Source organism: Ciconia boyciana, chromosome 1 (genome assembly GCF_034638445.1).
Source record: "Ciconia boyciana chromosome 1, ASM3463844v1, whole genome shotgun sequence".
Lineage (NCBI taxonomy): Eukaryota > Metazoa > Chordata > Aves > Ciconiiformes > Ciconiidae > Ciconia > Ciconia boyciana.
Genome location: NC_132934.1, coordinates 124,870,534 through 125,001,000, shown reverse-complemented (window position 1 = coordinate 125,001,000; position 130,467 = coordinate 124,870,534). Strand labels below are relative to the sequence as shown.

Below are 130,467 nucleotides of genomic sequence, written 5' to 3'. Positions count from 1 at the left end.
GCTCAGAGCCACAAGGAACATCACACACTGGACCTGCCACAAAGAACTGAGTCTCTCAGGGAAGACGTACACAAAATTGATGATGCTTTTCCAGGCTTGCATCGCCAAGAGCAACCATGATTCTGACATTTCCAAACCCTTGAACATCTGAATTTGCAACCTGAAGGATCCTTTAGCTCAGCTTGCAGCGTAGGCATTACCCAGTGTATTTGCATGCGTGCCCATGCTGTTTGCCATCCATACCTAAAGCTTTCCTATGGCATCTTGGAGAAAGGCTGCTCAGGAGGGACTGGCAGGGCAGATTCTTGAGGGGCTGGCAATAAGGGATCTAGAAAGCCTAATGACCAACCTCTCTCCTTTCCCAGCTTCCTCCGGATGTGCACAGCTGCATCGTCCCACAGGAGCGGGAGGAGGGGTGAGACAGAGATGGGTGAGACAGTTGACCCCAGCTATCAAAAAAAGCTGCTGCCCTCCTTTGTTTGGAGATGAGCGCAGGCTGAACTTGCAAGCCTCACTTTAATGATATCCACTGTAACCTGCCTTCCCACTATTATATACCACTATATAACACTACCTTCCCACATTATATATTGTGAAAGTAGCACATCCCAAGTTGGAAGACTCAAATACAGCCGAACTTTCTTTGGGACACCTCTCTGTGTCCCCTGGACACTTCTCCTTAGCCTCTACTTCTTGGGAGCTGGGATACTTTATTTTACCATATGTGCTCTTTAACCCCCGTAGCTGTTTTCCACATCTCACCTGTGCTCTGTCAAGCTAAGGAAGTCCCCTGACATGCAGGCAGCCCATCAGAAGACCATGCAGAGATTCTCAAGAGTGCGTAGAAGAAAGACTCCAGGAACCTCATTTTTTGCCACACCACCACAGTTGTTCACCGTTATCGTGCCATTTCTGGCACCCCTGGCTATTGATAGGACTAACAGTCAGCACTGGGAGCAGATTAAACATGTTGAGCAGCAACACTGCAAGGTGGAAGCCATAAGCTGGGCTGCTTTCCTTCTCTAACACCAAAGCATCACAGACAGCCCAGAAAAGATAGAATGAGGACAAAACCAAGAACATAGAGACTTGATCAATGAGGATTCAGCAAAGTCTATGTTGAAGGATTGTAAAAGGTAATGTGAGCCTTTATAGACAAGCAATGTCTCACTCACACTATTTTTTTTATGGAGCCTGCATCCCTTGTCTTGGCTGTCCTGCCTCCTCTCAGCGCGCCTGACATGTTTCCCTCTTAGTGTAATATCTTTGGCTCCCTCACCACCGCTTCCCTTATGGATATCTATCAGTAGCCCAGATCCTTCCATAAAGGAGAGGTTTATTCCCTAAACGCATCCATCATACTCTCAGCTTCATCTCATTTCTCCAACATTCTTGTTGTTTCTCCTCCCAGCTTGGGAAGATGATGCCCACACATTTGTCATGCAGCAGGAATGTAAGCCAGTCCATGAAGGTAGCCGGGAGGGCAAACTTTGTGGTTTTTCCCCTGCAACGAAGTGGCCCTTCCCCCCACCGATTTGTCATGCTTTCATCTGGCTCTGAAAAATCCTGGTTAAATATTACAGTGGGACTGCACACCAGTCTGAGATGTCTCTTCTTTTCCTTTCAGATTCTTCATGGGTATTTGTCTTTAATGTCTCACCTGGAAAAGGTTGTAGGAGCCTAACCTTAAAAATTAAAGCCTTGCTAGGTACCGCCCAAAACCTGTGATATGGTCATGCAACTTTACATTTTAAAAAAATCATGGTGCCAAGTGCAGTAATGTTTACAGATGTCTTTTTACTAAATTTATACCTACAGGTTTTGCGCAGCCAATCTCACAAACAACAAATACAGGCCCACTGAAAATAAGCTGAAAACTGCACAGAGGAACAAGGCTGGGACAGAAAGGATTTTGTTGTTGTTGTTGTTGTTGTTAAGGGTGGCGTGAACGAGGGGAATCAATGAATGCACCGTCTTTCATTGCCTCGGCAGGACAAGAGCTGTGAAGGGGCCTAGGCATGCTCAGTGCAACAGAAGAGAAAACGAGAGGGCTGCCGACAACATGCTCTCCAGCATGCAAAAGAGGAACAGAGACTATAAGAAGATGCCACAGGGAAGGAAGAAGTAAACACAGAGGTGGTTGGAGAGTCCCTGGAATGGGAGGAGTGGGAAGGCGTGAGGCTGGGAATTCACTGAATCCTCTGTGCAGGCACTCTGGTCACGGCTTCGCCTCTCTTCTCCCTGGGGTGGACAGCAGGAAACTGGGTTATGCTCCCACAACTTCTAGCTGCATATGCACATGCCCAGGGAGAGACTGCAGCTAGACCAGGCAGAGAACATATGGGATGATGCAATGTGAATAAATGGAAATTTCGCCCAGTTCAAACTGTCAGGACAGAAGACAAGGTATGAGCATGTAATGGGGTTAGACGTACTCCTGACTATATGCATTACGTATGTTTTAAATGCCACAGTCCTAAGAATATAGCATTCTTAAAGCACGCTATAAGGCAGGAATCAGAACAGCTGTTATCCCTTGTCCTTTCAAACGGGCAGACCTTTTCAGCAAAGTCCCTCCTCCCTTGGCAAGAGGGGCCAGAAGGACATGAGAAACTAAAGGTCCAGGGCAGCTGGAGTGAAGAGAGGGAAGCCAAAGAGAGAAAAGGCATCCCCGCAGTGAACCACACGTAGTGGAGGCAGAAGGGCGCAAGGGATGGGGCAGGGGGGAGAAAGGGAGATAGTTATCATGAGCGGCATGGGAGATGTAATTGTGTCATTGAAGGGCAGAGAAGAAAAGGGCAAGTGCAAAAAGAGGCCAACAGGACCGGAGGAGGGGGAGACCGTGCAGGAAGAATTGGGTGATGAGGTCTCCTTGGAAAGATGAGTGGTGTTGGGGTACTGGCTTTCACAGCACTCTGGGTAGGAAAGTTTGATTTACAGCTCTATGACTTGCACTTCCATCCAGCGGCTGAAACTGTCTTAGAAGTACAAACCTCCGTCTCCGAAGTAGCGATTATTTCTTCTGGACAATAAAGAAGCTCAGAAGTTGTTACTGTTCACGCTGAGGAATTTGGCACTGGCAGTAGTTGTTATCATGTGCATTTATAAAGGTCGCCACCACCAACGGTACCTGAGCACACAAGGAAGTTGACAGAGTCGAGGCAGCCAGATGCAAACCTGCCTACAGCATGTAATGTTGATTGCTAACAATTTTGTAGCTCATTTGACACAGCCTCTGCCCATACTGCTGTACACTATGTACTGAAAAGAAAGCTTCCAGCACACACATTTAATTCACATTCGTAACGGGAGATTATAATTTTAAAATATTTGTCAAGAATTATCAAGAGCTAAGCTAGAAATTATTTGTACATCAAAAGCATTTATAAAGTGCAGGAGGCTGCTGGAAAAGGCGATTTTTAGATTGCAAATACTGTGGTATCATGACAGCTTTTCACTAGGAGTTGTAGCACGTGTTTTCGCACTTTTATTATAAATCCTTGTTCAGCTGCTGAAGGAGCTAAAGCCATTCTTAGGTTCTCTAAAAGATCTTTTTAATTCTCAGCTCTCCCTGTGGGAGACTGGAGGCCAGCTATTCTTTCCACTTGAAGAGCAGGTACCTAGAATTCCTGACAAGTAAAGTTCTTTGTAAGCAGACAAAAGTAGGCTAAAAGCAAAGACACTTGTTAGGAGTTATTTCACTACATACAGAAATTAAGAATTGTTGGTTCTTATCCTAACTTGTCACCCCATTTCTAACGTATGCTAAGGACTGTTCTTGAAAAAAGGACCTTTTTCATAAGCAAAAAAAAAAATCATATTGCTCGCAAAAGAGAATATAAAACATCACTAATAAAATTATTCAACAAAGCCAATAAAGCATTCACCTATGAAAATTTAAAATTTTTACTCATTTTATGTGTCAGTGGATGAAAAGTAACCCCTCTAGAACTAAGTTTATAACAATCGTTTCCCGTTTTTGTGTAGAGGGTGTTCTCAGGTGTGTTCTGGATGTGGCTGGTAAATGTGATGGACACTGTGATCCTAATGCAGAACCCAAACGTTCATCCTCAAGATTGTACCCAAGAAGTCTGCAGGCCATGACAGATCAGGGGAGTTGAAAAGAACTCCTGCAGAGCCAGTAACTTACCTCAGTCATCATTGCAGTGCTAAGCTTCCTACAAAGACTTCCAAAACATTGAGCCTCCCCTCAGAATAAAAAAAAATAGTAAAGCAGCAGAAAACAACCATTCTAAATCCTTAATACAAGCACTATTAAGCTTTTAAATGTGTCTGATTTTGTTTTTGTAGCCTGAGTGTGTTTCTCGGTGCCTAATTTTATCTCCGGAGACTTAGTCGCCTAAATCAGTATTTACTGCAATGATTCAGTAGAACCACTAAATAAGACATGTCTATAGAATCTCAGCATCTTAATATTTTATTTTAAAGACATCAATTCTAAGAATTGGGTTGTAAGAAATATAAGCCTGAAATTGTCCACCCTAATTTATGTGCACTGAACAAAGTTTACTACCATAAATGAGCGCCTGTAAAGCACCACCACCACACTATTTTTATCATTCCTTTAAATCACATTAGATTAACAACAGTTTAGGAATCATTCACCACTTGTCATCTAACAATATGGTTTTTAGGTTATATGAAAAAGAGGAAAAATATCACCAACATTATCCACATGATACATTCCTTATGCCATCAGCTCTCCGTTATCTAGGACAACCTGAGCCTGAGAGACACCATGGACAGGAAAATCCAGTGGCAGTACTGCTGGAGACCCAAGAGTCACTCTGGCATCTCCGTACCACATTCCAGTTTCTGCAAATGCTCGTTAGTCGAGCCGGCTCCTCACAGATAAGATATGGAAATATGACTGTACCAGTTGACACAGTCTACTCATGGCTGAACAATCTTCCCACAGGCTTTGGGGAGTGAATGATCTTAGCAGTTAGACTCTCAGAAACTTAATTTTTTAAGTCTTAGTCAATGCTCTTGATATGGTATCCTCCTTGTCAACACAGAAGAAAGAACCCTTTATTTTCTAATATTTTTTCTTTATTTTGCTGATTTTCCCAATGTTACATTTTAGACTGGCCTTTAAGTTAAGGATGAGAAACAGCTGCATGTATGCAACAGCCATCCTAGAGGCAATTAATGAAGCCAGCGCGTGATTTTTTTAATTTTAATTATTGTTTGATTTTTATTTTCACAATCTGTTTGTTGTACATTTGTTGAGGACCATTTAAATTATTGTTTAAGCTGGAAGGCACTCCTAACATGTTAGGAGTAATATTAAACATGTTTATATTTTATATTATGTTTATATTATAAACATAAAATATTAAATGTTTATATTTTCATAATGTAATACAATTCCCCTTTTCAAGCCAGATCCCATCTGTTAAGACAACTTCTTAGATCTTTCTAATGTACATCTACTTTCAAATCAGGATAATCAGAGATTGCTAGCCCTACCCCAGCATGTAGAGGCAATGAGCAGTGGTCTTAATGTTTTAGTGTGCAATTCGTACAATAACCAGGGGAATTAATGTGTGTCCTGGTTTTGGCTGGGATAGAGTTAATTTTCTTCCTGGTAGCTGATATAGTACCCTGTTTCGGATTTAGGATGAGAATAATGTTGACAACACATTGATGTTTTAGTTGTTGCTGAGCAGTGCTTACACTAAGTCAAGGACTTTTCAGCTTCCCGTGCCCTGCCAGCAAGGAGGCTGGAGGTGCACAAGAAGCTGGGAAGGGACACAGCCAGGACAGCTGACCCAAACTGGCCAAAGGGATATTCCAGACCATATGACGTCACGCTGAACAAAAACTGGGGCGTGGCTGCTGCTCGGGAACTGGCTGGGCATTGGTCAGTGGGTGGTAAGCAATTGCATTGTGCATCACTTGTTTTGTATATTCTTTTATCATTATTATATATATCAGATAATAAGAGGGTTGCCATGAACACCCGGAGCAATGCTTTTGTAAAGTTACACCAAAAGTACATGCTGTGCACCCTGGGTAAGGCCTGCTTGGATACAGTCGGAGGGTTACGTGGGACTGCAGGGGCTCAGCCCTGGTAGGGTCTCGCTCCTGCTGCCAGAGTGAGCAGCTCCTGAAACAAGCTACCCCTGAGCCCTACGGAGGTTTTGTCTTGGAGGAAGCTAGTTGTTCACCCCAGAAAGAGAGCTCCAGAATGGACCAAGATACGTGCCACACGGGGCAGCCAGGGTAGCAGAGCCCAGGAGCATCTGTAGAGCTGAGTGACTGGATAATACAAATGTAGCCCATGGTCCTCACCATCACACGCTCAGCTCTCCCCACCACCGACATCCCATTGCTTCACCCTAAAAAAACTGCCACCCTCCCTGGCTGCTGGCTGAGCAAGAGGAAGTCTGCAGTGGGTCTGGGTGCAAGCCATCACCAGCCATCATCGGGGCCAGGCGTGACAACCCACTCCTCTCTCCCAGCAGGATGCTGAGCTGGTCACTCCCTTCTACCCCATCATTCATGGTATCTGCAGGAACAAGGTATCTTCCTGACCTCTTTGGGCTGTGGGTTTCAAACACATCTGAGGGAGCCGAGGACTAACAGAGCAATTGCACATATCTGAGTTCCTTAGAAAAGTCAAATAAAATTAAGCCAAAAAAGGTGAAAATTAACCTTGTCACCCTGATGTTCTAAACAAGAAAAATACAAGACCCCCCCAGCTGTCTTGAAGTGCCCCTTCTCACAAAATAAAATAACACCTTAATGAAAATCTTAATAACTTATGCTTTTCTTTCTTTTAGCTTTTCCTGTGTTAGTGAGAGTCAAGGATGTTGTAGAACAGATTACTTCTTTTTTGTTTGCTTGTTTGCTATTCAGTTCCTTCCTACTACCCTACACTTTGAGCTTTTATATTTTAAGTGAGGTAATTTTGTCATCTTCAAGTTCATCACATTAATGCTTTCATTAATAAAAAGGCAAAAGCTGACGCATTTCCTTTTATGTTTTTGGGAGTGAATTCTCCAGGATAAAAAACCCCCCTTCTTGCTGGTTGCATTAGCAATATTTACCCTTTGCATTTGTCATTTATTACAACCTTTTCTCCTGCATTATCTCATTTCTTATTAGAAATGTGCACTTTTTTCATGTTAGATACTGTTTCTCATCACTGTGTTTTATCACTGCCAAAAATACAGCAGGAGTGCAGCTGGTGGAATTTAGGGTTTTTTAAGCAAACCCTTTGTTTTTCTTTCATCCTTATGCAGAAATAACTCTTTAAAGTAATAAGCATTATTTTGAAGAGACACTCAAGCACTACGTGGGGGGGTTCCCTTCGGTGATACACTTCTGACTGTCATGTACCATTCTGCCTTGTAATCTACGCAGAAAATCATTAAGTCCTTACATTCCATACAGGAGAAGATTTTACTTGGAAAGATGGACAGAACTGTCCCTCCTAGCCTTCAAACCATTCTCCAGTCCCACCAAGCATGTGATCAGAAGCAAACTCCTTGCAGTCTAAAGTATACCAATCACGTCTAGACTGCATCTAATCAAACAATGTAAAACCCAGCAAGCCTTGTCCATCACAACAGCAGAGGAAATACCACCTACAGCAGAATAATCCTGGATCCTATCCGTGAGTGTCCACGAATGTCATATACTTCATCCAGTGCGTGATAGCAAGCAAAGGAAAGTAAATAACCACTGTGCCCCAGGAAGAATTCACACAAAATACCTATAGAGGAAGAAACACCTACTTGCCAGTGGGTGAATGTTTCTCGCAAAAGGGTCATTTCATCCTAATCCTTCAGTCCTGACCCTCAGGAGAAACCTCCTGAAGATGAGCGTGGGAACTATGGGCTCATTTATAACTCGGCACAATCCCAGAAGCCAGAGACTTAAGAGAGATATATTTTCGATGTTTATAAACTCTCTCCTCCACCATTAACCTCTCCGTGCTCTACAGGTTATAAAGTACGAGTCTCTCTTTTTTTCCCCCAGGAGGTAGCAAGCCTGAAATTTCTCCATCTTTTATGTATCTTCCCCCCTCCTGCAGTATGCCCCATAGTTCACAGGTACCAATCACCTTTATTTTTAAGCAATGATCTAATGGGTACATAACCAGCTAAACTCTGAGCAATCATTCTCAATTCATATTTATCTCATAGACCCATAGAATCATGGAATGGTTTGGGTTGGAAGGGACCTTTAAAGATCATCCAGTCTAACCCCCAGATCTTTGAAATCTGTTGCTTTTATTTCAGTCCTGAAGAATGGCTTTGTATGCCTGAAAGCTTGTCTGAATTCTTCAACTGTAACAGCTGGCATGTTAAAAAAATATTTCCTCTTCCTACAAGCCTCATAGCTGCAGGAAAATACTCTATGATCTTTATCTGATATTCCATAATCAATATATCTGTGCATTGTTAAGGTGCTAGAAAAGCCACACTATAGAATTATTTCTCAGTTTATAATTAAGCATGCACAGAATGCAATCACTTAACAATACACTACATACACATGTATGACAGGGAAGGACTTAAGGCTGTGTATTTTCTTTTCACATGTACTCCTGCGTGAACAGCTGTGTAGTTGTACCATTGCATTATACATTTTTATATATTTATTTAATACTTCCAGTATATTTATTTAATACTTCCAATAAAATTGACACTGATAAGTCATATTTTGATTACCACGGGATAGATCTTTTAACTGTAATTTGCCTATGTTAAATACATCACCCATTTGTACTGTACAAAATAACAGAATTTATAGATCATTTCATTGTGCAGTGCTAGGGATATCTATGAAGTCAAAGAAAGTTCTCTGTATACACAGAAGGAATAGCAAGTCAAAGCTAATTAGTGGAGTGAGAAGCCAGGAGGAGAATTTGCTTACTGTCTTTGAAATTTTCCACATCTTGGTGAGCTGATCAAGTAATAAGTGCTTTGTGACAAGCTGCAAGGCTGATTATACACTTTTGTTTTGTATTTGTTTTAAATAATAGTTCCCTGTTAATATGCAGTAGTTTCCTAAGTGAATGTGTAGTGCTTACTTAGGCAGAAATAATACTTTTTTCCCCCTAGTTTATGAGACAGTTGGTTTTAAAATTTCACATTCATAGAAGCTGAGTAATGCATTCAACGGTAAGTAAATTTTCGCCCCTTTACTCTACAGTAGGCTTTACTGGGAGAAAATTCCTTAAGAGATATGTGCCAGAACAGAGGAAAATGTGCTGGTGTACTACAGCTGTGTGGAAAGCAGATAGGTAATTGTAATATTTATTAAGCTTAAGCTTTTATAAAAGGTAAAACTTTTAGCTTGTATTTTTCTTTGATCAGATAAAAGAAAAGGGATTTAGCAAGAATAACAGAGCATTCTAGCATGTTCAAAATTCAGCATGTTGTGTTCTGGTGTACCAAACTGGAACGTGGGATGAGAGAATCCAAGCAATATTTATTGAAAATAGGCAACTTATTCTTCCTTTATATTTTTTGTATCCAGCCAATACGAGAATGAATATTATCAGTAAGAAATTTAGGTGGTCTTTCATGAACACATGAAAGAAAGATGAGAAAGGCAACAACACATTTCCTGTTGTTTCTCTGCTTCTGTTGCTGTTCCTCTGTATAATATGAAGACAATCCGAAGTCTGTAAATGTGCTCCAAGTTAAATTCAATAGTGTTACAATAGTAATCCTCAATTTCTGAGCTTTTTGGTCTTTAACTAGGAGATTATTGAGTTAGAAAACAATATTCCTTCCAGAAAATTAAGAAACAGAGTTTCAGATAACTCTTTTCCAGATGGTTTTGAATTAATCAGGTACTTATCCCAGATAGTAAGAAGTACTGATACGACTTAAAATACTTGACACTAAATTTTGCCATTGAGGGCATTTATATGGCTTTCAAGGATGACTGCTGCTCACCATTAAAAGTAAGTGAACAAAAAAGTATCAGTCACATGTAGAAATTGAAAAAAACCCAAGTATAATCTTGATGAATTCTTCACAGGTATGAGACTGAGCTAGTCTATCGTGTATTGGTTCTTGCAAGCACCATCAGCATCTAAATTCAGCACCCTTAAGACAACTTCAAGATGCTACACCTGAAAAATGTGGGCAGCGTGCTGAGCCCCACATTCCCTCAGTCCAATTTACAACTTTAAAACTATTCTTTGACGAATAAATTTATGTGTGGCTCCCAAGAACAAATTGGACCCAAAATTTTCAATCTACACATGAAACAATGGTCATCTTGTAATTTCTACTCCCTGATACAATGAATTAAGCCTTTGAAGGAGGGAAACGAGGAATAATGCTTGACTGAAATAAAACAGGGAGTATCTTCATGTGCAGGACAGATACTCACTGAGAAGATCAGCCGTTTCCTGAACAGCTGACCAAAACTCGAATCACACAAATGTCCACGAACACTAACCAACGGGCATAAACGCGGTTGAATCAAGCAGCTGTTCGCTATTAGAATGAGTGTTCTCAAGTACTACGTAGGTAATATTTGGACAGTGTATCCCATTGTTTAGGATAAGTTAAAGAAACCGTTCTCTGGAAATAATTGTTTCTGCTCAAGCTCCCATTATCGTATCTCTTTTCTCACCCTATCTTTCTCTCCCATTAGCTGCCATGGCACCTCATCTATGTCTGGTAAAACAGATAAGTGGTTGTCATCAAGCCCAATACATGAATTACTCATTATATCTGCTCTCTGAATACTTCAGATGCTCTGAGCAGCACATTTCTCTTCCTCTGGCCCAGGCAGTTTGTAATCCACTTGCAGTCTGTGTGCTGACTAAGGGAAACGTGAGTTGCAGGGTTCCTCCTGGCTCTGACCACAGGCACTCGCTTGTCAGTGGGCTCCTTGCTCAGCTTGCTTACAGCTGCAAAACTCGCTTCTGGGCAGACACCCCCCTTGTTGAGAACCCAAACTTCGTATCGCCTAACGCTGCCAGGCTGGCGGTTACGTAGCCATTCACGCTTTCTCTGCAGCTATGGGAGAAAGGAAAGCAGCTCTGGAGAGTAATGGTGGAGCAGGGCGAGCCGTGCTCGGGGAGCGCCTGCCTTTCTCCATGGACTGCCCAGGGACGCCAGGCAGCCACAGCCGAGAAGGTGCCCCATTTGTAGGTGGTTGCAACCCGGTGAGATGTATCCAGCTGAAACGACTATTGTTTCACATGTTAGGAGCCTCATTCTCCTTTGAAATAGAGTTAGACTTATGATGGATTTAGCCCGCTAAGTAGGGGCTAGATCTGTGCTAAACTGCAATCGGCCACAGTCTTTCAGCCATATGTTTTTGATACTTGTAACATTCCTTGAATTAAGGTTCAAGGAAAACTTCAAAGTCTACTATTGCTCAGTGAAATGAATACTACTAATGACATTAATCCATGGACCTCAGTTGGACTCTCCACCTGAGAAGAGTATGGAATTAGTCTTTTGTAATGATGTATAGTCACAAATTAAAATCCTTAAGAACTGCTGGCATTTTGGTTCATCTACTAAAAATCCCACTCAAAGAAAAGAAAAAAAAAAACCAAACAGCACAAAACATGGATGATTTAAGATTTTTTCTGTCATTTCAGAAAGTAAAGGAGTAACTACTTTGTCTCTGGGAAGTTAATACATTATTTTGTTAATTTTTGTTTTGTTTTGTATTTTCTGTTAAAGATTTTAAGATTTTCTGTTGAAGATTTAAAAATATAGAAGTACCTCTAAACATGTATTACTACATGTGCATGTAAAAGTACAAACGCAAGGAAAGGCAAACAATTAAAGGGACATTATGATCTGAAATTTGACTCTCATTTTAACTTAGGAAATTACTGGTAATAAGTTTAAAAGCAGAAGAAATACAGAATTCTAGTAGTTAAGATTTCAAAAAGCAAAGTAACTTGTTAGTATCAGATTTGTCCATTTGGTCTCAATTTGTAACTGAGAGCAGTGCAAAAGGTAGAAGTAGTGACAAGTCAATTGGACTTTTAAAGTGTGTTTTGCTTCATATTCAAAAAGATAAAACACAGAAATAAACTTTTGTTTACAGCATAAACTTTAGCTTTTGTCCCTTGATGTTATTTCCATATATTTAGATCCTGAATTATATTTACCTTCCCAAAACAATAGGATAAAAAATAAATGGAAAATAATTAGTGTGCTGAGAAAAAGCATATTGCCTCTGGATGATAAAGGATCTACTTATATATTGTTTCAATAGACCAACTGATATGTCTAGTAAAAACAGGCAAGCTTTGATGCATACAAGCCTGTTTTCAGATCTAATAAAAGATACTACCTCTCCTTACAAGTTCTGGCTTGCTTATTGCCTTATACCATTCTGGCTACAAAGACAGTGCTATTGCTCAAACATTTTTACTACTACTAACCTCCCAGCTAAAATAACACTGCTACTACGAAAGTCCTAGTATGAGTTACTTCATATTTATCAAATATAATTTAAATGTATGTAATCTCTCAGAAAGGCTACAGGACTATGTAAAATACAATATGGCATAAAGTTTATCTGCATTATGTTCTGAAATGACCTGTCGCAGTGAGATAATGGAATAGCAATAGAATTGCAGTTACCAAAATTCAGTTTTTACAAATCAGCAATGCAAACTGACATTTGCTTGCTATACTGTTTCATGAAAAGCCAAATAATTATTTTTTGAGAGAAGCTTTTGACAACGGGAATTGTTTTTGCAGGTAACTGGCAATAAAATATAGATAGCTGAGAAAAACTTCTGGCAAAAGAGAAGAGTGGAGTGACAAACATGTAACTAAAGGTTCCAAAATCCTACTACTTTGCATGCTGCACTGTTAAATTCCTCTTTAGACTGAAAAAAGAATCTTCAATCCCAAGAAAGAAAAAGAAAACTGGTTGTACAAAATTACAAACTTCCTTCCTGTACATGTTTTTAGATTAAGCCTTTCTGACAAGCTATTTTATAAAACTTGGATAAAATTCTTGATACAAGTTCTGAAATGGATCTGTGCTTTGGTTCAAATCACGTTAGCGTGTTTGTTTCAAATTTTGTGGTTTACTCTTAAATAATCTTTTTCTATTGTTTCTTTCTCTCTGATCACACCTCTGTCTTTTTTTTTCCATTCCAAAACTGCAGTAGTAGCCTTTCTCCTATCAGACTATCTTGTTTTGAAACTTTTCATGGTTTCTTAATGACACTGGTTTCACATAATCCTGTTGTCTAGCTGTCCCTCTGCCTATCAGTTCCGCTTGAGCCTTTCAGCCAATTTCAATAAACTTTGAACGAGGGATAAGGGCTTCCAAAGAGACGTTAATTCCTACAAATTTTAGGAAGACTGTTAGCAAGAGGAGGAAGAAACGCAAAAGAAGTGCCCACTGTTGTAAAGGCAAGTACAATTTAGTTATTGTACCTCCTGCTTGCTATTAGCTAATCAAGTCCCTGACTAGTCCAGCATATTTAACATAAAACAGGCACTTTAGCATGTGAGGGATGTAATTCAAGGTTGGAGGGAGATCAGGGTTGGAAGGGTGTGAGATGCTCAGCCTTAGGAAAACAAGCTGCTTCAGTTTTACTGTGCACATAGCAACTCTTGTGTTTAGAAACCCTATGTAAGTGAAAATGACCATCACGTAATATGTAACAGATATAATTTTGTGAACAACAGTCTCCTTCAAGTTTATACTGGTGCAATGACAAACACTCTGTGTGCAGAGATGCATTCCGAAAAACTGAGAAAATGGCAGTAGTTCGTGAATCTACAAAATTTCTTGCAGTCTTTTGACAATGTTCTCATCTAGCACACTTAGGAATGACATTGACAAGTTTTAAGAACAGTTCCCTTCTTCCCTTGCTCTACTCCTAAGGCTGGAAGGAAGTCAGACTTCTTCAAGGTTCATGTGGATGAAGAGGACCATATGGTTGTCAAATCAATTTGTTGAACTCTGTCCAAATCCTATGAGACGGATGCTTTTCACATGGACACCACATGGTTTATCCGAGGACAGTTCGGCTAGGAACCAACTAGACAGTAAAAAAAGTGTTCTGAATTGCTCCCTCTCCGAAAAATGGATGAGATACACTTTTGGGCCTGTAAATAAAAGTTTTCACAACCAGTCTCTGTGATATTTGGTAGACACACACAGAATTTCTGTTTATGCTATTCATTTAACCCTTATTTGAACAACTAAATGAATGACAGGAAAATGTCACAGCATATTTTTCTTATCATAAGAATTGTTCCTAATCAGACACTATTCTTTCTTCAACATAAGAGACCACAGGTCCCTACAAAATCTTTTTCTTATCAAATTTCTATGATTTCTATCTAAGCATGCATTCTTTTGTACCTGTAAGTATGGAGCATAAATTGGGTTTAACTGCTTCTATGCGTCTTTCAAGAGTGACATTACGCTCACTCCAACACCACTGTTAACATCTCATACAACCAGAAATCACAAGTGGAAAGATGGAAAGTTACGACTATGAAGAGAAGTCTTATACTGATGTGACGAATGGTAATTAAAGCAGCCATCTCAGGAGAAACTAAAATGAAATGTCCATACTCGACCTTTATTTGTAACAGAAAAGAGGTATAGCATCACTCCAGAACAGTTTTTGCAACTTCTTGATATGTTACTTCTATGGGATTTTTTTTTCCTAATTTTGAATGTTAATTGATATGTATAGTAAGTACTGCCCGATACCTCAGGGTGATGCCCCACCCCACCCCTCCCAAGTTTATTAAACTCAGGATAGTATGGAAGGTAGAGATTACATCTGAGTTTTGGAAAACATACACAATAGCTAAATTTTTAAATTTACTGCATTTGGATTCTGGCTTTGCTCCATACAGAAAAGCCTAAATATATGGTGTCTAGATATAGTCATTACATGCTAAACACTTTAAACCCATCTTAATTATTTGTTATTGGAATAACTTTATTGGGTTTTGCTTATCAATTTGAGGGATACAGGGGGCAAAGTTCTCACTGAGCTGCTTGGCACTTTCCCATCAGATACACTAATCACCTGCCATGTCGGCTAGAAAATATAGATGTATCAGGGCCCTGAGGGCACTAACAGGGCCCCTTGGCAGCCTCCCCTGGAGCCTCCCCATCCCCCTCCCCAGGACCCCATTTCAGCCCAGCCGAGCATGGAGGTGCTTCATGCCTGGGGCTGGGGTGCCCTGGCAGCCCTGGCTGCTCCTGGCTGGGGCGGTGGGATGGACCTGGGCTGCCAGGGCCTGCTCGGACACCCTGGGGAGCCCCCGATGCTCCTGGCCTGCAGGGAAAAGCTGGTCCCTGGGGTGCCCTGGTGAAACCCATTTGCCATGCGGAACATCTCTGCATGTCTCTAGAATTGTCTTTCATTTTCATCATGCCTTACCCAACCAATGGTACACAACAACACGCTGAGCGCGAGTGTGAGAACATCAGGCACTGACCACCACTCGTGTTTGGGGCTCGTTATTATTGCCAGTATGAACGTATCATTTAATCATCTATGTAATGTTATGTTACCACTACAATATAATTACACTTTACATTAGAAATTACAATTGTGAAAAATAGGAGTCCTTTTCTGAAAGGGATGACATCCTACAATCTGATGTTGCACAAAATGACATATACCCAGACATCATTATAGCCAAAATACTATCCAAAATATATGCTGCATAAACCAAAGACTCAGGCAAGTGCAAACTACTCTTTTCCTTACTGGCACTCCCACGCAGGCTTAAATAAGTCAATGAAAAATTATGTAAACCAAGAGCACTACTCATGTGCTTAAGTGATTTACTGGATTGGGCCCAAAACTATTGAAAATGTTGCAAGATTGATCCCTGACGTGATCCCTTACAACAAATCTTAATGTCCAGGCAGTAACTTGTTTGATTTTCAAGCAGTATTTTATTTTCCTTTTAAAAGAAACTTATCTGCGATGCTGCCTATGTTGTTTTCTGAGAGTTGGTAGATAACACGTAATGCAGCGTCTGAGGGGCTGAACCAGAAGGAAGAAAAACGATCTTTCATTGGTCTGTGGTAAGATTCTGCTTTCTCTCTCCTGCTATCGCTCTTTTATGCTACCCAGTTGCAAAGCTCCATAGCATTACTCTGCATCAGCAACGTTATAAGTTTCATTTTTGTCTACGGAGCAGCATGGCGTCAATCAAAGTTTAAGAACTGGGGATAAATGCACCTATTAACATAGAGATTTTCTAAATTCTGAATCATTCCCTCACCAAAATGTTTTGTTTTTCATTTCTTTTGGGTTAGTCAATGAACAACATAATCAGCTAATTTGTAACTGGTTTCACTTTTCGTTTGATAGCCTGACTGCAGTGTGGGAGCTGGGAAGCCTGCAGGGAAATGCTTCCATTCCCCACATTTTTGCACTGAATTAAAAATGTTGCAAAAGCATTTCTAATCATACCAACAGTTGTGTACAGAGGGGAATCAACCAGAAGGACTACTGAGGAGTAAATTAGTCTGTCATAGTTCTCTGCATGGACATTTACTTTAGAATAGTTAGTGAGTTTTGTCAGTGCCTACTGACTTCCGTCTTCATCCCATGGATAATCTTCAATCAGCAATTTATCTCACTCATATCCTTTTGTTTCCATAGTTGATGCACAAAGAGAATCCAGTAACATTTATTTGCAGTATCGGGGGGGTGAGGGAAAGCGTCCATCTTTTCCAAAGGCAAAGCAGTGTCGTAGATGAGCCACGGCCATGCCCCCCGAGAACTCTGGAAGCCCGAGCGAAGAGGGACAGGCATAATTTTTGTTTGGGAGAACAGGAAGAATTCCCCAGTCAGAAGTCTGGTGTGCAATTTCCTTGTTCAGCAGCCACAAAGTGCCATTCCTGTCCCAATATTGTCTTTTATTTGGTGCCATAAATAGCTGTCTACTTCAGCCTATCGTGACCTTTGATTAGCACGGCTACAAGCAACTGCTGGTATGTCAAAGCACTTCAGAATATACTTTTAAAACAGAAAGGAGGTCAATATAAAAGTAAGACAATAAACATGAAGTCATGTATTTTTTTGTCCCATACAAGTGCAAAATTCCTCTTATATCTCATGACACTTCTGCAAACTGTACATAAAGTAGAATCTAAAATCAGAAAAATACCACCAAAGGTCTCGGAAAGCTGAAGAGGAATCAGTTCTTACTTTGTTCCAAACCTAAGGTTTCAATTAAATTAATCAAATAAATAACTCTTTCTCTTGGCTGAAGGAACCCTTCTTCACAAGAGGGAATACTTGCTACAAGTTGTACCAGTATTGTTTCCACAAGTATTGTTTGTATCTTTTTTTTTGTTGACTTTTATGTGAACTGACAGTCAATTTCTTGGTGGACAATTGCCCACATTATAAAAATCCACTGATGTGTCACTGTTTGGCTCTGCCAAAAAAGCCATAGTAGTTAGAAGGAACACAATATTTGGCCTGTCACTGAAACAAGGGTCTACTTAACAATAAAAAGAAATGAACATCAATAAACACAGCAGTTTATTTTTAAGGATAAGAAGTGTCAAAAACCATACAATTGTTTGAAGGTGCCGTTGTGCCTCTGTAAGTCATCGTAAACAGTGAAGAGCTCGAGGAGAATACGGCAGCAGACAGGGAAAGTTAAATGCATTATAGGTGCAGTAATTGTAAACGCTTTCCCAGGAAAACAAGCTGGATAAATTGTAAATAGGAGGGAAAGCCCAAAGTAAGTGATAAGGGACAAAAAAGGAGACAGGAGGCCACAATAACATGCTCAGAGGCATGAAAATCACTGAGATAACAGGGTTGTTCTTCTACGATTACACATATTTCTAACCCAAACATGAATAGGCTTACACTTACGCAGATTTTCACCATGGTTATGGCTTGTTTTTATTGTTGGTGAAGAAAATGCATGTAAAACTATTCTTTCGGTTGCATTTGTACCATGATGAAGCAGCTGCATCCTTTGTTTTGTTTACTGAGTGGTTAATGCAGGGACGTACATCACATTTCCTTCCCAAATAATACAACCTGGTGATTAGCAAAAAAAAGGACTAACTCTAACTTTGTTAAAATAGGAAAGAAAAGTAGATATCGCCACTTGGTTTTGAGCTCTAGCTTTTTACAGAAAAACACCCACCCACAGCTCCTGCAATGAGCAACCGGTATTTTAGTCTGTGTCACTGCGTGGTCCAAAAGATAAACATTTTGCACAAGAGTTAAGGCTGTTAGCCCTAGCCTCTTGAGCAAATTCCAACCCATGCGACCTAAATTCCTCCTGTGTTTTCAGCTGGATACTGTATTTTTCACTTCCTGCTCTGAAATTCTTGAATGATGTCGTTAAAACGAGACTTTGACCTTGGAATACAGACAAACAACACAGAAAATTAAGCACCATTTCGGATACTCTCCGAGACCAAGTTCCCCACATCTGCCAAATTTCTGTCCTTCCACAAGGCACGCTTCCCCATTTTCTCCATGTTTTAAATCCAGGTTTAAAGTCTCCCCAGTTGCTATATAAAGCACCCATATAGACTGGGCTTCTGCTGACTTCACACTCTATACGGTAGGCACGCACATAAACGTAGACGTATCAGAAGAAACAAGAGCAACAAAAGATCCATTTGGCTGTTTAAAGTGCTGGTGTCCCCTAACCAGGTATCTGTTCTGAGGGAGGCAGCGTTTCAGTGAAGAATTAAGTCACCCCTGCGTGCATCTATGCCAGCTCCGAGGCCCTGCGCAAAGCCCGTTGTCAGACGGCGGGCCCGAGGCCTAGAGGGGGCCGAGGCCCGAGGGAAGGCCCACCCGGAGCTGAGCTGACCGGTGCAAAACCCGCAGCCGCCGCACACGCACCGGACAACCCCGCCTCTCCCCCTGCTTGCCCAGGCTGTTCCCGGCCCCGGGCGGTGAGCGCGCACGCCGCACCGGCTCGCGCCGCCACGGCACACCGTAACCGCCAGCGCCCCCCTCCCCCCGGCTTTGTCGGCCCGTCCTCCCGCACGGCGACCCGAGGGCGGAGCAGCACCGCCCGCCGCCGCTCAAAGGCCACCCCCGGCACCGCCGGGCCCAAGGGGACGCGCCGGCGGAGCGGCCCCAGGTGCCGCCCCCGCCCCGACGGGCCCCAGCGCAGCGGCAGCGGAGGGGAGGGCCGGGCCCAGACGGCAGCGGCCGCGCTGACGTCATTATCCGGGCCCTCCGCGCGGTTCGCCCGGCGGGTCACAATGGAACCCGCTCGAGCCCAACCGACGTGAAACGGCCGCGCGCGCGCACACGCGCCGCCTCGCACACGCGCCACCGCCCCCCGCCTTCCTCGCGCGCGCTCCCTCGCCGCACACATAGGGGTGGGGGCAGGGGGGCCGCGGCCTGGGCCTCGCCGCTGCGGCGTGAGTGACAGCCCACGGCGACGGGGGCGGGGAGCGCGTCACGCCGTTCGGGTGGCGGAGCCGCTGCCGCTGCCGCCGCCGCTGCGCTAGGTCGGGGCCTGCGGCGCGGGCCGGGCGCGGAAGGCTCTGCCGGCGCCGCCATCTTGCCCAGGGCCCCGCCAGACGGAGGTGCGCCGCCGCCGCCGGGAGCGCGAGGAGCCGCCGCCGCGTCTCGCCTCGCTCCCTCCCCCCTCCCCCGCCCTCCCCTCCCCCCGCACGCACGGAGCCGTCAGCGCAGAGCGCTCCAGCCGCCCGGGCCGGCCCCTCCGCTGCCACCTTCCTTCCTGCCTGCCGCCTGCCCCCGCGCGCAGCGGCCGCTGCCGCCCAGCCGAGCCCCGGGCCCCGGCGAGAGGCGCGGGGTGCGTGTGCGCCCCCTCCCCCGCGTGCGCCCGGTCCCCGGACGGGGCGGAGCGGAGCGCGCAGGCCCCGGCCAAGCCCCAGCCGGAGCCGAAGCCCAGGGCCGCCGGGCAGGAGCTGGTGACGCAGGAAAAACGCCCCGGCGGTGCCGCCGGCGCCGGAGAGTGCGGAGCGGCCAGGGCCAGGATCTGAAGCGCGGGCAGCGGCGGCAGCTTCGCCCTCCCTTCTCCCGTCGCAGTACACGGCGCCCGCCCGGGGGGGCACCGGGAAAGCGGAGCCGCCCCCTCAGTCAGCCGGCTGCACGCCCGGGATCGCGGGGCCTGGCATGAGACTCTGCCCTGCTGGCTGCCTGGGATGAGGCAGTCCCCGGCCGCGCTCCTTCGGCAGCACCCAGGAGGGCACCGGGCCGTCGCAGCAGCAGCCGCGGGACAAGGGGAAGCCGTGCGGGGGTGAGTGGCGGAGCGCTGTGCCCGGGCGGGGCCGGAGCCGAGGCCGGGGCCGGGGCCGGGACGCGGCGAGGCGAGGCGGCGCGGCTGCGCGGGGGCAGCTGTTTGTGCTGCAGCCGGCCGCCGCCGTGCGGAGCGGAGCGGAGCGGAGCGGAGGGAGGCGCTCCCCGGGGATGGGGCTCCCCGGGTCGGGGTGCGGGACGGCGGGGTGCGGCGGGGAGGAGGGGGCGAGCCGGGCCCCGCGGGGCGGGGAGCGGGGGTGGGGGGTGGGGATAACGGGCGGCGGGTGGCGGTAGCGCCTCCCTCGCAGCCCCCGGCGTGTGGCCCTGCATCGCTGGTGTTTTGGAGGGCAAGGGAAAATGGCTGACGGCTCCTCATCCTCTCCCCGGCTGCCGGGGGGTGGAAGTGCTCCCCGCCCCGCGCCCCTCGGGGGGCTCTGCCGGCCGGCCCCTCCCGCCGTCCCCCCCCCGGTGCCTCCGGGCGAGGAGGGCCCGCTGGCTCCCCGCAGCGCTGCACCCAGCTTTGCCTCCCCTGGTTCTCTCTTCGCACCGAACGCCATTACTGAGGTGGAGTGATTGGAGCCGTGTAGGCCCGGGCGACGCCTGGAAATAAGGCCCTGCCGAGGCGCTTTTCCTACAGTCTCAATGAAAACCACCAGCACCAGCTCGTTCACGCCCGCTGTAAACATTATTAACACGTAGGCCACTCCTCTAGTCTCGGCTTCCAGCAACCCTATTTCGATACACAAAAAACGTCTGTGGCTTTTCCCATCGTCTTCCTCTAGTTCACCCTGCCGCTTCTCCTCGAAGTTATGTCTTAGGGCTTGTCTCTTGCCATTTGTTTTAGGCAGTATAACCCTCTCCCCTTGTCCAAGGTGTACGGCGGAGATAGTTGCATACAGTTTGGCCACGGTTATTCTCTGTTATTGTTCTCAAGAAAACGGAGGACTTCACCAGTTGGATGGGTTGTTGGTTTTTTTTAATGTGTTGGTAATCACTGTATTAACGTGTGCTGTCCCACTTTGTGCGGTGTTGTTCGTCTACACAGAGAATAGCCTTTGAAAATTATTTATTTTGTTCTTAAGTGATTTTGTTCTCATACAAGCATTTGAAAATGTTGAGATGTTTTTTAAGATGCCATATATTATTTTCAGGTTGCTCCCTCAGAAGTCCAGTTAAGTATTTTGAAGATGTACAATAACACACAACTGTACAGGAAAAAAAATGTTTCAGGAAAGAATTGTTCTAATTAAATGTTCAAAGGACTCCCAGGCTCACTGTAGACATATTGCGTCTGTCTCAGCTGTCTTCATGTTGTCTGTACAACTTGATTTATATTCACAGTTCTGCAGTTGTATTCATATCACTGGATGTTCGTATCAGCCCAAAGACCCTCTGAAGTCACAGGCTCAAAGCTAGCACAAGGCCCACTTTTGCTGACCTAGTTGCAGAACTGGGGCCTATATTTTTAAAAAGTTGTTGAATTTAGATATTAATATGCAGTGTTAAGTAAACTAGTGGCAACACTTGTTACAACAGACGGACTAGGTAACCTGTGTTTTTCAGCAGGCTTCTCAAATGCCTGACAAATGGATATTAAAACTGTTATGTTTAGGAAGGGACTATTGATGGGTGTTTGGAGGATTGACCTTTATTGATTATGGAATTGAAATGATGTCTCTAGTAAGAAAGATTAAGGGGTGACTGAAATCTGTAGGCAGCTAACTTTGTTCTTGATATTTTAAGGTTTTACTTTGAGAAATTGAGAGAACTCCTCACCATAAATGTTCCTGATCAAGTAACATGTTTATTTCAGCAAAACCTAAGTCAGAAATGAGGGTGCTGGGGGTTTTTTTATTTGTTTGCTTGGGGTTTTTTGTTTGGTTTTTTTTTTTTTAAATATTTTGATTCTTTGAGTTGAGGTAATGTTTATTCTTTGAACCAACAAAGTACAGTAGCTAATACCAAGAATTTTGGGGACGCATATAAAATACATGTATTGATTATTCTGTTGCAATACCCTGGACAATGGTGGTGCTTAATGATTGCTTTGAATGAAAAACTTAAACATAATAATAAGGCTGCAGTGGAAGAAACTCAAGTTTCAGCATGCTTTTTTTTGGGGGGGGGGGGGTGGCGGGGGGGAATCTAGCTAAAAATAAGTGTAAGATTGTATCATAGTAACTTTTTCCTCTCTCTCCAATATCTTTTGTACTTTTATTTCGTGTAGGTTTTCTTAATGGTATTTCTTCTGGGTAGCCTATGTCTTAATCTTTCTAGGCTACTGCTTCATGTCTTGCAGAATTTGCCCTTGTGGTGATACTTTTGCCCATTGAGTTGGCAGGAAGACTACATCTGGAGGTGGTAATCAATAAGGATAGTGGTAGCAAAACTGTTTACTCTTTCTGTATCTGTGGAACATTGTCACCCTTACATAAACATTTTATTTCCCACATTGTGGTGCATTTGTACTCAGAAATAGACCAGTGCAACTACCGTCTGTTCTAAAGGCACATTTTTAGGTTTATGCATTTTATTAATATTCTGGAATTCTTACAAGTGAAACTCAGGATAAACAAAAATACTGGATTACTGTCTATCCAACAAAATTAAATAGACTTTTAAGAAAGTAAAGGTACCTGTAATACCTTTGTTTCAAGACACCTTACATTTAAAATTGAAATTAGTTTAGGACTTTCCAGTATGAATACAACTTTGGGTAAAAATGGATAGGAATTCACTTATTTATTAGTTTGAACAAATTACTTTTAAAAGGCTTTAAAGTTACGTTTCTGTCAGGTGTGTATTGAAAATATATTAAGTCCCATGGGAAGTATTTCTGGCCTTCCTGCTCTGGTTTAGAAATAAGTTCAGAACTTATTTCAGGTATTTGAATGGCAAGGACTTTTGTGTTAGGCAGTACTCTGAGTGTGTGTGTATATATATATATATTTTATTATTATTATTTTTCCCCCAAAATGTTGTTTTCTATATCCTAAGAGATCTAAAAACTGTAGGTATATTTTGAAGACTTCCTGAGTAGAATAGCCTCATTTGTGAAGAAGATGAATCAAAGATGTCCCTTACTGTTTTTCACTTAAAACATGATTTATTTTTTTAAAAACAAGCCAAACCCTGCAAAACCCCCAAAACTATTACACTTACCTTAATTCTTTTTCTTGTAATCATCACAAACATTGTTTGATCAAACCAGTAGTCTTGCTTATCCAGCACTTGCAGAAGTGAAGTGGTTGTCTGAAGATACAAGAAACTTTGCTGGGTCTTCTGTTCACTTGAAAAGCTGTACATGTGAAAGCTTTTGTGTCCTTTAGAAAATTGCTTCCTAGATGTTAGCATTAGTATTAATCTGAACGTATGGACATGGTTTCTCTTGTTCAGGTATCTTAAGTTTTTCTTATAATCTGGATATGTCTCCTCTTGAAACTCTGTGTAGCTGCATCCAGTTTTATTATCCATATCACCCTTGCTTAAAATCAGAGTTCAAAATTTAAAGCTGCACTTGAGGGGATGTGTTGGGAACACAGCTTGATAATGTCTGTCTTTTGTTGTAGTACCTTGCCTTTTGCAAAGCTAGCAATGCTGCGTGCTGTTGCTGTAGATTTGTCTTACATCATACACGATGTTTGTGGTATATAAATACACTCTTTTTTTTTTACATAACTGAGCTTTGTTATGCATACTGTGTCCCTGACACAAACCTAATGAAAAAATAATTAAAAAGCTATACTGCTATACCTGCCCTTTACTATCAGTGTAGAACATTCACCACAGTCTTTATTTTGTTCAGTTTTCCTTAAGAGGTTTTTATTCTGCAATATCCAGTAGTGATGAATGTCAGTTGCTTAGCTGCCTTGCCAAGCAGTTGGTTATGTTTAGGAAGAGCAGTTTGGTAAACCTTCGTATTGCAGAATGGTAGTTAAAAGAAACAGTCTTTCCATAGCAGAGGCAAGGGATGGAAAGAAAGTCTTTCATAAGCATTTGCTTGCATGCAGTGAGACTTGAATTTTTCTACCTGGGAAGTTTGAGCTACTTCAGATTCATGTGTTAGAAAAATGCAGTGACATTTTTCATATATTAAATCTAGTTTTTGTTCTCTTATTAATGTAGGAACATCTTAAAGTTCTCACACTGTTATAATGAATTACAGTTTCATAATGAGTTATCTTTTTAAAACAGGTTGTATTGTCTGTCTCTGTTATGCTTAAGGCTGTAGCACAACTTGAGAATATGGTTAACAGAGGTTCCCTCTGTGCTTCATGACAGAACCATGTTTTGACTTAGATCTTCTTGTTTAGAATCTTGAATAGATAGACAGTGGCAGAAAGCCTTTCTGTCATGACTTTGCACCCTCAAAATGTCAACTACTGCGTTTGTGAGACAGTACAGTGTCCACTTGAGCCCATTGGTGCTTTGGACACTTTCTGTAGATCTGGTTGGGTAAAATCATTTAAAATATTGAGTGTTGCTAAGGTTACAGGAGAGCTGTTAATAACTGTCCCCACAATAGAGGAGGAAAGTAAATAAGGTCCTAAAGTAGCCAGTTGTGAGTTAGTGTAAAATCTTTTTGCTTCTTTTTTTTTTTCTTAAGGGAGCTTAACAGCACAGCCAGTTCCTTTTGCATTTTCTGTTGTGAATTTTCTGATACTTGTTTCATTTTATAAGAAGCCATTAGTTACTTATTTTATTTGAGAGTTGAATTCAATCTGCTTGATATCAAAGCTTTTTGTTTGCCAGCTGTTGACGTGTTTTCAAATAAAAATTAAAATGCTGGGAATAAAAACTGTTTGGATACATGTATGTTCACAGGCTTGCTTTCTAAAGGAAACATTATTGATGTATGGTTTTCTTAAAGGATTAGTTAGTATTACCGGTACAAATGATTACTTGCTTTTGGTTAACTTCTTTCTTTTAGTACACCTCCAAAAGAGATCCATGGGATGTAGATTTAAAATCTAGTCATGTTTTGAATGCTAGTATTTTCAACTTTTTTCATGAAGTTAAAATGAAGACTGCTTTAGAAGTAATGGATAGCTATCAGGAATGTTATTGTGGGAAACTTGTATTTGTAGCATCCTTGATCTGCTTACAAAAACAGTATGTAACCTTGTTTTGTGATTTAGTTTTCCTTACACATGTACCTGCCAATAGAAAAATGTGATTTTCTTGCATATAGATCTTTGCATGGACATCTTGGCAAATAATACTCTTTTGTAGTTAGCGTTTAGCCATTAATTCACTCATAAGAGGGGAATTCCACATTGCTTCGTTCCTTAAAGATGTACATCTGTGAATGGAGAACTCTCATAGAAGAAACTTTTTTTCCAAATTTTTCTTTGAAGCTGAGATTCGAGAATACGTTGAAGGCAATACACAAACATGTGACTCCTTAATGTTTGCTCATGTCCTCTTCTCTCTGCTATAAGCTGTAAAAGACTTCCCTAGTTTTTTTTTTTTTTTTTAACAGAAGTGTTGTTCAAATGAGTGCTTCAAAATAATGAAAAGTACGTGGAGGTAATTTCAGGGCTAACTTTTCATTAAGCTTGCATGTAAAATAACCAAAACTCAAGTAATAGAAAATTGTCTTTACAAGAGCCTTTGTTTAAGACAAGTAAACACTTCTTTGTAACATCTGAATGGTAACATGGAATAACACAAAAATGTACATTATAAATCCCACAGGCTTCAATCTTTAAGTCACTTAATTGCTGCTTAACTTTTCCTCTAGCTTCAGCAGGACTAGGTGTGGGAAGAGGAAAAGGTGCTGTTTTGTGTTAGGGTGGTCTTAGCTATAATACTCTGAAATGGTGAAAGAAGAAAAAGGAGGTTGTTTAGAAATGTGTTCGGTAAAGAAGAAACAGTAGTGAGGTGTGCCAGGTAGGATCGCTGTGTTACCAGACAGGCTTTTTTGGTTGGAGGGGAGTGTTCTTGCTAGCACTGTGGTGTGGGACAGTGGTGACAGTCCTGTCTTGGCTGTGGGTGGAACTTCCGTTTTCTTGTCCAGAAATGAAAACTGACAGTGAGGGGAAGAAAAGTCTCTTACTTTTTTAATATAGGATGGGAATGAACATTGTTGTCAAAATATACTGGCATCTCAGTAAACAAGCCTTGCATCTTTTGGTATTTAATTTTTCTGCTGTCTTAGCAATGAAGTACTTCACTGTGTTTTTGAATAAGTTTCAACAGAACAAGTCCATGAATTTGAAAGTTAAATAAGAAAGGTGGATCTGCTTAGCTTAATTTTTAGGGGAATAGGTTGGTGAAAGACTAAAGTTTTTATAAACTAAAAGCTTAAACTGTATTTTATATTAGACTTTGTATATTTCTAATTTAGAAATGAAATGTTAATTGTTCGGTGGTCTCTGACGTTTCCTTTTAATGCATTTTCCTAAATACTTTAGCTGTGACGATTTCCTTTTTTTTTTTTGAATTGTAACATAAATTCTCTGGGGCTTGAAGGTGAAAACTCCAGTGACTTGTTCTACAGTTTCAGGCTCTAGTTTTGCACAGCCCTCCATATGCCTTGGCCTGTCTTTCAGACGGTGCTTTATTAATCACAGTGGGACTTTAAAATCCCAGGTCTCTTCCTGACTGCTTATAATTGTGTGTAACACACGTGCAGTGGGACTTTTTTTTTAAGATGATGTACTGGCTTTTTTCCCTAGGTGAGATAGTAATGTCAGATTTCTTAAGTGCTTTATAGCTCTCTTGCTGTGTCGGAGTTTCGTGATGATAGTTCTTGTAATTAGACAGGAAGGTAACCTCCAGATTGCCTGAAAATTCTTACTGTTCGTATTCTTGTAGCAGTTTAGCCAGATTGCTGTGGTTGACAGTTTGTAACGTGTCTATGAAGATGTAACTTGAAACATGAATTCCCCTTATGGTATTTGAGAAGCCATTAATTCCTTTCCCTTTTCCTTCCATATTTTAGGATTGGGAAAACAGAATTTTTTTCATAAAATGAAAAGCTTTGACATGAAATGAAAAGCTTTGTTTTCATTACTGGCAATGGATGCAGCAAGGTTACCATAGTGGTAGTGAAACCTTGCTGTAAGCTGATGTGTCTTCAGCCATGGGAAAAAAAAAAACCCATGTGATCAGTATCAGCCTCTGGTTAGCAGGTGTATGACTGAAGTTTTTCACTTTTCTGAACCATCTGAAGATTTTTGACCAGATGAAGGAGGGTTTGGTAATGCATTCTGTCATGAATTTTCCTTTTCTTCGTATTACTTTCCTGGTAATGGAATGAATATTTAGAACGAGTAGCCAGTCTGGATATGGTGCCTGGAGGCAGCTGGATGAGGATAATGAATGACTAACATGTTGTTAGTTTAGTTTTGTTGTTGGCAAGTAATAGCCAGAACAAGAGTTTGATTTGGAGAGTCAAATGCACTGTGTTGATTGATCCTGAATTGATACTTCAGAAGATCATATTTTTCTAAAATTGAAATTGTACTTGATACTTGATATGCTGTTTGTTTATATGCTTCATATTTACTTAGGTGTGAGTATCACATGGGAAGATTGAGATGTTGTAGAAGTTGTATACATTATGTAGACTAGCAGCAGGTAGCTAACAGTTGAGAGCAGAGAATCAAAATCTTTCCTGTGAGAGCTGCTTCATGCTTTTAAGTATATGCTTACACTGTACTACACCTAAAATACAGGTTGAGGGGTTTTCAGTGTCGATGAGCCACTGTGGTTCTTCATGGGTCTGAAAATACAGTAAATAGTAGTGGTTCACACTTACAATTAAGACTAACCCTTTAGTTCTACTTTCGGTTATTCTAAGAGCAAAATTTTGCTTTAAATGTAAGTTTATTGTTGTATGTCGTTTAACTTCTACATGACAGTTGTCCACTAGAATTCTTTATTCCATATCTCTCTAACATAATCAGCTTCTCTAGTGTATTTGATTAATTTAAGTTCTTTTCTCAGAACTTCTGTGCCAGAAGTGGTGGGGGAAGGGGAGAAGCCTTAACCATGTTGACGTTTAAACAGTTAAGCTGCAATTTTTCCATCTATAGGAATTATGAAGACATTATTTTTGGGGTACATTTCTGTAGACTGGTACAGTAGGTATAAAAAACTTCTTTTGCTTCTTTCACAAGCCATGGAAGTGTGTGTTTTCTCATGATTTTTAAGATATTTTCTTGTCAAAAGAAATGAGGATTTTTTTGTTTAAATTTTTGTAGTTTGCTCCTACTTGCTTGCTTGCTCTGGTGTTATTAGTCTGCTTTAAAGAAACGCTGTGGTGAGATTTTATTGATCTGATAAAACTAGTGTCTATACATTTACCTTTTTTCTTTTCATTCCTGAATATCTTCTGTTTAATTCATTCTGTGTTTTCTCATGCCATTTTTCCTTGAAAATGTTACTTAGGAATTCAGAGTGCCCAATTGTTTTAGTAGATACCTTCTTTTGGACTTTTTTCTTTTTTTTTTCTCTCATACTTCTGGGTAGCTAATGCTTCTGGTGACTAATGTTTTGTTTTGCCAAAATTGGTAAGGTTAGGTGTATACTTTAGAGTTGCTTTCTTGCTGGGAAGAAAGTGTCTTTACAGACACAACTTGCCACAGGGTGTGTATAATCAGTTGGGTTTTTTCTTTGCTTTGCTGAATTTGTAAATATGAGGTTCATATTTGAGGTACCTTATTTTTGGTCAGATGCTTGATAAATGCAAGTGAAAAGTTTGATTTCTAGCCCACCCCCCATTAAAACATAAATTGAATTTGGATAAGACTATTACTTTTTTCCCAGCTATAGTACGTATTATTTCATCAGGACTTGGGGTTTGTAGTATTTCAGAGTAGGTTCCTCAGCAGAACTAAAAGCTTGATTTTTAAAATGCTTCCATTATTCATTTTTTAGTTGAATTATCAGATGGCTCAGTGAAGTTACTTAAAAATTGTGTGCGGTGAAAAACGAATGATTCAGAGAGCCTTGGAAAAAATGCACAAGTCATGATCTATTTAAGTGTTTTACTGTTTAAGGGGGATATTTTCACTTGAGCCACGGGTAGTCTAAGAAGATTCCTCAAAGTTTACATAAAAGTGGAAAATGGGGAAATATGAGCATAAAACTTGTCATTAAACCAGTGGGTGTTTTTCCCCCACTTAATTATGAACTCTTCCTCCCATTGGATCCTTGACTCATTCAGTCTGGAAGATGGATTGAATTGGATTGTCATTCAGTATTTTATCTTTGGAATTCATTCTGTAAATGCATGTGTTACATTAGTCTAAATCCCATACTGAGTAGAATTATTACTCTGTTAATAAACTTGATAGGTGCTTTTCACTCTCAGACTGTACATTTCCCAAACATTAACGTATTATTTCTCAAATCACTCTGTAAATTAAAAGGCTTGTGTTGTCTCTTGTTTTATTGATGAAGAATTGAGGCACAGAGGCTGCAAACTTCAAAAGTACCTCCTGTCATAACTTTTCAATGGATTTTTGTTAGATGTTCAGGTGTTACAGACACAGTTTATGTTGGCTTAAATTGCTGCTGTGCTCCCTTGCTCTTCCCCAGTTTTGCCTTTATCTCAGTACCCAGAAAAATTAGAGGAAGATGAAGAGGTTAATCTGAAAAATCTGTGATTTCTCCAGCAATGTATATGAACAAGACACAGACAGAATTAACTTCTCGGGGTTCTATATAGCTGCCTTGTAACCCAGAGATTTCCCTTTGACTTCTGCAGTTCTGTTTCTTTTCTTGTAAAACATTGTTTAACTTCTTCAACAATAAGGTACGGACAATTTTTCTTCCTCGTGCCTCAGTTGATTACCGTTTACCCAGGGGACTTAGTTTGATGGAAATGAACTGTAGTTTGATGGAAATGAAATTACAGTGGAAACCCGATTACTCTGAAAATCCCAAATTGTGTAGGAGAAAGACAAAAAATTGAGCCTTTGACAAGTTTAGAGAGCATGTTCTGTCTGCGTGTGTCACAAAGACACAAAATTTTGTTATATGAAAATTTCTTTTGCTAAAAAGTACTAAGACTGACTCTCACAGTGGATACAGCTGTTGTACTCAGTTACTCATACTCTGTCATCTCTAATTCCAGGTTTTTTGACCTGAATTTCCATATAATATTTGAATCGTGCAGTCTTGTTTATGGTGTCATCACTCTGGCCTTTTTTTTTTTTGTCGGCAGAAGTAATTTTTTTGCCAGCTTCTGTGTTTTACATCATATGCATTACCTGCTGTAGCTTTGTCACTGATTTATGTACTTGTGGTCAAATTATTCAAAGTGTTACTGCTAAATTAATTTTTCTGACTCGCTGTGATCTGTTAAGTATTCCATTGGCTTTATCATAGTTCCCAGGGCAAAGACAGTTTTTTGCCTTCACCTTCTTAGACTTTTTGTACTTAGCCTTATTTGCTCTGGCTACTTAATATTTCTTTCATGACTGAACTTGTGCTGTTCATGAACTGACATTCCTGGCATTTATCATATACTAAACAGCTTTCTCTGTGTGCATTTCCCTGTAATATCCATTATGCTTGAAAAAAATTTTGGTCTTTATGACACTTCTGTGTTGTCAAGACTCATCTCTGCTCTAATGTATGTGAACCTTGGTTTCTATCATAGCTAAATATGTGCTAACTGTAACTATCCATATTCTGTTTCCTTCCTTTTTCCTCCTCTTTAGGGTGTATTTCATGGTATTTATTTGCACTGATGCTGAAAGAGTTAGTTCTATCCATGGTTATGTATTCTTCTCGGTTTTTGTGCCATTGTTAGTGCTCATATGGCATGTGATGCAGCTGAAAAATAAAATAATTTTCATTCCTTTCCCCCAGTTACCTTTCAGCCAGATTGGCTTCTTGGTCTGGCTGACTATGTGGTGACGTAAGGGCTAATACTAGTGGTGAGAAGGTGGTTAGGATGAAAGCGAGCAAGATCGCCCTCCTTCTCTTCTTGTGACAGTGGAGACTTGGCTGGTTTCAAACAGGCTGTGAAGCTGTGCCTTCAGCTGAGGCTTGTCCACATGCAGAAAGACAATGAAACTGCTGTTCTAAAATTTATCAGGATATAATACTCTTACTGGGGAGTAAGATGCTGTTTCTCACTGAGTTTCCAATGATAGAAGCAGAAAAGATAGACGTACACAGTGTGGTGGCAAAACTACCTTAAGAGAGTTCTGTCGCTGTCACTTTGTGTTAGTTTAAGCACTGTCCCTAAAAAGAAGTTACGACATTCCCTCTTGTCTCTTTTGGCCTGTTGGTGGATTCAGCTGAAAACCGGTATCTTTATGGTCTATTTTGTGTATCGAAGGGAGGTGCTCTTTAGCAAGGGGGTTTATGGGATTTAGCAGTTAACCATTTTCAGTGCAGGGAGATTAGTAGTAATATGTGGGTTTTGGATTGGTTTTTTTTGTGTGGTGGGTTGTTTTTTTTTGAATGACTTTTGGTTTTCAGACAGAGCTGCAACAGAGTTTTTAAACCCATCCTCACTCCTTAGGATGTGGTAGTAGTTGATCATTATCTCCTGCATTTTTCTGTAAAGAAGGTTATGACATGCTTTTTGATAGGTTTTATAGATACAGGAATATTAAGTTTCTGGGACAGTGGAGTAACTTTTTGGTTCTGTGGGGGAGTGGGTATAGTGGAAATCTGTTCCCAACCCTGCTTCATTCTTAATACACTTTCTAGGGTCTTCCTTACTTGTTCCTATCCAACTTCCTCTGCTATTAACCTTTTTGCATTTATGTCAAACTACAGCCTTTGTTGTGTTGGCAGAAGGAGCATTAAGACAGAAGACAAAACTGCCGTTCCTGTTGCCACTTCTTAGCTCCCTGCAGAGAGGACAGGATTTTTAAGGGGAGTTGTTATACAAGTTCTCTGGAGCAGATAGATCGTTTTCAGTGATTTATTGAGCATTCAGTATGCTTAGGCAGATGGCTTGTATGAGTTTAGTTGGAATGGAGCACATTTAAGGCAGACAGTCTTAACAAAAATTAGCTGTCAGCTTATAACACCTCTACTGAGCTTGTGCAAGCTTGATTTTTCAGAGCAAGTATCTTCTTCTGACTGAAATGGTTGTAAGGCAACAAGAAATGTTTAGTTGCAGGTAGCTAGCATGGAACTGTACAAAAATCTCCAGGCTGAGTTAGGCAGTTGGTACATTGAAAACTAGTTGGAAGTTTGGCTAAACTTCCAGTTACGAAGTTATGAAGAAGCTTATTGAACCATGAATTTTAATGCTGATACCACTTTCTTCTGTATTTGAGACATTTTAAATTATGCTTGATGATGATGTGGTAGCGTTTGAGTTCCTGTGCTTAGTTTGTACTTTCTGATTGAACATTACATGAAAAACAGAGTTTAAAAAAAAAAAAGGGAAACTAAAGCTACTACAGTAATGGGAATACTTAGATTATTTGAATTTAAAGCATTTCAAAATATCTGGGTGTTTCAGAAAGTTAATTTTGTCAAGATTCAAGAATGTAAAATGCTTCCATATTAAGATCTGGTTTAGATGCTGTACCATGCTTTAATTATTTGCAATTTACCAAGCAGTAAGTTGTGTTAATTTTATAGTTTGAGGGAAAATTTCTATAATGTGTTGATAATGTCACAGGATATTAGCAGTATAGACTAATAATAATAATTATTAGTGAAACAATAATTTTCTTTAGTGTAATGTTTAACATAGTTTAGAGAAGCACTTAAATTCTCCATAGAAAACATGAAGGGAGTCAGAAGGGGCCGGCCTGATTTTGCAGGCTAACTTTAAACTTCGCTTTTCTAACAGAAGCTTTATAGTATAAATGTGGTAGTGGCATTGGATACTGCATGCTATGGTGATACATCAGGTGCTGTGTATAAGCATGATTTAACAAAAAATAGCACACAAGTAAAATGTAGAAATAACATTGTAGTAATATCCATAATTCAGTGGCTGAATGGCTTTAGACGACATTTCAAATATTTATAGTGCTGAGTTTCACAAAGCCTTAAGTGCAGTATACTATAAATAATTTCATGTTTTAAAGCCACAAGTGGAATGAACCTGGAAGATGCCATTATACTTCCCTTCAAGTACTTGAGAAAGAATGAAGGTAGCAAAAGGCATTCAGCAGTAGCCTGGTAGAATGTATGAACCTCATCAGAAATAACAGAACCCACGATGTATTTATGTATCTCAGGGGAAACCAAGGCTAGGGATGCCACTGAACATGAGAAATGATGATTTGGACATTTGTACAGTTTGGCGGGATCTTCTAAGGGTGGAACGTTGAAGTGTTCTTTCCTTTTGTGCTCTGTTCCCTAGGAAGAATTTAAGTTGTGAATAGTATTAAATTGCTCTAGTATGGCAGATCAAAGGGAGCATTTTGATTTAAACTTTTTTCATTAAGTTTTTATATTTTTATCTGCAGTTAATGTTATCTGTAATTCTTAGGCAGGTGGTCTAGATTATCATTGTAGGTCCCTTCCAGCTGAAAAATAATTCTATTCTTAAATATTCTAGTCTATTAATTGGAGGAGGAGGCACATACTTCATAGTTTTAGCTTCATCAATCCTATCTACAAAACTGTGCTAAAAAAATCTGAGGTTTCTTCATGAGCCATGCAGCAAAAAAAAGAAGACAACTTCCAAAGAAGTTTCAAAGGTCAGCAGAGCTAGAGGATAAAGGTTCTTAACAATCATTAAGGTTTTGAGCCAACTCCCAAAAAGAAGTGAGATATTTTGTGGACGCTTTTTGGAATTTACAAAACTCATATTCTTCTCCAGTTAACCTTAGGACCTGATTTAGAGAGAAATTATAGAATCTAATGCAACCTAAAATAACCATTAAAAACTTCCTGCATAAGTTCCAGAACTAAAGTTCTGGATAAGTATCAGTGGTTTCACTGCTACTCTCACAATATCAGATACAAAACCCAAAGCTTCTATGAAGTTAAAAGTCCAAGGATTTGATCATGAAAGAAGAAAGGAATATCCATTCCTAAAGATGGAATTGAAGGAGCTTCTGAAGTGGTTAAGAAACTGGAGTTTGCAGTTTGGAGGAAAAAATCTGTGTAGGCATCAGCATTTGTTTATTTTTGTCAACCAGAATGTGAATATTGAATAGTTCTTATGGCAAATCTGAACAAAATGGAAAAAAAAACCCCAAACAATTCTTTGCTGTGAAATGATATAATGTCCAAACACAAAGTCAAGTAGGCTTAAGCTAGTGCAAAGTGTAGTATTGATGACATTCGTCTTTCAAAGATGAAACAAAAGTGAGACTGTCAGCTTTTTACAAACAAAATTTTTGGCCTTGTTTTAATTTGCTTTAGTACTTAAAAAATGGGTACTGTTCAACACAAAAACATAAATTCAATAGACCATTTTCTTATGTTAGCGGAGTTGCGTAAAAGGTTACATGTTAACAAAATCAGATTTGATTTGTTTGTTTTAACATTACCTTGTAGAAGCTAGTATACTTCTTGGGTTGTATGAATTGACTTTCTTGCTGAGTTCTTGCTTTCAAGAAAACTAGACTTTGGTAAAAATGGTCTTTACTGTTCTTTCTCTGGCATGACTGAACTCCTTTTAAGAGCCTTTTGCTGAGTGCTTTTTTGGTTTTGTTTTTTAATGCTGAAGAATTACTGGTGTTCTTTCCTGTGCATAACTGGTAGTAATTTTTTTACACCCTACTATTACTAATTTTGTCTCAAACCTAGACCTTCCTCCCCATTTAGTTCTGTATTTGTCTGTATCTTATATCTGCTGTCTGCTTTAATTTCCAACGCAAAACCATAACAACATCACGGTACTTAGTTCCTCATATGTTGGAAGATACAGTTCCTAACCTCTTTCAGTGGGAGAATTGCAATGGATGGAAATACTGCTTTGTTACCTGGTGTTCTGGGAATGCATTCAACATCCTCCCTTCTCAGTTGCTATGAAGAATAGTGTTACTGAATATATTATTCTTTATCATTTACGCTTTAAAAGTTATGCTTAAAGATGGTTTCTGTGTATGGACATTATTTTTAATGGAAAGTGTAGCTATATATAGTTGGTAGTGGTATCAGCTGGTCTTCTTAGCTCTGTGTGCTATTTCAAACAGCCAAGAAATGTTTTCTTGCATGACTAGCCAAAGATTTGCAAAACATACATTTTAGATGTATTGGTTCTGTTCTTGAAGTCTACAGCTTAAAAGCTCTTAGCATGAAATAATATCTTACTATATTTATAACTTCGGGGTTCAGAACAGAAAAGGAAATATTATGTCATGTGTAGAAAATTGTGTACCTCTTCTCAAAAGTTGTAGGGAAAAGGCAGATCCTCACTGCTTTTTCTGGTTTTGTTTATGTACTTGATTTGCAATTACTGCTTTTTTGAAAAGAAAATGTCAGTTACAAATACAGTTTGTATAGTAGTTGCCTGCTGGCTTTTCAGTTCATTTTCTCCTTTCATAGGCCCAAAAGTTGAAGAGAGTAGAAATAGCAGTCTTAAAAGGACAACTTTATTCCCCTACTGCAGGGAAATAAGATAAATAGCAGTTGGAAACCCCAGAACAACTAGGCTGCTTTGGAAGTGGATGGTCTCTGGTGTTCTGTCCTGTGGCCAGTCTTATAATGGGTTCAGATATTTGATTCAGCATGTGGCACTCTCATCTCGCTGGGGCAGCTGATTGGTGTGGAGGGTATCTTTGTTGCTACTTTTTTTTTTTTTTAGGTGTAAAAGGCTGTAATTCACAAGTTTCTTATCAGTTCTGCGACCAAAATTATATGCTTCTGTTAAAAGGACAGTAGTCCTGAGATTTATTCTTGCTACAAACATGCAATTGTGGTGTTCACATGCAGTTGCTTTTCTAGAATAACCGTGCTTCTAGTAATGTAACCGTGCTTCTAGTTATGTTTCCCAGTATATACCAAGCTTTCTGTATATCCTTTTTTTCTAGGCGAATGACCCGACACTTGGCTATGTTAGTGCATGTTTTATTGTGCCAAGCTTATCAGATGATCCTGATTACTCTGTGACATGTTCTCATTGTTTATCACCCTATTAGTTTGTGTGCCATGTGCAAAATTTATTAGTAATTTTATAGTTTTGTCTGTGTTATTGGTAATATTGAATAGTATGGAATTGAGAATTGGTATGTGAAGGGTTTGGCTAGGAGTGTTGTCCCTGTTTGTTAAAATTGTGTTAATGATTCTGGTTTCAATCACTGGAGATTTTTTCTTTAACCTGTTTTGTTTACAGTAAATTTAATCAGACAGGCATATAAAAATGCAGTACAGAAATTCAGGTAGTCTCTAACATCTTTCACATCTATCATAAAGAAAAGTATTACATTGATCTTATTTATTAGACTGTATGAAGTTGCATTAGTGGCTATGAGTTTCACTAAATGGGTTTATGTCCAGAGATGGTAGTTTGATTTCTTCTTGCCATTCCCCCTACTCCTCCTCCCCTTCCTTTCTGTGCTATTTTGGACTATATCCTGTTTTTCCTGATCTAGTAGAAGTTGTGTCTGTAGATTTCTCTGGATTCTTGATCACATTGTAAAACTCTTGAGTGTAGCTTATCTTTTGATTTTAAAGTATTTAGTATAAGTTGTTTTAATATATTACATTATAAGTATTGGAAACTGAGTTGTTTGTTATGACATTGATGCATCTTTTGTGTTTAGATTCAGAGCAGAAATATTACTTAATACCATGGCAGAAGAGGCTGAGATGTTTAACATTTATTTAATGATTTGTATGGTGGTTGCTAGGATGTTTTAAATGTATTAATTATGAACAATAATCATATGTGTGTACTAGGAAATACATATTAGCTAAAAAATAAGGATAATCAATTAGAATAAATGTGGAGACCATGTATTAAATTAATTGCATGAAGAAAAAAATTATTTTGGGATACATCATTCTGTTTTGTTAGTATATTGCAATATGTTTATCCAAAACTAAATTTAGTTTTATGTACAAGAAAAATGAGGTGTTGTTTTCTACCTGCATTAGTATACAAACCTGTATGTTCTCCTGAAACAGCTTTAAAGACTCATTCCACTAGGAAACTGAACCTGTTGCTATCACTGTCCAGTTGTTTCCTGAACCACTGCTAAATATTGTTATAACTAATAAAAAATAAAACTTTCAATGCCAGTACAGAAATATAGTTTATATCTGTCTGCTCTTATGAAGAATATTGATTGACAGGAATTGTAGGCTGTATTGTGCACATCCTCATGCAGAGAAAACATGGAGATGAGTACTACTGCGTAAACTGAGGTGTCTGGTCTGTTTGTCTCTTTCAGACTTTGTAATACATCCCATTCTATACGTTCCCAAAGCTTTTCATTTCTCTTTTGTAGTGCGCTTCAGCAACTAGTAGGAAGCTCAGAAATTTTAAAATTTCCTCTATTCCCTAATGCTTAGCTGTAAAAATTCATGTCTTGCTGAGAAAAGCCTTCATTACTTAAGTGAAATTAAGCCTATATTTTTTGCTACCCGTAATACTGAGAATGTGTTTTGATTTTTCCCATTGACTTTTGAGCATCCAATAATAACGGTCCTTGTAGCAAAAAGGCAGAGCAGTCAAGTTGAATATGAAGTAACATTAAAAGTTAATTATCCCATTTTAAAATGAAGTAAGATTAAATCTTTTTTTAAAAAGTCTAATAGCGTAACATCTTGGCAGTTATTAGCACTTGGGTTAATGCTTTAAGGAACAAACAGGATTCTTAAAAGTGTTCTGGGCAGTGAACACTTGAACTGTATAGCTTGGAGAGGTGTAACCATTACATCCATTTTAGAATTGGATAAACAGCTTGACGTATTTGATATGGCCATGACCAAACTACAGATTTAATAATCAGAGATAAGGAACCAAGAGCCTTTAATCAGTCTTTGGTGCAAGCTTTAGACATACTATTTTCTTGAAGTAGTGATAAGTACACATGCTATAATAATGATTACTCCATAGATGATAGAGTATCAGCTGCAAATGTGTGTATTCCTTTTAATTTAGAACATTACTTAATGTAAACATTAAACCATGATTTGTCCTTGCTTATAGTGTTCTACTGCTGCCTGTAAAGGGCTAAGGTTGCAGTTGGACCCACAATATCAACTCAATCCTAATTGGCTATATTGCCAAGAACACATTTTTTGGATTGCAGAAGGGCAGCCTCCTGCATAAATAAACTGTAGCGTAATTGGAAAAAAGTATAGCATTGTGTTGCTTAGCAGCATGAGATTGAATCTGACTCTGTCTGAAACAAACATACATGCTAAAGTTCTTAGGTCTGATTTTTTTATTATTTTTATTTTAGTTTTGAGGTTGTTTCCTGTTGTAGCTCGTTCTTTTAGGGTGAAAGGAAGTCTTGCCCGCTTCTTTGCATGTTCATTGTGAATTCAAGAAAAAGCCTGCATAGTAAGCGAAAGTCAGAGTTCAAAACATTTAAGCAACGTTTAAAATAGATGTTAGCATTTTCCAGGTTGAAGTGACTTACTAAGTTTGCTTTTCTCAAGTTATAGTGCATGCATTTACTGGTGCTTTTTTTATTTGCTTGACTTCATTCTGTTCTTGGAAAGTCTGGTTTGTTTTACTGTCGTGACCAAAATTCTCATCTCCCAGCACAGAAACCCACGTTATCTAGCTACTTATCAGTGTCTTGAATGTAGTTTCTTAATCACTTGGAAATGTTTAAAACAAGAATTTAAATAATAGAATTGCAGGGGCTGTAAATTTTATGTCCCTCCTCCTTCTGTCATTGAGATATATTGAATATCATTGAGGATACAGTTTCATACCAGTTGAACCAGTGTTACTCCCACTGAAAGCTCCTGAAAGTGAAGGAATGGTTGTACTGGGTGGGAGGCCCAGTCTTGCTCAGTGCTCTGTCCATGACAGCAGCCTGAAACGTATGCCTACAGAAAAGCACGGCAGCAAGGCCACAGCTTACTGAAGGGAACACGATTACTTGTCTTAACATTTGCTGGTTTTGTATGTAAGGCATTGACTGCTTGCTTGCTTGCTTGGTGCTGTGTTTTTGGCATTCTTCTCTATTTACTGTCACATGAGTAAAACTTTCCTCCTTCAGAACAGGAACTGAAATTGACTTTTCTGTTTGGTAGCCAGAACTAAGTGTATGATCTGAAGACCTGACCTCTTATGTTATCTGGGAAGAAGCATCATGTACCTTAAGTAGCCAGTGGTAAACTATCTAACCATTAAATGCCCCAAGAATTATTGGCAAGTGAATGTCTTGTTGCTGCTGTCCAATTCCCTTTCAGGGCCTGACCTTCATCAATTATTGCCTTGAAGTAAGACAGTCCTTTGAGTGGTGTAAAGGATTTCCTTGGGTTTTTTTTAAGTCTTTTGGGAAGTTATTCCATGTGGAAACAAGAAGTTAATATGTTTTGAGTACATCAGTTTTGTTGCCTTAACATGGAGGGCTAAATACTGAGTTCTCAGCCTTAGCTTGAATACAGTTTGCTTTGGTTAGAATTTCTTGGTCTCCAAGCTTGGCAGTTCAATGAGAATTTCATATGGAGACTGGAAAAACTTTTTAGGGAAGGGGGTCAGCTTTAGTCAGAGAAGCCCGAGGAGAGACTTTACTTCTAATCACCTGAAAAGGGAATCTGAGAACCATAAGATTAGGCTACCTGTTACACCAGAAACAGTTAAATGTAGTCAAATTCTGCTTTTCATCAGTATGTCTCAAGTCCAGTTACGTGAGAAACCAGTACCATTGTCCAGTTTTCTGTTTGGAATTTTTTTTTTCCCCAAATATTAAATAATCCATGTGGTTTTGCTGTAACAGAGCTATATTAAAAAAAAATTGCTCTTTTTAAGCCTTCTATGTCTAGCTGTTTGGTTTTGGGTTTGGGTTGTTTTTTTGTTTCATTTTGGTTTTTTTAATAGTGATAGGAGAAATACTGAATTCTCTATCCCTGTTCTTGAATTATGCCACATATATGAGTATTTTAGTTCTCTTAACACAGTGTGTAAATATGGCATTTTCATTTCTTTGAGGTTGTTGAACTTTGTTTTCCCCAAACCTCATTCACATTAAGGCTTTGATCTTTGAATATCTTCAGAACTGTAAGTTTTTCAACCAGACCTCTGCATAAGTTCCCCAGTGCTTTAAAATATGGGCAGAAGACAATAGGATCAGACTGTCATACCTGTAAGTCTGTAATACAGATAATATTAAAATCTGTTGCTGAAGGAGGAGGAAACATCATTGCTTAAAACTAGTGTTTTCTGCAGCATTCCTCTGCAGTCTCTTCAGCATAGAATGCTGTGTAGCTGGTACTTGAAGATCTGAATGTGTTTAGATGACTCCTTTGAGACCATATTTATGGGGTTGAGAGTTGTGGTCCCTCTGCTTTGCCCTTGACCTGACAATAAGTGGTGATGCTTTCTTTTGGAAGTTCACTTTCTGTGCTTTTACTGCTTGCTTAAATTAATGTAAATGGTAGGTGTAGGAGCATTTTGTATGAAGTGAAGTTGCATACCATTAAATAAGTGTAGCTTAGCTACACTTAGTCTCAACGCTAAGCTTTGAAGTTTAAAAAAAAAAAAATCCTGAAGGAACTGAAATACGTTTCAGGACATCCCTCTTTATTTCATCATATGATATTGAGGGCAAATAGAATTGTACATTTGCATGGATGTTCCCGATGTTCCAGAAACTTATGCTGCCAAATGTCTTAATTTCAGATGTATGATGTGGAAAGATCAATGAAAGAGGTTACTTCAAGTAACCTATTTTTCAGTGAGAATAGTTTTAGTTCATAACAATTACAGTTACTCAAAATCTGTCTTTTACTGTATCACTTAAAAATTTATTGCTTTGAAATAATGTGCTGGAGCCTGATGCAGTTGACTAAGTCCCATGTGCACTCCTTTACTAGGAGAAGGAATCTAAAGTAATTGTAATATAAACTATTTGAAATAACTTTTTCTCTGATTGCTGCTTATCAGGTAATTTTTAAAGATTGAAAATTAGACACTTCTTGCTCTACTGAATAGGAGCTTAATTACAAGTTTTTCATTAATTATTGCATACATTTCAATTTTAGTGCATGTCAGTGTTAGTGAGCAAATTGCTGGGACCACCAGTTTTCTATTCTGATTATATAAGTAATTTCCTCCTTCCTGAAAGAAACAAGGCACAGAGAAGAAAGGAAATGATAAATGTGTGGGGGTGTGTATAAATTGTAACTACTGAATTAGGTCAGTGTTACAGTTTTGGGGGAGGTGTTTCTAGATGAGAAGGCGTTTTGATTGAAATGAAAGAATAGGGTAGAAGGTTAGATTCTTAAATCTAGAATTTTTAGACTAGAATCACATCATAACCATTGTGATGAGTCAGTATTTATTAGGATTTTGAGAAGGCTCTTCCCAGAATTCTATATGAAACAAATCTGTGATACCTTTCAACCTAAAATTTGTATTGCTGCAGTTAAGCTTTTTTTTCCCATACAGCACTTAGATGAAAAAGCACATCTACTCTGAAATCCTGTTAAGATAGGAATGTAATTCTATAAATAATGCTGGAGAAGAAATAATTTTATTTTTTTATTAGCATAGTTGTATGATTTTTAGAAAGCTCTGTTTTTACATGTTGAGTAGGCTAGTATCCTGGCGTACATTGTTACCACACTGCAAAGGAGACTTTGTGGCATATATCCTCACTTGTATATAACCAGGAAACTTTAAATAAAGGAAAAATGGGTCTGTGTCCCTAGATAGGGCTTAGGTAGTGAACATGAATAATAGATTGTATTTTGAGGTCTGCTGCTGTCATCTGTCACCTTGCATTTGCTTTTTTCTGAGACTCTATATTATAAGTAGCTAATTTAGGAGAAAGGCTGTATGTATTGGGGTATTTCAGTTGCTTTTGAGGAGATGACTGAGAAACTCAGATGAAAGCTGTTCTAGAAGTCAACTGTATTAGAAAATGATGTATGTTCCTTGATCATTATATGCTAAAATGCCATCCTTCCTATTTGCTGTTACATGTTATCCTGTAACAGAGTAATATGTACATATTTGCTTCTTATCTAGCACTTACCCAGGAACCTGCATCTGACGTTTTTTCCTGGCTTTTGAAAAGGTGCTTGATTTCTTTTCTTCCCCAAACAAAATTAACCTATTCTGCCACACAGGTGTGAGGTTGCTGGCTGTGGAAGCTGAGGTGAAGCTCAAATGTGCAGCTGTACTGAACGCTTGAGCCTGGAAGCAGAGGCCCCTCCTGGAGGGCAGTGCCATGTCCGGCGTCCTCTGCGCAGTCTGCTGGTGCTCTGTTGGAATGCTGCTTGCAGCGGGTGGCGTCTTCTAAATGGGGAGCATGCGAAGTCAAAAAAATGATACTTGTCTTTTCCTGGTGTTACTAAAATTACAAGGAGTCAGGTGAAGCAAAAGCTGACTTCCACTTACAATTTAGTGGTGAATCAAGGTGACATAAGGAGATGGCAAAAGCATGGCAAATTGGAATTTGCTCAGTTGGCAATCAAAAGCAAATGTCAGTGGGATTCATTTGACTCAGTCTTCGTAGCCTCATACATCGCTTGATTAACAATGGAGTAGTTAGTTTGTTGTTTAATAGGCGTCTGTCTCCATCTTGACAGTGTATCAAAACATTAATTCAAAACTTTGGGTAAAGGTGATGATTTTTTTTTTTTTAACATGGCTTAGTGTGCTGAATCCAAAATCAAATATAGTAGAAATCAGATGTATATAAAAATAAACATAGAGTCTCCATTAGAATTCAGCTGGATACAGGCAGTTTGAATTGTTTCTGTTGGGCTGTCTGCATACTCAAAACCAAGTTGTCGCTGCATCAGTTTACATTTGTTTATAAATAATCAAATTAATTACAAATAAATGTAAAGGCTATTCTTGAGCTGAGCCAAACTGTGCCCTGGTGAGTTTTAACTCTAAAAAATTGAAGTTGAATAGTCTGAATTAAAGAAGTGATGGAAATTCAGAATTTCATGGTTAACCAGTTCTAGAGAGATTAAAGCAGTAGCGCGTTCTCTGTGGGCATGCAGTTTGATGTTTTCTCTAAAACATCAATCGTTAAATCAGTGGCTGAAAACAGGACGGTAAATTACTGCCTTCTAATATTGTTTAAAATGCATAAATTGGATGATGATTTGTGCTTACAAAAATATGTTTGTATACTCTGTAATTAGAGCGAAAATACCTGAACAAGGATATCCTTGCAATTTAGAATATGCAGATACTACAAGAACTAATCAGACCATTTACTGGAGATGGGGTGTTTTTAGTTAGCTGCAGCATAACTTGAAGTTACTTTTGTATCTCTGAGAACATCACACAAATGGGCAGGGAGAAGTAATGAACTCACTTAAGAAGTTGTCCTTGTCTTATGCACATGGCCAAGCCAAGTGAACTTCTCTGGAGGCCCTGAAATGCACTTTTCTGGGAATGTAATTTAAGTAATATACATAGAGTATCGTGATAAGCAAATTTAGTGACTGTCTTAAGCAAACAGTCACTAAATAAGAGGAAGAAAAAGATACATTAGTCCTTTATGTAAATGTTCTGTATTTACTAGTGTCTACAAAATTCTGTATATTTTTATTGCACAGATTGTTTTACTCTGAATTTACAAGATTTTGAAAAAGTTGGTTATTTCAGTAGTAAATTTTCTTGTGTATCCTAGTTAAATTATGTCACTTGCCTTGAGCAGAAAGGAATTTACAAGAATGCTTTGCTCAGACCCTTCATCTAAGCACAGAGGCAAAATCTGAGAGTAAATCCACACTAGTGTAAGTCAGTCTAACAGGAGAGCTGCAGTTCTGTCCTGGCTCCCTGTCTGGCATTAGGATGGGTACTCTCTAGCCTTGCTGTACACTAGTTCTGGTAATTAAAGAAACTGAAAAATAATCACAGTCTTTGTAAGTTGGGGGTGGTGGTGGTGTTTGTTGTTGTATCCTTTAGTACTCTGAACTGGCTCACTTCATGATAGTTCAGCCAAAAGCATTAGAATACAAAAGAGATGAGATTGAAGCAGCTTGCACTTGATGTGAGTTATTGTGGAACCACAGCTGTCAGTGGTCACTTCTTTCTGCAATTTAAGCCAACCTAGACCAGGATTGCTGCTGAAAGGAGCTGTTTCACCCTTTTCCTGCTTCTTTGCTACCTCACTCCTTGTGCCAGCACAGTTTTTGTGTGGCTGTATTGTGAACGAGACCTGTTAAGGAAGAATGGTGGTGATTAAGGAAGGTTTATTGTGGTGGTAGTTGGCTTAGGGCTGTTGAAAAGTACAATGTAAGTTGGCAGAAGTTTGATTTCATTGGTTTATGTAAGTACCTAGAAGCCTCAATCGGGTAGTACAGGGGAACTGACTGCGTGAACTGCAGTAGACTGCAGAGTGTGTGTGTGTATATGCATATATATATATATGTGTGTATGTGTGTATATATAGATATATATGGCAGGAAACTTAGTCTTGCTAATACTTTCTACCTAGTGATCTTTCTAAAGGTCAATAGAAAACAATTAAATACTCAGGATGGCATTTAAAAAAGAGCACCAGTTAAGTTCATTTTTAAAATTGCATTTAAAAAAACAGTTTCTTCCTAAAGAAAATTTGAGTTGGTAATGCCTTTGTTCTGGACTTAGCGGGCTTACTAAGCCCTATGAATATGAATTCTGAAGGGTGGGAATGGATTACAATTGACTGTATTCAAATAATACAGTTTTGTTCAAAAGTGAACGTTATTTTAGTGACAATATTAGAGATCTCTAAATTTGTTGGTGCTGTTAATATTGGAGACTGGGCTGTTGGTGCTGTTAATATTGGAGACTGAGTGTATTCAGTCAAAATTTTTATTGTATATGTAACGGCTTGCAACTTTGCACAATTTAGGAAAGGATTTTAAAGTGTCTTGGAGAAAGATAGCATTGAAAATTAATTTGAGATGAGACGTCATAATAAAACGCAAATATGCATAGTGTTAGAGCAGAAATTTCATTCTAACTCATTAACTTGAAGCTTTTGCTGATTGAATCAGGAACTCAGCACTGCCGGATGAATCTTGCTGAAAGCTCATACAATTCTTTCTACCACCCTACTTGGCTTTTGAACTTTGAGTACTGTTGTTGGTTTATGTGGTGCTTGGAAGTCTGAGTTGCTCTGGAAAATTATGCTGTGCCTTCTGTGGTTATACAGTGCCCTGTGATATAGAGTGGAATTGCTGTTACAACTTAATGTATTTTTTTATTTCTGTATTTAACACAATGAAGTTGAAATACATAGTGATTATTGAACTGTTAGTATATCATGATTACAGGATCGACAAATAAATCTGATGTCAGAATTTTCTTCATACAATCCACTGAAACAGTTGGTGGGGGTGTGATGGGCTTTGTAGTGGGCCTGAAAGGCCAGTGGACTCAGGCTTTCATAGGCACATGCTGGAAGAAGGGAATACAGGTCAAATGCCCTGGGTAAATACTGATGTGCTAATGAGAAGAAGTTTGGCTGCAGGGTCTCTATTAGTCTTAGCTGGGGTAGAATCAGTCTCTAGCTCCCTCTCAGACATCTGCAGTTAGTGTCAGGAGAAGAGTATCGGAAAAGATGACAAATTTGGCTGTTTATGCTCTTAACCAGGCCATTTATACATAGACCTTGATCAGCGCCTTGAATTCAAATTGAAAATCTACTGTAGCAATTCAAGCACCACAGAGTCAGAGTAAAGAGCTGCTGCATTTTGGATGTGTGTCAGTTTCTCAGTGGTATAGAGGTAATTAACAATGTAAATTTTACTTAGAACATTAAAATCATGTTAAATATTTCAAATGTTACCTTCTTCTGATGTCAGTTGTACTCAATAAAAATAAATACTAAGTATAAAACGAAAGGTTCTCTATAGCAGCGTATTTGTTTTTGTAGTGTTCTTTTCCAGGTACAGATTACTTCTACATGCATGTGTCAATATAGGATATTGTCTTTTTTTTTTTTTTCAGGTTATGCAATGGTCTCTGCAAGATGGCATGTTCTTGAGTTGGAGCTTTTTAAGGCAAGCATATGCTGGTACTTCAACTTTACTAAGTGGACTATAATTTCTTCTCTCACAACAACTACATAAGCAGACAAAATTGCAAAGATCTGCCCTGTGTCGAGTATGACAGCCACGACTCGTGGCTCTCCGGTAGGAGGGAATGATAGCCAGGGCCAGGCTCCTGATGGACAGTCCCAGCCTCCCCTCCAGCAGAATCAGGTATGATATTAACAATCAAGTTGTCTAAAAATAAAAGGGTTAGTTGTTTAGAAATAGTGTTTCTGAATTATTTGAGCTTGTATATTCCTAGAGATGTCTGGTTAAGTTAGGTATTTTTTTGCGTGTGTCTGGAAGTACAAAAAGATTTTGAGAGATGAAGGCGGTGCTATTGGCAAAATAGATACAGTTAGGGAGCACTGCATTGCAAAAGATGCTCCCTTTTCAAGCAGTGGCATAGTTCTTTCAAGCATATGTATTTTGGATAAGAAGCCTTCTTGGAATAATATCGGAAGCTTCATCAGAACTGCATTGTAGACTTACATACCACAGATTGGTAAAACTATTCTCTGTGAGTTCAGTTTATGCGCAGTTCTGCAAAAGCACTTTTTGGATAAAACAGCTTACAAGTGTGTATTAGCTCTTTAAGACCAGCTTCATCTACATCTCCGTTCATTGTACTAGACTTCCTGAACAACTTAGCATGTTTCTGTTGAACAGGTTATCCTGCTATCAAAGGACAAGCAAAAACTTTCAAATACTGTATCATAATGGGGTGATTCTATTTTGTTGGGGGAAAAAATACTAGAAAAGATGCTTTTAAAGAATGCAGCCAAACCATTTAAAAGAAAAGCCACACTTAGTCATTTAATTCAGTATGAAGATAATATTTGTTTAATACCATAAGGTTTAATGGTTGTTACTTCCTGAGAATGAATTGTTCTTTGGAACACATGTGGTGGGCTGACCTTGGCTGCCAGGTAAGCCCCCAGCCCATCGCTCACTCCCTCCGTCTCAGTGGGATGGAGGAGAGAATCAGAAGGGAAAGGTGAGTAATCGTATGGGTTGAGATAAAGGCAATTTAATGAGTGAAGGGGTAGGGGGGGAAACAAGTGATGCAAACAGTCACTCACCACCAGCTGATGGATGCCCAGCTAGTCCCCACACAACAGCTACCTTGGAAAAAAACCTCCCGCCCTGTTTTATTGCCAAGTGTGACACTATATGGTATGGAGTATCTCTTTGGTCATTTCAGGTCAGCTGTCTTGGCTGTGTCCCCTCCCAGCCTCTTGTCCACCCCCAGCCTACTTACTGCTGGGGGGCAAAGTGAGAAACACAAGGCCTTGAATTCTGTGCAAGCACTATTCAGCAACAGCCAAAACGCTGGTGTGTTATCAGTACTGTTTTGGTCACAAATCCAAAACCCGGCACTATACAGGGTGCTGTGAAGAAAATTAACTCCATGCCAACCAGATGCAGTACAACATGTGAAAAATGTTCTTGGGGTTTTGGTCCTCCCTTGTCCTCCTAAATATTGCTGTTCTAATTTGAATCGTTATTATTGTCAATTCATACTACTTCTATATACGAACAATCATGCATCTACAAAATGCATTGTATTTTGCATGGCCCATCAAAATGGGCTTAACTAATCATGTTCTTGGAGGTTGGTTAGTAGCCAGCTGTAGTAGTGTGTTACTCATTTTTAGCAAACTCTTTTAGAAAATGTTTTTCTTGATCGTTTTCTTCTGTGCTGGTCCTGAAGTTTGTCTTTCTACCTAAAATAGTTATCTTTTCTGCAGAAGATTTGTAAAAACTGGAGCATCCCTATAGTCATTATTTTCACCTTCTAGATAGGTGGTCTGCTGAAAGTAGTGGTCTGTTACAAAAAAATCCCCCACTTTCCTCACTGGGAGAGTAGCTTAAGTTTTAAACTGTTGAGATAGAAAGTATGTATCGCATTCTATGCTCTAGTTTTTGTTAATAAATCTGAAACCAAATGATTTTATTATATTTTATGATGATGGGTACTTACTTCAAGTGATTGTTTGAAACACAATGTGAAGGAAAAATGCCAAAATAAGTGGCATGTAACTGCAGGCAGTATTTGAAGTATTTTCCATACCAATTTTAGACTTCTTCACCTGATTCTTCCAATGAGAACTCCCCAGCTACCCCGCCTGATGAGCAGGGCCAAGGAGATGCTCCACCACAGCTTGAAGATGAGGAGCCTGCATTTCCACACACAGACCTGGCAAAATTGGATGACATGATCAACAGGTATTTTCACACTTTTTTTCAGAGGGTGTAGATTATTTGTGCAAATATCTTGATAGTGGAATCAGGATTCTTGCATCTTTGTTTCACTGGATTTCTTGAAATACTTTTTTTTTATTGGGTTAGAGTTATAAATAGAAAGAGGCTCAAATCAGAGTTTGTTTTTTGGGTTTGTTTTTTTTTAATGGAGTGCTCATCAGGGCCTTTGAAAATGTATATTCTTACCCTATATTAAAAGCATTACAAAGGGGCAAGGATTCTTGATTTTTAAGAAGCACAACTGAAATACAGGGGGGGGGGGGTTGTTGTTTTGTTTTTGAATATAGGCCTCGATGGGTTGTTCCTGTATTGCCGAAAGGGGAATTAGAAGTTCTTCTAGAAGCTGCTATCGACCTAAGTAAAAAAGGTAAGCTGAAAAGACAATTAATGATTATTGAGCCAGTGTGTAAAGTCTTTTCTTGTTCTTTTGAATCCCTGGTGGAGGCTTAAAAATTCTTAATTATTTCTATTACAATCTTGGTCCTGAAGGTTGTGTCAGAGTGGTATGCAGAACCTTCGTAAATCAGAAATTTTAGAAAGCCATCAATGTAGTTAGAAATTAGGTGCCTTAGCATGAGTAGGGAAGTTGAATAAGCTCACAGCAATAAATACCTTGTCATTCCTGTCCTACCTGTTTTCTGTATTCACTTTGATATCGGACCTAGTGGGTTTGGTCTTTATAACAGATACTGAAACTCAAAGAATTCTAGTTTTTAAAAATAAGTTACTAATCTGGCTTTCCAAATGTCTTGCCGTAAATTTTTGTTCAAATCTGGCACATGCATACTTTTGAGAATATTAGAGAAAAGTTAGACTTTTCAACAGCATGACTTAGACTAATAATTCTATCATATTGCTTGCTGTGTCTGACTTGCTTGGAAGTAGGAGAGTTCCGTATCAGGACCGTGTATGTGTTTGCTAAATTGTACTAGTCAGATTGACAAGTTCGTCATGTGTTCTGGAAAGTTCTGTTCTCCTGGAAAGTTGCTTTGGTCTTCTGTTTCGGTCAGTATTTGTTGTCCCAGTACTTGAGTAATACCAGAAATCAGATCAAAATATTTTTCTAGGAGATCTACACTTATCAGCTAGTTGTATTTTAAATATAGTGACAAACAAAGTGCCCGTTCCTTACTTTTGCATAGCTGGACCAGGACAACTTCATTTCCATGTTAATAAAGGTTATTCTTAGGCAGTTTTAAGAACAAAAAGCTGATTGTGCTCATGATATTCTGGGTTATCCTGATTGTTTTCTCTAAGTCTTTTTTGCTTTGGAGCACTCTCCGGAGAAACAAAAGTTAGGGTGCACCCTTGTGATCCAAAATAGGATAATGACATGTTGCCAACACTGATTTATCAGCCGTAGTTGTGCTTGGAATTGGCTTCTTTGCATGTAGCTAGGTCTGGCAGGAGTCCTGAGGTGAGTGTAGAATTTTCAAATGATTGCATCTGTTTGGGAGCAAAAGAAATGCCAACTTATGGAAAGAAAATGCAGCCATCTATGTGTCTGGGCTGTTGGAAAAGTGCAGTAAAAAGAAATTCTCTGCTTGTGATTTGTGAGAGAGGAGATGTATGCACTGCCAGCTGTTAAGTCATCTTTAAAAAACAAAACAAAACCAAAAAACTGTCAGTGCAATGAAGTAATAAGAGCAGAATGAGATTTTTGGCTACTCCTAACTTCAACGTACTTCTCCAAAGCATCAGACTTAGTTGAAAGTTCCCAAACAAAAAGTCTTCTCTTTTTCTTCTTGAAGTTGTGAAAAACTGGAAATCTATTCATATGCTTTATGCACTTTGATTTTTATGAAGTTGTTGATGTCCAATTCTGAAAAGGGCTTCTGCATTGCTGTTTAATTATTCTTCCTCTTGCCCTCTACATGAATTCCTATGTGTGTACATACACAAGGATTATTGGCTAAGAAAACAAGGAAAGCTGTTAAAAGTAGTTGTTCAACTGTGTTATCTTTACAGTTACTAGATTTTTTTTTTTTCCTTGCTACTTGAAGTTACGTGATGGCTAAGATGGTCTTTTTTAAATAACTTTCAGTGCTCAAGGAATATGATAGGGTGCTCACTTGGTGTAACTGGTAGGGTAGCTCAAAACTTGGCAGACACTGTTTCAGTGCTGTGTATATAGAGAGAAGTAATATAAATGATTCGGTTGTGTAAGTTTTTTAATAGATCGAAAATGTGTTCCATTATCTTGGTAAGAGCTAAAATTGGACACCTTGCTACCTATCCATGGGCATTTTTCTTAATCTGAGTTCTGTTTCAAAAGAGAAGAACTGAAAGGAGAAATTGAAAAATAACCAGCTGTTGAATTACATAAATTTTATATTGCAGTCTGTAACTCATTTAGACTCAACAAAACCTAAAAAGAGCCCACTAAATTTTTTTTTATCAAGCACCATTTTCTAGTGGTTAGGTTCTTAAGTAGCTTTTATACCTAACATTGCCAGTGGCCATTGGCATTGGCATTCTGGAGTGACTCAGGGGTAACTGCTGTCTTTGTGACCCTGTCTATAAAATAAGAGTGATATTTGCATCCTCTTTAAATCTTTTCAGGACCTGAAATTGAAAGGGACATAACTGAACTGAAAGTACTCACAAGAATTAAATGTCATCATTACTACCTTCAAGTGCAAGGAGCAAATTTGACAGAGTAGTATGAATCCTGTCGAGACTGTGACTTGCATTATTCCTGGCAGATGCATTTATTTGTGGAAGATTATCTTTTTATGTGTAGGCATCAATGTATTATTCTTCATCAAGCAAGCCATGAGACTATCAAATGATAGGCTGGAGTTACTTGCTAATAGAATAAAACCTATTTGAAAAATAGTGTTTAATAGCAAGACTGATGTTTATCTTCACAATAATTCTGGAATACTTACGAAGTGTTTCAAGTAATGAGATTGGCTCCAGAAATAAATGTCATAGTGAGTTGTATGCTATAAATTTAAAAGAAAAAAGACCCCTTTTTTTTTAACGTTTTTGTTTTTTTATAGGCTAGAATGTGCTCCACTTTTTCTTTCAAAATCCCCTCAACAACTGTGCACTGCTCTGCCTTTGTTGTGGATTTTCTTGCTTCTAATGTTTACATTCAATTTTTAACATGCTGCCAAAACTTTCCGATGTGACACACACAAGCAAGATGCAAGGCAACTTTTAGAGTTTGTAGCTTACTTAAACTGAAATGAGATTTCACTGCACAACTTAAACCTTCAACCTTGATCCCAAATCTTTGTTTTTGATGAATTACAAAGGCTTACAGAGTGGGAAAGAGTAGAGAGGCAGGCCCTAGAGCCTCAAAACAAAAACCAAACAAATGAAAAAAAGTGTGTGTGCATGAGCACATGTGCATCTGAAATCTAGGCAGCCCAATAATGGGAGCTGTTCCCAGCATCCTCTCTAAAGACCATCTCTCTGCATGATCCATCTGCATTTCTGTGGGACCACTCTTGATTTCCTTACTGAAGCTGTATCTTCTGCATTTTCTTTAAATGGTTCTTTTTAGCCTTCTATCTAAAGCAAGGACATCATATTTGTGTTGTCATGTTCCAACGTTTCTTAGCCGTGTATTTGGGCTAGAACCAATTCAGTGAAATGAACTACAGCAGGGCCAGTGCAGTGTCTTGGTGTAGAGGGACTCTCATGTTCCTGATGATTAAGAGTTATTGAAAGTCTGCCAGAATCTGTAAGTGCCATGTGTAGCCATTGTGCCCGTGGGCAAGTGTGTGTTTCCCTAGAGCTTATTAGCTCCAGATCACTGTCAGTTCTACAGGGTCTGAGCCAGCCCTTACCAAGCTGCTGACAGGTTTCTGTGCTGCACTTCCTGAGGCTCCAGGTCTGGGGAGGCTTCACTTGCACAGCGCCACACCAGTGTATGGAGCCACCTCTGCTCTGGGCTTGCAGCTACAAAGTTGTGTAATCCAAAGTCCTGGAGAAGAAGAGCTGGGTGATTTTGCTTGGGGCCTTGGTGCTCCAACCCTGTACTGTTGAATACCCTTCAGATGCATCAGAGTTTGTTCAGGGACTGACAAGTTTTGTGGACCCAGAGTGTTTCTGCTCTTATGGCAGGGTTAATACACTCTGCATGGTTTATCTGGCAAATTGACCGCTTTTAAGCGCAGGTACAGATGCAGGTACAGAAATCAAATGGCCCTCTGTTCTTCCTCTAGTCCCCTAATTGCAGCTCCCATATACTGTATGTTGCACATCACCTTTTCCTTTCATATTTACTTTTTTTCTCACTGCATAATCCATTTCTCCAACTTTTCTCTAAATACTTGGCTCAGGGCTGCATGCACTTACTTATCTCTTGTACTCTTCCTTATCCTTCTCTGCCCTCAGAATTTGGACAACGGGGAGAAAAATGGCTGCTTGCGGTCTTACCTAAGAGTTAGTGATACTGAATCGGATGCAAGCAGTAGATGTCAGGTGTCTAGTGTAATTGCTGTTTGTCTTCTCACTGTCTTTGGATGACTTTTGCTTCCTCTCCCCACCTGCTGTGTTCTAGGACTCCTGGACCCTGCTTTTGATGATACTCCAGTCCTTCTAGACACCTACCTTTGTTCCTTCCATAAGTGTCATCTATTGTTTTAGCAGCATGCAGCATTGTGGGAGAAGGTAGAAGGTGATTGTATGCCCAGGAGTCGTACAAGTATCTTCTAAGGTTCTACATATTCCCTCTATTTCCAAGTTCAGTGAAATACAGAAAGGACAATGTATTTTGAAACATACTCTGTTTTAGTATTCCTGAACTTGGTTTGAAATATCCTGCTGATTGAAGCTGGCCAACCATTGTGGGGGGAGATGGTCCAAGAAATACTTGAAAGTTTGAGAGAGATTTCAGTGCAGTATACTGGTACTCTAAGGAACATTAAAATCACTTGAGTGCCTGCTTTAAATTTGTATTCAAGAATTAAGTTCACTGTTACATTTGGGTTCAGAAAGGAACATTTCTCCTAAGTCAAATTGACCACATTGGATGCCTTCCCTGTCCTCTGTTTTGTATAGGGTGAAGTTGTCATCTTTACCTCCTTGAGGAGTTAATTTAACAAAGTCCTTTGTTTACTGCAAAAACCTAACTTTTAGGCAGTGTCCATCTCTCTCCTCTTCTTTTGTCATGTTGTCATTACTGCGGCTTGTGGCCTTTTGTTACTGGTCTTAGCACTTAATACATAGTGATGTCAGCTATCCAGACTGCAATCTACCTAGGAAGATAATGTGGAGTTTTTTATACTTGGCCACATAGTGTATATCATGTACCTCTGGTAGTGATAAAAAGAGGGAACACTGGAGTAGTTTTCAAGGAGGTGTCAGGGGCTCTCCCAAGGTTCCTGCTTTACTCAAGCTGCTTGAGAGCTGCACGCACTGTAAGAGCATAGGCTGGCAAGCCCTGTTACAGGAGTTTGGAAAGCCTTTGTGGTATGTACTAACAAGCAGGGCAGATGTTCTGTGACCGCTTTTGGAAGGAACCTCTGCTGTACAGTTGTTTGTGACTATAGGGAACTTTAATTTGATAACCCAAATCAATCCTTCCCAAACCAGTGGAAGTTACTGTCAGGATATCTCATTAACGGGGGTGGGAGGGGGGTGGGGTGGCAATAATTTTTGTGAATCTGGACACTATAGGCTTGTTGAATGCTAAGATTCCCTGTTTGAAAATTAAACTTGTTCTGTAAAGAAACTGTGCAGGCAGGTCACAGTTTTCTTTTTATAATGTGCCTAGTGGCTTTCATTGTTTCCAGTGTGTACTGATACATGTTCAATATATTTTTCTGTTGACTTTTAGCCCTATTTAGATTTTCTAACTGAACTTTTGAAGGGGAAATACAGACTTATTGAAATACTGGGTTATAAATAACTCCAGAGTTTTAAAATACCTAAAAGTATGGAGCACTGTTCTTTAATTTTAAACTTGACATATGGTGGCTGCAAAGGTTTATGGCAGTGTTGGGGTCTACGTGTGTTGGGTCCTGGCAGCAGAATTACAAGAAACTGTACTTCAAGTGAGGGTGAGAGACAGAAGGATTAATGTTTATTTTTGCAGGTTAATTGTGTCTGGGAAGCTGAGCAGGTCTCACCCTTTCTCCTCTTCACTCACTGAGTTTTACTGGTAGCAACTAAATAAGAGAAGAACATAAATGCATGTATACTAGAAGAATGGAAGATAAAGATTGTACTTATTTTTGCTACTATATCTTTGAGTGTTAAGTGTGGGAAAAAAACCCCAACCCTATCACATGTTTTTAAAATAATTTAAAAATTATCTAAAAGATTGCAATTTTTGTGGTGGCTTTACTAGAACATTAACCCGTCAGGTTTTTGTGCATTCAAGCTTACGTAAGTTTGTCTTCATCCAAGGCTTCTCTTTTTAAAATAATTCTGAAACTTGGAAGACCAAACCTTTGAAGTCCAAATCACTACTTTCAATATATAAAAGTTCATGTAACAACTAATGAAACTGCATATCTAATAGTTTGGTTTTTTCTTTTCTTTTTTAAAATAGGCCTTGATGTCAAAAGTGAAGCATGCCAGCGATTTTTTCGAGATGGGTTAACAATATCTTTCACAAAAATCCTTACAGATGAGGCAGTGAGTGGTTGGAAGTTTGAGATTCATGTGAGTTTTTAAAGTTGTGTTTCTGAAAAGCATAGTAATTTAAATGAGGAAGGACACTGCCTTTTTGTGATTATGAGGAGACTGCAGAGACTGAATCTCATTTTTGAAACTCATCTCAACAGAGAACTGGGAGAACTCTTGTATACATGGCTCTTGGGGGGGGGGGGGTGAAGTCATCCTTCTATCATTGTTTCATCTTACTGCCTCTGGTGTTTTTGGAAGGAAATAAAATGTGAGAGATGATATGGGGAGGAACTGAACTTTGTATGTTCAGTAGCGCAGCTCTTTAGGCAGGCTGTCTTTGGCCAAATGTCTTATTTTTATGACCTGCTTATTTTTATGTGCATGCTAGGACATGAAAACTTACTTTTTTAGTAAAAGCTTTTAGCAGTCTGCTAACTTCTGAATGTTTGTAGCAGCTGTTTAAATATAAAAACGACCTGTTGGACAGCTAGTCACATACCGAATCAGAAACTGTGAAGATCTTCATAAGCAAATTAAAATCTGTGAGAGAAATGGGTGAAAGAAGGAAAAGTTAATAGTTCAGTGGTGATTCATGAATGTCTCAAATAAGCAAAAATATTTGTGTCTTTTTCCTAAATTTAATTTTTAGCTGAAAACAGATAGTTTAAAGTTTATTTAAAACCTTTATTGGAGGAAGTACAAATTAAAATACAATTGTAAAACTGATGCAACTCTGCATGCTAGGTACAAATGGTTCAGAGTTTATAGTTCATATTCATCGTACAGTCACCTGCCATATTCTTGATGGTTTTTTTTTCCTTAATAGAGATGTATTATTAACAACACTCATCGACTAGTGGAACTCTGTGTGGCCAAGCTGTCCCAAGATTGGTTTCCCCTTCTTGAACTTCTTGCCATGGCCTTAAATCCTCACTGCAAATTCCATCTATACAATGGTACTCGTCCCTCAGAAACAGTTCCTGCAGGAGTCCAGCTTGCTGAAGATGAACTTTATGCCCGTCCTCCTGACCCACGATCACCAAAGGTATGAGAGCATTTTCAGACCTGTATTTTTAATTTTATGCAGTGTTACCTAATTACACAGTAGCCATAGATAAGTGTTTTTAGAGGGGGAAAAAAAAACCTCTTCATTCCCTATATCACTGAGATGTTCTGCTGCTTTTGACTTGTACATTAAATTGCGATCGATTAAATTTCCCCTTCTAACTCTTTCAGTCTTTGGGCCACAATCAAACTGTGTCATGTGTTTCTGTGGTAAGCTGGCACAAGTCTATTGGAATGCCATTCCTACTGTGTTAATCAGCTTGCTTGTATTTGCTGGTTGATGGATTTACCTTCTCACTCAACGTGATTTTGTAGGTGACATATTTTGAGGAGATTATGTGATAAAGTAGGAATTTTCTCTCCCTTTTTTTATATTTCCCAACAGTGGGAGAAAAGGTTTTAGTTGGATAGGGGATGCTAGTGTCAGTGTGGTTTGGGGGGTTTGCTTTTTGTTTCAGTTTAGTTTTTAGGAGGTTTGGTGGGGTTTTTTTGGATGGTGTTTTTTTTGTTGGGGGTTTTTTTTGTTAGTTTGGTTTTTGGTTTTTTTGTGGGTTTTTTGTTTGTTGTTTTGGTTTTTGGGGGGTTTTCTGTTTGTTTGTTTGTTTTTAACTGGCAGTGCAGATTAGTAATCTATTCTGGTTCTTGGGTCTGAATTTTTCAGAATTGTGCTCCAAATGGCATTGGTACAACTTTGGGAGCTAACTGAATTATATTTTTGTTGCTTTCTTCTTTTTTTTTTTGTTTTCTTTTTAGTAGAACTGCTAGCTATTGATATGTAAGAACCAAAGATAAACTACTCTGTGTCCTTGGACTTCCTTGCATTGCTAACCATGTTTAGAAGAATGTTATTTTACATTCTTACTGCTTTTATATGCAGCATTATCACATCCAGGACCAGAAAAAAATACCAGAATCTTCATGGTTTCTGTAGTAACTTAGCAGCCAAAGATGAACCTGAAGTATAGTCATTTTTATTCCTCTATATTTTATAAAATTCTTTGAGTAACTAATATACAGCATCTGTTTGTTGACATAATGGGAAAGATTGTGTTGCCTATTTCTAAGCATTGACTTAAAACTGAATATTTAAACTATATAGGCAAGGTCACTGTCAATTCTATTACCTTCTAACGGTTTATTGTGTAAGGACTTTTTTAAAGCAAGTTTTGTTACTAACAGGTACTTGAAAGTATTTCTAGATAGTAATTTATAAATTTCAGAAAATAACTGTTTATTATATTGCAGGGTTGGCTAGTAGATCTTATCAACAAGTTTGGCACGTTAAATGGATTTCAGATCTTGCATGATCGCTTCATGAGTGGATCAGCATTGAATGTTCAGATAATTGCAGCTCTCATCAAGTAAGTTTTTTAAAAATAATAATTTACATCATTCAAAAAGTTGGACTAAGTAAAATACATTAGTGCAAAGCTTTGTCTTAAAGCATTTCCCCTCACTTCATCTCTTAACTAATTGTGTTTACCTTCAACATTTCATGTGCTTGTGAATAGACTTGAGTTCTTGAATGAATTGCTCCTTGCTATCTTAATATTACACAACTACTGATTATGGCACTTTGATCCCTTTTTTCTTTCTTTTTAGGCCATTTGGACAATGTTACGAATTTCTAACATTACATACAGTGAAGAAATACTTCCTTCCAATTATAGAAATGGTTCCACAATTTTTAGAAAATCTAACAGATGATGAACTGAAAAAAGAAGCAAAGAATGAAGCCAAAAACGATGCTCTGTCAATGATAATCAAATCTCTAAAGAACTTAGCTTCAAGAGTTCCAGGACAAGAAGAAACTGTAAAAAACTTAGAAATATTTAGGTTAAAAATGATACTTAGGTAAGGTGCTCCTCCTAATATGATATGCTGCTTCTGACACACTTTTTCCACACTTCTTACATTTAATTTCTCTTACAGGTTGTTACAAATTTCTTCTTTCAATGGTAAAATGAATGCACTAAATGAAGTTAACAAAGTAATATCCAGTGTGTCATATTATACTCATCGGCATGGTAATCCTGAAGAGGAAGAATGGCTTACAGCTGAAAGAATGGCAGTAAGTTTTCCTCTTCACTGAAATTCACTAAATAGATTTTCTTCCACCTTATTACTTTACTTGTAGAAGTAGCTATATATTATGGATCCTGCACACACTGCTAATTTTCTTATCGAGTGTTACAAACAGTAGGTATCATGTCATGGTAATAAGTCATTTTAATAGTAGTCTTTCTGTGAAAAATTGCTGTATTTGTTTCAAAGCTGCTGTTGAGAATTATTTTCAGTGCTGCTAAAAACATGCTTCGAAAAGAGATCCTTGAATAATATGTTTTTTATATAGTATTTAAAAAACCAAAACAACCCCAACAAACCTAGATAAAACAGGTGTGATTCATTTGAAACTTTAGTGCCACTGTACCTAAAAATTGAATTTTCGTATTAATAAGGATCTAGTCTGTTTTTTGTGCTTCAGGTAATTTTTTTCTCATTAAAGTTGTGACTACTCTGCTTTTCACACTTCAGAAGCTGGATTCTTTGGTACAGGAAGTTCTAGATATCACATTTTTATTTATGTAATATTTACATACTTTGACGACTGTTTCATGCTTGACTGCATATGTAGGGAACTATTAAAACAAGCATTTGTAAAGTTAAAGTAAGGATAGCTTTCTCTTAATCTTTGTGAAATCTAATTAAGTGATTTTTGCACTGTTCTGCCCCATCTTTGTGACTGGCTACCTGCTGTGAGGTTTACAATACACAAAAGGACTGCTGACAAAAAAAAATGACTGCAGTTTGACTTTTTAAAGCAATAGGAGGAAATAGGTCTCTTTTTTTACATACTCCCTATAGTTTGGCATCTCAGACAAGACCTCTGTTTTTAAATGAAAACTTCTAGATCTAAGTATTTCGTAAGACTAGCTTGAATATTGTAAGTCTGTAATCAAGGACACTGTTGTAAGGTATGATGCTGTGTACGTTTTCTTTTTCGGTGCTCAAAGCACATACTGCTTTGCTTCAGTCAGAACAAAAAATACATGACCCTAATCTGACTGTGTCAATGACACCACTGAAAAAAATTGTACCCACTTAAATAAGGCTTGAATATTTGCCTCTAATTCAATTAGAAGCATTTAAAAAAAACCCCCTATATGTGGCAGTACTTATAAAAAGGTTAGATTATTTGTTTCAGTTCTTGCTTATGCCCTTTTTATGTGATATGCTGTAGGCATACCAGTAAAGCTAGAAGTGTCTTAAACAACTTGGTTTTGATATTTAATGATTGTGAACTGGAAGGGAAAAATTTTATTCTTTGAATAGAAGAGTTAATGGTTCTTCCCATTGTCTTTTTATGTTTGAAGTTGTTTGAACATTTTTATGCTTTGAGTTCATGATTTTAATATGCCTGAAAAAATATTTTTCCTTAAGATATCACAGTGACTAGCATATTGGATTATTTAAAAAGCTGGTTTTGTTGTTTTTTTAAAGAGGAAATGAAAGTTAGAGATAAATACCTTCCTCTTGTCCTGCATCTTTCTCACTTCTCCCAATTAGAATGTTGTATATAAAGTCATTAATGTGTAACAGGTTGAAATTTTTCTTTTTAGCTTAAGTATCAGTGACAGCACTTCAATAATTCGAGATGGCACTACTTTCTTTTTATATTCAGGAATGGATCCAGCAGAATAATATTTTATCAATTGTCTTGAGAGATAGTCTTCATCAACCTCAATATGTAGAGAAGTTAGAGAAAATTCTTCGTTTTGTCATCAAAGAGAAAGCCCTCACTTTGCAGGATCTTGACAACATTTGGGCTGCACAGGTAAAGAATTCAACTGCTTGTCTGCTACCGCGCAGGAGGGATCTTGTTCTGTGTCACGTACTGAGAAGATGACAACTTGTGCTTCTTGTGCTTGGTGTTAGACAAAACTAAAGAAAACTTTGAAATCAAATGGTGTTCTTTTTTGGGGTCCTGGATCTCAGAATTGTCTTCTCAAATGTCTTCAGTAGAAGGGGTCAACTATACATGTATGTACAGTCTAAAGGAACAGTTCAGAACATGGTGCAAAGATTATTCTTTTTAAGTATTAAGGAACCCTCAACGTTGAGCAAAGTCTAGATTATGAAAGAACATGATACATTATGACTTACATATTCTTAATGCATTTTAAAATATTATTGCTAATTTCTGAGTTCATCACAGTTGTATAAGTTTTTCCTGGGCAGAATGCTGTTAATAAGGCTTTATAATAATGACTGTTCCAGAAGTTGTTTAACAGCCAATTCTTTCCTTTGTATCGTAATGATTATTTCTGAAAAACTATAAATTTTGCAATATTGGCTTGTTTGCTTAAATGATTGGTGAAGCTGGGCTTCCTAGCTGTGGGCTGCACGAGTGTAGCACACATAAAGGGCAGCTGAAGAGATAAAATCATTATTAATTATTGAGCAGACAGAAAATAAAAGGTCGTTTTAGGATAGAAACAAGCATGAGTACATATATCCTTGTTCATAAGTAATTGGTAGTGAAACGCTAACTGAATTGTACAAGTAAGCCCTTAGGCCAGTCTCTCAAGTGCGGGAAGGCTAAATCCGGTTTCCAAGATAGAGGGCTGTACTGGTTTTGGCAGGGATTGAGTTAAATTTCTTCATAGTAGCATATATGGGGCTATGTAGGTAAAGCAAAAGATTTACCTCTTAAACTGTTTATCTCAACCCATGAGTTTTCTCACTTTTACCCTTCTGATTCTCTCCCCCATCCCACTGTGGGGTGGGGAGTGAGTGGGCAGCTGGGCTGTGCTTAGTTGCCAGCTGGAGTTACACCACAACCAGGGCTAATAAAGAATTGGATAGTATTATATCCCTAGTTTACATGTGTTCACGTTCTTCTGAAACTGTAACAGTTTGGCTTAAGTGGACTTATCCAGGTGTCCCTATTTTCAGGTGTGCTATTTTCAGGTTACATTTAAAGCACTTGGGACTACAGGTGATGTTAGTGGAGGGTTGACTTGAGATCTCTGGTGTTTTAACTAACTTCATAATCTCTAGACTTCAGTTCCAGCATGATAGTAACTACACAGGCTGAAACTCAAGAAAGTCTTTATTTTCTCGTTATCCCTAAGTCCTGTTTAGAAAATTATGTCATGTAACAGAGTAATACACAGATTACTTGAATTAAGGTCTGTGATCATACTGTTAGTTTTCAGCATGTGGTCTGTAGACCTTTCCAGACTGTCTTTGTAAGAAGTCTGTGGGGAAAAACTAACAGTTTGCTGTTAGTAGGCTTGTATTAGCTATATTAGAGCCTTACCTTTTATAAGGGGAAAATAAAAAAATCTGAAATTTGGAAAAAAGTCTTCCAAGCAATTATATTACTCATAGTGCCTGGAAGTGGGACATATGGATAAGCTAGTTTAAGCCAAACTTTTTACCCTTCCAGAAAAGTGTGAGCAAGTGGTGCAACCCTTAAAAGATAGGGATAGTCCACCCCAACAATTGCAAAAAGAAAAAAATTTAGGAATAAATCTCTCATGCTGTCAAATACCTGGCTTTCAATTAGGTAGTTGACACAGTGCACTTGTTGCAGTTTTGCCCTGTATTTTTTTGTGTGTGTGTGAAAGTTGAATTCAGTAAGTATTATTCGGGTAGGTGGTTTCACTGTGGCTTTGGCCATGGAATTAAAATAGACTAAAAGGTAAGAATATGAAAATCTGCTAATACAGAATGATTTTTACCAACTCCACTAGTCCCTGTGTTTATTAGTTTTTAGAAGTTCTTATTAAACAACTGCTTCTAAGAGCAGGTGGAGCATGAAATTCAGTAGTGAGGCATTGATTTACTGTGTAGCTTTATATAACAGGCAGGCTATTTTAGCTCTAGCTCAGTGCAGCAATGGTGTGGTTTTGCTTTCAGGCTAGAGCTGTTATGTTGCTGTTTGGGTTTAGAGGGTGAGCATGCACAAATTTACAGTTGATGGTATAGAAGTGCCCTGAGAATCTCAGTATGCAACTAGAATAAAAATAAGTAGTTTTATGAAAAGTAATAAAATCATGCTGCTTTTGCCTATAGAAAGGCAACATAAGTTTTAAGCTTTACTGAAGTGTTTTTGTGTCTTACAAAGTGAGTGCTCACAAAGTAGAAGTATATTTGATTGAAGGAATAATGTTGAAAGTCTCTAAAGGCAAGCATTAAGTTGCAGCCTGAGGAGTTGCAGGGAAAGATCCAGCTGGACAAGAAATAAACTTGCAGAGATTAGTGTTGGGGTCTCATTGCTTACATTCTGGAATATTTAACTAGAACTTGACATGCGCTTCCCTGTTTCAGCACAGCAAGCTGAGAGTTCACACACCAGGCTCCTTACCTCCTCCTACTGTCTTGTATGGCTTCCCTGGCCTTTTCTGTTCTTAAGGGCTTCCCCATGTCTGTTTAAAAACCTCCCAAGACAAGATTGTTATATGCTTTATTCTTGGTCGTCTTGCCCCAGCAGCTGTGCATACTTCTCCTTTTATTTGTTATATTGTAGATGCTCTTTCTGCCCTGTACGCTCTCAATTTTCCTTTCTATCCAGGAAACGGTCTGGTCAGAGAAAAAAATTATACGATGTTTTGCAAAATCAAGTGGAATAAGTGGTTTAGTAATTCCCTCTCTCATAATCTGACCCATAACATGAAAAGGAATGTTACTACTTAAACTCACTTTTTTTTAGAGAAAAACTTATGGCATGCTGTAAAGTATTTATGGCACAGCATGTAACAAAGCTGTTAGTCTCTTTTTTGGTTTTAAGTGAACTACTGATGCAAGCTTTTAGAAGGAAATGAATTTCAAAACTGCTCATGCATGCATTTTTAATACTGTACAAGATTAATTACATCAGAGTTTGTTTTCTAGGTATTTGTTTTGCATTTTTTATTCTACACTTACAGGAAATTTTTCTACAGTAAATCAGCTATTGATTCACAGTCCCAAATTGTTGGTTTTGAGTGCAGATGTGTAAAGTATGGGATGCATTTGCCAGCCTGGGCATGCAGGAAGGAAATTTTCTTCTCACCCAGAGTTAAAATTGAGCTATCTGTTTTTTCCTTGTTGTCTTCCTCCTTAAATGTCAAAATTGTGACGTACACCAAACTCTTATTTAAAACAGCGTCTAGTGTATAACTCAACATCTTGCCATTAGTTGTTTGATTAGTTGTTTGACTTGACTTCATAAGTTTATAAGCCGCTGGACTTCAAAATGTTGTCTGCCAGCAAGTTGTTTGTAATAGAAGGCTTTAGTGGTCCATGAATCCACTAGCACAAAAGAAGTACTTCAGCCTGAGAAACTATGCGGAAATAATACAAATTGTTTTACAGCTTAAAACACCTCAATGAAATTCATTGAGGAAGTGGATTTTGAGTCCTTTTTAAAAAACAAACAAACAAACAAAACCAAATAACCCCCCCAAACCAAACACTACATTGAATTAAAATACTGATTTGTAAGTTAAAATACTTTCTTAGACTTTGTCTACTGTCCCAGCATGATTTTGTTAAAAAAATAAATATTGTGATACTGCAGTATTTATATTCTAAATAAATACTTGGATGCACACACAGAGAGCAGACTTACATACTTACACATACAAGGGAAATCTAAATATTGTGACTTCCCAGTGAAGTAAGTATTCAGTTTGCCACGCTGCTCCCACAGTATCAGCTTTTCCTGCTGGCCACCTCGAACAGTCTTCTTGTAAAAATGATGTGTTGCTGCTTGACTTAATATGCATTGCTACAAATGTTGGTGGATTCTTTTTGTCTTCTTGACAGGCAGGAAAACATGAAGCCATTGTAAAAAATGTACACGATCTCCTTGCAAAATTAGCTTGGGACTTCTCTCCCGAACAGCTTGATCACCTTTTTGATTGTTTTAAGGTAACTATGCATTTTTTGGACTGTATTCAGGAAATGAGTTGTGCGGTTGGATACAGATTTGTGACTCCTTCGACGTCTGCTTTCTACTTATTTTAGATACGGGTGGTTTCTTTCTGTTAAAAGACTTCTTAATGTGTATAGCAACAGTCTATAATATTTAATATTAGAAATGCTAGATTGTGCTATTCTTTAATGAGCATTCATTGTGAGATTCTTGGTTTACTTCCTGTCTAAAGCAAAGACTAGTTATGCTAGTTTAATTGACAATTTTGTTTTCTGGTTTAAATGCTTTTGGATAATGCACATCTTTTGAGGCCTGTAGTATTAAAGTGACATTTAACAATCCTAGGAATATTGAATTTTTCAAATAAAATAAGTGATCTTAAATACCTTTTTGCATTTGTTCATACTTATTAAGTGTGGGTGGCTTAGTAAATAATGTTTTTCTCTTAGCGTTAGAGTAGGTTTCATCAAGTTTACTGGGCATTGCTACTTTCGATCTTTCAGTAGAAGAGATCAAGGACTTCCATTCCCTGCTCCCCCTACTTCCTCTTTATCATGTAATTTTTTTCTCTGGTTAACATAGATATAGAATGAAATAGTCTCAGGAAGGTAATGTTGAATGTTTTTAAACATGCAATGATTTGACTGAAATCGGAAAACAACTTGTTTCTGAAAGTTTATGTTACTCACTAGCTTTTTATGTATGCTAATATTAACTTTTGTAGCTTCCAGTGGTGGTGCTATCTGGCTTGTTTTCCTGTTTCACTTCTAGGAGGTGATCTGCTGTACTAGAAAATGCAAGCTAGCTTTGTAGACAGTTTTCTGTTTTTAGAGAGATGCATTATAGACACATTTTGGCTTACATGCAATTTGTGCTGCAATTAATGGGGGTCTCCTAGTTTGGTAAATATAGGTCTTATGTTCTGTAATCTAGATACTGAACTAAATGCTCAGGAATTCTATGTGTAAACTGTCACAAGTTGTGTCTAACCTGGAGAGATGGATATGAAATAATGTTATATTGGAAACTTAACTCAGAAAAAGGTTAACTTAATGCAGAGGACATTTGTTTCAATCAAATTTAGAAGTACCAGTGATACTAAAATTTTACTCATTTAGTGATTATAAGTTATTTAAGAAGTCTTATATTTAAGCACAGGAGTTTTGAGAAAGCATTTGCAAGAAACAGCTGAGTCCACTCGACTTTGACTGTTGGTGAACTTGTCAATGGTAACGTTAAGTTTTACAAGCACATCTGTGGTCTTTAAATAAAGGTCCTTTTTTTTTTTTAAGTCTCAAGTTGAATATGCTTTAGTTGTAAACACTAGAAGAGCTATTCAGTTGTGTCTGATTTATGTATTGATCTAATGTGCTATTTATTTTTAATGAAAGAAATTAATGTGAAAGTTCTTTATATAGTTGAGTCACTTTATTGTAGCATCATTTGTTAACAGTGCAGTTTATGTGTGAAATTAAAAAAAAAAGAATTTTTCATGTTAAATAAAATATTTTCTTAGGCAAGTTGGACAAATGCAAGCAAGAAACAGCGTGAGAAACTACTTGAGTTAATTCGTCGTCTTGCAGAGGATGACAAGGATGGTGTGATGGCACACAAAGTGCTGAACCTTTTGTGGAATTTGGCTCATAGTGATGATGTACCAGTTGATATCATGGACCAGGCTCTTAGTGCCCATATTAAAATCTTAGATTACAGCTGTTCACAGGTGAGCAATCTGGTATGTTCTATTGTGAAACCAGTCACTGACGGTTTCCTTCCATCCCCTGTGAAAAATTCAAAGGATTTGGTAATTTAACAAAAGTGTTCCTTATCATAGATTTTAGCTATTTTGAAATTTTTAAAAACTTTACATTTTTAAATGTAGCTGGTTTTAGCTATTTCTAAAATAGGTACACCCAGCTATTTTTAAAATGTTATGAGACATATTTTAAATAACACAGTTCATGCTTTAATTGGTGTGAAATACACCAGTTTGCCTGTCTTGTTGCAATTGGTGACATACTGTAATGACCACATTGGAGGAACTGGAAAAGAACCCTACCAAAGTCAATAGGGAGAAAGGAGAAGGAGCCCCCCTCCTATCTTTGCTTTTTTCCAAACTTGATTATGCTAATTTGTTTGGGTGGGGGTTTTTTTCAGTAAATCCTTATATGTCTTGTATAATATTAGAAAGGACCTAGCAAAGGACAGTGAAAACTATTACATGCTCTCCTTCCCCACCCAAACTTCTGTGGAAGTCTGCCAGAATAATAATTCATTGCGGTTCGAAATGAATTCATTAGCTGTCTTATCTGACATTATCTGACAGCCACTGGCAGGTTTTGTTTCTTAGTCATTAAGAAACAGTTTCTCATTGTTTCTTGATATTTTATAGCAGTTTACTCCGAGTACCAGTGAGTAGAAATAGATGAAAGAAGGGAAAGAACAAATTATTTAAACACTGATGATCCTATCTAGCTACAGATTTTCTTAAATGCGTACTGAATGTTGAGTGCTTGAAGGCAGAGAGTTTGTAACACTGATAGGTTCTGCCGACGTGTAGTGCTGCTCAGATACTTTTCTTATGCTTGTGTGCTTTAGAACTCAGTTGATTTGTGTGGCTTTGTATGTTCTGTTCTAACTTGGAAACAAATAAAGTAAGGGAATGATGATAGTTTCTACAATATACTTGATTTTGATTATAAACGCTTGTTCTTTAAGGATCGAGATACGCAAAAGATCCAGTGGATAGATCGTTTTATAGAAGAGCTTCGCACAAATGACAAATGGGTAATTCCTGCACTGAAACAAATTAGAGAAATTTGCAGTTTGTTTGGTGAAGCACCACAAAACTTGAGGTAAGAATGGAATACAAATAAAATTTTGTCTAATAAAAGTTGAATGGGTTGGAATGAGGCAAACTTAAAAATTTTTTTAGAAGAGTCAGGGAAAGCGTAGGTGAAATCATAACCTGTGTTTGAAGATGTTCTTGAGGTTGTTTTAATATGTATAAATAGCCTCTAATAATTCGGACACCTAGGTTCAGTAAGAGAGCATCAACTGTTTCCTCAAACATGCTTTTATTAATTTTTAGAATAGTAGTCCGATTTGTGGAAAATCTGGGTTTGTTTTTCTGTTATCCATGGACTTCCCTGCCTAACAATGGAATTAGCTTACAAAGTATAAATATATTTTATGTGCATATATGTATGTATACACACACACACAAACATACCCACCCATACCTATTCTTCGACAACAAATTTATACAGGTCATGTAGTTTATTTACTTGAAATCAAAGGTGACTTCTTTTGTCTGGGAAAAATACTCTACTGATTCTCTCTCCTGAATGGAATAAATTAGAAAAGTGTTGGGTTTGTTTCATTGTGGGGGTTTTTTTGTTGGGGGTGGTTGTTAAAAAGAAGAAAAGAAAAGCCATTGTCCTTTTGGACTTGTTAAAATACACGTGCTTATTTTCATTATTTTAAATGTCTTCTCACTACGGAAATATCTGAGATTCTGTGCCCCTAACATTTTTTTGTATCCACATCAGAATTTTTACAAACTCCAGAAAAATGTCGTTTGCTTATCGGTGTTGCATAATTGCTTTGTTTTAATTCTTGTAAGCACGTAAACTATTCAAACCAATGTTGCTATTACAGTGTGCTTACAAGAAGGATCAAGGCAGGGAAGGCTGAAGAAAACAAGCCTTCAGTTTACACAATGCCATCTTCTTACTGATACTGTTTTAAGGAGCTGTGATAATACTGCATTTGTGGCTTTTGGAGGGTTCGTTATTCATTTAGTTTGCAACATCTTTCTCAATTTTCATGACGTCTTAATCCTTTACAGTTTCACGTACAATGATTGAGGTTTTTCCAACAAGGTTACAAAGTTACCTGCTTTTTAGCAGGTTTTCTGTGTCTTGGAGTCCTTAACCTTTTACATGTTATAAGATTGAGGCAAATGTAGCTACTGGTTTTTCATGGTACTTGTTCAATTTGGATGCTTTTTAGCCCAATTCCTTAACAGATGCTTTGCTTTAAGTAATTATTGAAGCAGAGTTCATTCAAGGCACTGATTAGGTTTCTGCTCTGAATCTTGGGAGGAACATAACTTCTTTTGATTGTGGAAATTTAAGTTCCCTATATGGTATATGTACAGTTAAATGCCTTCAATATCCCCCTTTTTCCTCCCCCCCCCCCCCCCTTTTTCCTCCCCCCCTTTTTCCTCCCCCCCTTTTTCCTCCCCCCCTTTTTCCTCCCCCTTTTTCCTCCCCCCCTTTTTCCTCCCCCCTTTTTCCTCCCCCCTTTTTCCTCCCCCCCTTTTCCTCCCCCCTTTTCCTCCCCCCTTTTCCTCCCCCCCCTTTCCCCCCCCTTTTTCCTCCCCCCTTTTTCCTCCCCCCCTTTTTCCTCCCCCCTTTTTCCTCCCCCCCTTTTCCTCCCCCTTTTTCCTCCCCCCTTTTCCTCCCCCTTTTCCTCCCCCCTTTTCCTCCCCCTTTTCCTCCCCCCCTTTTCCTCCCCCTTTTTCCTCCCCCCTTTTTCCTCCCCCCCTTTTTCCTCCCCCCCTTTTTCCTCCCCCTTTTTCCTCCCCCTTTTTCCTCCCCCTTTTTCCTCCCCCTTTTTCCTCCCCCTTTTTCCTCCCCCTTTTTCCTCCCCCCTTTTTCCTCCCCCTTTTTCCTCCCCCTTTTTCCTCCCCCCTTTTTCCTCCCCCCTTTTTCCTCCCCCTTTTTCCTCCCCCCCTTTTTCCTCCCCCCCTTTTTCCTCCCCCTTTTTCCTCCCCCCTTTTTCCTCCCCCCTTTTCCTCCCCCCTTTTTCCTCCCCTTTTTCCTCCCCCTTTTTCCTCCCCCTTTTCCTCCCCCCTTTTCCTCCCCCCCTTTTTCCTCCCCCCCTTTTTCCTCCCCCCTTTTTCCTCCCCCCTTTTCCTCCCCCTTTTTCCTCCCCCTTTTTCCTCCCCCTTTTTTCCTCCCCCCTTTTTCCTCCCCCCTTTTTCCTCCCCCTTTTTCCCCCCCCTTTTTCCTCCCCCCTTTTTCCTCCCCCCTTTTCCTCCCCCCTTTTCCTCCCCCTTTTCCTCCCCCCTTTTCCTCCCCCCTTTTTCCTCCCCCTTTTTCCTCCCCCTTTTTCCTCCCCCCTTTTTCCTCCCCCCCTTTTTCCTCCCCCCTTTTTCCTCCCCCTTTTCCTCCCCCCCTTTTTCCTCCCCCCCTTTTTCCCCCCCCCTTTTTCCTCCCCCTTTTTCCTCCCCCCCCTTTTCCTCCCCCCTTTTCCTCCCCCTTTTCCTCCCCCTTTTCCTCCCCCCTTTTTCCTCCCCCCCTTTTTCCTCCCCCTTTTTCCTCCCCCCTTTTTCCTCCCCCCCTTTTTCCTCCCCCCTTTTTCCTCCCCCTTTTTCCTCCCCCTTTTTCCTCCCCCTTTTTCCTCCCCCCTTTTTCCTCCCCCCTTTTTCCTCCCCCCTTTTTCCTCCCCCCTTTTTCCTCCCCCCTTTTTCCTCCCCCCTTTTTCCTCCCCTTTTTCCTCCCCCCCTTTTTCCTCCCCCCTTTTTCCTCCCCCCCTTTTCCTCCCCCCCCTTTTTCCTCCCCCCCTTTTTCCTTAGGGACTTAAAGACCTCTTCCTGTGGAGAAGCCTTTGTTAGCAAGATACTGTTGAGGGAGTTTTTTTAGTCAGGTAGTATTACTGCCCAGATGACTGGGAAGCCTAGTGAGTGAAAACAACATTTTGAAGTAATCAGTGACTTTCCAGTCCTCTGAATTTTCTGATAGCTCTTAACATTGATACAGTTTGGAAATTGCAATGCATGCATCTAATACCTTTTCCTATCAGCTTATCTTATCTGATTTAAAACTTTAATCTCTAGCATCCTTCTAGAATTTGAATTGAAAATAGATCGAAACAAATGTTTGTGACAGCTGCTTCAAAGACATTTCACAGAACTTTGTGTGCAACATTAATCCCATAATCTATATACTACTCTTTTGGGGTGGTTCTGTTGGTTGGCATTGGCAATTAAAAGTTTGGTCCAGAACAACTAAGGTTGCTGGTTCTTAGCAAAAATAAGTATAATCTTACTATAGATTATATATAGAGATTATATATAATCTTAATATTATATAAAAAGAAGTATTATCTTATGCAGTTGGCACTGTAGAGATTCTTTTGAGGAGGAGGATTTAATTGTTGCTAGTTATTCATGCAGTTGAGCAAAGTCACGAATTGGTTATACAGTTGCTTTGGCAAAATTTAACTCCCTGACCACAAAGAAATGCTACATGTTTCGGGAAGTTTATCTTAACCAGAATTGCAACAGTATAAGAAAATAATTCTTATTTTGGTGCAAGGATACTTATTAAAATTAAGGAATAGTCAACTTTATTACTCAACATACTGACCTTTAGTGTACAGATAATTAATCTTCTTAATTTTCTCTGTGTTGGCTGATGGAGCTAGAGCCTCCTGTAGACCAATTTCAAGCACTTAAGTTTGACCTATACCTCCTCAAGCAGTGTAAGATTGGTCTCCTAAATTACTTGCTCAGAAGAATTAACTGAACACTGAGAGGACCTTCTGTAAGAGTTTAGGGTTTTGTTAGTGCTTTAAGGCAACAATGATGTCAAGTCACCTTTTAGGCTAAATAGTTGAATTTGCTGGGTCTGGTCACTGCTATTTGGACCTTTAATGTCTGCTTTTAACGGTACATAGCATTTGTTCGTCTAGTAGAAGAACTCTCAACTTCAGAAGCTGAGTTACATGTGCAGTATTATGTTGGGCAAGTTATATGTGCGGATAAATAATTTTTTGAAAAATCTGTTTAAGTTGTTTGGAATTTTGCCTTTGTCACTTTGCCAATATTTTTCTAGCGAATATGCATGCATTCTAACTATTAAATGTCCTTTCCAGTATTTCCAAAGTACTTTGGCACCCATTTCAAAACACTAAGTTTTCTTATACATGGGCTTTTGATATCCATTTAGTATAGAAACACAATGAAAAGATGAGTTTTGCTGTTAACTGAGGAGCATGAAAAATGGAGGTTATTACCAAAGTAATATGTCCCAATGGCAACGTCATCATTTAGCCTAACCTAAGATGCTTAAGGAATAGTTCTATAGTTGCATGTGGAGTTTGCTTTAATTCTGGAAAACATGCTAGAAAGCCTTCTCAGATCAGCTTTTTTCTGTGCCTAAAGACAATCGTCTTGCCTTTGACTCCATCCTAGCAGATGATCAAAATAACATCTTGCGTGTTGCTCACGAGTACTATGTAACAACTTAAAGGTCGTAACTCTAGTTTTTACAATTATTCAACTTTTAGAAGTAGTTGCTAACCAAGATGAATCCATGTGTCCAAGTTTATTGTTTGTGCGTGTGGTTGAGAAAGGAGAAAAGTAAAAAATGTCTAGTGCAGAAGATTTATTTAGTCTTCTGCCGATAATGCTTTCCTTTTGTGATACTTTGTAAGATTGATACAAATGCATAATGTTATGAGTATATAAATATACATCCCACTAGCTTGATTCAGCAAAATACCCTCTCTTGCTTCTTCTTGTTCCTTTAGTTTTTTCACCATATGTATTTCCCAAATAGTCAGTGTTCTTATTTACTGTTATCCTTTATAAATGCATCTCTCTATCTAGCGGTAACATCTCGGGTAGCCACTGAAATAGAGCCATCCAGTCTTTTGCTGTTTTTGCTGCTGGTTTATGCTGAGCAAGGAGGGTTGGCAGAGATGGAATGAAGTGTAATTGGAAAGTTTCTCAAAGTGAAAACAGAGGATGTTCTTTCTGGGTATATGAAGTCCTGTATGTTTTCTTCCTTCAGGCTTCCATCCATTTTTTTCCTCTCTGACAAACGTCTGGGTCTTTTTTTAAACTCTGTGTTTTAAGTGCCTCTTTCAAGCTGTTTTGGAAAGCTCTGCCTATTACGAAATTTAATCTTCTGAAGACCTCTGTACTTAGCAGGCCAAATTCTGTTGGTTGCAGATAACAAAATTATTGGAAGGGTGTTGATGGCTTCTGTCTTTTAAACCCAGATTGACAATGATCTCTGGCCCAGTGAATCAATTTATCTGTTGTTATTACATGTACAGTGGAATGTGGTTGTCAGCTGCAAGATCATTATCAGCTGATGCTGGAATTAGGATTTCTTGCCTTCCCTACTGTTCTGAAAAGGTGTGGTGGTACTGTAGAGTGCTGTAGGTCATCTAGTATGGAGACCCTGTTTCCTAGGAAGGATGAGAGTTTCTACCTGTAATCCATTCAGCTAATTCTGGGGTCTACTTTCTTAAGTGTTGAAGGAAAGGAGAACAGTTCCCAAATCACATTTATATTTCTTCAGGGCAGGCTATGGGATCAGCTGAGTGGCAGTACAATGAGGAACACTTCTTCTTGTTCGTTCATTCTTTCTTTCTTTCCCCACCTCTCCCCCCCTTCTTTTTTTTCTTGTCTTTATCATGGAAGAGCAGTGCAAGTTTGCATTGTTTATGCAGCTGAGATCAATGCTCTGATCTACGGAGGTTGAGGCATTTTGAGACTACTCTGCAGAGGTCATTTGCCCCTAAGTTCTACAGTTTGATAGTGCTCATGGCACGTTGGTTTTGCGCCCAAGCTCTGTATTTTCTCTTGCAGTTTACTTTTGTAATTTAAATATGTCTAGTATTGTTTGAGAGCAACATTTTTGGTCAGATCTTGATAATAGACTTAAATTATAATCTGATTATTTATTTGGGGTATTTCTTTTCTTAAACTTCTCTGTTTTTTTCTTAGACTATGCTTTTTTATGTTTGTACCAACATTTTTTCAGATAGAGATTGTTAGTAAAACAATGCAGAGTTGTGCAGGTTTTTTGAAGTATTGAAAGAATTGGCGTGATTATTGGCTAGTGTTCTTTCACTATAGTTTTAAGACCATGAGCTTTCGTTTTGAAAATTGACCTAGTTTTACTTAGTGTTTTAATATTAAATTTAGCAAAGAATATCAGATGGATGTGGAAGAAAACTGTGGTTATGTGTATTGTAGTTATACTACAGTTGAGGGTCTCTGTCTTAACTGTGCAGTTTGTGGGCAGGTATTTCTATTCCTGTCTTGCTGCAGATATTCTCCCTGAAGCATACTGAGCAGCTCAGATTGCTTTGTTATTTTTCATACATACTGTAACTGTATAATCCTCAGTAATTCACTGCTTTTAATAACTCATAAGAACTGTTGATGTGTCAGAAGAAAAAAGAAAAATATTGTCAGAGACTTAATATGCTTCCTATTAGAGATCTTTTAGGAAAATTTGGAACTTGCAGCAAAGACAAGTTTCTTAAATGGACTTCTGAACTGCTAGGTGCAAGACTTCCCTGCTTTTCTTATAACACTTGTATTTTAATTTCAGTCAAACTCAGCGAAGTCCCCACGTGTTTTACCGACATGACTTAATCAATCAACTTCAGCACAATCATGCCCTAGTTACATTGGTTGCAGAAAATCTCTCTGCTTATATGGAAAGCATGAGGCAGTATGCTAAAGGTAAGTTTTCAAATAAAAATTGCCTTATAAAGAGAGTGTGTGAAAACTCCAGTTGAAAATGGAGTTAAAAGCCAGTTCTCATGATGAAATAACTATTAAGTTTGTTTATTTAATTTTTGAGCATCTGTGGGGTTGATAGCCTTGGTGGTGTCTGTTTGGGCAAGGAAAGCTTAAGATATAAACATTTTGTTTCACGATGGAAAATGTGGTGTGTTTTACAGCAGAACATGGGGAAGTGGCAGCTGTTGTTTACCTGTGGATTGATAAACATCATCATGTCCTACTTAGGCTAGGGTGGTTATTTTTGTGGAAAGTCCTAATAATAATCTTACATTTTGTCCCACTTCTAGTTTTGGATTTTTGTAGGCTCCTTTGAGAAGTTTTTAATCACCTCTATTTGAAGCAAATGTTTGGAATTTGTCAGGGAGAAGGACTTTAGACCACAGGGATACCATTTCTTTTTACCATGCAACTCCATTTCTGTTTAGTTGCTTTCTCGCTGCATTTGTTATCAGCAACACTTTGGCAGCACTTTTATATATTTATATAATACATTAGTATTTATATATTTCAGGCTAAACTCAACCCTTCGCTGATGAGTTTACACTCTTGTTCTGGACTAGCTTTCTAGCTACTGAGCTAGAAGTAGGGAAGTGAAGGAGAATGATGGACCAGGAAACTCCTTGTTACACTGGACCACAATACTTCATATACAGAATTAAGCCAACAGAAGTGGGAGGAGGAGACTTATGTCCCCACCCCCCCATCTACTTTACTGACTGGAACTAGGGACCATTCTACCCTGGCATCATAACATCCTACCAGCCTTCCAGTTACATCTCAAAATGACACAGTATGTTATGTAGGAAGTCAAGGTAGATTTTTCAAAGACAGGATATTTGCACATTGTAAAGCATGTATGTGTGTGTCTTCCAGTGCTTAGGTAAGTTGCCTAGACACCTTTAATTTTGAAATTAATTTAATTTTGGAGTACTTGATAAAAGATATCCAAAAATACATCCTTGAAGACTTGTTTGAATAGTGGTGCTATATGAAGCTGATGGCTTCAGCCAGGTATAGGTCAATGAGAATGACATTTAAGCTAAATCTGCATACTGCAGCTGTATTTCTCTATTCAGGAATACATGAGGGGGTTTACACTAATTTAAGTTCCTTAATTAATGATAACATTGCACTAATTAATGTTAAAATAATACTAATGCTTTGTTCTGTTCTCAAGCTGTACTGTTTTAGGCTTAGTCTTCTCCGGGAAGGTGGAATAGAACAAGTATTGTTTCATGTAACTTTTGTAAGCTCTTGGAGTGCTCTTAAACTTTGCTGAAGTGATGCAAAAATGCTGTTTCATTTATAACGAACTTCGCATCTTAACTATATGGATAGCTTAGAATCTATGATTCTGCCCTTCTCTTAGGCTTTGGCCAGCTATGAAATAATGGGGTTTGGCCTCAGGGTTATGAAGGAAACATAATTAACAAATATATTCGAATGCAATGTTGTCTTTGTCCAAAAATAGCCTACACATACTATTAATGTATGAACTATTATTCATTAATTTGAATTACTTTTAAACTCTGAAGCCAAAGATAATTTTTGACTATATTGTTTACCTATCAAATTGTTGATGACTTTGGCAGAAAAATTAGGCTGATGTCTTGCATGATTCTTTTCTTGTGCCAAAAACCACATCCCATTGCCCTGTCTCTCCCCAACTATAATGACTCAGTAAAGCAGTAATAGAAACATCTTCAGCACTGTAGGAATTATGAGTGTGCAAAGAGTTTAAATTGAATCTAATTACAAGGCAATTAATTTGTGCTTTCTTGAGACAAAGCTGCTGCAGAACTTCTACTCGTTTGCATCAGAGTACAAAAACAGATGAACAATAGTGTGGATTTTTTTTATTAGATGCTTTATTACATGATTAAGGGAAGCCAGAAAACACCACCTAATGTTTCAGAGACTGTACTAAGACTGTAATACACAGTTCATGTGCAACTTCTCTTTCAGTTTCAATTTTATATACTAAATAGAGCAGAACATAGAGCACTGTAAAGTTTGCCTTCCATGTCTTCCTGGAGGAGGAGAGAAGATGGCAGGGGGCAGGGATGGGAATAAATGAAAAGAGAAGAAAGAAGGTTATGATTGTGAGGACAGAAAGAAAGAACTGGACAGCTGTAGAATTACGCTGAGATGGAGAAGGTGAATGAGACAGAGAGGGAATTCAAGGCAAAGGTCAAAAAAATGCCATAGGGGAAAAAAAATCCAATTGCTCACACATCTTTTTGGCAGTTAATGCCACAATTACTGTGTAATTCGTGATGTTTATTTTTAAATTAATTTTGAATTTGCTATGTTTTTATTTTCCTTGAAGGCTTCCATAGTTGTGTTCTGTGATGGAGAACAGTGTTCCTGTTCTCCTGTTATTCACTAATGCATATTCTTTTCTATCATACTCCCTTTTATATGATTGTCTTTTTAAGGTTAAAGAAAAGCCTAATCTGTTTCAGATTTTTTTCCATGATCTATGACTTTCTCTTCTACTGAACTCACCCTTTCCTCCAACTCTGCAAAGTCCTCCATAGGATGAGACAACTGCTATTGCATTGTGTAGTCCTGAAGGAGGAGGTCACAGTTTCATCTTTTTGACTCTTTATCAAAGATCTTTTGAAAATTTGAAATGGTTGCTAGCCAGTTCTTCTTTATCTTGTTTTTCTGAAGTAATAAAAAAATCCAAAGTGTTAATGAAATGTAATTATTTGTAGAAATTGTGCCATATGATCTTCTATGTGCGTTTAGCACTAACTGTACTTAAATTTTCAACCAGTCATTTGTTGGTCTATAATTTCTCTGTTCGTTCTTCTGTTCCTGTATGTTGAAAGACTGTTTAAGGAGATCACACTTAGACTTGCTGTTGTATGCACAGTATAGAAAATAAATGGGGCAAACATAGAAAGAAGCTGAGACAGAGAATATTTAGGGAGACTGAATTTTTTTGTAGTTCAGTTTTTCAGAGTTCTTAAGTACATACATATTGCCTTTGGGAAACTGACTGGCCTTTAATACCTGAATTCTTCTGTCATTGTCACTGTTGCCACCTGTGTCTGTGAATTAATCTCTATTCAGGAAAAAAAAAGCCTAGATAGTCCCCATAGCTAAAACAAACACCACCACCTCCCCCCCAACAAAACAAAATCAAACTAAAGAACTGCCCAAAACACCCAACACTCAAGTAATTAGTTTTAATTTCTCTGCAATATGCTTATCTACTGTAATTGTTTCTTCTGCTAGACCCACAGCATATTTTTCAGGTTTTCTACTTCTAATACTTAAGTAATTTTTGTTCTGCTACTTTTATATTATTTCTTCAGATTTTTTTCACATTTTTTCTTTTGATAATTGCCCATTTATACTCATTTCATTAGGATTATAGTTTAAATTTTTGAAGGATTTCTGGTGAACATGTCTCCAGTTTTGTAGACATCAGTTAACTACTAGTCTTCTCTTTCCCCTTTTATTTAATTTTTAAGCTAATGTACCTTTTGCACTTGTATATAGAGTATTTATGACAATTATTTTTCTCCTAATTTTGAAACACTGATGATGCACTTCAGCTGTTCAGACTTGTTTGGTTTTTTTCTTTTCTCCCTCCTTGATATAATAGGAGATACTGATTTTCAGTTCTGAAGATAAATTTTATCATGAGTCTGGATGTTGTCATGATACAGTCTCCCACAGCTGGGTCATCTTAGTTAAATGCAATCTGTATACCTTTGCAAATAAGAAATATAGCATTAATTAGTTTATAATAGAGCTGTCATATTGAACATGTGTCATGATGAAATATTATTAGAACAGATAAAGGTAGTGCAAGTACAGATATAGATTGTATCTCTTTAATTAAAAAAACACACAAACAAAACAGCCCCAAAACCAAGCTCCTATGAAGCAAACAGCTGTTTGTTAAATAAAATATTATGCTGAGATTTGATAAAATGCAGATAAATGCAGATAAAATTGACTTCTTGCCTTACTTTCAAATTACTCAACTTCTCCTGTTTCAAGCTTGTCAGTATTACAGGCATTTGTCTTTTGTACTTGGAAACTTGCAGTAAATAAAGTTGTATACTTTTCTCCTCTAAGTGATGTCATGTATGTAGCTACTTACAAAGGTGTTAAACAACTGGAGTAATGATTTCCTCTGGAGGGGAAGAACCCTAAAAATGGAGAACTGAAATTTTGGAAAAGATGCTCTGTAACAAAACTAAAGCATCCTCAGAAAAACCACTGGATAATCTGAATTATATGCTTGGTATACTTGTATTTTAACTGACTTCTGACTTCAAACTGACTACTTGAAATAAGGAAAAATTGATTAGAATAAGTAGAATGCAGGTTCTTAATTCTTCTGTAATACTTCCATTCTACTGAATGATGAGCACATGTATCTGTGCACAAGTGTTGATTTGATTATAGGCCTCAGTAATTTTTGCCTATACCCATTTTAATTTAGGATAAAATATTAACTGGTAGCAGGCTGCTGAAAATTATTTTCATACACCGTACTGAAAATTTATTGTTCTTTGAGTGGTTTTAATTATGTCTAACATAATTAAACAGACTAACAAGTCTTCAAACGCGTCAAGTCTTTTAGAGTCAGCTTGTCTTTTCTGAATGTATTGTCTGATAAAACTTTTTATATTGGCAGAGCATGGTGAATATGATCCTCAAACTGTAAGACCAGGAAGCAGATACAGTCATGTGCAGGAAGTACAGGAGCGACTTAACTTCTTACGGTTAGTTTTAACTTGATCACTTGTTTAACTTCTGTAAGAATACTTCAAATACTTTAAAGAAAAAAAACAACAACTCGGTATCTCTTTCTCTTATCTAGTTTTAAGTTGCTGTGTTAACTTCTTTCAAAACTCAAATGCAAAAATACACCAAATGTTTTTGTTTTGGTTTGGTGGGGTCCCGCCCCCCCCCGAGGGCTTCTATACTAGTATTGGAATATTCAAGTAAAGTTTATTGGGATCTTGCAATCCAAGGCTCTGATTCTGCACTAAGATTTGTATGGACTTTTTCTGTCTGTGTGCAGAACCCTACTGACTTGAATACAATGTGCATGTGGATACAGTTACATACATATTGGGGTAACTTAGCTGAAAATTTAAAATACTCCATGTAGGGATATGCCAGTGTGTCCTTATTTGTTGTACCACACCGGAGTAAAATCCATGATCATAAACTGACATATACTTGTGTCGGACACTGATGTTAGGTTGTCAGTGACTGAGCCTTAGAAAGAGGTTGGAATGAAAAAATTATTTGGATGACTTCTGAGCAGCTGCTGTTTGAGTAAAATAAGAAAACAAAGGATCTCTGCTCATCACAGAGCTGCAGTATGTTGATGCTTTTTAGGTTCTGTCTCTCTCAACTTTTTCTTACTTGGTTATAACCTTTTTTAGACAAGTAAAAATACATGACCTGTCAAAATGTGAAGTATTTTTTACTTGTTTTCTGAGTTTGTTTTTTTTTTTTTAATTTTACCAAGAAATTTTATGAATTAAACTGAAGTGTTAAACAACTGTGTTATGAAGCTGTACAATAGCATATGTATAGCAGACTTAATTTATCACTCCGGCATGTTAAAAATCGTGACTTCCTTTAAGTTCACCAGTTGTTAATATAAAGGAATAAATAAAGTCCCATGGCTGTCAAATGTAGAATATGTAGGTAGCAATTTCTGAAAAGCAATGCTGTAACTTAGTCGCTGATTTCTTTTACAAAGAAAAGATTTTGAATCAGAAAAGTGATTCTGAAGAGCTTTGATTATTGTTTGTTCTTCCTGAAACATTCGTAGTGTTAACTCTCAGAATTGAAGTTCTTAATAGTTCTTTAATAATAATTTAACACAAAAGAAAAACTTACTTAAATAAAAGGAGAAGTTTCCAGTTCATTGACTTCTGCTTCTGGCTCTATTCCATAGAATTGGTACCTTATTTTGTGATTTTGCTAAAGCGAGTGCTAAAACATAGTGAATTATTGCAGAAGTAATCTAATCTCTTATGTTGTGACCTGACTTTTAAACTGAATAGTTTACATTAGGAGATGTGCATTTTTTTGTATATAATATGTAAATAGTGCTTGGTATTTTTGTGTAAAACATTTTTTCTGAATTTTATTCCTTTTTCGTTTGGGCTATAAGGTCTATCCATTCAAACTTACTAAGAAATCACGGGGCTAATTATGAATGGACTGATGATGTAAATAAAGTTTTCAGGGTTGTACTTATGATATATACATGTATAATATACATATTCACCTTTTTGCCTGTACTTTTTACTGAATTGTAACTCTCGATGTCTATTAGACAGTGCTGTTAATTGTCTCTTTGTTTTGCTCAAGATTTTTATTGAAGGATGGTCAGCTGTGGCTCTGTGCCCCTCAGGCGAAGCAAATATGGAAGTGTTTAGCTGAAAATGCGGTTTATCTTTGTGATCGCGAAGCCTGTTTTAAATGGTATTCCAAACTAATGGGGGATGAACCAGACTTAGACCCTGACATTAATAAGGACTTCTTTGAAAATAATGTGCTTCAGCTGGATCCCTCCCTATTAACAGAAAATGGAATGAAATGTTTTGAACGTTTCTTCAAAGCTGTGAACTGTCGAGAAGGAAAGCTAGTAGCAAAGAGACGAGCCTATATGATGGATGATCTGGAATTAATAGGATTAGACTACCTTTGGAGGGTAAGTTAATGGGAGGAAACTTCTGAAAGGTTAACTGCTAAGTCTTTCTCAGTCTGTTTATATTTTTAGGAATGTGTAATTTATTAGTTATAGACTGAAATTATGAAAAGCTACTTTGTCAAACTAAATTTATGGATATTGACTCCACTGTCTTCCCAGCAAGTATGCAAGTTGGTAACTTTGCAGACCAATATTTAATGGAAAGTTATTTGAAACATCAAGTATATTTGTGTATGCACATGAGGTTAAAAATTTGCCTATACTGTTGAAGAAGAGAGGATCGTTTCAGGTGAATTATCTGTAGGTTTCTCTTGCTCTCTCACGCACATTAGAACTAAACTTTGTTTTATGCGCTTCATAAGCTAGTTCATGTCATTCATTCTAGTATGGTAAACTGGAGTGATTCTAGATTAGACCAAGTGATCACTGGTCTGATTCTTTCTCTTATATCCATAACCTTTTGCCGAAGCATTGTTATAGCTTTTCAATAGAAAGACTGTAGCTTTCTGAAGCTTGCCAAAACTATTGGTGAAAAACACCAGTATCTAGTTTGATACTTAATTTTTTCAGAGTATTTCTAGTTTTCAAGAGCTGCATTAGAACCCACAGTAGCACCCTGTGGCATGATTATCGTGGCTGTGTTTTGTAAAACGTGCCATATATAAAGCAACAGTCTTCAGTAATTTTGGTTGCGGCCTGTTGAAGGGTTAGGTATTTTAATCAAAGTGATAGTAGTTAAAACCAAAGTAGATCACAATTTTTATACAAATAAGTTTTCACACAGTGTTTGTGTACAAAGTGCCCACATAATGCTAGCGTGTTTTAGTTGTGGGAATCGACTTACTTGGATCTGCCCTGCTGTTTGGCAGCATGACCAAACTCGAGAAGCTTTGGCTCGGTATCCTGCAGGGGTTGTCTGTAAGGCCTGCTTTCAGACCTGGTGGCTAGTAATTAAAATATAGATTATCAGGTTAGAAACAGAACACATTTGCTAGGACTCATGTCCCCCTTCCACCCACTCACAGCCATTTAAATGCTTTAAAACTCTGTTTTTAAATCTTTGGTGATGTAGATTGTTCAGGCATCTGAAAAAATAGTTGTCTTATTCTCTGAAACTAGTGAAAATGGAAATATAATGTGAATATGAATATATAAACACTGCTTTCATTCTGTTTATAAAGCATCGTCTTTTTTTGCTAATTCTGAACTCCTTTAAACTAGTTAATTCTTAATTTTGACTCTTTAACTTTAGTGTAAGTTGTATTGATTGTATTTTGTAACTAAGTGTTTTAGTCACTTTCACGTCGTAAAATAATTAGACATACTGTTGTGTCAAGATACTTACCTAGTCGTTTTGTTTTTAAATTTTATACCAGAAAGTTTCAAGATGTTCTAATGCCTTTTTTTTTTTTAATTATGCTAGGTTGTGATTCAGGGAAATGACGACATCGCAAACAGAGCAATAGATCTTCTTAAAGAGATCTATACTAATCTTGGCCCAAGGTTACAAGTTAATCAGGTAAAAAAACAAACAAGCAACAGGAAAACTGGAATATAATGTGATAGAAAAACAGTGAAAAAATAAAATTTGGTGATATTTTTATACTTGAAAGCTTTGAAACCAGAGAATAGTTTTCATGTTTTGGAGAGTATAGTCCTGAGCCCAGCCATCAGGTTCTGGTCAGATGCAGAATTAAGAGTTTTTTCTGATATTTACAGGCTGAACTCTGATAATTTTTTTTTTTTTAAATATTAAATTGATCTGTTGTATTTGCTTTTTCTACTCAGAAAACAGTTCATATCATATACTTAGGTAAGCCTTTTGTTGAACTTCCAGTTGCGGTACTTATTTGTACTAGTATGTTCACTGGATGGGTCTCTTGAGTGTTGTCACAAGCTAATCTAATTATTTTTTTTTATGTCATGTCCCTTACAAAGGGTCACAGAGTTTCCATCTAATGGTCAAGTTGAGCTCTAGCAAATCAGGTATTTTCTCCCTACGTTAATATTTGCTGGGAGCTGCGTTTCAGTGGACAGAGAGAAGGAGAAGAGATAATGAGTTTCTGAAAGGTCAGAGGAAGTGAACTGTTGGGATTTCACAAATTTGGGGAGAATATTGTCCTCCAGACAATCTCCAGTTGGTAGCTTGCCAGCTGTATTTCTTAAAACTACAATTTTCATACTTGTCCTCAAAAACACTTTTATAGTCCTCAGAGCTGCCAGTCTGCTAGATACAGCACAGCTGCTCTAGGTGGTGCATTTACAGCCAATTCAAGCTGTATCTTAACTGTAGTGGCAGATGGACTGCATGCTTCTTTCCTGCTATAGGTCTGGGCTTAGTAAGCATGCGTAGATCTGTCCATCTGCACATGGCTAGATCTGACACTTCCAGGAAGTGTTGGATTTACTGAACATGCACACTGGTATTTTGTTTCAGTGTGCTGGTAACTCCTCTGCTCCTGAGCTGCCTCGAAGAAAGTGGCTACTGGACTGTGGTTTATTGCCATAGCTATGACTGTTAATGTTTCTATTGCAGACTACTACCTGGAGGCACTTTTTACAGTGATACTATAGGTTATATGTCAGTCTAGGTCAGGAGCAAGGAGATGTTAGATATCAGGCAGAAGGAAGAGATTTGCTGCAGCTGCCACTATACTGAATCTAGCTCAAAATTAATTTCTGAGTTTATGCAGGAAAAGAGTGTCTCTGGAACTGGGTTATGCGATATGGGGGGGAAGGGGATAGTTGCTCTGGTGATCTGTAAATATTCTGTGTTCACTCTTAGTGTAAAGTAAGTTAACCTGTACTAGATTGTCAGCTAGAGATTCTTTAACATAGTCTGAGGAAATGAATAACAAAGTCCAATTTAGTGTTCTCTGTGCAGACTTTCACTTTTTCTATTTAAGTGCACATTTGCACTGTACAGTTACAGCTACTGATGACATGCAAGATTTTTTGAAGCGCACACTAAATTAGATCTATTTATCAATGGGAGTTTATTCTAAAGTGGAATAAAACAGCTTTATAGAGTAACTTACCTGGTTTTGTTTTGGTTTGTGGTTTTTTTGTTGTTGTTTTGGGGTTTTTTTGTTTTGTTTTTTTTTTTTTACTTCTACCATTGGATTGTCCTGCTGAAAAGGTGGTTTTTAATATTTCTTGTTATGGCACCAATTTTTTCATGTAATTAGGTAGTGATTCATGAAGACTTCATTCAGTCCTGTTTTGATCGTCTAAAAGCCTCCTATGATACTTTATGTGTGTTGGATGGAGATAAAGACAGTATCAACTGTGCAAGACAAGAAGCAATACGAATGGTGAGAGTGTTGACTGTTTTAAGAGAGTACATAAATGAATGTGACAGTGATTACCACGAAGAGAGAACTATTCTACCTATGTCGAGGTATGTGTGAAAATGCACTACTGTGATTTTGATTTCTGTTAACTAAAATATGACTAATTATTTTTGTGATTTTTATATTCTAAAGGGTTTCTCTTCAGGGAATGTGTTTATAGAGTTTCAAAATCCCATTTTCTCTGCTAATACATCTAAACTGTGATCTGTAGTAAAAAAAAAAATTTTGAAAGATCAGACAAGTACAGGCATATGTGAAAGGGAGAGCAGACCTGAGAATAAACTTTTCTGGTGTTTTGTTCTGTAACTAGCACAATGTACCTTGTGGCTAAATTGTTTCAGATGGATTTCTTTTTTTCAGATAATTACTTAGAAGCAATACTATTCTTTAAGTTAGCATGGGCAAACCTTCTTTGTTTTTCATAGTCCTGTCATACAAAAAACATGTTGTTAATGTATATCTTCATCTTCCAGAACTGTTTACAGAGATGCTAATCTTACTTTGCAAGCTTAAATTCAGGATTATCTCGAAGTGAAATATTCTGTGTAAGTTCCTCATGAAAAGGGGAAGAAGAGAATAGCACTTGGAAGTATATTTATTTTCTGTATACCTTGACTCTTCTTATACTTGTCCTTGAGTAAAAACAGTTTAAGTCCTAGCTGCTCCTTCTTTAACTCTGTCTTTGGTACAAAGAAAAAGGAAACACTTAGATCCAATGTTGTGTAGATATGTTTCACAAACAAAATACTTTATTTCCTGAGAGAGGAAGGCAGAACAGAAAACTGTTTAAATGTTCCAGTGTTAGTAGATGCTGTCTGTGGGAAGAAAGTCTCAAAAATACATAAGGAATACACTGAGATGCTATGGACTTATGATGCAGCTAACATATTTTTAGACATGGTGGGGGTTTCTTGTCCCCTTATTTTAAATGCCCTTTTTGTCAAGAAAATTGAAGAGATTGCTGTTTCTTCATGATGTGTCAGTAATTTGCAGCGCTCCTACAGCATTTTTATTGTGTATCTTGATTGGTTAGTTCTAAGTTCTCTTGTTGATTGCAGGTGCATCTCTTATGTGGGCTGCTTAATTGATTAGACTAACTTTTTCACAGGTCTTATTAGCAAGGAGCTTTTATGAGGAATTTTTGCCTCCTTTTGTTGCATGGGATTAGTTTGTTGGGCTTATCTGGGCACATCTTTCCTAGTGAGTTCCCTGCCATTGTGCTAAGTTTGATCACTGCTAGTGTGAAAACATTTCTTCTTCTTTTGACCTCTTTGAATTTTTTTAAAAGCATTTTGATTTTTAGAATTGGAATTTTAATATATAGTATTATAACTATATTCTATAACTTTTACCAGCTTTTGACAGAAGGCATTAAGACTTGGTGACCTGATGGCTTTTTCTGATCTTGGTGTATTAAAAACTGAGTTGTTTTGCTAAAAGACGAAAACGTAGTTGCCAGCCTGAGCTTTATTTGCGCATTTTGGTCAGGAAGTTACAAGCAAGAGAAAGGATCTAAAACTTCATAGGTGGCTTTTTAAAATTCTGTCAATGCTCCTAACCTGACTGTAAAGTTGACCACATGTTTAACGCACTTGTGCGGAGTGTGGCTTCTTGAAAGTTTCTGTGTATGTTATGTTTGCATAATTGCTGGTGCCTTCACAAAATAATCTCATGCTGGAGTATGCCACCATACGTAAAGATTTGATGTTGAAATATCTGCAACACAAAATACAGCAGGAAAAATAATTTATTTCATGAGGGCAAAAATAAATTTATCTGGTTTATTTATTTTCAGAGCTTTCCGTGGTAAACATATCACACTGGTAGTTCGTTTTCCAAACCAAGGCCGACAGGTGGAAGATTTGGATATTTGGTCTCATACAAATGACACAATTGGCCAAGTACGGCGTTGTATTCTCAATCGTATTAAAGCCAATAGTGCGCATACAAAAGTAGAACTGTTCATAGGTGGTGAGCTGGTGGACCCTGCGGATGATAGAAAATTAATTGGGCAGTTGAATCTCAAAGATAAAACGGTAAGTATTGCAGGTTGATTATTTATGTCAATTCAGATGTCGCTTACCTTTTGTAAATGCTTGAAAAATACCATGCATGGGATCACTTATTCTCGTGAAATTGTTCCATTCCTCCTCCTTGTGTTCTGCCATTAACATTATATCAGATGCATATTTAGTAAAGAATCTTCGTTTTTACATAGTATTAAAACTATGGTTGTATTTTTCAGCTAATTACAGCTAAGCTTACACAGATAAATTCTAATATGCCCTCAAGTCCAGATAGTTCTTCTGACTCTTCAACTGGTTCTCCGGGCAACCATGGCAATCACTACAGTGATGGTCCAAATCCAGAAGTTGAAAGCTGTTTGCCTGGAGTGGTAAGCATATACTTAAAGTCTCAAATGAACAGTTTAAAAGCATTTTTTCCCTACACTTTGTCTTTAATGATTTTTACGGGTTTTTTTATTTGCTTATTTTAAGATCATGTCACTGCATCCTCGATACATCTCTTTTCTTTGGCAAGTCGCAGACTTGGGCAGTAGCCTAAATATGCCACCTCTTAGAGATGGAGCACGTGTTCTGATGAAGCTCATGCCACCAGGTAAAACTTCATTTCATCCTGTTTTATATTGTAATATCCTGTATAATAATTTCTTACCTGTTACAGAAAAATGAAGTTAGGGGAGTATTTTCAGTTTTCTGGTAATTTATTGATACTGTAATTCATGACTGTTAGGATTAGAATTTTTATGTATTTCCCAAATAGTTTGTATTTCCTAATCCTAATTAGGATTGTATGTATTTCCCAAATAGTTACAACTTGTCTGCCGTATAAAGTTACATAGTTTGCAGTTGGTACTGGGGTTCACTGCCACAGTGCAATGAAAATGGGGAGAAGCGTTGTATTTCGAAGTGGTTTTGTAGCACTACTTTAATAGGATCACTTTTGTACTGACAGAAATGATCATTGCAGAACACTTCAAAGTCTGATCTTGTCTGTCAGTTACATTTTTTGCAACTTCTCCGATACACTTAAAATTTTTCAGATTTATAATGGTAAATACTACTGGCTTGTTCTGGAGTACTTGTGATATAAAATGTTTATAAGTTGTGTTTTTATTGCAGATAACACTACGGTTGAGAAACTAAGAGCTATTTGTTTAGATCATGCAAAGCTTGGGGAAAGCAGCCTTAGTCCATCCCTTGATTCTCTATTCTTTGGTCCTTCTGCCTCACAAGTGCTGTATCTAACAGAGGTTTGTGATGCTTTGCCTGTTCTTTAAAAATCTTCAACTCTCTCTTTGGCAGTCCTTTCTGTAACATTGTGGAAGCCTAAGATCAATTTCTGGTTTGAAATTAACAATTGAAAATACTTAACAATTTACTGGAATAAACTGGTGTATGGCAAATGCTGTCAAAGCATTGCTTAAGTAGTATCCCAACATAGTCTCATGTTCAGTCATCTATATTCAAGCTAGTGCATTTCTGTTAGTTAACTCTGTATTTTGTTCTACAGGTAGTTTATGCCTTGTTAATGCCTGCCAGTGCACCTCTGGGAGAAGATGCCAGTGACTTCCAGTACAACTTCTTAAAAAGTGGTGGTTTGCCTCTTGTATTGAGCATGCTGACTAGAAATAACTTCCTGCCAAATGCAGATATGGAAACTCGAAGGGGTGCCTACCTTAATGCTCTAAAAATAGCCAAATTATTGCTAACAGCAATTGGATATGGCCATGTTCGAGCTGTGGCAGAAGCTTGTCAGCCAGTTGTGGAAGGCACAAGTACAATTTCACCGGTAATATAAATCTTCCTTGATTCAAATACCAATGTACTCTGATTTTTATGTTGTCTGCAGCAATGTCTGTCTACTCTTCATTGACAACCTCTTTGAGTGAGTTGCATGTCAAGAACTGATGGTACTTTCAGATAATGTTGTCTGACGATTCTGAAAAATAAATCAACTTACTAAACAAATCCTGTTTCTTTCTGACTGTAGAAAAGTTAGGTATAAGATCCACCTGCTTTATATATGACTTTCAATGGTTTGTGTGGTGGTCAGTACAGGTAACTTTCCATTTTCAAGTACATCTATTCCATAAATAGGAACTCTGATTCTTTTGTGCTGTTGAGTCTATTGAAGGATGTGCCTCTGAATTTCTTATATCTCCTATTTATGATTAGAGCATAAAACAACAGAACTGACGTTGAGTCATGCCAGCTCCTTTTCTACACAAAAAATAAGTCCTTGGCTTGCTAGACTCCTAATTCTCTCCATTGCTTGTAGAAAATGCTTGCAGAGACCAACTAAGTATGTTGCAAAGTTAAGTGTTGATAGTTGAAAGGTGTCCTACCCTAATATCTCTCCGAGTTGGAAAGTGTAACACAGGTGTTCTGAACTGTGATCTCACATGTCTATAGTAGTAGATTTTGTGCACGTTTAATATGACTAGTTAGTTTTTCTACATCTGGAGAAATATGTTGTAGGTCAAGATTTTATTTCTGCCCTTTTACGGTAGGTGTACAGCGTAGAGCCCAAAAATTTAAAATTTGCTGCTGTCCTTCCTGGCCATCTGCTTCTAGGTATTCCAGCTATTTTTTTTTTTTTTTTCTTTTTTGAAGTTCCATCCCAAATAGTTGCTTGAGCTTTCAGCCTATACTCAAGAATATACATAGAGGGCCCCACTTCAGAGCACTCTCTTCCAGAATATTTACTAAGATCCATCTCTGAAGCAGAGAAGTATGTTCTCCTTAAGTCTGAACCATTTGTGGTTAGTTCCATCTTTTGGAAAATACCAGATTCATTATTTTTGAAGGAAATCAAAACTCTTGACAATTACAAAGAAGTGAAGATGGCTTTTCACATCTCATGTTAGAATATAATAGAAACATCTTAAAGCAAACATGTTCACCACCCTGTCCTTCGTCTATTTAAAATGAGTAAATTTTACTGCCCTATTTTCTAATGATGATTATTCAAAAGGCAGTTTGGAACACAGATAACATCAGTTGAGTCTTGAAGGACTGTTTGAAACAGATTTATGCTGACCACTTAGGAGGTAGTAGCATTTGTCCATGACTACCGACATTCACTGTTAAGTGTTGCAAACATCTAACTTTATTATTAACTGATTTGTTGGAAAAACCACGGTTATTCTTGCTGTCATCGTCATCTTGTTTGAAGGACTTTGGTCTTGATACTTTTTATTGCTGCAACACCAGTAAGCTTACACCTTGGGATGGAGGTGGGATTTGTAAATACCTTTCATCTATCATATCTAAACCATAAGTAGCATAGCATAACTTTGTCTTGGCTTTCCGTCAGTACTTAAGAGAATGAGGTAACCAAGACTATGCGTCTGCAGTCTTCCAGTTACTGGTCTGCTGCTGTCACTAGAACCTTTTAAATTTTTATTTTCTTCCTTGCTTTCACAGAAAGTTGAATCAATAATGTTGTTAAACGTAGTATTCTGGTACATAGATCCTGGTTTACCCCCATATATATTGTTTGATCCTTTTACAGCCTGTTTCTGATAACTAATTGATTATGTAAGATCTATTACCATCTTCAGTGGGAGTTCTGTAATTTTGCTCCTTGAATCGAGTGTCTTGGTGAAGCTGACAAAGCAAAGGGATATGACCAGCAGCAGGTGTTACAGTCCAACTTCAGTGTGTCTTTTGAGCAGCATTTGAGACAGGATTTTTGGATGAAATTGTATGAGAAAATGAAGAAATTCTTTTGTACAAGAAGCTTTGACTTCTAACCACAGCACACAGAGTCTTTTCAAGCAAGTTTGTCTATGAGAAGGAAACAGCCATTTCAGATTTGAATTGTCAAAACTATGGAGCTCTGTCAGCCCAAAGAGGAGGAACTCTGTAGTCAAACCAATGCAGAAAAGATAAAAACTTGTCTTGCTGCTGTTTCTCTTGTGAAAGTATGATAAAGAACAGGAGGGATAATCTGGAACAGAATTCTTCAATAGAGCTCTAACTCAGATTTTTAAAATGTGATTAACTATAATGAACACTGCAGCTGTGTTCTGTCTGGACACTATTAGCTAATCCAGAGGGAGAGCTGTTGTTGTAGCAAACCCTTTCTTTCCTACATCAACAGAAAGGGAAGGAGGCATTGTAATTCTAAACATTCTGTTAACTTGAAATAGTCTGATCAATAAACCCCCAAACATAAGTAGTTTGAGCAAGTGTCTCTCCTCTTAACTACTTGTACTCTATGATCATGCACTGTAGCATACAGTGTCTTCAGATGTGATGGTATCATTTGAAAATGAGGGGGTTTCTTTTTCTTGGTGTTTGCAGTTTCTGTAAGTAGTTTTCCTTCCAAGATCTTATCTACTTCTACCAAACCTTTCCAAGTAACTTTCTATTTTTGTATCTTCTTGCTTTCTTTTTTCCGTGTAAAAATAAGCATAAGAAATACTTTCTTCCAGGTAAACCAGGCTACGCATGACCAGGCAGTGGTGCTACAAAATGCCCTACAAAACATTCCTAATCCAACTTCAGAATGCATGCTAAGAAATGTAGCAATTCGTCTTGCACAGCAAATATCTGATGAGGTTAGTGAATTCATTTCTGTATCACCTTTTTTTCCTGTAGTATCTTTTTTTTAAAAAAAAAAAAATCCTGAAATTTATTGCTTTGTAAGACATGGATTTGCCTTCTAAAATGTCATGAAACATTTTAGGTGATGTTCATACGGTTCATAAGCTGTTGACTAATTAAAAGTATTTAATGAATTGTTTCCATATGCAATTATGAAATTCAGTGTTTAAGAGCATAAAGAGGCTTAAGTGAACTAGGCAGGTTCTGTACAAGCTCTTTAATGGATTGTGAATATTGTTACAGTTAGATCAGAACTTCAGAAACTTGATGTAATAGATTTGAAGAAGTTAAGGATTATTTTGAAAGCATTTTTGTGATACTTTCCTCTTTTTTTGGTCTTTTATGTTTTGGTTTCTGAGTAACACTCTCTTCTTGAAGACGAACACAGAAAAGGGGAGGGAGTTTTTAAATACTGAGCATGACTTTTAAATGCTGAAAGATGAAAGTCGCAAATCATTACCAGTGTGTCTTTATATATTGAAAATACATTAATGATACGAGTGAAAAATTGGATTGTGGAGCTCGATAGAGTTAAACAATGTGCTTTGCAGATATAATAGTCTTATTTGTAGGGTACTGTATGGTATGACCAAATCCCATTTGGATTTGGAATTGAGTCATGTTAGTGAATACATTAGCGAATTCTACTGAATTCAGCAGAAGCTAAAATCAGAACTACTGCAACTTCCTCTTCCACAGTGAATTGGGATCCCTCAGTTTCCAGTGTGGAAGCAGTGAATATTGGTTTTCTGTACTGTATAGAATCTCTGCAAAGCTATCTCCAAAACAGTGCTGAGCTACCTAAATAAAAGTGGTCTTGTATTATCACCTTAATGTTGAAAAGTACACTATTTCTTCTGAACAAAGAGCAGTGTCTAAAGAAAGCACAATGTACTAGACTGCAAGACTGAACCATCTGCCTTCCGTTAGTGGTGGTATTTCATCCATAGGTGACTGTATGTGTAAAATCAGCCAGCTGAACTCTGATTTAATTAACTTCCTTCTACGGAAGAAATGTCTTTTGAGGTGAGATATGAAGAAAGGTTTTTAATTGTGCCTTTGTCCTTTTTGGGAGACATCTAATAAATAAATAAATAATTTTTCTTTCACCAGGCACATCAAAGCAAACAAAATCTGAATCTCTTACAGGAGTCTACACAGTATTGCTGTTAAATTGTTGTCTGTAATTTTCTGAAATTATGAAAACTGCTGTATATCTAAATTTCGTATGTATTGTGGTTTGCCTTTGAAAGACTTTTTTTTTTTTTGTTCTAATGTTTTGATGGTCAAAGACTTTTTTCAGCTGACCTCACAATTTAAAAAAAAATAAATCTGACATGGTTTCCATAGGCCAGACAGAAGACTTTTTAAAAAAAAATTGATATTTCAAGATTTTAAAACTACAATGAGATTAAAAAAGAAAATATTCTTTTTCTGACAAATTTTTCTTGTGATGCTGTTACAGTAAGGTTACTTTGCTGTGACAAAGGTGAAATACCTGTTTTTATTGTAACTACTGTTAAAGTCCATTATTGGTAGCAAGAGTACACATTGTTCAGGTTTCCTGATGCAGCTAGCTTATTAGTTAAGCTTCTTAGAATCTTTTTTTTTAATTAAGTCTGAGCATTAGAAAAATGACATTTGAAATTTTTGAGAACTGTCTACCATCTGCTTTTAAAGATTGCCCATTTTTTGCACAGTTCTACTTTGAATATAGACTCCAGATAGGTTTGGGGTTTTTTTGAAAGTTGATGCAAACTATAAATAATGGCAGTTGTAGTATGTTTTGTAATGTTTGTATATCAGTAGAAACTATTGGATGTTAACTCTGATCATGCCGAAAATACTGAAGAGTGAGTCTACATTCATAAGACACATGATCTGTGTTCTTATTAATTTTAAACCCTGTATAACTTGAATATAGAACAATCCCTGTATATATTAATCACATACTTGATAAGCGTTAGTTTGTCTAGCTATCAGCTAGCACAATAAATATCATGAGGGGGACAAACCCTAAAATAACTTCAACTTGTTACATTACTTAAGAGGCTAGCTGCCTTCCAGATGTATGCTTGGTGGTTTGTTGGGTTTTTTTCCCCAAAACAAGAATGTTTTAGCATTGACATTGGTAGTTTCTGCTAAATCTTACTTGGAATCAAAGAGTTGCTGGTTATTTATCAAAAATGTTCACTTTCTTCTAACTCCTGGTACTTGGAGCATTAAGATTTAAGATTCTGTATTATATCTAAAACACATGCTACTTTCTATTAAAAATGAAATATTACATAAGTGAAGTACAAATGCTTTTCAAGATGCAACATCTTTTTTTCTCAATTTAAGGACACATTCTTTGTTAAATTTTAAATTTTTAAATTGTAAACTTTCTATGTGAGAATTTAGAATCCATTGTAATGTTATTTGCAACTGCATTTTAATGTTGCTTTGGTTTATTTCTCTCTTTTTCAGGCTTCAAAATACATCCCTGATATCTGTGTTATTAGGGCAGTACAAAAAATTGTTTGGGCGTCAGGTTGTGGGTCAGTTCAGCTGGTTTTCAGCTCGAATGAGGAAATTAGTAAAATCTATGAAAAGGTAAGAATTCCTAAGCAACTTCTTTTCTCTATAACTGTTCCTTTGTTTACAAAAGGAACAGCGTCAACCAGGTCAGGGAGAGGAATATATAGGGAAAGGAATATATAGGCAAGTTTTATTCTTGGTGTATTAGCTGTTGTGCTTAAATTATCAATTAGAGGAAGAATATTTCCATTCCAACAGCTTTCCATTTAGCTTATGTAATGGTATAATGGCATCTGCTTCTGTTGCTCTAAGAATGACTTCTTCATGAAATAAGTTGGTGGTTTTTTGGTTGGGTGGTTTGTCGGGGGGTGGTGATATAACTTGCATGTAAAAAGTGGTTTAGTTAGGGTGACAGTCCAGGCACATGAAGATGTGCTCTTATATCTGTACATTTGATGTTTTAAGAGTAGTGGTGCACTAGAGAAAATACACCTAAAGGAAAATATATGTAAATGTTCTTTTCTGACATTTTTCTGGGCAAAAATTGTACAGTTAAGGTCTATAAAAATACTTTCAAACAATTGAAGTTTTAAAATAGGTGAAATTTAAGCTGTGCATTATCAATCATCCTTCAAAGGTTTTTTTGTGTGTGTGTATTATTTATTTTTATTGACACTTATATGGACATTTGTAATAAATGGCAGCTGCATTTGGTTTATCCTAAGCAAAAGGGAAATAAAAATTGAAGGGAAAAATTGGAAACTAAAAAGAGGAAGAAATTGCAAAATTAATAAAAAGTGGGAATAAAGTACCCTTTGTTAAAATAACATTAAAAGAGAGGAAAGTATCGCAGAAATAGAGGCATGTGATGCGAGAAAAGACACGTTCTTAATTTAGAAGAATTGCGTTTCCTTATAGATGAGAGGAAGTAACTCCTCTGGTAGTTTTATAAAGATTGCATAAACCAGGTACTGGCAAACACTGGCTTAGAGGACAAAGTATTTTAAGGAAAATGCTTTCAGTTTTCTAAGTTGACCACTAAACCTTAGACTTTTAACTCATAGGTTGTGGGAGCATTTTGCTAAGCCTGTGGGATAGAGATTTATCATTAAATGTTAGTTTAACAACAAAAGCAGACTGGTTTTTGTGGAATCGGGAATGACGTGTCAGGATTCCTAAAAACATCAAAGGTGACTATGGTAAATGTTTTTTTTAAGAGGCACTTCAGAGTAGTCCCATCAAGTATGACTTCTGAAAGGATGTTCTGAGCACTTTAAGAAGCTTCTGAACTTAACTGGTGAATTCAATTAAATTTTAAAGTCAAGATAAAATATTTTGAGAGCATAATTTTTGTGGATTCTCTTCTGCCTCCTGCCTCAAAAAATTGTGGTATGGGACTCCTCTCAGTGGTTGAAGAAGACTGTGTGCGATTTTCAGTGGTGTCAAACCGCCATTTTCTGAGTAGCTCAGAGAAGGCTCATACCCATCTGAAATACTGCAAGTATGCTGCTTGTACAGACCCTGCTTGTCAGCTCCTGGTGCCTGAGTATAGGGAAGTGCCTCGCTGAGTATAAAATGCATTTGCCTTTCTACTAGATCCCTGCACCCATGCAGAAATAACTTTTTTCTCTAAACAGGGCTTCAGTGCAGAGCAGGTGCAGTCCTGAACTTGTTGAAAGCATTCTGCTTTTACTTTCATGAGATGTGAATTGCCACATCCTCCCACTGCAGTGGTAGCGACTGTCTCTGATTTTTAGCTGTTGTGCAAAGACAAAGTAGTGTCTGTTGCCAGACTGAGACGTACTTTGTCCTCTTCTGCTGCCGTTTACAGTTAGTTATCTCTTCTGCATTGTAATCCCTTCTTTCTGCCTACTTAATCTTGATAACCTTTCCATATATAAAACATACTTATTTTATGTTTCTGGTTAATGTTGCTAACCTGCAGCTGTGATTACTGATGAATTAAGATTGCAACCTGCTCACATTCAGTTTCTTCAGAACTTCTTCAAGCTAATTAATTTTGTCTTAGATGGTGGAGAGGGCTTGCTTTTTTCTCAAAGTATTTATTTTGGAAAAATGCACCAAAATCAACTCACTTGATTCAGGTGTTTAATTGAAAGAATAACATATACCAGTTAGAAATATTACCCTTTCATCTTTCAAAAGTCACTACAGCAACTATGTTTGAAACTTGGTTCAGCTGTTTCATGTTTCTGAAAAATAGCGAAGTGCTGAATTCTAGCAGTATTAAGAAGCTTTTTGGTCAAATAAGTTGTGAGTATTAAAGCTTTGTAAAACTGGACGACTTGACGAGTTATACAGCACTACAGCCTTTCTCTGTTTAAATAGTAACTGTTTCCAAAGCTTTTAAACTCCAGGTTCTGAGTAGTGAAGAAAAGCATCTTATTTAAAAATCAAAAAGCCAAGCAAACAAAACCCAAATACAAACCAACAAGAAAACCCAACAGTACTAACTGATGTAACTTTTGCCTATAAGCTTCCTATTTAACTTCTGGCTCCTTAAGTTCGTGCTTGGAATCCTCCTTTGAGAAGCACAGTACTGGAAGTTCAGGTCATCCCACATAGTGCTTTGAATCACATCTGAGTGGAGTGCATAAAATACTTGGCACTGATAATCACTTAGTATACAAATTTGTGGTTTGTGTTTGTATTTAGTGTGTATACCTTGGAGCCAGTTGGGTTTCTTGGGATTTTTTTCTATACCCACTTTGTGCTCTCTTGTTTATTTTCACAGACAAATGCAGGAAATGAACCAGACATGGAAGATGAACAAGTTTGCTGTGAAGCATTGGAAGTGATGACCCTGTGTTTTGCTTTGATTCCAACGGCACTGGATGCACTCAGTAAAGAAAAGGCATGGCAGACGTTTATCATTGATTTGCTATTGCACTGTCACAGCAAGTAAGTTTTGGTGGTTGTTTTTTTTTTTTAATCACATATGTTATTTTACAATTCAAAATTTATGTAAAGCCTAAACGCAGAACAGTGACTTCTTATTTAAGTGATTTTTCAGTTGTCTTAATTTATTGTTTAGCAATATAATTCTGTAATTTGGATACCTATCCTAAAGTGGTAGCTATATCAGTCCCATCTTCTTTGTACTCATAAGGAGGATATTGTCAAGCCAGATGGATGCCTGATAACATTCTACTGATGGCTTTAGAACAACTTATTTAGAATAAAATAACATGTACTTTTATGTTTTTCAGAAATTATGTGAATACTCGGTACATTAGAATATTTAAGTGAATTAAGTATAGAAGAACTTTACTTATTAGAAAAAGTATAGGAAAGATACAGAGCTAGGAGTTTGAGGAGAGGGGGAAGTTAAGGCTTAATCCTTTGGTTCTCTTGCATTGGAGTGGAACACTTGTGACTCTTCATGTGACTCACATGTTTTACGTAGAGCTGTCGCACTGGAGCTGTCACCCTGTGCAGCAGCAGTGTCTTGGTGGAACCCTTAGCACTGCTGTGGGACAGACAGACAGGGAAAACCAGCAGGAGCTGCCAAGAGCTATATGGTTCAGTTGCCCTGCAGTCGTGCTATAGAGTTCAGGGATCTCTTGTTATCCAGGCTATTCCTACAGTTCTCCTTAGACAGCATCTGCACGGTACAGCATCTGTATGATGCGTGTCTTGTGACTTTTAGCCCACCTGAAATTGTGATGTGAAGTATTGGGGTATGTATTTTTAGAAGCCATCCAGGTGGAAAGTTTTTTTATGTTGTTGTTAAACTTAGTTACCAGTGCTTTGGAACTGTAACTAAAGGTTTAATTCTACTTTTGTAAGATATCGTTGCTGCTGTTCCATGATATTTTAACTTTTCTTTGAGAAATGACAGAGATCAGAAATAAGTGAAGCTGTCTAAGCCTTTCAGTACATTTTAAATGGAGACAGATTGTGGTGCTCCAAGATGACTGGGGTCAGAATTTCAGCACCATGTTTTGGGTTTTTTACTTTCCTGGATAAAACAGGTTGAAAAGTGTTATGTTCAGGAATATTCACCATAACAAAAGGATCAATAGTATAACCAGAGTATCTCTTTACAATGAACTACTTGCACACATTGGTGAAACTGTGGAGTGTTATTATCAGAATCCCACAAGCTTTATTAGTTTGCAACCTGTGATATAGCATGTTGAATTTTCAGCTTCACTGAAGCTTGTTGTTATCACTTAAGTTAAATAAGTTTAACAAAACATGCTGACAAATGTATGTTGTAATCTTACACATTAAATGAAACAAGCTGTCTTTCACTATTTTTGGTAACTTTCAAGGCTGATGAGTAAGAAATCACTACATTTTATTTTTAAAACTGTCAACAGTTGATATCAAGTTACTATTTTGACAGTAAGTGTATGTTGGCCACATGTCAAATTTGGAATATCAGTACAGCTGAATAGCATGGGCAAGTTGTTAGTGCTGCCCCATCCTTTGATTTTTTTTTTTTAATTTTTTTTAATGTGGGTCCAAACATTTATTGGATTTGTGGCTTTTCTACATGATCTTAATTGTACAAATATAAGTAACAGGTGATAATTTTTATAATAAATTTCACTGTAGTTATCTGACTTTCTGGCATTGTACTGTGAATTTAGGTGACATTTCTCAAGTGTTCACCAGCATTTGTTTATATTTCAGTTAATGTTTGTATCACCACTTTGCAGACAGAAGTATTTATTTGTGTATTAAGTTCAGTGAGCAGTTCTCAGGTTTAGTTTGTAAATAAGAAATGTGTATGCACAAATAATAACTTTGGAGAACTTAAAGATTATTATCTAATATAGTGGCCAAATCTGTGTCATCTCTGTGCTTATTTATTGGCAGTATTACAATATAAAAACTTCTGGGGCTGCTTCTTGTATGACATGTCTCTCATGAAATGGTCTTAAAACCTTTCTTTAAGCTTTGAATATCACAGACTGAGATTCTTGTCACTTTACATGGGCTGGAAAGCTGTCATCACAGCTAGGTATCTCTCTTCCTTTGTTTTTCTCTCTGCCACCATTTATCAGGTGTCAGGGTTAAAAATTTCTTATTTGCTATCACTTTCACCAGTTTGGGTTAATAGGCCAAGATTTTGTCATCAAGAATAACTGAAAGAAGAAAATACTGGGATATTCTTTTGTTACTATGAATGTATTTTGTGATCCTTCCCACTCTAAAAATGCTGTGCCCATAATGCCTTTTTTGCTGCAAGAACTCACAGAATAGCTGTGTTAATGTTTACTTTAAAAAAAAAAAAAAACCAAAACATAGAATAAGTACATTTAACTGTTAATTGGTTACAAAAAATAATTAGTCTGCTTTGTTTTACATTTAGAGCACAATGTAAAATATTAAAATAGTTCCTAGCAAGATAGCAGTGTTCCATTTTTACAAACAGAATAGCGCCAATGACAAACCTACACCAAAGATGACTTGTTCCCGCTCTTTCAGTCTTTAAAAACTGCAGATGCTCTTTGTGAGGATTTTTCTGTTCTGGTCATATTTCCCTAAGGAAGTGAACTATTGGTTCAAATAGGGAACTTCTAAATCTATAGGTCTTAAACAGTTTTGTCTCTGAGTTTCATTGTGCAGGTTCTATCTAATGCAGTTTGTGATGAAGGTAGAAGGTCTTTTTAGCAAACCCTACGGTCTTGATTAACAGATGGGAATATCTGTCATGGTTTTGCCAGTCTCTTCCAATGGTTACTCTTCTTGCTGGTTTGAGCTTTGTTGACTGAATTTGAATCCCAACTATTTCACATTGTTATGCCTAGGGAATAGTTGACTGTTGTACTTTTCTTCCTAAAATATTGGAAGAAACTAGATGTGTCCCGTTGGCATGTCAGCCCAAGTCTGAACAGCAGTGGCTTAATTCTCCAGGTATGATAGCCTTTTGCCCTTTAAAAATAAGAGTAGCATTAATGGATGGGGTTTGTTTGGTTATTTTGTCAGAGGGGATAACATTTTTAAGGGCTTCTCTTATAAAAGTGGACTGCTGCTCAGCTCCTTATCTCTGCTTGCTTTCTCCACCAGAATGGGAAATGAGCTGAATTTATTGTATGGAAAAAATGATTCATATTGTCAGTACAAGAAGCTAACCTCTTTTCTCTCATATACTTGTAAAATTTCTGATGTATATGATAATCTCACTTAGAATGCAACTGTTCATTATTACATGATGGTTAGAGTAGCATAAATGTGAGTAGAAACGGAAAACCACTTTGAAAATTAAGACAGTGAAGTTGAACTAAGCTAAAAAAGTTCCTTTTCTGAATTAATGTAGAAACAAATCTAGTGTTTGCAGTGCAGAGAAAGTTTAGCAAATACCAGACAGAATTCTGAATATCCTTCCATTTTCAGCTATTGTTCTCTATCTCGTGTCCTCAATCAGAGAACAATGTGAGCAAAAATATGCATGTGAGAAAATGTTTTTGGTGCTCCATAAAAGACAAGGAAGATGATCAAGTTCAGATCTCACAAATATGATCATTCTGGAGAAGATCAGATGGATTGGTGGGTTTTGTTTGTTCCTTTCAGAGGTTGAGATTATATGGGACTTGTGCTGTTTCCTCATAGCATAACCATGCTACCTATAAATTGAGGAACAGAATGCAAAATGTTTAATACTAAATACTGGAGCAGTTCTTGCTCTCCAAGGTAATTGATTTTATAGTGGTGACCCCTGAACAAGACTGGCTGAGTCAACAGTAGATAGCTGAACAGTTGGTCCTAAATGATCCTGGAACCCAGAAGTGTTCCGCTGATGGCTACAAAGTGATTGGTGGTTGATACATGCGTGGCCCAAATAAATAAAGATTCTTACTGCCCATATAAAGCAATGGCGCTTATACCCATTGAGGAGGCTGACTTCTGTTAACTAAACAGAAGTCTGTATCCTGGAGCTACCAATAGGATGGGATTCAGGTTGCCTGCCTTAATGGAGGCATTTGACCTCCAGCTGTTTCACCGGATGAGTGTGAGTTCGTCACGCATCTCGTGTCCTATCTGCCAGCTCTACGCTGTTGTCATGGTGTCTAACATGGCACTAGATGCCTGTGTTTAGGCAGCTGCATCCCTCCCATGGTTCCTTAAGAGCTCTTAGATTGTTATAGCCTCACGAAAATATACATGTGTTCAAATACTGCATACTCCTTAGAGAGATAACAGTGTGAAGTACGTGTTTCCTTGGTCAAATTTCTCACTTTAGGAAAATACCACCTTTATCTATTTCATTCTGCCTTTAAGTGCGTGAACCTTAGGAGTGTCTATGTGATGTGTCCCAAGCAATTGAAGGGTTGCATTGTAAAAGAAGTTTCTGTGAGAAGTTTTACGAAAACATGAGCTCAGCAATCAGATCCCATAAAATGTCAATTATTATTAAGAACAAAACAGACCCCCTCCACCCCACGGTCTTCTGCAACTCAAAGCAATGCAGTAGAACTTGCAAAGATCAGAGAAGGGTGACAAGGGAGATCAAAGCTCTGAAATTATTTCCATCTGAGAAACAGCTGAATAGCTTGGGGCACTTCGTATTGGAGAAGAGATAAATGGTGGGAGGAGAATACCACAGAGACCTTTAAAATCAGAAATAGCAAAGGGAGAATAAATAGAGGACAGTATTTCTTTGTATAAGAACTTCTTGAGCATAACATTTAAGCAGTGTAAACCTTCAGTTTGGAAAGAGTTTGAGGGCTTCTTTCATGAACTTGTCCAGTGAGGGCTATGAAATACTGCTTTTGGTAGTCTTCCTGAACCACAAATCACTAGAAGCTGAGAGAACATTCTGGAGAATTGTCACTGCATGCTTCCCTCTTCTTGTGCACTTTCCTAGGTGTATACCAGAGATGGGGTGCTCAGCTAGGTGCATCTTTGCTCTGACCTCATGGTCATTCTTGCATGTCTTTGAAGCACAGTTAACTGCACATGAAAGAACTCTGAAGGAAATACGATTCTTTTGTGTGCTTTCCACAGTGACCTCATGGGCAGAAAATGACAGCCACACCAAAAAGACACTGTAAAATTCAGTTTCTTATATGTTGAGATACTTTCATAAAGCACAGCATTCATTTGTATTCTCTCCCCACCCAAGCAGAGTTGTTTCTAACAGTTTTAGCAAGATACAATGCTCAGACAATTAATCTTACAACTTGAAAGAATAGGGTTTGCCTTAATTTTTTTTTCCCTTAAGCTTGTCCATTCCCACGTTATTCCAATGGTTAGATTAAGTTCTTAAATGGAAAATTTCCTTTAATTCTAGCCACTTGACTTTTCAGGTAGTCATCTTTTCTCATTTCTTACTAATGATAAATTTTGATCACTGCGTAGATGCTTAGCAAACTGCTATGGTGATTGCAAACTATAGGGTTGCAAACTGCTTGTTGTGTTTGCTGGCAATTGCGAATGTTTGGTGGTTAGGTGCTGATAAGTTTCTTTTTATTTTACCTTTAAATATTTAATTTGTGGAACAGGTTTTGTAATAGTAATTCATGTGTCTAAAATTTCACTACAAGGAGAAACAATATGATGGGTAGTGAATGAAGTATTCCAATTTATGTGCAGTTTTAGAAAATGGCATTAAGCAGATAAGCACAAATTTAACTGGGGTTTTTTAAATGTCCTGTTTGGATAGGGAGATTGTATTTAATGTTTCTATTAAATAATTTCCAGAACTGTTCGTCAGATGGCACAGGAGCAATTCTTTTTAATGGCTACCAGGTGTTGCATGGGGCAGAGACCTCTCCTTTTCTTCATTACCCTGCTGTTTACTGTTCTGGGGGTAAGTTTTTAGAGCTCTAAAGGCTTCAGTACAATGTGAATTTCTGTAAAAAGTAATAAGACAAAATATCTACAAGAAAAGGCAAATTGCTATTAACAGTAGTCACTAAAATATAGGTTCCTTTTGACCTATAGGCAAGCAGCACAGTCTATTTCAATTTGAGTTAGATGAGGGGTAAAGGGACTTTTTTGCATTTTCTGATAAGAACATGAACAATAAACTTTAATATATGCATTTGATCTTCAGTGAATGCTAACCTTCAAGTAAAAATCATTAGCAGATTAGATAAAGACCTATAGTTATTGCCTTCTTTTACTGGGCCTGCCAGGGCTTTTCAGTTCTGCGTACTCATGGCTTTCTTGAACATTTGATCACTTCACTGTTTCTTTTCCATTCAGGTATAGAAATTGCTACTAAAATAGTCCAGAAGTAATTAATGAACAGCTAAATGCAATTGTAAACTTCTAAAATGTTAAAAATGATCTTACACTTCTTTTCTTTCATATTCACTGCCAGTTTTAGGGAAAATACCTCAGTGTTGCGCTATAAGTAGAAGAGTGTGTGAAATATATATCATTTGTTTTTGGTTTACATAGAGTACTGCAAGAGAGAGAGCTAAGCATTCTGGAGACTACTTTACTCTCTTAAGACATCTTCTTAACTATGCTTACAACAGTAATATTAACGTACCCAATGCTGAAGTTCTTCTCAATAATGAAATTGACTGGCTTAAGAGGATTAGGGTAAGTTTTAGGATCAACTTATTTCTGATGATAAGCTTTTTGCTGCTTTGTTGTAAAGTACAATTTTAAGCTTGGAAATTAATATTATTTAGAGTATCCTAACTTTCTCTTAAATGGCAGGATGAAGTAAAAAGAACAGGGGAAACAGGTGTTGAAGAAACTATCTTAGAGGGTCACCTTGGAGTAACAAAAGAGTTGTTAGCATTCCAGACACCTGAGAAGAAATACCATATTGGCTGTGAAAAAGGAGGTGCTAATCTCATTAAAGTAAGTTCACGGGTTTTGACCTATGGAGTTTTTAGATTTTTTTTTTTTAAACTATAAATAGCTAAAACAAATAAATAGCTTCGCATTTTGTGGTCTGTAACCATAAAAGGTCCCAATTTAACTGTTTGACAAGGGCTTCTAATTGGAGTTTAATGTTTTCTTTAAAAGTAATTTTTTTTTTAAATCACACATTTCATTCATAAGAGTACTTAACATTCTTGTTCTTTGGAAGCACTGTGTATGGAGTTGCTGTGACCTAGTGAGCTGTTAGTTCAAGACTTGGCAAACATCATACAAGGATAGTGAGCTAGATACAGGATAGTCCTGTACAGGACTGCTTTCTTTCATTACATTACCTGTATTGTCTTTTCTCCACATGTTCTTAATTAGTGCTATTAATGTTTATGGCAGGTTTGAACAAATGCATGACATCTGAGCGTCTCTTTAATCAGATGTGGGTTTTTTTGTACCTCTGATATTATACAACAGCAATGTTGTTTTTTTCAGCACTAATTGATAAAGAGCTTTGTAGATAATACTGGTTTGGCAAAAGAAAATTTTTACCAATCAGCAATAATACAGATTTATTTTTAACTTGCAGTGAGGGAGGTGGATTTGCAGGGAACCACTTTAGGAAGGAGTTACTCTGTTCTAAATTTAAAAGCTCGTTATGGTGTTAGTCTCAATTTTAACTCTTGGGGTTTTTTTTTTTTAAGTATTCCTCTGGTTCTCAGACATTCATTTATATAATAACTCTTATTTGGTTACAAAATAGTGTGCATTTCTTCAGTAACAGGTGATTTATTTTATTTTGTTTTTTTCAGGAGTTGATAGATGATTTCATCTTTCCGGCATCCAATGTTTATCTACAATACATGAGAAATGGAGAATTGCCTGCTGAGCAGGCCATACCAGTCTGTAGTTCACCAGCTACTATTAATGCTGGCTTTGAGCTACTAGTTGCACTAGCAGTTGGATGTGTTCGAAATCTCAAACAGATAGTAGACACCTTGACTGAAATGTATTACATAGGTACAGCAATCACTAGTATGTAATATTTTTAATTATCTCTTTTCTACTTTTTACTGTATCTGTTATGTATAGGTTTTGTTTATATTATCAACTGAACTAGATGCTGGGTTTTTTAGTTTGTGGTTTGTTTGTGGCTGCTTTTAATGTTGCAAAATCAGGCTTTCAAAATTTAGAAAAGTTTGTTAGTGTAGCCTTTATTTGTTGTTCTATATGCAGTAAATATACTGACTTGCTTTACTTGGTTGCATCCAAGTTCCAGCCCCAGTCACGTAGACAGTCTGACCCCTCCTACCCTGATTTCTGGCCACTCCCCTTTGTCCATAGCAGCTCCCAGGAACCTCATTTGGTCTGTGTCTTCTACTTTTGTCTCATCATTTCAGGCTCTGCCTGACCAATCCCAGAACCTCATCAGGTATCTTCAGCTTAGTTTTAGTGCCAGTCTCTTGGTTGCTCACCTAATTTGTCATCATTGTCTGCACACAGACACAGGTCCACTGTCCTGTTTCCCTTTTTAGCTCTGTACTCATTCTTTGCTTATCATAGTCCTTTCTCAAATGTTTGTTCTCTCAGTTTTGGCCTTGTCTCAGCCCAGCTCTGCACTTAAAAGAACTTTCTCCTTCTCACTGGAGAAAGAGTAGAGCAATTGCTGTATGTACAAAAACTCAAATGTTAGTGTTTCAAAAGCCTGTAGTCAAATTAAATTTGGGCTAATTTTCACAAGGATGGCAAAAGGCATGTGCTTAACACAGATGCTGTTATCAATAAAAAGCATGTAAGACTTTCTTAAAAATGACCAAACAGGAGCAGATTTTCTGCAGCCCTGAATGGGATAGCCAAACCATTTTGGCTGTAATATTAACAGGGAAACAAAAGGGGTGGGGGAGGCAGGGGGACACAAAACAGGGACCACACACACCAAACTCGAGCTGATATGGGAAGAAAGGCTGAGAGAGTTGGGGTCGTTCAGCCTGGAAAAGAGAAGGCTCTAGGGAGACCTTATTGCGACCTTTCAATATATAAAGGGGGCTTATAAGAAAGATGAAGAGGGACTTTTTATCAGGGCCTGTAGTGACAGGACAAGGGGCAATGATTAAACTGAAAGAGGGTAGATATAAATTGAACATAAAGGAGAAATTCTTTACAATAAGGGTGGTGAGACACTGGAACAGATTGCCCAGAGAAGTTGTGGATGCCCCATTGTTGGAAGTGTTCAAGGTTGGGTTGGATGGGGCTTGGGCCTTTGAGCAACCTTGGTCTAGTGGAAGGTGTCCCTGCCCATGGCAGGGGAGTTGGAACTAGTTGATTTCTAAAGGTCCCTTGCAACCCAAACCATTCTGTGATTTAACAGAATGTTTAAACTTGTATAGTTTAGCAAAACTATAAGCAACTAGAAATAGTATCCCTCAAAATGACAGTGCTACTTGCCCAGTTGGTGGTATCAGTGAGTCATGTGAGTTAGTTTTTCAGTCTCTTCCTGTTTGATTCAGTCTCAAATGAATAAATGAAAAGGGCAGCTTTATGGTTTTCCCCTTGCCTCATCCTTTTTTCTTCACCCTTTTCTATTGGAAAGTAGTGTGTTTCTTATCACCTCACGATTAGAAGGATTTTATGGCATTGCCTCCTACTGAAATATTTGATAAGCACGATACAACACCAGATCTCCATGGTACATCAGACAGAAGAGAGAACACATGTATGAACTGTGCATGCTGTGTGTTTCATATACCAAGTAAAGCTTGCTTGTAAACACGCATGCTCTCTTATTTCTTTTACATCAGAACTTTTTGTGTTAAAAACCACAGAACAACAGGTTAGCGTAGGAAACCTGTGATTGTAAATGTACTTTGAAGATATTTGAGAGGTCTGAGGGACAAGACTCAGGAGGAAAAAAAAAAATCTATCATTAGTCTCATAGATAGCATTATCTAACACTGTTTCCCATACTGGCAAGGAAAAGTGAAGCATAAGTGAAATATTGTAATTTTAAAAGGGTTATACATTTGTGAAAGGCTTATAAATTGGTTATATATTCTAGATTCATTCATCTGAATTCTTCAGCTAAGAAACTTGCTGGTATTGAGGGTAGACTTCTGTTTGATACATAAATAGGCTGAATTTTTGTCTGGCCACCTTTTTAGTTATGCAATACAAGAAAATGATGTAATGTTAAGATTGCAGATAGAACTATCGTTCACAGAAGTTGTGTTAATGTTAGCAATTAAGTTTTCTGGTGGAACACTTGTTTTATTGAACTGCAGTGTGATACAGACTAATACTAATTTTATGCAACTGCCCTTTGTGCTGCATTGATGGTCTAATTCTTTTATAACAAAATAATTTCCTAATCATATTCTGCTATTTTCTTTTAGCTTGTGAAGCGCTTACAGAATGGGAATATCTACCACCTGTTGGGCCTCGACCACCAAAAGGATTTGTAGGACTAAAAAATGCTGGTGCCACTTGTTACATGAATTCTGTTATTCAGCAGCTGTACATGATTCCAGCCATCAGGAATGGGATTCTTGCAATTGAAGGCACAGGCAGTGATGTAGATGATGACATGTCTGGGGATGAAAAGCAGGACAATGAGGTAAATTTAATTATGTAGAACTTGCTTATCTTTAAAACAGAATTCTTTTTTATGAAAAGATTATAACAAATTTAAGTTACTAATAGCTTTGCTTTCCACTGCCAGCAGTGGGGACAGTAGCATAATATTTCTCACTTGAATAGGCTTGCTACCAGAGAGGCAGTTCAAAAGATCCAAGTAGCAAGGCTTGCAGACTTCCTCCTCATGGATTTGTACTTGAAAGCACTGTACACCACTTCTGCCCATAGAACTCCATTAATGCATACAAAGACATTATTTGTTTCTTCAGATAAGAATATGAAACACCTTAGATTGTTAAACAAGGGATACAGCTAGCTATGAGACAGCTACATATCAAGGTTAATTGCACAAATTTTTTTCTGCTTTTCAGAGCAATGTTGACCCACGAGATGATGTGTTTGGTTATCCACATCAGTATGAAGACAAACCAGCACTGAGTAAAACAGAAGACAGAAAAGAGTACAATATTGGAGTTCTGAGGCATCTCCAAGTAATTTTTGGTCATTTAGCAGCTTCCAGGCTACAGTACTATGTACCAAGAGGGTTTTGGAAACAATTTAGGTAAATAGAAAATTTAGTATTGATGCCTGTTCACTGGACCACTGAAATGCAACAAAACTAATTGTAGTAGAAGAAATTATAGCAATGTTAAGTGTAAATTAGCAGAACTTGTGCAGCATTGTATCTGTTATCCTACCTCTTCACCATTCTATAGAAGTCTGTTAATAAACCAAAATTTACAGCAAGATGGTTATTTTGAATTTTAGCAGTTCTTGACCTTAATATTGAGACTTTGAATTAAGCATGAAGTTATACACAAAAGCTTGTTTTTACTTACCAGTAAGTAAGTGTCAGGGACAGAGTAACAGTTGGTATACTACATCACAAACCAATAAATAGTTTTGCCCACTAAGAAGGATGGATTAATAGCTTGAATAATACTTTTTTAGGAAAGAAATTGTTGGAGAACAAAGCAAAAAATATTTGACAAGAATGTTCTTTTGTTTTCAGACTTTGGGGTGAACCTGTAAATCTACGCGAACAACATGATGCTTTAGAATTTTTTAATTCCTTGGTGGACAGTTTAGATGAAGCTTTAAAAGCTTTGGGCCATCCAGCAATGTTAAGTAAAGTTTTAGGAGGGTCCTTTGCTGATCAGAAGATTTGTCAAGGATGCCCACATCGGTAAGTGGTTAAGATTCTCCTTTCTTACAGAAAAACAACCTGTGTTTGTACGCTTATAAAAGTGACTAAAGAGTCAAGAGTGGGTTTTTTTGTGGTGGTTGGTTTTTGTGGCATTTTTGTGGGGCTTTTGTTGGTTTGTTGGTGGTTTTTTTTAAAGCTAATAGAATTTGCTGCCCTGTTTTTTTTTCTACAGCCTTAACATTAATTTGTATATTTCTTCTACTTAGCAGATTGTATGTGAAGCATTGTGTATTGATCAGGGGAGGAAAAGATACAAATTTTTCATGTTAAAAGTGAGAACAACTTAGGGACCAAATGCAATGTATAAAACTTTAAGACATGGCCAACAGCTATTCATGTCTTCTGTCTTCCATAGTGTGTGGTAGAGCTGACCCAAGTACGAATTTTTAATTCCAATGAGTAAAACTCCATTCATATTCACTGTGTAAGCTGTAACTGAGGAGAATTATGTAGAAAGTTTATCTTTTTCTTAAGATTTCTGCTGTATTTTTAATTAACTTCAAATGTGAATATTGAAATTCAGCTTCATATAAGGTATGTAAAAAAACACCCATACCAAATCAGACTGTAAGTCGGTGGCCCACTATCTTGATGATGGTGATCAATGACAAATGCTTAGTGAAAGAATAGAACTAGGCATTGTACAGTTGTACTTCTCTAGACTTTATTCTATATTCCTTTTGAGGTGGATGATTAGAATTGTGTGCAAGATTCAACATGGCCTAATGGAGGACTTGTTCTTTTTCAACAGTTGGCTTTTTTTATTATTGTTTTAAGCTTTGTCACTTCTTACTGTTGACTACATCTTTGAGACTATGTGTGATTCTTAAATGATATAGATCTCTCTGCACATTACCATTGCAAATTCTCTTTATTGTGAAAGTTGATCATTTAGTGTTATCCTTCAATTAGCAATTCAAATACAGGAAAAAAACCACTGATACAAACTGATTTTATTGTGGTAATCTTTCAACTTCAGTTGAGCTCATGTGTGAATTAGAAGAACTTGTAAGTGGAACATCTTAAGTTTCATGGGTTAAAATATGTGACCAGAAGTAAGTTGAAATATTGCAAGATAAAATGAAAGCACTGATTCTATTTTATATGCAATGGGTAATTAAATGGAAGATACAGATGTGAAGCAACGTGAGTTACCATTAATTCCTGATATTATGTACTATCCTGAAGTATTACCTGTCTTTTTGGAACTCTACTGGATTTGCATAATTGTACTTATTAATAAAAATGTTACCCTGATTGTAGTTTAGGGAGGATAAAACTGATGATAAACTAAACTATTGGATTGGGGTATGACAGATTAAAAGCCTTTCTAAATTTGTAAGTTATTTAATAAATGAATGAATATTACTGTTTTGGTTGAAGTATTTCTAAATATTAATTTACTCACTGTTATAAAACCCTTTGTGTGGTTGATTGCATATCAGAGAAACAAGCCCTGCAGGGTTATGTTGGAATAGATGGAACTTTTTAAATTTATTCATCACTTATTTATCTTAAAAAAAAAAAAAAAAGTTTCCAAGATGTCTTAACTGGCTGCCTCTCAGGCATTGCTGGTTCATTGCTAGGAATTTGTTTGAGGGTTGTATCAGAACACAGTAAGTCAAAGCCAGTCATAAATATGCAAAGTGATTTTATGAAGACAGCTATTAAGTTTTTTTTCAGGTAGAAAAATAAAAAAGATTGCTTTCTGCTTTTTTCTGTGTCTGTTTTGAACTATTGTCTTTAGGTATGATACAATATTTGTGTTTATCAGTCTAATTCCTGACACTAAAGTTCAGCAATGGAAAAAGTACTCTACTTCGCTATCTGTGCTTCTCTACTAGCTTAAGTTAGCCAAGTCTGTCACACTACTTTAGCTGCTTTAAAAACAAGATATGCTAAAAGATTCGACTTCCGTGGCCTTTTCAGTGAACTTGAGACATACAAGTCATTTCTCTGATCTTCATAAAATAACTATAGTTAGTGCAGATCAAAAAATACAATGTGCAGATACTATAAGGTAACTGTAGGAAGACTGCAATTAAAAAAAAAAAGATCTTTTTTTACTGCTTAACTCCTTTTGCCAGAAGTTGACATCAAATGCTGAATAAAACTTTTGCAGTAAGGTGCTTTGTAGCACCTGTAAAACATGGAAGTTTAACATGTTTCTGCCTTTTTCTTATATCTGCCTGTTTGTTGGTAGGTACGAATGCGAGGAATCCTTCACAACTCTGAATGTAGATATAAGAAATCACCAAAACCTCCTTGATTCTTTGGAACAGTATGTCAAAGGAGATTTATTGGAAGGTGCAAATGCATATCATTGTGAAAAATGCAACAAAAAGGTAATGATTCCTTACATATTAAATTTGTGTACAAGTGTGATGTTACAGCCGAACTAAGTTCAGTCTTAGTTCATGTTCAGGGGAAAAAAGTTATCCTTTAATTACTGAATTCAGTTGTTGGTAAGAGTATATGAATGGAAACTTAAAAGCTGGTAACTGTTCATGTCCTTTTTTAGGTTGATACAGTGAAACGCTTGTTGATTAAGAAGTTGCCTCCAGTTCTTGCAATCCAGTTGAAACGATTTGATTATGACTGGGAAAGGGAATGTGCAATCAAGTTCAATGATTATTTTGAATTTCCACGAGAGCTGGACATGGAGCCTTACACGGTGGCAGGTGTAGCTAAATTGGAAGGAGATGATGTGAATCCTGAAAATCAGATAATACAAAATGAACAGTCAGAAAATGAACACTCTGGGAGCACGAAATACAGGCTTGTTGGTGTGCTTGTACACAGTGGCCAGGCCAGTGGTGGACATTATTACTCTTATATTATCCAGAGGAATGGTGGAGATGGTGAGAAAAATCGGTGGTATAAATTTGATGATGGAGATGTGACAGAGTGTAAAATGGATGATGATGAAGAAATGAAAAACCAGTGTTTTGGTGGAGAATACATGGGAGAAGTGTTTGATCATATGATGAAGCGTATGTCCTACAGACGCCAGAAGAGGTGGTGGAATGCTTATATTCTTTTTTATGAACGTATGGACACAATAGACAAAGACAATGAACTAATAAAATATATTTCAGAACTTGCTATCACCACTAAACCCCATCAGATTAAAATGCCATCAGCCATTGAACGAAGTGTACGGAAGCAGAATGTGCAGTTCATGCATAATCGTATGCAGTACAGCCTAGAATATTTCCAGTTCATAAAGAAGTTGCTTACTTGTAATAGTGTCTACTTAAATCCTCCTCCAGGTTAGTATGTTAGTAAAATAATTATGGGTTAACTTTTTGCAAGAAGAATTTTGATTTGTGTTGTCAAGAATTTGTCTAGACAGTGAAAATTTTGTGCGTTCTGCTTTGAATACTCTGTCTTTCTGGACTTCTGCAGTTAAACATCTGTTATTGAGTTGTTCATCAGTGATAACATGCCAGAATATTTAGGAAAAAATACCTTGATAAACTATCAACTACTACTCAGCTTATGTACTAAGTCATGTTAAAATACTTATGTTTGTGGGCTGTTCTGCTGAAGACAGTTCTTAAAGGTGAGATGCTAAAAATCAGACATATGTTAGCCACCAGGTACTTGCTACTGTCTTAAAGCTTACATTTTCAAACGATACATTACCAAAGCTAGAGGCTGTTTTGATCAAGTTTCCTGTTAAAATTGGAACAGAAGGTCAGACAAAATAGTAATCTGGAGTCAGTTAAATTATTAAAAGTAAATTGCTTTTACTTTGTCTACATGTGAGTATTTTGATTTTTCTTTAGGACAAGATCATCTGTTGCCTGAAGCAGAAGAAATAACTATGATTAGTATTCAGCTTGCTGCTAGATTTCTCTTCACCACAGGATTTCATACAAAGAAAATAGTCCGTGGCCCTGCTAGTGATTGGTATCTTGTCTTTTAAAAACAATTACAGTTTTGGAAGTTTGATGTCTGTTAAAAGATCCCAGTTACATACATATGACAATAAAAGGTGTTAGTGGTCTGTCCTGTTTTTGCCCCTCCCACAAATACATGGTCAAGGTGCACATGAAAAGGGGGGAAAATTTGAACAGGCAATACTGGGAAGAAACTGAGCCTTAAAATAAGCTGCTGAGCTGAACAGCTTCAAAATTCATTTTCAAACAGAGCTTAAATCTACCTCTTGTCTGTCTTTTAAAAAGAATAAAGGAGTAGAATCTGTTGCTAGTGCAAAACTAATACGTTATGTATTGTGACTTTAATTCAGAATGGTTTGTTCATAGTTTGAGTAGTTTTAAACAAAGCTCTTTTCAACCCATTTTTGCAGCTTACACTTGTGTTCTGTTTCTGAAACATAAAATCTTTTAGAGTCTGCTTTATGTACATTGCTACGGGGCCTGTAACTCAATTCTATAGTATAACGAACAGTATGATCTTATTCATAGCATCACAGCATTTTAGTCTTCAAGCTAGGTTATTCTGTGTTGGGGAGAGGAGTGTGGGTTACTACTGGTAGAAATAAAGAGAAAATCTAGATTCATGATGACCAGTAGTTCACCAGCTACTAGTAGTACAACTACTAGTTGTGTAATACATGGCAAATATGTACATCAAGTTTTTCTCCAATAGCAACTTTCAGAGTAGCTGAGTTACTCCTGTTATTTTAAGAGATCAAGAGGAGTTCAAATATTGCTGCAGGAAGGAGGACAGTCACACAAGACCCTCTCTGGAAGAGATATTTTACTCTTTGGGGTTTTGGTTTTTTAAGATCTGTAAATGAGAATATAAATTCCTTATAGGTTACATATTTAGTTACCTGTCTTATACACAGCTCATGAAATCCACCTCACATGTTTTCTGCTACTTGTCGTCTCCCCCAGTTCCAATACAGAGGGAATGATGGCTGCCAGTTTAGGACCTGCATTGAGTAGTAGTTTGGGAGTTAGGGGATGTAATCCTGTCTTAGTTCTTATGGGTGATAGAAATAAAATGCGACAGTTAACTGTTAGTTTTTTAATTGAAGTATCTTTTTAATTTGTGATTGCTAATAACAGGGAGTATAACTATAGGAACTACAATTTATCTGATTGTAAGCATTTTGTGAGCAAAAATGTTTGGGGATCACCTTTAACGTGTATTTTCTTCAAATTCTGCAAAAGAATATGTCTGCCAAAATTCATTAATGTCTACATTTGGTCATAATCTCTCAGTTGTGTCATCTTCTATTTCAGGTATGATGCGTTATGCATCCTTCTTCGTCACAGCAAGAATGTACGCTTTTGGTTTGCACACAACGTCCTTTTTAATGTTTCAAACCGCTTCTCTGAGTATCTTTTGGAATGCCCTAGTGCTGAAGTGAGGGGTGCATTTGCAAAACTTATAGTATTTATTGCACATTTTTCATTGCAAGATGGACCATGTCCTTCACCTTTTGCCTCTCCTGGACCTTCTAGTCAGGTATTTAATTTTCTAACAAAAAACTTTTGAAACTTATTCTTATTTCGTCGTTATAAGCATTTCATGTAAAGTAAATTCTGGAGTAGATGCAGTGTTGACAGGAAAGCTGTACAGTCCATTTTGCGCTACATACCTCACGTTAACACAACCAGTTTGTGTGAGAGGTGCTGTCAGAGGGGTTCAGTTTCCCCTCATTTGTAAATCTCTGTGAAGACTAAGTAGTGAGAACTTTGAGTTGAGTTGTGGGTGTGAAATCTGCAAAACAGAAGTAGTGGCTTATACTAAAGTAACGCATAGGGGAGTGAATCCTTGTTTTTCATTTAGAATTACCACTACCACCACCACCGCCCCCCAGCCAAACCAAAACCAACCAACCAAAAAAAGCCCCAAACCCACGAAAACATTCAGGAGTTCCCCAAGTTTTCTTCCCCTGTATCCTGCAACATTGAAATTGTCAAAAATTGTAACTTTGCATAGGAGTAGACAGTGACTTGCCGGATTTTATACACCTAGGACTGACAAGCAAAAAAAAAAAGCCAAAATCTTCATGTAATACTTGTCATAATGATGTTTTTGTTTGGACTGTATTAAAATTTAAAAGATAACCTTTTTGAGCCTTTTCTTTGTCATGTTTTTAATGTCTACAGTAAGACACTTCTTATTTGTATTGTTCCACTTACCTTCTCAGAATGTTTTCATTACTGTATCCAGCAAAAGAATTTGTATTAAGTTAAAGCTACCTATGCTTTGACAGTGTTTTGTTTCATGAGGTATTTGAGATACACCTCTAGAGGTGATTTGGTTGTCCGTCTTAGTCTATGAAGTTCACAGTGGAACTGCATGTGCTTTTCTGAGTATTTAAGCCTAGCTGCTGTTGGAGAAAAACCTCAATTGAAAGCTTCTATACTTGCATAGTTTCTTGGACTTACATGGTATTTAGTGATGGGAGTCTTATTCCCTGTATGTCTGTCTGTCTTTGTGTAAAATACAGAAGACTAACCAGCTGCTAGTATTTTGGAGCTCGTATGAATCCCATACCTGTTAATCAATTCTGTTTTCTGCCATAGTAGAAAGTATAACCTAAATAAAGTTTTGATAGGTTCAACCACTAATACTAAAACTTTTTTTTTAATAGGCTTATGATAACTTAAGTTTAAGTGATCACTTACTGAGAGCGGTACTAAATCTCCTAAGAAGGGAAGTATCTGAACATGGGCGCCATTTGCAGCAGTATTTCAATCTGTTTGTGATGTATGCCAATCTAGGTAAGCAAATTACACTTTTACTGATGACGCTGTAGTAAACTGTTTTTTATTAATGAACCAGTTACACAGGTAACAGCAGGAGAATCCAGTCTTCCAGCCTCAGGCAGATTGTTATTGTTAAATGCCATATAAATGCTCTCTAGAGCATTTGTGTTCCTCCAGTTTGGAGTTTGGGGCTTTAGTTTTCCTGCCATCCTTGTAAGATTAACATGAGAAGCTTGGAGCAGTAAGAGTGTGTCATTCTGAGAGGGTGTGGGGGGTGCAAAAATGGCAAGAGAGATGATGCTTTGTTCAGGGCTCCTTTGCAGGGAGGTCATGAGACCCAAGAAGCATGTGGGGCTGTCAACTGGTTTGAGCCTGAAGAAGTTGAGGAAGATAAAAGTTCAAAAAAAGAGAGATGCATGATTCGCCTTTATGGAAACGTCAATACAGAAGGTCATGCTTCGTCTATATAGTCCAACTGTGCCCTTTCAATATTAATTTCTTTGGTTCACCTTTGCATTCCATAGCTGTGAACTTCAAAACACTGGCTCTGTATCTGTCTTCCCTTTAAAGACTCTTTGGGAGGCTGAGGAAATAGCTCCGTCTGTATGTGTTCTTAGTCATCATTGCTTGCCAGAATGCTTTCACCATAGACATCATATGAGGTAAAAGAATGCAAGAATCAGGAAATTCCACTAGAAATTTATCAGGTGTTGTAGTTCCCCCAAGATAAACAGGCAAGAAAAGCCAGGGTTTTTACAATATAGGAAGGCTTAAGTAAAGTTCTTCCAGGCTTGAGACTGATTCTTATAAAGACTAGACTCCTAAATTTTCTGATGAAAGATTAAATTAGAGATTGAGTATGATCGTAAATGAATTTCTTTTTTTAGCACCTTCAAGTAGGACTACCTATATTTGCAGGTGCTACACTTAAGACCCATTATACACATGCTATAATATAACTGAGATGAGATGGTTATCAGTTTTGTGGTGATCCACATGAAATACTGGCTGTGGCACTTCCAGCATCACCCATTTTTCTTCAGGATCTTAATTGTATCCAGCATTATGAAAATAGAAATAAGTATAGATTTAGAAGTATACAAAAACTTGTATTAAATTCTGGATTATGTGGGTTCTTTGCATAGAAAGTCACTAGCCTGTATACTAAGAATAGAATAAAATAATACGAATAGTATCTGAAGTAACTGTTGCAAACAAAAATCATTTTTGCAGTTGAACTGAGATCACTCCTGTTCACATTCAAATGAACAGCTGTAATCATGCTTTCTCTTAACACTATCAGCATGCTGCAAATCAATTGATGATTGATTGAATAAGCTGTTTCTCAGGTGGGTTAATCCATTGCTGCTTTATATATTTGCCCTGAGGAAGAGCAATTAAGAGTAACAAAATGCAAGTGAAACGAATAGAGGATTGCTTTTGCACTCTCAGGTTGATGAGGGTAATCACAGGTTCATATCTAGTGAATTGTCACAGAGCTCTACATTCTTACTTTCCCCATTTATTAGGGTCTTCTGTCGGGAGTCCTTTTCTCTTTCACATGTGGTAGCCTAAGTGACAAAGCATCTTTCTCTACAGCAAGTTCTAAACAAGACACGTTATTCTTCCATAGTGGAAGAATACTCTCCCTCTTACTCTAATACAAGGTATTTTCATCCTTGTACGTAAAGTAGTATGAAGCTAGGAGATCTAGTTCCCTTGGAAATTTTACAAAATGCTCATAATACTGAGCAGCTCAGCCATTGCTGGTTATCGGCTCATGCAGGCAAGTTATAAATGTGAGTTTCTGTTAGATTACTTTGTGGCTAAAGTGTTAAGCAAGTGTATCAGTCCAAATGGCGTTACTTCAGTATTTCCACACAGAATTGACACACACACACACACAGAGTTCTGGAAGGTCTTTAAAATTGTCTAGCCACATGAAAGGAATTTAATTTCCTATCTGTAAAATTAATCTAGGCAATTGTGTTAATTTAATTTCACTTATAATATATGTTGTTTCCATATACTTCGTCTACCAAAGCATTCTCTTGTCAGGCAGGGTTCCGTCATGACCCCCAGAGCGGACTTAATGTCATTACAGAGAAGAGAGATGCAATTCTTCTTCTCTAACTTATCTTTTCTTCTTTACTAGCTTTCCATAGTCAGTCAGTGCAGTTGAAGCCTCTGACCAGGAAAGCACTCAGAAGCCAGACAGGAAAGCATAACTAAATTTTATTTCTGGATCTGATCATTATCACAATCTACCCTGCAAAGATAAACATGGGAATATTAAGCAGTTGTGCTTGTCTTACTACTGTTAACTAAAGGTTTCTGTATGGAGGTGGAGTGTTCATTCAGCAAAAGCCACAATACCTCATTCCTGCAATGCCCCAGGTTCTGTGAGAAAGATTAAATTGTCTGACATTTTGAGAAATCAGATAATATATTGTTCACATCAAAGCAAATAAGAGATCAGTTCTACAAAGGATGTAAGTACAAAACTAACATAATCAAAAAGATACTATAAAAGAGCTCTAACAAGGTGCTATCTGGATTCCTCCTTTTTATCAGAAAAGTGGTAGGTAAGGTCCAGGTATATTTCAGAATAAGAAAAAACATCAAAATGTATGAAAACTCATGACTTTTAACCAAATTGAGAAACAGAATACAAGATCAGAAGGGACATACTGAATTTACTGGTAAGTCCTTGTGTAGTATGTGCAAGGTATTTTTGCAGTGAAACTAGCTGTATGTTTGGTTTTTTTGATTGGTTGGGTTTTTGGTTGATTTTGGAGGTTTTCCCTTCTCCCTCCCCCTTGATTTTTGTCACTCTTATTTACACTCACTGCATAGCATGGCACAGTTGGAAATGTCTTAAATTTGTAATTGATGTATCTAGGACATGATGGAAAAATAACAAATTATACTGTGGGGGGTGTTCATCCTATCCTGGGCCTCACAAGAAAAAGAGTAATTCTTTGTCCAAAAGACTTCTCTAAGGCTTTGCTATTAATGTAGGTGCTAGTTACTTAAGTGCTAATGAGCACTGTTAAGAAACTTTAGTCATTTACAGCTCTCCTGCAATGTGATTTTTTTCAGCTGAATATAATTTTCTTGTGCATCTTTACTGATTTGATTATTTTTTCCCCAGAAAACATACATGATGGTTATAATAAAACCCAGCAACTGAAAAGTTACGAACCATGTAAACAGTAGTTATTTTTCTTTAATAAAAAACAACAAACAAAAAAGTATTGTCAGTGCCAGAAACAAGATGTATCTTTTTCTTTTCTCCCCCCTCCCCCTCCCCATAAAGGTGTAGCAGAGAAGACACAACTTCTGAAACTAAATGTTCCGGCAACCTTCATGCTTGTGGCTCTGGATGAAGGTCCAGGTCCTCCAATTAAGTACCAGTATGCTGAACTGGGGAAGCTATACACTGTTGTGTCACAGCTGATCCGTTGTTGCAATGTGTCATCGCGGATGCAGTCTTCTATCAATGGTATAGTGAATTTTAAGTTCTCCTTAGATTAATTGAATATATCAGTAAATGTCTTTTGTGCATATTTAGCTATTATGTGTGAACTGGATTAGCTGGAAAAATGTTTGCCTTTTATGTTTAGCAACTCCTTTTGTTTAAAGACAGAAATCTCTTTGTTGCAAGCAAAACTGATTTGCTATACCAACATAGTAAAAAGCACAAGACAGAAATCTGTTCTGTATTTTATGCTTCTTGGCTTATTCCTTAAAGATACAGGAAAACAACTGAGTAGTAAAGTAGTAGTTAGTTGATTACAAAATAGTAATGATTTTAGAGTAGTTTAAGCTCATTGTAAAGAGTTGCATAAAGATCCTTTGATTCTGAGTAGGCAATAAAATAATAGATTATTTTCATGTTACCTGTACAAAAGTAATCTGTACGGGAAAAACACTACAGCAGGCTCTGAAATAGCTAATATTGCTTCTCAGTAAAGAGACATTGCGTTGTTGTGGATAGCTCTTGAAAATGATTTGGTGCTTGTTTGTAGTCAAGAAGACAAACAGAAGCCAGCACTTTAATTTATAGAAGATAAAGAATCAGCTAGAAATTGATCGACCACAGTATAAATCATTAATATCTCCAGTAGTTGAATAGAGTGCAGTTATTTTTGAGAAATGATGACAGAATATTGGGCTACGTGGACTTTATAGCCTGTATATGTACACATTCTATTAAGCATATTTTAGAAAACGTAATTAGGAATCTGTAGAGAAGCTATTTAATGGCAAACTCATTACAGCTTGATGTGTCAGGCTATAAAGTCAATAGACTAGAATATGCTATAGTAAGATTAATGAACTGAAAATTTTACTGTGCTATGATAAGCTTCAGAACCATTTGGCAATTTTGATTTCGTTTTGTTTTCAGTGCTTGCAGGCTTTGAGGCTTACACTGGAAAGATGCTCTACCTATGAAGAATAATTGTATATTCACTGTATTCATAATGTTGTACTAAAAAAAAAATTATTTTGTATGAACATTACTCTGACTACTAATTATGATTACTATTTGTAAAGTTATTTTCTGCTTCAGCATATTAAGCTAGTAAAGTTCTCCCTTGGACTTCTGGGCATCTTCAGACAGTAACTAAAAACACTGCTAAATTTAGAAACATCAGGAGCAAATCAACAGTCTTCCCTTACACAAAATGAAGCTTAATAAATAAGATACATGAACTTTTATTCTTTCAAGAGTGTATTACTTCCCTCTACACTCTAGAGATTCAGACGGGACTGCTCTGACAGATATTTCTCTGAACACTTTCTCATTGCCTAGGGAAGTAAATAGACCTTGTGACCTAAAATATGATAGATTTGGGCTGTGTTACACAAGCATTGAAGCAGATAATTTCAGGACATAAGAGGATTTCACTGAGGAAACTCTCAGTAATTTCTGTTCTTGCATATGAACATGTCTCCAGCTGTTCTGCTTTGATTGTCACTGCATAATCTTATCTGAGAGGGAGAAGTAGCTCCCTCAGGCAGCAAGTGTCAAGCTTCACAATCAGAAAACTTGGTTATTTCATACCATAGTATTTTTCAAAGAAAATCGGCTGTTAGGGAGGGGTTGGGTTTTTTCTCCATCTGTTGTTTTTTGATGAGTTACACCAATTTATATTTTGTTGTGTCTACATTGAAAGTACTTCAGTACCTTTTCATCTGAAATAACTGTTTCTTCTAGGTAATCCCCCGCTTGCCAACCCTTACGGTGATCCTAATTTGTCTCAACCTATAATGGCACTTCAGCAGAACGTAGCAGACATTTTGTTTGTGAGAACTAGTTATGTGAAGAAAATTATTGAAGATTGCAGCAACTCTGAAGAGACCATCAAGTTGCTTCGTTTCTGCTGTTGGGAGAATCCTCAGTTCTCTTCCACTGTCCTCAGTGAACTTCTTTGGCAGGTAAAAATAAAAAGATAGCAGAAAGATGGTAATATAAATGTGTATGATGCAAGATTTTATATTTATATATCGGAATGTTGTATTAAATACTGAATAGGTGTTTGATAAATAAACTTTCCTTAAGGTGGCATCCTCTGTCAGTATTTACACTCTTAGGTCTATACATTATGTTGGAGTACTATGAGAAGTCCTTTTATGAGTTTAGGAAAGCAATCGACCTTTTATGAGTTAGGAACGCTATGTTAAGGATGGAAAGTAAGTACACTGAGGTGGTCTTTATGTATTGCAAGAGCATTTCCTTCACCTTTTCTGTCATTATCCATAAAAGAGGTTCTTAATGTTGGATAGAAAGTTAGAATCATTTCCTAAGATCTCCCTTGTATTCAATTCAAGTATGTTTTGTAAGGTTCTTTTCACAAGTCTGCAGAACGTACTTGGCTTCAGACTCAGGAAAGAATCTTTGGGACTGTCTTGTTTTTCCTTTGTAATCTCTGTAAGGTTAGTCATACCTTTCCACTCCAAATGAAATTTTTTACTTCTGTTAGCTCATCTTTATATTCACCTATTTTTTTTCCATGTAAACATCACATTTTTCTATGTTCTTTTGTTTGGCACTTGAAAGAATCATAATAAAAATAACTTTACTGATATTTTGCTAGCCATGTATTTTACATTTTAGGATAACCTTTGAAGATAAGCTTTGAACGTACTGTCTAAAAGTAGGAATATCAGTGAAAAATACTGTTGTAATTTTGCTTTTCTAAAGGTATTGTTTAAGGTAGTTTCTTCAGCATTTCTTGCTTGGGGCTTCAGATCAGTTGTGTTAGAAACTCCTGAGGAAACATTTTGTCCTTTACAAAACCTACTATATTAACAAACAAACAAAACAAACAAAAAAACCCCCAACAAAACCACAACCTCCAAAAAACCCTGACACAATCAACATTATTAAAAAAAAAAAAAAGGCATTGTATCTTGAAATAGCCTTTAAATTACAGTAAACTTCACTTCAAATGAATTGTGTTCTTGTATTGCACCATGTAATCTGCATGCTTCAAGGAATGCTTTCTTATGTTCTCTGCATTTTTACTTTTTAAGGTTGCATATTCATATACATATGAGCTTCGACCTTATTTGGATCTGCTTCTGCAAATCCTATTAATTGAGGACTCTTGGCAAACTCACAGGTTAGTATTTACCTGTCTTTTTATAATTCAAGATTATTATGTTTTGTACAGCTTGTTTTCACAGTGGTTCTGTTGCTAATCCTTTCAAGAGTTTTGTTTTAAATATATATTAAATCAACATACAGGAATAAAGCATTTTTTTTCTACTTTTATCTCAATTTTTGAGACAAATCTACAATTTTTCACCTTGACCTTCCTTACTATTGAGAAATTTGCTACTTAGCCCTATAAACCCAAGATTTTTCACATACAAGAGAACGTGCCTTTTAGGCTAAACTCGTTGGTATTTACTGCAAGATGCTTAGATTGATCCTTAGAAACATCTCATTCAAGAGGGTCCAATGATAGCCTGGTCTTACTAAGAAGCACGTCAGTTGTAGTAGTGATACCAAGACATGGATAAAGTGTGAACTTGTGAGAAAAGCGTATTTCATACATAAATATTCTCTATGTCATCACATTTCAATAGAATTTTAACTTCAATATATTAAATATTTATCCAGTTGCAAACCTAATTTTCATATGTATACAGAATAAGGCTTTTGAAAGCTGAGATTTAAAAAATGTAATTATTGCAAATACTGACTGTTTGAGAGAATAGTCAGTTCCTCAGAAGTTTTATATAGTAGTAGGTGAGGTAACACAAAATAAAGATAATCAACATGCCTACCTGTCAATATTTCAAAATGCCCCTGTTTCATAATAAGTGAATATAGGTAGTATCGGATTTACTAAATTGTTTGCAACCATGTCTCTTGACATTTAAAATACTTGGAGTAAGAGCACACTTCCCGTGTGCAATAAAGGTATTGGAGTGAACTCATGTACTTAACCTGTAGAAGTAGACTGCTCTCTTAGGATTTTTTCAGTTGCCTGGCCTTACTTTAGAAGGTACTCTAAGAGAAGATGGTGATCTGGCTTACCACACTCCAAAACATGAAGACTGAGTTGGAGGGATTTCTTCATTTTCTTTATAGGAATTACAGCTTAAGTAAGGGACAAGAATACCCTTTATATATAGGCTTTTCAGTTTTGCATATGTAGGTATAAGTAATGCATATATAATGCAGTTTGTTTATATTTCCTTCCTGATAAACAAATACTTCCATGAGATGTCTTTAAGTCCACAGAATGCTGGAGGACGGGCATACTTTAGTAGATGTGAAGTAAAATAATACATTTTAGGGTGGAAACGCAGGTGAGAGGTCATGGAAGTGGTTGTTTGGGATAGCGCTATTTTTTAAATAATGGGGTGTGAAGGAGGTTGAATGTTGTAGTATGGCTTTCGCTATACTTAGAGATGTACATCACTTCATATTCAAGATTGCAGTCTCAGGAATAGCAGTGTTCGTTGGAATTGTGTTAGGCTTCAGCAGAGGGGTATTAAGTGGCCAGCTGCAGTCATCCTCTGATTTCTTGCTGCCACTTCTGGAAGCAGCTTGAAGTACTGGTCTCTGTCCTGTTCTTGGTTTTGCTGTGATAATTCAAGAGTTTTAATGATCTTTATCCTCTCTTTCAAAAAAAGCCCCAAAGAGCATAACTGTCCATAGTAAATGGTAAGATCTTCTAACTCTTAGAAAACAAACTTCATCTGATCTTAGGCAGTGTGCATCCTTTGGTGCTCCTTGTATTCTTGTACTGTGAGATGGCTGCTGCTGTTCTTTGGCATCAGACCCACTCTCATAAATTTCTCTTGATTTGACAAGTTCAAGTGCCAAGTTTGGCATAATAGTGTTACAAGTACCATTAAGTTAAATCAGCTGAAGTAAAGCTCATCATCACTTTACAGATGAAGTGTAGGTTGCTGGCTGCCTGAAGTCTGCTTGCTGACTGTTGCCAGGGCTATGAGGAAAGAGGGCGGTTGCTTTTCCTACAGTGAATGTAGCTCTACAAGATGTCAGTGTAGGTTCCGTGCCCTCCTCTGACTTTTTTTCAAAGCTGGAAGTATGTTAGTTCTCGGTTCTTGCACAGTTTCAGGGTGGCAATTAATTCCTCTACTCCTTGTTTGAGAGCAGAAGGCACAGAAAGTGGGCTTAGTTCCAGGGAATGCCCAAGTCCCTTATCCTCATGCCCAAATATGTACCATTCATTCCTCTTCAGAGGAGCTGCACGTAAAAGAGTGTATCTTTGAGAAGCATAACTATAATGTAAGTAACCATTCTGTTGAGGATTTAACTGTTCCAATTCTGTTAGGACCTATTGGGTTAACAGATCTGTTTTGTAAATACAGTTGATTTTAAAAATAAGTAATAAAAATTAACCAGTTAAAGTTGGCTGCTGTGATTAGAATTAATCATACTTACATGTTTTATATATCTCATTCAGAGAGTTTAAATATTATCAAATGTGCTAAAATTACAAGTTACATTGTGATGTGTCAAGTTAGTTTTCTGATTTAAAAAAAAAACTCTTTACTAAAACCAGAAGTCAGAATACGAGCTATCCCTTTTGTAATTACATTGTAAGTGAAGCCTTAATTCAAATACTAAAACTCTAACACTTCAAGTTTTGGGCTTTTTTTTTTTTTTTTTTTTTTTTTTTTAGGATTCACAATGCACTTAAGGGAATCCCGGATGACAGGGATGGACTATTTGACACCATTCAGCGCTCTAAGAATCATTATCAGAAAAGAGCTTACCAGTGTATAAAGTGCATGGTAGCTCTCTTCAGCAACTGTCCTGTAGCCTACCAGATCCTTCAGGTGATACCTTTCATTCTGTTTCTTGCTGCTCTTTTCCCAGTTCTGTGAAAAGAAAGGAAAAAACCAAACAAACAACACAAAAAGCCCCACCACAACAAAAAAACAACAACAAAACAAAAAACAACAGCAAACACCAACAACAACAACCCCCCCCCCACAACCACCATTATTCATTTTTTATCGCCTTGATGAAATTACAACTTCCAAGTACAACTCATTTGAACCTTCCTATATCAGAAGGTCAATATATGGGATTGAGAGCAATTTGGTTGAACTTGCACTCATGATTCCGTGATGCAGCTGCAAATCTGCGGACTTCACTTCAAACTTGAAGTTTTCTTTGTGCAAAAAAGGGTATTTCAGGGAGTCTTTTAAACAGCATATGTGTTGGTGGTCTGTTCTCTGATAGCTGATGTATAGGAACGGAAAAATATTTCTATTTTGAAGAATAGAGAAAATAATTCTGAATTGTTAATTTTCCATCTGCAGAGCAATGGAGATTTGAAGAGAAAATGGACCTGGGCAGTAGAATGGCTTGGAGACGAGCTTGAGCGTAGACCATACACTGGCAATCCCCAATACACCTATAATAATTGGTCTCCACCAATACAAAGCAATGAAACATCAAATGGCTACTTTCTAGAGAGATCGCACAGTGCTAGAATGACTCTCGCAAAAGCTTGTGAACTCTGCCCAGAGGAGGTAAAGAATTAATTTGACTTCTGGTAAAAAGTCTCAGTAAGGTGCTTCTATAAATAATTAACCTTAGCAACAGTATCCGGTCATTCTAGAGGTAACACATTTTATAATATTTTATAAATACGGATTTCTGGTTTTTGTTGGCTTCAGTTACATACTCCTGTGCATTTTTCCACTTTTATTACTGTTTCTATAGACATCTGTCACTTAAAGAATTAGCAGTATAGAATTGAAATTGACCATTTAAAGTAGATTATGAATGGGTCTGTTTTTCCAATAATACGTTGATAGTGGGAATTTTTATGTAGCTATGGGTGACACGCTGGGGTGGAATTTCTCTCCAAGCATGTCTGAAGCAATCACTTGCATGTAGGATTGGTTCTGGATAGAATAATGGTAGTATGTTTTACCTTAGTAAATGAAATTTTTTTTCAAACTTTAGGAACCAGATGATCCTGATGCCCCAGATGAACATGAGTCTTCTCCACCTGAAGATGCCCCACTGTATCCCCATTCACCTGGTTCCCAGTATCAACAGGTAAAAGCTCAGAGTTGAACCATTTATTCAGAGATCCAGGTTGGCTTTTTTTAGCATTTATGGTAACTTAAATTATAGGTATTTAGCCAGAAGCATGTTATTGTCAAATATCACACTTGGACAGATAAAGATACACCTCCATTTTGCCAGGAACAGTTTCACCATCAGAGTTTTGGGTGAGAATTTTAATGTTATCAGATCAGGGATTGATCATCCATAGAAAGAGCAGGGGGAGAGATGTCATCATGGTCTAGTGCATACTGAATTTGATTCTGGCCTATTTGTTGACATTGATAATATTTTGTGAGTTGCTTTCTTGTTCTTAAATACAAAAGTAAGCCTCAAGGCCTGAATTTCAGTTTGGGTAATTGGAAGGCTTTCAGAAAATGCAGATGGCTTTGTTATGTATAATTGGTGCTATGAACACTGATCTCTAAATCTTAAGTACATATAAAATCTAAATCTGTTTTTATGTTAAATGGCTGCTTTGTTAATATCTTTCAGTGGAAAGCCAGATCTGAAAGAAATCATAACCAGCTTTTTTATTGAATTGACTAAATTAGTAGATCCCCCACTTAGTTGCCATTTTTTGTTCCAATTAATTTTATATATTCCAAATCTGCTAATTTAATTTCCTTTCCTGCCCAAACCCATTTTCCCTCCATCTTGCTTTCCTTACTTGATGTTCTCAGCAGAGCAGTTGGTAAGTCATGCAGATTTTTCCACTCCTTTCTGAGCTCCTGAGTTCAGACACATGCCGTAACCTCACCATTACCCATGTGATGCGTTCACTTTCTTGCAAGAGATGGCATTTCTCACTAACACACACAATCCTCATATTCCTAGTTTCTCCACAGTTGGTTAAACGCTGCAAAACAGTAGGTAGATGAGGTGTTTTCATTTGCCAGATGTGTGTACGACTTTTAAATGGAGTCAGAGCATCTGGAGAAAACAACTGGTCTAGATTTCATTCAGTTCTGTAACATTAAAGTTTTCCCCTCTTAAAAGTTAAAGTATGCTGCATAAATACAGATACGCTTTTTCCATTGTCTTTGGAAAAAAATTCAAGCTGGTTGAATCTGTTGATAAAATATGTGCACAGTTTAATGTCCACAGCACATCGGCAGCCTCTTTTCGTCTCCCTTTTTTTCTTTCTTGCTGCTTTTGCTTTGCATGTAAATGTTTGTTATTTGAAAGCTGAGATTACTGTTTTAACTAATCCTTTTATCTTTACAAGTTGAAAGTTTGTGTACCTTCTGTGTAAAGTGAAAAGGTAAGTGAAAGATGTGATTCAGAGGAAGGAAGAAACTGTGATGTGTGTTCATATAGATATTGCTACATGAGAAGTTCAATGTGTTTGAGGATACTTTCCAATAGTCTGAATTGGACTGTAAAGGAGTAAAGCAAGTAATGGGTTAGGAAACGGTCCACAAGTTTAATGTCCTTTTGAAATGTTTATGCTTTATTACAGAATAACCACGTGCATGGACAGCCATATACAGGCCCGGCAGCACATCATATGAACAACCCTCAGCGAACTGGCCAACGAGCACAAGAAAATTATGAAGGCAGTGAAGAAGTTTCCCCGCCTCAGACAAAAGATTAGTGAAATGCACATAATCAATTAACTTGCTCCATCAAGACTGTGCACCCAGGCCTTACAGTCCAACCTTTCTCTGTGTCTGGCTAATATTTAAAACTAGAAAAACTATTCCTAATCAACATGGAGTGGAGAGTCTATTCACTGTCTTATCTGCAGAAAATTGCTGTCAATATATAACCCGCCTGCAGTGGAAAGTGTATAGTGTTTTGTAATAAATGGCCTGATGCTAATGTGTAAATGGCAAAGGTGTATATAGTATATTAATGTTTGACTGTTAATTCTTGAGCAAGAAACATTTTTTTTGTCTTGATGAGACTCACAGATCTACAAAAAACAAAAAAATAATTTCTTGATATATCTGCTGCGCTCTGCAACCAGTGTTGCCTGCCTCATGGCAGTCGGATCAACTCCTTTACGAAAAAGCCTATCCATGTCAACCACAAAAATAGTTTCATGTTAATTCTTTGCCACTGGAGTCGATTTTACTATGAGCAACGTAATGGCTGGTAACCTTTTAATTATTTGGTTGATGTGGAAAATTGGTGATGTAACATTGTTTCTAGATCTTTTTTCATTGCCTTTTTCATTCTGGTATTAGGTTAATCACTTTGAAGCTATAGTTATGCTGTAACATTTAGCATGGCTTCACACCAAGTTAGTGTAGCCAATGAGGGGGGAAAAAAAAAACCCGTGACAGCAGTTGTCCCAATGTGACAACTGTATTGCTCAGAACTTTCTCTTCTTATACCTAGACTGTAAAATGGGGAGGGAAAATGTGACAAACAAGTGGTTTTCAGTTTCACATATGTTCCTCACATCTGATGTTTGACAGTTCTGTCTCTGGGTGGGATAAAGAACACTTAGTTTTCAGTAATAGGAATTTAAAAGATTTAAAACAAATATGCAAAAATTTGCTATGCCAGGATGCCTGGAGCATAATAGACTGTATTTGGTGTGCTTGTTTTGTTTCTTTGGTAGAGCTTATTAGATAAACTTCTAACACTTTCCTTCTACTGCATCCCAGTGAAGTGGAAGTCAACAAAATCACACAGTACTTGTGAGTGCCACTGCACCAAGTTAACTTGCTGGTTTTCTGCTCGTTCACAGTTCTACTTGAAAGCGAGAATTGTCTTAGCTCTTTATCCATTATACAGGAAATCTTAACATTAGAAGCAGGGTTTAATTATAAAAGAAACTACTGGTTAGTCAAATACAATTCTGAGGTATCTCTATTCCAGAATAAACATTTGTTTAAAGACTTAAAGAAACGCATCAGTAAATACTGTATTTAAATGAAAATTGGTAACTTGAATGTGTGTAATTTTTTGGAACCTGTCTAAAAACCAAATACCCCTGCAAAACAGATACAGCCCACCCTATACTATTTAAATATTTTGCTGTTTTATTTTATAGAAATTATTTTGCTGAATTCACAAATAGAATTTGATTTAAGAAGAATGTTTTGTCCTGTGGTGTGTGTTGTTTTGGGGGGTTTTTTTGTTCTTTTTTTTTTTTTTAATTGGACTGCACAGAAGGTGAATTCTGTGCAGTGGCACTATGCTGAATTCTGGAACAACAGTCACATTGAGATTCTGTGCACAAAAAAAATTGGCCCTTAAGAATAAAATAATCAGGACAACTACACTGTAAAAGTTTCTTAATGTGATTTATCTTGTACTTTTTGTATGTTTTTATATATACATATATATATTTAATGAGCACAAGCTTGATGGTGTTTTTTACAAATGAGTTGATAGAAACAAAGCTGCTTATCAAATTAAAGGTCTGTAGTTTTGAAATGAGCAAAGGAAAATTCGGTCGCAAGCGCATTCTTATGCATTTAGTATAAGGAAGGGACACAGAAGATTTTTGAATATCCTGTGTAGCGATGATCACTTTTATGCTTCCATGTTTTCCCTAGTGCTCAAGTTAATTCAGATTTTTTCATAGTTTTTTAGTAATACCATTTTACCTGGACTTAGTAAATTTGGATAAAGTGTTTCCATTTATGTTTGGGAATACTTGTTGGAGGTTTTAACTCAAAAATTCTACCCTGAGTACTCAAGTTGAAATAGTTCATATTTATTTGGACCAGCAATTGTTAAACAAGCTATCTCAGAGGTGGTGATTATGTATTTTTTACTATATAGGTAAAATATAGTTCAGCCTTGCCAAATGTGTTTGCTTTTAATAGTGCAATGATTGTAGAGACACGTGAAACCTGTGACACTTTAAGGCTGTGACTCTTCAGTCATACACACCTCTGTCCCTGAATTGAGAGTGACTGCAGTGGCACTTGTTTTTCAGGCGGCAAATTGAGAATATTGTGCACCTTTGTGACTTTGAAGAAGGATAGCCTGTATTGTTTGTTGCAGCTGCTGCTTTTAAACAGATAGCTACAGTAAAAGGTGCAATGTTTTCTTCACTCTGGGCAAAACACTTCTGAATTGTACTTAAATATTGTACAAGCAAAAAGTTTCATATGCATGTTACTGTCACAGCATTTTGGCAGTGGTCATTTGCGGGCGATACACAGTACCTCATTGTTGATGGCACACTTTAAAATAGTAGTCCTCAAAGTGCCTAAAGATTTAATTCCCCCATCACTAATTTCAGTCCTGTTTTCTGTTTAGAACAGTTACTAGGGAATCTCTGGTCTTCCATAAAATGAGCCAATAAATAGTAAAGCAATTACTCATGTTCCTGACAATGTAACATCAGACACACAGAAACTGAAAATTCATAGGTGATGTTATATCGTGGTTAACGTGTAGTTTGACCTAGGGGGAAATCTGTAACCTTAACTACGCAGAATTTCGCCCTCTTGTACGTTTGGATTGTGGTTGTTTAGTGACTAAAATAAGCTTTTAACACTTGCTACTGCTGGTGGTAAAGTATCAGTACAGCCATATAAAAAAGGAATTTGGTTACTATTTGTGTATCAGTAAATCAGTTTCGGTCACAGAGTTGGTCACCTACACCTGTATTATCCCATTGACAACAGTGAGATGGCACAGAGTTCAGTCAAAGCTTATTTGCCATGCAGAACCTTTTCTGCTTGTGCATCACCACAAAATCAGGACTCTGTTTGACTTGGCATTTTTCAGATTATTTTGCCTGCTGACTACCAGCTCTGAAAATTCAAGTTCTCTATTTTTAAAGCTAGTGTATCTTGCTGAAATTGAGCCAGAAAGAAATTAAATCCCACAATGACATTTCATATTTTTTTTTCCAGAGTGAAACGTCATATGACATGAGAAAATTGTGTTACAGTAATTGCTATTATGCCTTCTCAGCCACTTTGTTGTGCCTAGCTTGTGTGTTTTAGCATATGTATCATGAAAAAGCACTTACGATTCCAAAACTTTATATTTCCTAAGTTCCAGGAGGGAACAAGATTAGCCATTCTGCCAAAGCTAAAATGGGCAAAAATTGGCTGCTGTAGCAATTTACTTCGTTTTTGGTTTCAATAAATTTTGTCTACCTCCGAGTCTTTTGCCAGAAATGAATAGGCTGATAAACTATGTCAAGGCAAAGCAGCTCAACGATTTTGTTGGCGTGCATTTCAGTTACTAGGCATTGCAGTGAGGCTTTCAATGCAATGAATTTAACTTCGAATGAAAGTTAAAGACTAACTATATAAATTAGAGGACAAAGTGGCATGTTAGGAAATTTGAAGAGTAACCAATTAAGTGTTTAAATATCTTAGTTAAACCTTGTTAGTCCACACTTGCAAATCCCCATTGAAAGCAAATTCACCCCTGTGGTGAAAGACACACACCTTAATTTTTGGGAGGGTGAGATGCTGATGCTGACCTCACATTTCTTAAGACAGGTGTGGGAGTTGCCTGTTTGTGGCCCTGCTCCAGCACAGTGTAATCAGGACAACAGTAATTTTGGCTCCCCATCTTCTTACCTCCTGTGCTCTCCATCATGTTCATGATACCACTTTTCTCACAGCCATGAGGTCTTGGGAATAAAGTCTAAACTTGCCTTCTATCTAGTGCAAGATGAGGCTTTCTGGGAGAGAAGTAGGAACCGTC

At 37.6% G+C, this 130,467-nt stretch overlaps 1 protein-coding gene across 2 annotated transcripts; it reads left to right on the top strand.

The window, feature by feature from the left end:
• The first annotated feature begins 20,095 nt into the window (after positions 1 to 20,095).
• USP9X (ubiquitin specific peptidase 9 X-linked) lies at positions 20,096 to 127,723 on the top strand. Of its 2 annotated transcripts, none has more exons than XM_072848101.1 (45): positions 20,096 to 20,234; positions 46,215 to 46,468; positions 48,381 to 48,526; positions 48,850 to 48,929; positions 55,074 to 55,186; positions 55,977 to 56,195; positions 57,461 to 57,576; positions 57,818 to 58,069; positions 58,148 to 58,286; positions 59,898 to 60,050; positions 64,031 to 64,135; positions 65,656 to 65,862; positions 66,858 to 66,994; positions 73,502 to 73,635; positions 78,362 to 78,449; positions 80,062 to 80,404; positions 81,828 to 81,923; positions 83,593 to 83,804; positions 85,553 to 85,793; positions 86,003 to 86,152; positions 86,256 to 86,376; positions 86,901 to 87,031; positions 87,292 to 87,570; positions 90,221 to 90,346; positions 92,862 to 92,987; positions 95,668 to 95,834; positions 101,589 to 101,697; positions 102,294 to 102,440; positions 102,561 to 102,707; positions 103,532 to 103,739; positions 106,109 to 106,329; positions 106,721 to 106,911; positions 107,362 to 107,535; positions 109,760 to 109,901; positions 110,078 to 110,828; positions 111,348 to 111,471; positions 112,776 to 113,001; positions 114,137 to 114,266; positions 117,571 to 117,756; positions 119,476 to 119,696; positions 120,795 to 120,883; positions 123,428 to 123,584; positions 124,074 to 124,286; positions 124,726 to 124,821; positions 126,293 to 127,723. In XM_072848101.1, the coding sequence occupies exons 2-45, from the start codon at positions 46,373 to 46,375 to the stop codon at positions 126,425 to 126,427; spliced, it is 7,644 nt and encodes a 2,547-aa protein (XP_072704202.1). In that variant the 5' UTR covers positions 20,096 to 20,234; positions 46,215 to 46,372; the 3' UTR covers positions 126,428 to 127,723. The 2 variants fall into 2 exon arrangements, with proteins under 2 accessions (XP_072704202.1, XP_072704191.1); XM_072848090.1 differs by having other exon boundaries at positions 103,532 to 103,754.
• The last annotated feature ends 2,744 nt before the right edge of the window (positions 127,724 to 130,467 follow it).

Coding starts and splice junctions, on each gene's coding strand:
- USP9X (XM_072848090.1), top strand. CDS start 46,373: ATGACAGCCACGACTCGTGGCTCTCCGGTAGGAGGGAATGATAGCCAG. Junction 110,829..111,347: donor CTACTTAAATCCTCCTCCAG/GTTAGTATGTTA, acceptor ATTTTTCTTTAG/GACAAGATCATCTGTTGCCT. Junction 123,585..124,073: donor TAGCCTACCAGATCCTTCAG/GTGATACCTTTC, acceptor TTCCATCTGCAG/AGCAATGGAGATTTGAAGAG.